This window comes from Crocodylus siamensis, chromosome 15, assembly GCF_052110815.1.
Source record: "Crocodylus siamensis isolate JL-2025a chromosome 15, ASM5211081v1, whole genome shotgun sequence".
Taxonomy (NCBI): domain Eukaryota; kingdom Metazoa; phylum Chordata; order Crocodylia; family Crocodylidae; genus Crocodylus; species Crocodylus siamensis.
Genome location: NC_143409.1, coordinates 46437858 through 46549309, shown reverse-complemented (window position 1 = coordinate 46549309; position 111452 = coordinate 46437858). Strand labels below are relative to the sequence as shown.

The 111452-nt window shown below is 47.7% G+C and overlaps 8 protein-coding genes across 19 annotated transcripts; 5 read left to right on the top strand and 3 right to left on the bottom strand.

The window, feature by feature from the left end:
* The first annotated feature begins 499 nt into the window (after nt 1–499).
* Nucleotides 500–7258, top strand: LOC149852559 (E3 ubiquitin-protein ligase TRIM15-like). The gene is made up of 4 exons (XM_090028389.1): nt 500–545; nt 1943–2038; nt 4793–4812; nt 6658–7258. Exons 1-4 carry the CDS (start codon nt 500–502, stop codon nt 7207–7209), a joined length of 714 nt encoding a protein of 237 aa, XP_089884515.1. The 3' UTR covers nt 7210–7258.
* A 1780-nt stretch (nt 7259–9038) lies between these two features.
* Nucleotides 9039–15393, bottom strand: LOC149852558 (uncharacterized). Of its 4 annotated transcripts, none has more exons than XM_090030075.1 (4): nt 15191–15393; nt 12875–12992; nt 11458–11555; nt 9039–11085 (listed from the first exon to the last, which is right to left on the bottom strand). In XM_090030075.1, exons 2-4 carry the CDS (start codon nt 12898–12900, stop codon nt 9998–10000), a joined length of 1212 nt encoding a protein of 403 aa, XP_089886201.1. In that variant the 5' UTR covers nt 12901–12992; nt 15191–15393; the 3' UTR covers nt 9039–9997. The 4 variants fall into 4 exon arrangements, with proteins under 4 accessions (XP_089886201.1, XP_089886202.1, XP_089886203.1 ...); XM_090030076.1 differs by having other exon boundaries at nt 9039–11082; XM_090030077.1 differs by lacking the exon at nt 12875–12992.
* Nucleotides 15394–22794: 7401 nt separating this feature from the next.
* On the top strand, nt 22795–37751 carry LOC149852557 (uncharacterized). 2 transcript variants are annotated; one of them, XM_090030114.1, is made up of 3 exons: nt 22795–22937; nt 24428–24558; nt 27471–37751. In XM_090030114.1, exon 3 carries the CDS (start codon nt 27500–27502, stop codon nt 28496–28498), a length of 999 nt encoding a protein of 332 aa, XP_089886240.1. In that variant the 5' UTR covers nt 22795–22937; nt 24428–24558; nt 27471–27499; the 3' UTR covers nt 28499–37751. The 2 variants fall into 2 exon arrangements, with proteins under 2 accessions (XP_089886240.1, XP_089886239.1); XM_090030113.1 differs by having other exon boundaries at nt 27468–37751.
* Nucleotides 37752–37915: 164 nt separating this feature from the next.
* Nucleotides 37916–64825, top strand: LOC149852556 (uncharacterized). Of its 2 annotated transcripts, none has more exons than XM_090030103.1 (3): nt 37916–38850; nt 39402–43944; nt 59336–64825. In XM_090030103.1, exon 2 carries the CDS (start codon nt 39501–39503, stop codon nt 40515–40517), a length of 1017 nt encoding a protein of 338 aa, XP_089886229.1. In that variant the 5' UTR covers nt 37916–38850; nt 39402–39500; the 3' UTR covers nt 40518–43944; nt 59336–64825. The 2 variants fall into 2 exon arrangements, with proteins under 2 accessions (XP_089886229.1, XP_089886227.1); XM_090030101.1 differs by having other exon boundaries at nt 37918–38850; nt 39488–43944.
* Nucleotides 52871–64825, top strand: LOC149852555 (uncharacterized). 3 transcript variants are annotated; one of them, XM_090030095.1, is made up of 3 exons: nt 52871–53161; nt 56576–57458; nt 59336–64825. In XM_090030095.1, the coding sequence occupies exons 2-3, from the start codon at nt 56642–56644 to the stop codon at nt 59350–59352; spliced, it is 834 nt and encodes a 277-aa protein (XP_089886221.1). In that variant the 5' UTR covers nt 52871–53161; nt 56576–56641; the 3' UTR covers nt 59353–64825. The 3 variants fall into 3 exon arrangements, with proteins under 3 accessions (XP_089886221.1, XP_089886220.1, XP_089886218.1); XM_090030094.1 differs by having other exon boundaries at nt 52875–53161; nt 56579–64825; XM_090030092.1 differs by having other exon boundaries at nt 52875–53161; nt 56576–64825.
* A 5206-nt stretch (nt 64826–70031) lies between these two features.
* LOC149852554 (uncharacterized) lies at nt 70032–76145 on the top strand. The gene is made up of 2 exons (XM_090030106.1): nt 70032–70190; nt 72972–76145. The coding sequence occupies exon 2, from the start codon at nt 73018–73020 to the stop codon at nt 74023–74025; it is 1008 nt and encodes a 335-aa protein (XP_089886232.1). The 5' UTR covers nt 70032–70190; nt 72972–73017; the 3' UTR covers nt 74026–76145.
* A 7509-nt stretch (nt 76146–83654) lies between these two features.
* ZBED6 (zinc finger BED-type containing 6) lies at nt 83655–94894 on the bottom strand. Of its 2 annotated transcripts, none has more exons than XM_090029979.1 (2): nt 94709–94894; nt 83655–91457 (listed from the first exon to the last, which is right to left on the bottom strand). In XM_090029979.1, the coding sequence occupies exon 2, from the start codon at nt 89890–89892 to the stop codon at nt 87136–87138; it is 2757 nt and encodes a 918-aa protein (XP_089886105.1). In that variant the 5' UTR covers nt 89893–91457; nt 94709–94894; the 3' UTR covers nt 83655–87135. The 2 variants fall into 2 exon arrangements, with proteins under 2 accessions (XP_089886105.1, XP_089886106.1); XM_090029980.1 differs by lacking the exon at nt 94709–94894 and adding an exon at nt 94492–94698.
* A 6190-nt stretch (nt 94895–101084) lies between these two features.
* Nucleotides 101085–108837, bottom strand: LOC149852552 (uncharacterized). 4 transcript variants are annotated; one of them, XM_090030112.1, is made up of 3 exons: nt 108636–108837; nt 107887–108047; nt 101085–106554 (listed from the first exon to the last, which is right to left on the bottom strand). In XM_090030112.1, exon 3 carries the CDS (start codon nt 106495–106497, stop codon nt 105493–105495), a length of 1005 nt encoding a protein of 334 aa, XP_089886238.1. In that variant the 5' UTR covers nt 106498–106554; nt 107887–108047; nt 108636–108837; the 3' UTR covers nt 101085–105492. The 4 variants fall into 4 exon arrangements, with proteins under 4 accessions (XP_089886238.1, XP_089886236.1, XP_089886237.1 ...); XM_090030110.1 differs by having other exon boundaries at nt 101085–106557; nt 108636–108836; XM_090030111.1 differs by lacking the exon at nt 107887–108047.
* Between the last annotated feature and the right edge of the window lie 2615 nt (nt 108838–111452).

The following is a 111452-nucleotide window of genomic DNA, read 5'->3' as shown; positions in this document are numbered from 1 at the left end:
GCATGCCCTGTGATTGTTCCTGCCCCCTTGACACCTTTGCCTTGCCTGCCCCCCACAGCCTCAGGCCCCACCTTCCCCCTCTGCTTCCCTTTTCCCAGTCTCTGCTTCCCCCCTCTCCCTACTTTCCCCCAGACTTTACTTCCCCCATCTCCCCTAGCCTCTGCTTCCCCCTCTCCTCCCTACTATCTTTGCTGTCCCTTACCCGCAGCCTCTACTCCCTACTCCCACTCCCCCCACCCATAACCTTTGCTCTTTACCAACAGTCTCCATCCCCCTTCCAGTCTGGGGCACTGAGGCCAGCCTCAGACTGGCCCCATAGCTGCTATACAAGCTGCACATCCTTGCTACAGGGCTTGGCTCAATGCCCCAGGCTGCAGCATGGATGTACCCTGCTGGCATGGAGCAAAAGTAAGGGGGCAGGCAGGGGAGCAGCGGCTGCATGGTGGCGGTGGGGAGGGAATCAGGGGAAGAGGGGGTGGGGCGGGTGGGTGCCGAGGCAATGGGAGTTGGGGCAGGCAGCAGCTGCAGCTACAACCAGACCCCAGGTAGGGGCTGAAGCCTGAGCTACAAGAGCTGCCTGCCCCCCTCCTCACTACCCTGGTACTCAATTCTAGATGAGGGGCTTTCCCCACATGTTAAATGTGGAAAAACTTTGTTTTAGAATTGAGTAAATACAGTAGTTGCATGGGGTGTGATGGCACAGTGGTGAAGGTGCCTCCCCACACATCCAGAGTCCTGGAGTGGCGCCTCCCCATAAGCACTACCCCTAGTCAACCCAGGTGAAATGCATTCCTTGTCAAGTGGGCTGTGCAGTCAGAGGCAGCTGGATGGGATATTAGCCCCCTTAATAAGCAGGGTTTATTAGCCCAGGCTGAGTGCCACACTAGTGTGGCTATATGGTCTCTGGTACACAAATTAGTTCATGTAGAACTGGTCTTAGTAGCTCTTCAGAGCTCTCCTTTGTGCTATATAGAAACACTCTTAATGCCTCCATTTCTTACGTGCAAAAAGTAGACACTACCTCTCAGGAGTATGAGAGTAATTGGAACATGTTTAGACATTACAGAGTGCCATGGTAAGTTCACAGGTGGAGAAATGTGGGGTCTTCACCCTCCATCCCAAATTATACTTGTCCTAAACCCAAGCCAGGCATTATCGCACTTTAAGATACAATGACTCATGACCCACTGAGGCCAAAACCAGGTACCTTTTGCCACTGGATGTGTGAAAAACTTAACAGAACAGCCATCTGGCTGTAGCCTGAGAATGTCCAATAATATTAGACTTAAGAAGCGTAGGATTTTAAGACAAAGACTCTTTGAGTGTCTTTTGAGAGATTTTGTGATGCCCCTTGTGCATCTGGACTCATGGTATAAAACCCATCTTGGATCAATTGTTTAAAGACTTCCTAAAATCTTCCTATAAGAGATTGTGAACTTCTGTCATGTTCATAGCCCATGGTCCTTGGGAATGGATTATCAACCAGACAAAGAGAGCAAGTGTAAGCATGTCTGCATGACCTACTGATAATCTAGCCCCTGATTCAGGGCTTCACTTTGGGATGGGTTGGGGGACTCGTGATTACCAGTCGCTGCTACATAAATTCATTCATGAATGAATTTATAAATTCATCTTACTTGAAACAGTCATTTCCAGCATATTTCCAGGTTCGGAGTTTGCTCAGGGGTGTCCTAGCTAGGGTGCACTACATCATGCCGGGTGTCAGGGCACCAAGGGGTGAGGCCAGTGCCACTTGTAGATCAAGCTGTCAGCGTTTCATGTGTCTGTCTATAAAACAGTGGCACTAGCACCGCCAGACTGCCCAAGGGAGTGTGAAGGGAAATGCAGCAAGGATTGTGAAGTTCTCAGACAGAGACAAGGGTGATGGGGTCACAACCTAAACTTCCTAAAGTAACATAAGTCCTGGGGTTTTGTCTTGCAGATTCCTTTCTCCTGCGAGCCTCTCCCTGGGTGGGGCCTAAATATGCAGCCCTGGTTCTTTTCTTTGCCCTGGCTGTTTGTTTTTTCAAGTTACAAGGTAAAAACACTAATGGGGAATTCAAAAAAGTGAACATATTGTAGGAACTGCCAGACAGGATCAGACCTGTGCACCAGCAAAGCCAAAAGTCTAACACTAGCCTAAAGCTACAGAAAAAGAAGCCTGTAGCAAGCAGATGTGAGAAAATCTGCTGCTGCATCCAAGTTGAGATTAGAGTTCTGTCCTGAAAGATAAAATAAGAGGATACGCTTCAAAGAGCCAGAATTTCATTGCAGTTCAAAGTGCACCGATGCACATGATTTGCATGCACCCAGCTGCGTGCAGGACCTAGGTGATTATAAATGCAAATGAATCATTAGATATATTAGTTGGTCTAATAAAAGATATCAGTTTACTAAGAGTTCTGAATACAATGAATCATTAGCTGCTTTTGCACACAGAGTTGTCTGATTTGCAAGAGGAGTCATTGTAACTGTGTGCAAAGTGCTGATCTCCCTGGGTCTGATCCCACAGTACTTCAAATAAAATTATTAAATACTTAACATTAATCCTATGTGGAAATCCTTTGCAGGATCAGAGTGAAGGAGCTCAGTGGGACTGACCACGTTCTCCTTCTACAAAATCTGGCAATAACAATGAGCAGAGGCAGCTTTGTCTCAAACCTGAATGAACTCCAAATCCCAACTTGATCTGGAAATAGTACCAGGTGCGCATAGCCCTCTGGTTCCTGTGGCAAGCTCCTGCAGCTCAACCATCCTAGATTTTTAGGGTGAATAGATACATTATTTTCATAGATTTCATAGACATTAGGGCTGGAAGGGACCTCGGGAGATCATTGAGTCCAGCCCCCTGCCCAAAGGGCAGGAAGTCAGCTGGGGTCATAGGATCCCAGCAAGATAAGCATCCAATTTACTCTTGAAGGTGTTCAATGTAGGTGCTTGAACCACCTCCACTGGCAGACTGTTCCAGACCTTGGGGGCTCGGACAGTAAAGAAATTCTTCCTTATGTCCAGCCTGAAACGGTCTTGCAGGAGTTTGTGACCGTTCAACCTCGTCATCCCTTGGGGCGCTCTGGTGAACAGATGTTCCCCCGGTCCTGGTGGTCACCCCTGATAAACTTATAGGTGGCCATCAGATCACCCCTGAGCCTGTGCTTTTCCAGGCTAAAGAGTCCCATGGCTCTCAGCCTCTCATCGTAAGATCTGTTTTCCTGACCTCTGATCATGCGCGCGGCTCTCCTCTGGACTCTCTCAAGCTTCTCCACATCCTTTTTGAATTGTGCTCCCATATGGCTTACTTTAAAAAAAAACCTATTTAAAATGCACTTATTGTTGCCTTGTTAACATAAAAACCTGGACCCACAGCAGGGAGCATAGGCTGGGTACTGCAGCCCTAACTCCTTAGGCACCTTGGCAGATAACAGAACCCCCGAGTTCATGCCTGGCCCGTCTGTACAATGCACAGAATTAAAAACCAAGACGGGTTCATAGAAGTTGACCCAACGGGTCTGAACTCTGGTCTACAGGGAGGAGGCACAGTCATAGGATCACAGAAAGTTAGTGTTGGAAGGGACCTCAGGAGGTCACATCTAGTCCACCGCCCTGCTCAAAGCAGGACCATCCCCAGCTAGATCATCCCAGCCAAAGCTTTGTCTAGCTGGGTTTTGAAAACCCCCAAGGATGGAGCTTCCACCACCTCTCTGGGTAACCTGTTCCAGTGTTAGACTACCCTCCTAGGGAGAAAATTCTTCCTAACATCTAACCTTATTTCCCTTGCTGCAACTTGAGACCCTTGTTCCTTGTTCTGTCATCTGCCACCACTGAGAACAGTCCAGCGCCGTCCTCTTCTGAACCCCCTTCAGGTAGCTGAAACCTGCTATTAAGTCTCCTCTTTTCTAGACTAAATAAGCCCAGTTCCCCCAGTCTTTCCTCATAAGTCATGTTCCCCACCATTTTTGTCACCCTCTGCTGGACTCTCCTATTTGTCCACATCCTTTCTGTAGTGGGGGGCCCAAAACTGAACACAGTACTCCAGATGTGGCCTCACCGGTGCTGAATAGAGGGGAAGAATCACTTCCCTTCACCTACTGGCAACACTCCTAGCAATGCAGCCCAGTATGCTGTTAGCCTTCTGGGCAACAAGGGCGCACTGCTGGCTCGTATTAAGCTTATTGTCCACTGTAACTCCCAGGGTCTTTTCTGCAGAGCTGCTGCCCAGCCAGTCAGTCCCCAGCCTGCACTGGTGCATGGGATTGTTTCTTCATAGGTGCAGGAGTTCCTCCACTTAGGCTTTATAGCCAGAACCCCTCTTCTGGAATTAGTAGGTATGAGATCTGGGTGGTCCTGGGCATGCCCAGTGACAGAAACGTAGATGTCAAGAGCATTTAGGCAATTCCAGGATTAGGCTAAGTACCTCATTTGTAGGCTTAGATGCTTCAATTCCTAGTTAGGCTACCACCACTGTTCTTCCAGAATAGCTAATAACTCCATGTGTGGCTATTCTTATTCCAAAACACATGTCAAAGATGGGGTTGATTAGAAATTGTTTTTGTTTTTTATATCCACACCCTTCTTTATCCTGAATTAATTTTCTACTGTAGGAACCTCTATCACAGTAAGGAGGTATCCACATTTGAACTTGTCCCAGTATTGTTATAGGAATAAAAGTCAAACACTTGACCAGTATTTGGGCACAAACCCTGTTTGCGGCACACACCTTATTGTTTAAATGTACAATCCTGGAAGAAAGAAGCTCTTGTTAATGGTAATTCATTTATTTCTGTTTCTTTCCTAGGGACACATCCTGCAATATTTGATAAGTCTGAGTCTCCTCACCCCTGCATCCCAATGTCCTGGCACTCAAAGCTGTAGCCTAATAAATTGTATTAAATTTATCTGTTCATGTGGACCATAATTTATTGATAATTACACTGCTCAATCTGCCAAGGCTTAGAGAAACTTGGGGCTGTCTATGCCTCGCTCAGATAGTTATAAATGCCATTTTGAGTTTGTCTGCACACAAAAATGTTCCTGCTCTCACTACACAAATATTCTTCTAGGGTGGCTGCAGCCATACCTGGACAAAAGTGCTTATACTACGACAGCAACAAAGGTTTTTTGGTGTAATCTTTCATTGTATAGTGGGGAGAGGTAATAGATATGCTTTCAGCATAACGTGCCTTCCTCGGGTCTGGAAGAGAAGCAGGTATACTTTGCACCTGAGAACATGATTAATAATCTCTCTCCTAGCTATGCAGTTGATCCAATAACAGATAACACGAAAACCCCTTCTTGCATATTTCCTGGACCATCATGGCTACACCACTCCAATCCTATTATACCAGGACAGGGTGCGCACACACTGTGCAGCACTCTGACCACCTCTAGAGAGGTAAGTGGGACACATAGCAGTTAGTAAGCCTGCTGCAGATGTCACCACTGCCAGTGATATACGCAGGGACATTAGTGTTACGCTAGTTTAGCTTATTTGGGTTTGGGAGGCCAAATAAGCTCTAAGATACCCTTATAGCACTGTAGCTATGGCCACACCAGCTCTTGCACTGGTAGGACAGTCCCAGTAAAATATTCTGAATGAGACAATTACAGCAGTAGAGCTTTTCCCACCTAGGCCAGAAGCCTTATTCTCATGCAGGTAGGCGGATAAACTGTAAGAGTTATGCAAAGCTCCTTTGTACTAAGAGAAGAGTCTCACACTTAGGGTTGAACCAATTTAACTGTTTCAGAAAACCACACCATCCCCCAAAATTGATACAAAGTGCCTGCTGGCCAGGCCAATGTGGTGATTAAATGCATCTTAACTAGGAGGTTGCTGTCTAGAAATAGAAGATTATTTTCTATAGCACCTAGCTGTCTGGAGGCCTCATTTTTCTTGGGATTCCTGTGTGTTTCCATAGCACAAATAATAATATTAATAACAAAGCTGGCTGGGCGTCTTGGTAGAACATGTGTATTCTGTCCTGGAGTAACACCAGGCCAGCGTGGAAGCCTAAATACCAAAACCAACATCAGATTCCTTGGGAATAATCCATCGATCCTTGGGATGTCAAAATTAGAGCTGGTAAAAGGACGGGTTCTCTTTTTAACTTGGCTTTTTCAATCATAAGACCATTTGTGATTTTTTTTTCACCATTTACACTTTTATGAAACCTGAAAATGATTTTTTTTTCGTAGTTTGGTTAATTCTTTCCCCGTCCCTTCTTTCCCAGCACTTTTTCTGGAAAGGAGGAAAAAGAAGACTAAAGAAATAAACACAGCTAATGACTAAATGAAAACCATTCCTTTTCAAAATAAAAGGTCATTTTAAAATGTCCACCAAAACTCTGCTGTTTTTCAAACAACTCATCTCCGGATGGTTTTGAACACAGAACAGTAATCACACAGGTAGCAGGACTGAATGGGAGGCAGTTCCCAACGCTGAACAACACTGAGTATGGGACGAGCTGCTGGGCTGACTAGCTCCTGCATCTAGTGGGAAGAGAGTCTCAGGGTGAGGCCTGGACCAAGTCTGTCTTTCTATCTCTGGCACCCTGTGGAGTCTCTGACTTTGCAGCGCACCATTCAGAGCTGGTTAATTTGGAAATCCTGTGTCCCCCTTAGCCAAGTGCTGACTCTAATGCTGTGATTCTCTCTCTCTCTATAGCTAATGTGTCTCTGGATGTGGACACAGCAAACCCCAACCTCATCCTGTCTGCAGATGGGAAACGCATGAGAGTGGGAGATGATGACCAAGACATGCCCAGCAACTCCAGGAGATTTGATTTTGAGCCCTGTGTCTTGCGTTCAGAGGGGTTCAACTCGGGGAGACGCTACTGGATCGTGCAGTCAATAGGGGGAGCAGGCTGGGCTGCAGGAGTGCCCAGAGAGTCTGTGAAGAGGAAAAGCCAATTGAACCTTCACACCAGGGAAGGGATCTGGGTTGTGTATCAGCCTGTTGGTGACTTCTGGACTTGCGTTTCCCTGGAGAACTCACTGCCCCTGAATGGGAGTCCCGAGAAGATCCAGGTTTATCTGGACTATGAAGGGGGACAGGTGGCTTTCTACAATGCAGAGAACAAGGCTCCCATCTTCAATTTTACAGCCTCCTTTTCTGCAAGAAAATTTTCCCTTTCTTTGTGCTGTGGGGCACAAGAGCGGAGATCATGCTGCATCCCCCTGACGTGGAATAATAACATGTGGTCGCATGGGGCCTGAACTCTACACAGGATCATGCACTTAGTCCCATCCAGCCCTTCTCCTAGCTTGTGCTCTTCTGAAAAAAGTCCAAGGGGCTTTGCTGTGAGCCCAGCAAATGATCAAAGTTAGGCTCCGGCAGGCCAAAAGAAGGACATTGCAGAGAGGAAGGGCACTGACAGAGCCAGCCCTGTGAGCAGCTCCAGCTCGAGTGCCTCTGATAAACCCGAACCTCTTTATACCCAGGCCTGAAGCTGAACATCTTGCTAGTCCCCAGCACAATCATGTATGAGCTTAGCTGCCTAGGTCTCTAAGGTGACCATGTTCTTGGAGACCTAGATCTGAGCCTAGCTGCTATGAAACTCCTGACTCCCACTGCCTACTGTTGGGTGACACTTTCATGGCCTGGTGACAAGTGTGACGGGGGAGAGCTCATGGATGTGGAGTGGAAAAGACGGGTGGCTAAGGAAACCTGGCCAGCTGGGGCTGAGAACATCAACAGAGAGACCAGGACCCTGTATTTGGGAGGCAGCCTGCCCAGGTGCTCCCTACTCTGAGCTGGCTGATCTGACCAGTATCCAACCAAGCAGTTAAGTATTCAGACCAGCAACAATGATGTTGTTATGCCTTGTTTTACTTAGCTGGGAGAGTTTTAGTCTCCAGTCCACAAAGGTTTTTCAGTGCTCAACTGCCAAAGGAGTTAGGTACCTAAATATAAGAGAGGGATGGCTCTACTTTGCCAGAGAAATACAAAAAATGTGGGTAGATATTGCAGTAGAAGTGCCATATGCAGAGATAGGAGGTGGCTTCTGATCTGGTCCCCAGGGACTTATTTTACCTGCAGGAGTTACACCAGTTTAACTGGAAGTGTTAAGTTAAACCAGCTGAGCTAAACCTTCACAGCTTTGTTCACCCCCTTACATTGGCTTACCAAGTTTACATCGCTTCAGCTGGTTTCTTTAAGATGTCCCCATTGTCCTCCTGCTTTACCTGTGGCAGGTGCGTGTGTTTTTGATCAATATGCCTTGTAACTGTGCAACAATGTTGATTGTGTAATTTTAAGAATAGGCTAGACAAGGACTTGTATGGGATGCTTTGGATAGGACTGATTCTGCCTCAAGCAGGTGGCTGAACTACATGACCTCTGGGGGTCCTTTCCAGCCCTACTTTTGTGTGATGCTTTGTTTCTAGGAGTATCCACACAGGGTTGCAGGGAGAGAACAACACTCTGTGACTACAGACAGAGGTCTCATTTGAGGCAGTCCTGAGTCGAAATCTGGAGCAAAAGAGGAGCAAGATAGCTCTTCCAAGCTGCATCACTGCCTCTCTGACAGGTTTGACCCTTGAATGAATGGCAAGTAACTTGAATGAGTCAGGATTAGTTTAGAGGTACACTGCATTGGGGTGGGGGGAGTGTTACCACATTGTAGTTCTGGTATTTCGTAGGTACTTCAAGTGGGACAATAGGTTATGCACATCTGTAGGATACTGGAACAAAAGGCTTCTGGGAGAACGGGATGTCTGCTTACATCCCAAAGGAACAAGCACTTGTAATAACCATTTGTACTGCTGTTGGGCTTTTCCTGCCTTGCGTTTCACTGTAACTAAAGCGTAGGACATTTCCTAAGTTTCCAAGCCTCTCCTGAGATCTTTTGTTCTGATATGATTCTGTTTCCCTCTCTGTTCCTAATAAATCATGGGCTAAAATCCTTAAAAGATGTAAATCAGCACAGTAAACCAAAGCCAGGGGAGCTGCACTCATACAACTGTTGGGAGTTTGTCCCCTTGTTTTTAAGGGCTGTTGCCAAGAAAAAAAGATTAAGTTTGTAAAAAAAAAAACCCAAAAAACCTTTATTATCATGTGAGAAAAAATGAACTGGACAGAACAGCATGATGGAACAGGAGAGAAGCCACTCCATCCCCAAGTGAGGATCAGACTTGAGCCATTTGGAGGGCTTCTCTGTAGAGAGGTGACTGTTAAGTGTGTTTCTCCCATCACGGTCACCCAACCTATCTCCAAGTTGTCCAGAGACATCAGGATCCTGCAGAGGTCAGAGGCTGATTAGAGGTATCTCCCGTTCTCCCTGGGGTTTGCTATGCCAAGCAGTCTCCAACCAGCTCTAGGTCACCTACTCGTACAAGTAGAGATGCGTGGCCAGACCCTTGTGAGGCAAACATCACTGGTGGTTGTGGCAATCAGCAAATTCCCTCCAATTAACCCTGGTCACAACATAGTTTATTTCCTGCCACCAGCAAGTGTGGTTAACCTGCTAGCACGAGTGACAGAGTGTTACTCAGGTTTGTGGCCAAAAATTGGAGGACCAAAATAAATGGATTGATATTTTTGTCTCCCCATTGTGGAAAAATGAATCTGCAGCTAGTCTTTTTTAAATAATCCTGTTTTCTCTTAAGAGTGTAAATGGCAAATTTAAAGCAAATCTGAGCCAGCCTCACTTGCATCCCCGGCCTGGCTCTCAGTCAGCTGTATCCTCAGTCTGGCCTCATGCCTCTTAATCAGCTGCCTATTTCCATATAGCTGATTCCCCAGTCTGGCCCCACACACCTAGGTTCCCTACATAATCTCACACAAGTGGTGACCAGTTGGGACCCATGTGGGATCCTGGCCTAGTCCCACATGGCTGGATCTCTGGTCTTGACCCACATGGCTGAATCCCAGCCTGGTTATATACAACAGGATCCCTTGCCTGGCCTCAAGTGGCTGAATCCCTGATCTGTCCCAGCAAGGCCAGTTTCCTAGCCTGCCTTGTGCAGCAGTATAGGCAGGGTGCCCTTTCTCTGCCCAGTGCGGTCATGGGGTGTCCCGGATGTGCAGCCGGTGGTGCCTGATGCGGGAGGAGCTGTCACTGAAGGCCTTCCCGCAGTCAGGGCAAGTGTAGGGCCGTTCACCTGTATGTGAGCGCTGGTGGGTGGCCAGGTCTGTGACCTGGCTGAAGCTTTTCCCGCAGTCAGGGCAGGTGTAGGGTTTCTCTCCTGTGTGGACGCGCCGGTGCCGGACAAGCTGGGAGCTGACACTGAAGCCCTTCCCACAGTCAGGGCAGGCACAGGGACGCTCCCCAGTGTGGGTGCGCTGGTGTTTGATGAGGTAGGAGCCATCGTTGAAGCGCCGGCCGCAGTCCCCACAGGCATAGGGTCGCTCTCCAGTGTGGGTGCGCTGGTGCTGCCTCAGGTGCGAGCTGCGGCTGAAGACCTTGCTGCAGTCGGAGCAGGCATATGGCCGCTCCCCTGTGTGGATGCGCTGGTGCTGTACCAGGTCTGAGCTCTGCCCAAACATCTTCCCACAGTCGGGACAGGTGTATGATCTCTCACCTGTGGTGATGCCTTGGGGCGCAGCAAGCTGGGAGCTGGAGCCATGGCAGAGCCCCACCTCCATGTGACAGCGCCGGTGCCTCATGAGGTGGGAGCTGCGGCTGAAGCACCGCTTGCACTCAGGGCACTGGTAGGGACGCTCACCTGTGTGAGTCTGCTGGTGCCGGACAAGTGCCGAGCTCACGGCAAAGCTCTTCCCGCATGCAGGGCAGGCATAGGGCTTCTCCCCTATGTGCACACGCTGGTGCTGGGCGAGGTATGAGCTCCGGCTGAACTGCTTCCCACACTCGCTGCATGCTCTCTGGCTCTCTGATGCGGGGGTCAACTTACGGCCTATGCTGTCCTGTAGACCTTTTTCTCCCTGGTTGGCAGATCTACCCCATCTCTCCTCAGAGTGGTCTCTCTGCAGTCCCTCTGGCTTTTGCCAGTTCTTAGGGACTTCCACCAGCTCAGGGCTCTGGGGAAAGTCTCTTTTGGCTCTCCCCGGTACCATCCCGTGGGGCTCCACATGGTCAGGACTTTCCTTTGGGAGATCCGTGTCCTCATTGTCACTCGTTACCGCACCGCCTGCTGGGACAGAGAGAGGGGAGTCATTCCCCATGACAGGGGAAGGGAAGCCTTGGATAGGAGAATAGGGAAATGGGGAATGTACCCAGACAACTGCTGGAGAAACAAAAAAATGAGAAGGCAAAATCTCCTGTCAACTCACAGAGGAGACAGAGGAGGGGGCAATCCTGCCTCCAAATCCCATCAATCAGGAAAGGGAGCTACTGTCAAGTGTCTGTCTGGCCCAGAGGAAGCTGAGAGAGATGCCTGCCGTGAAGATCCCAAACCATCTAGTGACAGGCCTAACCAGAGAGAAATGAGGAAGAGCCTGGGTGGATCCCCCAGGGCTTTAGTGGGAATCTCAGTTGAGAGGTTTGAGTTTATCTAATTTCTCACCTATGTAGGTCCCTTTCACAATCTCCCTTTCTTTGCATCCCTGAAGATCCAGGACCCAAGGCCTTTCCTCTTGTTCCATCAGTGAGGTCACATTGGATCTGGAAATCAGAAATCCCACTTAGAGAAAGGCAAGCAGATAAAGATTAGAGTTGGTTATATGTTTGTCTAATAACTATTACAAAGCAGACTCCTGTTTTGTTAAAGTTTCTTTGCCAGCATAGGTTTAGTGTATCAGAGATGCAAGGAGTCAAGTAATTTCCAACCCCGGTGAGTCCAGAAAACTGAAGAAACAGAGCAAAGGGCTCCATATTATAAAACTATGGAACCAGCAGGCAGAAAAGTTAGTGTAAGAAACTAAGACAAGAGCTCATTATTGCAGAAAGGAAAGGGGATGGGAGTGATAACATTTCTGAGTTACAATAATTTGCTTCAACCCAGGACCTGTGAGCACTTCTTAAGCATCACCCAAGGCATGGAGTGGAACTGAGAAGGTGGATGGGGTACTGGTATGGCCCCTGCCCCATGCTGCAAGAGCAAGCAGCCAGCCACTGCAACATCACCAATACAAAGTCAGAGCAAACTGAAGGAAGACCTTTCCCCACACAATGCAGATGCAGCCTGTGGATCTCATTAAGGCCGGGATCCCAAATGGCTGGCTGAGAAACGTAGCTGCAGGAGAGGGTGTGCAGGGACAGATCAGCACATGGAGGCAGCCTCTCTAGGTAGATAAAATGCTCACTGATTAATAATTATTGCCCAGTGGCTACAGGATGATGCCATTCTCATTCATACTGACCACATTGTGCAAAGCAGCACCCAACTTTGTGCAGTGTGTCTGTGTGTGATAGGAGACCACACAACCAATGTCAGAACCAGGAACACAACTCAGGGGTGCCTGGGTGAAAATGCTTTGCCTGTTCGATACAAAAGGTCAGACTGGATGATCTAACAGCACTGGCCTTAACATCTGTGAAATGAAGGAATCTTAACACCCAGCCACTTCTGCTCTAACCACTTGTCCCCACTTCCTCACAGAAGCAGGACTGCCCTCCCCGCTTAGACCCAGCAGTAAGAACAAGGAGCCCTCCCTCCCTGCATGCTGCTCTAACCACTATTCCCCTCCTCTCTTATCCCTATGAACAGGATCCAGGAGTCTTGACCTTCACTCCCGGATTGGGGTTGTCTGATTCTTCCCATCTGGAAGCCCCGGTCCAGCTGTACAGGAGCCATGAATGCAAACTTGGGAAAACAAATGTTCTATGTGTATTGGCTGCATAAAAGGAGCTAATTAGGATCCCCCCCGTGTACAGAAAGGGGTAGAAACCACTAAATCAAAACACTAAGAATGAGGCAATGACTGAAACAGCTAAAGCTTCCCAGCCCTCTAGAAAACCCTCACCCCCCTTTCCACAGTTACCTGCTCAGAAAAACACCCGTACACATGGACAAGCTTTCACAAAGGCACCCAGCTCAAGTTATTCTGCTCAGTTTTGATGCCCATGTCTGACCTGTCTGTCTTCATGGGTTAAGGGCTGCTGGAAAGTAAACATGAAAATTATCCTAGGAGCTAAAAATAGAATACTAAAGTGGCAGGCACTGAAATTACCCCCAAATTATTAATAACTACATAAACAACACCAATACTTTGCATTTGTTTGGGACCTTGCAATCAAGGAGCTAAATGCTCTGGCTAATGCTGAAAAGTACTTTTTAATTTCTGTTCTATAATGGTAGAATACCATCTGCTGGCAAATATTAACTACAAGCTCTATGTATCATCATTTAAACCTCACATTCATGCATTAAAACAGTAGAACAGGGGAGGCGCACCCAGGCCAAGAGTCAGTGAGGATCTAGTCAGGGAACTTCTGGAGGGACGGGATATATTCAAATCAGCTGGTCTGGACGATCTCCACCCCTGAGTGCTGAGGGAATTGGCTGAGGTTATCGCGGGACCCCTGGCACGGCTGTACGAGCACTCGTGGTGCTCTGGAGTGGTGCCAGAGGACTGGAAGAGGGCCAATGTTGTTCCCATCTTCAAAAAAGGGAGGAAGGAGGACCCGGGGAACTATAGGCCAGTTAGTCTTACCTCGATCCTGGGTAAGCTTTTTGAGAGAATTATTCTGGCACACATCCAGGAGGGGCCAGCAGGGGAGATCATGCTTAGGGGCAACCAACACGGGTTCATTAGCGGCAGGTCCCGTCAGACCAACCTGGTGGCCTTCTACGACCAGGTCACCAAATCCTTAGATGCAGGGGTAGCAGTGGATATAGTCTTCCTGGACTTTTGGAAGGCCTTTGACACTGTCTCTCACTCCGTTCTCATTAAGAAACTGGGGGACAGTGATGTCGACACCCACAGTCAGTTGGGTCACCAACTGGTTGGAGAGCCGCACCCAGAGAGTGGTGGTGGATGGGTCATTTTCGACCTGGAGGGATGTGGGCAGTGGGGTCCCCCAGGGCTCGGTCCTCGGGCCCGCACTGTTCAACATCTTCATCAGTGACTTGGATGAGGGAGTGAAAAGCACCCTGGTCAAATTTGCTGATGACACTAAGATGTGGGGGGACGTGGGCACACTGGAAGGGAGCAATAGGCTGTAATCGGACCTAGACAGGTTACAAGGGTGGGCAGATGAGAACAGGATGGGATTCAACACCGACAAGTGCAAGGTGCTGCACCTGGGGAGGAACAACCGGCACCATACCTACAGGCTGGGGAACTCCCTTCTCGTCAGTGCCAAGGCACATAAGGATCTTGGAGTCATCACTGACTCCAAGATGAACATGGGGCGGCAGTGTGGGGATGCGGTCAGAAAGGCCAACAGTACCTTGTCATGCATCCACAGATGCATCTCGAGCAGGTCCAAGGAGGTGATCCTCCCCCTCTATGCGGCACTGGTCAGGCCACAGCTGGAGTACTGCGTCCAGTTCTGGGCGCCGCACTTCAGGAGGGATGTGGACAACATGGAGAGGGTCCAGAGGAGGCCACTCGTATGATCAGGGGGCAGCAGGGCAGGCCCTATGAGAGGAGGCGACAGGACCTGAACCTGTTCAGCCTCCACAAGAGATGGCTGAGGGGGATACAGTGGCCTGTTACAAACTAGTCAGGGGGGATCAGCAGACATTGGGGGAGTCCCTGTTCCCCCAAGCACTGCCAGGAGTGGCCAGGAATAACGGTCACAAGCTGGCAGAGGGTAGATTCAGGCTAGACATCAGGAGGCGCGACTTCACGGTCAGGGCGGCTAGGATCTGGAACCAGCTTCTAAGAGAAGTGGTGCTGGCTCCTACCCTGGGGGTTTTAAAGCAAGGCTAGACAAACACCTCGCTGGGGTCATTTGACCCCAGCACTCTTTCCTGCCATGGCAGGGGGTTGGACTTGATGATCTGCTCAGGTGCCTCCCGGCCCTACTAACTATGAAACTGGTTCCAAATGATATTCATATTATTCTCATTTCTGTCTTGTCTCTGATTAAGTACAAGCCAATGCTGATTTCAGCAAATCAAATGACAGAAATACATGCACAATGGAGAGAATATTATCATAGGGTTATAAATTCCTGCAGCTACCTCATCGCCTGCCAGTGCTATGAGGAGCCAAGGCCCCTGGGTGTCACTGATGGCAGCAGCTCTGTGACTTGCAAACCCCCGGGGAGCAGAGACGAGGGTTAGGAAGGGCCATGTGTGCAGTCACTGTACTCCCTGTCCCCAGCATGCTCCCCAGGTCTCTTATTACCTGGAGTCTCCGGCTCAGGAGTCAGTGTCAGCAGAGCCCAGAACTGCCCTCTGGAGCTAGTTGATGCCACCAGGGAAAGTCACCCCTGGACTGGGGATAGGTAGAGGCACAGAGGGAGGTTTAATGGAGCACAGACCCCTCTGGGAGAGCAGCAGAAGCTCCTCTGAGACTCCCAAGTCACAATGGAGGAAGAAGCAGCAGCATCTGACCTGGGAAACTGAGCAGTTAGAAAGAGACAAAGGACTCGGGCAGAGCCCTCTAGTGGGCACTGCCCATGGACAGTGCATGTCCTGATGCTTCACAGCAAGGAGCTGGGATGTCACAGCCTTTCACTACAAAAGTGGTTCTCAATCTTTGTTTGTACCAGGACCCATTTTTAAACATGGATGGCCAGTCCAGACCCAGTGCCCCTCATTCCTGATCTGCTGCCCCCCACCCCCAGCCCCCCTAGTGTGCAGGGTATGGGGGGCCCCAAGCAGCCCCTTGCAGGATGCAACTGTCAATGTGTGCAAGGGGAAAGCTATGGTTTCCCACACCTTTCTCTTTTAAAGGAGAATCTGTTTTTAAAGTTTGTTTGCAACCCTTTCACATATTCTTGCCGCCCACTTTTGGGTCCCCACCCACAGGTTGAAAAACACTGCTCTACATCATAGGGAGAACTGGCATGCCTATGGTCAGGTTACTTGGGGAGACCCAAAAATAATTTAGTTACACACAAGCAATCAAAAACCAATTGATCAAATGCCAAATCCACAAAGGACAGAAATGGGGTAGAGAACGAAGTCAGCATCCTACACTTGAATAAACCTTTGGGTTGGGAATGATGGCACCAACAACTTCAAAACTGCCCTTTGGGGTGACCCAGAAAATACCCCAGCTCTTAAAGCCAGTCAAATCCCAGTTCATTATTCAAGGGCTGTGTTCAATATGTAAGTGGAGTAGTGTGTCATGTGGCAGCCGGCAACGCAGGAAAGAAGTTTTGGGTGGCAGAACGCCTGCCACCAGCTCCTTCAGAGCCCTCTGGCAGTCACGCAGCCATGTCACCTCAAATGGCCTGACACATTTTATCAGCTAAAGCTAGTTAAACCCAGTTCCTTATTAAAATGGCATTTACAAATTGGAACAGGAGGCCATTAGGCTCCAGATTTGGCATTATCCAGTCTTCTCCCCCGCACTCCTTTAGAAGCTGCCCTTCTTTACCCACAACAGTCGAGAGAGGGATTTATGGGGCCAGGAGGAAAAAAAAAAGTTAGAAAGTGTTTGGCTCAGTGATTGGGTTAGGGAAGGGCAGCAGGTAGGCGCGCAGGGGAGCGGGTGCATTTGTTTTAACAGGAGTGCAGGCTTCTTAATGCAGTTTAAGGGTGCACTGGAAAGCTTATGATACAGGATATATATATATAACTATATAAATAACTAACTATATATTTTTCAAAAACAAAAGTTTGGCTCAGTGAGATGGCTGTCCTGCTAGATCAAAGAAACCCGTAGGTTTTAGCCCTAGTAGGCAGGGCTGTGCATGTGTCTAGGGCAGAGATTTTCCTGGTGTTAACTGTACTATGCATTTTCCCTTGGTCCACTGAATAACGCTCTGTTATAGTACTGTGGACCTCTAGAAGGTCCTCCCCACTTGCTGTCCCTACCCTTTCTCTTAGCACCGCATATATTTTAAGGAACATTTTTTGTATTCCAAGCCAAATCAATTCCAAATCCATGAGTCACTCAAGAACCAGATGTGGACCTACTTCTGGCAAATATCCTCCACCCCACCCTGGGGCTTCACATGCTTCCAAATCCTTTGACGGGCATCCTACATGCCTCTGTCTGCAGTGATGGAAATGGTTATGAACAGTGCTCTATTTTTATTTTCTTGTGCTCCCCCCCGCTTACTTAAGAAACCAAGCCTAAGAAACCAGGTCCGCAGCCCAGTGTTTGAGATTCCAACATAACCAAAACTAAAATTATGGAATAACTTGGTTGCCTCAACTTCCTCAAAACTCTCTACAGACCTGCCAATCTTACGTAACCCTCGTGGGCATAAACTGGCCCTAGTTAGGAGTGAATGATTATCTTTCAGTCCTGTATAGGGTGCTGGCTCCAAACCAGCCCCTAGTCAAGGGGACCGGCTGACCAAGGTGACAGAGAAGGGGATATAGGCCCCTAAATGAGGCTGTAGCTGCTTTATTTCTAGGAAGCCGTAGGGTTGAGAACAAACCAATGGCTTTTGTTCATACAGAGTGGCAGACCTCAGTAACTTTTACAGACTAGTTTTAGTTTACTCCATGTCACAGAATGAGTTTCTGTAGCTGGTACAAGCGAGCAGGGAGGCAACTAAGAGACCACAGGGCTGAAAGAGGAGCTCTGAGGAAGGCCAGCCTGGTTCCTCAGGTATATTAAGTGACTTGACTCAGAGCTGGACAGGATTATGGGAACCTTTTCATCCCCCTACTTGCTAATTGGTGGAAACCAGGGGCAATAGTCTGCCATCAGAGGTGGTTCAAGCACTTACATTGAACACCTTCAACAGAAATCTGGATGCTTATCTTGCTGGGATCCTATGACCCCAACTGACTTCCTGCCCCTGGGGCAGGGGGCTGGACTCAATGATCTTCAGAGGTCCCTTCCAGCCCAAATGTCTATGAAATCTATGAAATAACAAAGAAACAGGACCTAGGACTAGGTTATACATAAAGCGGGCTGGGATCTCACAGTAAGGCAGAGGTCTTACCATCATGGCGTGTGCTTTGTGGCTTTGCCAACTTTTCCCTTCCCTCCCCACTTTACAACAATGTGGCCCCCTCTACACATTACATGTATTATACTATTCACCAGTTAATTGCACACTTAATTTGGACTGGCTTCATGTGCAAATTAACTATCATGTCATAATTAACTATCACACCATGAAAACTTGCAAATGCTGGAGAGCCTAACTAGAGGCCATGCTCTTCTTGACCTGCTGTAAACAGGGCAGAATTGGTGGACAGTGTAGAAGTGGATTTAGCAATTTGGGCAGCAGTGACCATGAGGTGATTGAGTTCAGGATCCTGAGGAAAGGAAGGAAGGAGAGCAGCAGAGTAAGGACCCTGGATGTCAAAAAAACAGGCTTCCACTCACTCAGGGAACTGATGGGCAGGATTTCCTGGAAGACCAGTCTGAGGGGAAGAGGCGTCCAGGGGAGCTTATTGTACTTAAAAAAAACCTTACTGAAGGCACAGGAATGAACCATCCCGATGTGGAGGAAGACTAGCAAGTATGGCAGAAGACCAGTTAGGCTTAGCAGGGAACACTTCAGTGAGCTAAAACACAACAAGTAAGCTTATAAGACATGGAAATTTGGACAAACTAGTAGGAAGGAGTATAAGAGTACAGCTCGGGCATGCAAGGATGAAATTGGGAAGGCCAAAGTGCAACTGGAGTTGCAACTAGCAGGGGATGTGAAGGGTAACAAGAAAGGTTTCTAAAAGCATGTTGGCAACAAGAGGAAGGTCAGGGAAAGTGTGGGCCCTTTATTGACTGGGGGAGGCAATCTAGTGACAGATGATCTGAAGTATTCAATGCCTTTTTTATCTGTCTTCACAGGCAACGTCAGCTACCTGACTACGGCACCTGGCAGACAGTTTAGGGAGGAGATGAGCAGCTGACAGTAGTGAAAGAACAAGTTAGGGACCATTTAGAAAAGCCAGACGTATACAAGTCCATGGGGCCAGAGACCCAATTGCACCCGATGTGCAATTCTATGATTCTGTCTCGTACACTGAGCATCGGACCACTGAGTCTGTCAAGTAGCAAATCAGTCAAGAAATTGGAACCTATGAACCGCTGTTGGAGGTTGTATGATGAAGGAAGCTGCAATGGTTTGGACAAATCATGAGAAGGCTGGATACCCTTGCCAACACCATAGTGCAGGGCACTGTGGAGGGAAAGAGAAAAAGAGGTAGACCCAAGAAGAGCTGGGGAACCAACATCAAAGACTGGACAAGACTTCAGATGACAGAGTGCACAAAGCTAGTCAAACACTGGGTAAAGTGGAGGAGGGTTGTTATAGCATCTAAGGTGCCCCAATGGTCACAGTGGCCTTGGGGCTGACTTGACTGGACCCGATGATTCTAGAAAGGTCCATGCAACTGTAAAGTTAGAGCTAGAAAATGCATAATACATTTATAGCTGGTTTCTATCTAGCTTTAATTTGCATGTGTAGCAGGGTCCCCCCCCTGCAGCTGGGAGCCTTGTCAGCAGTGCACCATGGACATCCCTCTCCATCCCAGCAGTGCTCCAAAGTTGCCAGAAAGAAGACTCCCACAGCTGTGAGACTCAGCCCCAGCTTTGCCCCACAGCTGTCAGCTGCAGGACTCCTAGCCCTGGCAGCTGTAGGGCACTGCCAGGGCTTAGAGTCCCATCAGCTGTAGGACTCACAGCTGTGGGAGTTTAGTATTTGCTGGTGCAGGGGGAGCCTGGGATGCTGATCCCTGACTCCCCCTGTTCTAGCAATAAGGCACAATAGGATCTGATGCTGGGTCCCACAGACACGCTTCTTGCCATGCACATGAGGCAAGGCAGGAAACATAATTGTGTGGATTGCGCATTAGATCTGATTGCACTTTTACCTGCATGAGTAGAGGCCCTTTGGCTGCAACCCATTCTGGCTGCATACCTCCCAGCACTTTCCCCTCCTCCCCTCCCATCATAATAAGCAAAAAGACTAGCTTGACTGTCCTAAAGGAGATTATACCGGGTCCAAAGTACGTGGACTAATAAACTAATATTTCACGACTGTGAAGAAAGGCCCAAAATGATTCGGCTGACATTTTTGTTAGGCAGTATAACAAAAGGGCTAACTGCAACAGCTGTTTTTGTGTATACCTAAATAGGTAATGCCAGTAGATGGTGCTCAAGAATAAGCATTCAAGTCCTTGGGTTGTATGTGACCAGTAAGACTTCTCAGTGTGCCTACAAACAGTTGCTTCTTGTGCCTAGGTATATTTTCTTCATGCAGCTCAGAACAGGGAAAACCCGATGAATAATGAACACCTCTCCAGAGTCAGCCTATCTGGACTATGCATTCAAAGATTGCATTAAAAGCCAAGTGACTGGCATAAAATTGAGGAGATTGTAAAAGTGAAGAATGGAAGGGGTTATTTCTGGATTTTTAGCCTACCAAGGATCACCTTTCCAGGTTTTTCTCCACAACTACAAATGACAGAAATGTGTTTTTTTACCTGATAATTCCATATTCAAATCCACTCCATTTTTTTGTTTTTGCCTCTCTAGTCATTCTGTGTCTCTGGTTACAAATCAGTAATAGAAAGCGTAACACTCACCCATTTCTAATTGGTGAGCAAAACAAATCCCCTCTTCCCTCCAGCTTGTTCTGAAAGGAAGCTGTTGCTCTGATTCAATATTCCAGATATGGGGAGTAGGGGGAAGAAGGGGTTTTAAACTCTCCTAGGTTCAGCTTTTTCCCCTCTGCTTCCTGATAGTCACAGGAGGAGAAGGACTGAGATATATCCCTGACCAGGGCAACCCAATTCCAAGTTGTCCCACCCCAGCTCCCCTCCCAGCCACCAACAGCTAATCACTGCCTCCAACTTCCAGCCCCATCTCCACCCTCCTCCCTTGTCAGAGCAGTGTCACACAGGGCTCTGTGCATGAGTGGCAGCAGAATTAAACATGCTTTCTAGTTATTTATCTTGCTTTAATTGAAGTTCTCTCTGCTTTTGCTGATTATTGACCTGAATTAGTAATAGCATTAATAGCATTGAATGCCATTTTCTCTTCATTTTCAAGTATGAATATGTTGTGTTAATAGTGACAGCCACTCAGTTTTGGAGGTTTCTACCCCCTTCAATTCCAAAAAATATTTTTTATTTGTGAAGGAAACTGTTGCCTTGCAGCATTAACATGCCTTCCCCCTTGTCCCTCTGGGCTTTGTCATATGGGACACTTAGCATGTATTTTACCTGAGATCGTAGTAAGCATTACCATGCCACATTAAAAGCTAGAACATGTTCTGAGCAGTCACACAGTAATGTTAACCATGATCTCAGCCTGGTCTGGACAGACTGGAGCTGGCTGTTCCTCCTAAGCCCTTAACAGTGACCCTGGCTCCCACATCAGCCTATAAAGACATGCAGCCCCCACACCCAGAGCCCATGTCCCCCCTGCCATGTGCTCAGCAAGGCTCAGACTGCAATGCTTGGCCCTCACACACTGAAGCGGGCTGGGTTTCTGCTGCTGGCAGTAGGTGGAGGGAGGCACAGGGAGCTGAGCCCAGGAGATGCCGTTCCTGCTGCTGCATCCCACCAGTGCCAGGAGGACCAGTGATTGCTCATAGAGTCTCTGTGGAGCAGTCCAACAATAACTGAATATATGTTGTTTAATGCAATCTGGAGTTACTCCTCCTATGAAATGTTATAACTTTGCTACAGTTGCAGTGCAGTTGGCATGTGTTTTTCTGCTTGAACATGCAGATGCTTGCATTTTAAGTGCAGTTAACATATCCTCAGTCACCAGCAGCCGATCACCTGCCCCTCTGTCATTGCCACCCCACTCCAGCTGCCACTGACAATGTACCTCCTTGTGCCCCTGCAGCCCAGGGGTGTCAAATTGGCTTGGCCTCCCAGGCCAGATCGAGGTCCAGGCGCATCACGGGATGGATCCAGATCCATCTTTGGCAGGGGAGTGGGAGGTGCATACCTTGATAGTGGGGGAGGTAGGGTCATGGAGTTACAGGCGTTAACACAGCTGTCACTCACCCACCTTTGCCAAAAAGCATCCACAACAGGGCTTCATACCCTGCTTTCGCCACCCTAAATTCCCAGCCCCTCCAGGAGCCCCACGAGCTGGACACCCCTGCTCTGGCCAAAACTGAGTCACATAGGATAGAAAGGTCATAGCAGGAGCACTAAAATAGCACTGGTCCCAGCCTTTCCCCAAGTGAAGCAGCTCCCCTGCCCACAGCCTCTCCGGCCAGGATATTTCCTTGGAGCTTGTACTCTTTTTCCCCTTTGTTGCTTTCTCCTCGCCCTCCTGCTGCTTTGCTGGTACAATCTTTACTATTATGAGAAGAGAAACCCTCAGATCAAGGCCACATGAAACCCTGGCACTGATCCAGCTTCCTCTACAAATCTCCCTCCCTTCACAAGGGCTTCCCCTAAGACAGGTGAGTCCTGGGCCACTCGGCAGCCACAGCGGGCAAACCCCCAGGTGCACCCTCCTTGCCCCCCGAGCCTCTGCCTGCCTAGCTGGGCAGTCTAGACCTTTTTGCCTGGCAGGTCGGATGGGCAGTGCCAGCCTGTCTGTGGGCTGGGGGCCTGCAGCTTGGGAATTTGGGCAGGGTGGCGCGTGGCCATGCCCGTTTGCCCCGCTGCCCAATGTCCAGACCCGTGGGGAGCCCCGCGGCCTTGACGGTGCGGGAAGGCCTGGGGAGGCGTCCTGCGACCGGACCAGACTCCAGGGGCCACAAGGGTCCCCGGGCCCGGCCACAGTGAATGGAGGGCCGGGGGCTGTCGGGGGCACCCTGCCCCCGGCCTTGTCACCGTTTCTAGGCCGCAAGGAGAGAGGGGCCTGGTGCCCGGGGCGGGGGTCCCGGGGCGGTGTCCACCAGAGGGCTCTGGCTGCTGTGTGCTCAGGATCCGGGGGTTGAACTTCCTGGGTCACATCGCACCGCTGCCGCCTCCATTGTGAACCGGGAGCCCGCGCGGAGCCTCCGCCGCCGCCCCCGGCTCCGCGCCCCCGGGCCGGGCGCCAGGTAGCGGGCGGGGCGGGGCGGGCTCTCGCTGAGGGGGCCGCGCCGGGCGGGCGGGGGGGGGCGCATCCCTCTCAGGCGCGCGCCGCTCCCGCACCAGAGGGAGCCGCCGCGCGCCCAGCCTTGCAGACCGGCCGCCGCCGCCGCCCTCGTGAGGAGCGGCGAGGTGGCATCCCCGCTGCCCGCGGGGCTTGTTTTCGCGCTGTCCAGCCTGATGCCGTTTCGCCGGGCTGCCAGCGGGCGCCAGGCTGTTTCCGCTGTGACACCGACACCCGGGTCAGGGCAGCAGGGCTGCTGTGTGGTCGGGCGCGTCTGCAGGATACGCTTACTGCGCAGTAACGCCGGCGCGCGGTGTTTGCTCACATGCCGAGCAAAACCCGCGCTGAAACGCGACTGCGCGGCGTTAGGCTGCTGCGCAGTTAGCGTCGCTAGCAAAACCGTGCGCAGTCGGGGCCAGCTCCCCTGTAAGGCGAAGTAGGCACGTGCTTGAGGTGCCAGCGTCCTGGTGTTGCGATTTTTTTTAGTGAAGTAAAGAGAATCATGAACGCGGGTGCCCTGGCGGTGGGGCTCCTGCAGACACTGCTGACAGTGGCAAGCACCGACCGGGGGGTTGGTGACCGCCAGCAGCATCGGCAGTGGTCAGTGGCAATCGCTGAGCGCCCGCAGACACCACTGGCAGTGTCGGCAGTGACGCGGTGGGGTGGCAAGCGACAACCACCCACAGTCGCCACCGACACTTCACGGGGGGGCATTGCCACGTTCAGGGGGTGCATGTGCATCCGCGTGCACCCCCTACTCATCACCAATGAAAGTAATAATCAATATATATCCTATATAGTATTATAGATAGGGACAGCAAACAGCGCGTCAGTAAATTCCTATAAACCACAATACACGCTTGAAACCTTTCTGTTGGACTACCCACAGTACAGGTGACCGCTAGATGTTGATATCTAACTGACTCGGAAAAAACAGAAGTCAGAGTAGATAGGCAGCACTGAAGATCGTGTGCCTAGGGGTGTGTGCGGTATCCACCCAGCCCTGTGCATTAATGAACTACAGTGCATTAATGAACATGTAGACACGTTCACTGTTCCGTTTAATTACCCCATCACCTGGTGGAAACTGCTTTCACTTCACCTTGTGCCCACAGATAGGCATTTTACAACAAAGCAAACGCTTGGTATTTTTTTATCGCTGTGAAAAAACAGCTGCTTTTCATCATAAAGACATGGCTTAAAACCAGCAGCTAGAAAAGTACATAGGGAAAGGGGATACAAGCTCGCACGTTTGCTCAGACTCAACGACTGCAGTAGATTGTCCCCAGGCAGAGTCAGCTGCCTGTAAATAAGCAGCTAAGAGGAAAATCCAGTCTCTGGCCCTCCTCACTCTGCACCACTGGTGGACTGTGCAGCCCTTGAGGACAACGTTAAGGGGAGCCCCCAAAGAGCTTCTTGGATTCTGCTTTTTGTGACTATTATTATTCTTTTCAGGCATGCAGAAGTATGCTGGACACTGCAGAAGGAAGGGAACGTATAATCACCAATTTAAAGCTTGTAACTGAAGGGATCCTTATGAGCATCTAGTCTGACTTTCTGCATAGCATGTTAGAGAACTTGAACCAGTGAGTATTCATGTATCTAGACCAATAATTTGTACCTGAGATACAGTAAAGAATCCAGCAACCCATTTGCTAAAAGGACTGCTGCTAATTGTCCTCGCTGGCTGCATCTACACAAGACACTTGACTGCGCAGTAGCGTTGCATGGCACAAAGTGTGATGCCGTAGTAATGAGCTAACTATGCAGACAGCGTCACCTAAAAGCCGTTTGGCGCTGCTACGGCACAGTAACTCTGGTTACTGCACAGTCATTTAGTAGTTGTGTATGCAAGTACTAAATGACTGTGCAATAACAACTGAGCAGTCAGCATCTCGTAGACACAGCCACTAGGTGTCTTAAGTTATCAGCAATTTGAGTATATCTAGTTGTAAATTCTAACCATTCTAGTCTTTGTTTGCCGCATGAATAAATCTCTTGTATCAGAAATCTTCACCCTGTCTAGATAATCTATAATCTACGTTATAGATTACATAGCTTTCATAGCCATTAGGGCTGGAAGGAACTTTGTGACATCATCAGGTCAGGTCCAGCCCCCTGCCCAGAGGGCAGGAAGTCAGCTGGGGTCTGATCACCCCAGCAAGATAAGTAAGATAATTAAATTGGCTTAACTTTCTTTTTGTAAACAGATTGAGCTTCAAGTCTCTCGAAGATTTTCCAGGCATTGGATCATTCTTGTAACTATTCTTTGAATGCCTTTCAGTTTTTCAGCATCCTTTTCAAACCTATGCCACCAAAATTAAACACTGATTTCCAGTAAAAGTCTTATGATCGTCATAAACAGAGATAATAGGAACTCTCTACTCATCTTTTATGTTCCCTTGCTCATAAGCCAAACCTCACATTAGTTTTGTGAGCCATAGCATCACATTAGGAACTCAAAATTAGTTGGTTTCCATCTTTATCCCTAAAAGTTTTTCAGAGTCACTGCTTCACATGATACAGTCAACCATGCTGCTAATGCAACCTCTATATTATTTTTTCCTAGAAACAGTGACCCTCAGCCAGGGTACCACGGAGATAACCCAGAGATTTCAAATAGGAATTCATAGCGTTAAAACCATTTTGACCTGTTGTGGTCTTTCTGAGTTCTTTGCAACAGAAAAATTGTTCTAGTATTTTTCTGTAGTAAAAAAAAGCCCAAGTGAAAACTGGAAGCTGAAATTTTATGAGAGGTACCTTGAGTCTAGAAAGTCTGAGAACCACTGATTTAGGAGCATATTAAAATGTGGAGGCAGGTCCCATTTCACCTATTAGACACATGTATGTGGTCCTATTCCATTCTGTTCAAGTTCTTGAAAATCCATTAATGCATCTATTTCTGTAACAGCAGCAAGGAGGAGTCTCTTCCCTTTCATATTAATAGCTTATCAGGGATTTGAACAGGGGGGAACAGAATTACACTTAAGTACCTAATGGGTGGAGTAGGCTCTGGCCCATGATTTTCAGATGAGCCCATTTTAGTAAGCAGTCCACTCAATCTATGCCATTGACCTGTCTTTCTCATTTTTAGCACACTGCCAATTTTTGGGTGCTACTTTACCAGCAATAATGTTATGTTTTCTTTTTTTATTAACCCAACTTGCAATTGCCTGTAAAACAGAATCCACGTTCCATAAAACTATATTTATTGGCCTGAATTACGTTACCGTCTTTTAAATGTTTTGTTGAGTAAGCCATGTATCATTTATTCAGCTAACTAATGTTGGACTAATAGTGCTGTAATTATCGAGGTCATCCCATCTACCCTCTTTGAATATTGGCTATCTAAAGATTTGACTTTGCAAACACCTTTCTATATGAATCAGTTTGCTTTCTTATGAGACTCAGACTGATCTATAAATGAATTTGCAGCCTGCTAGAACTATGCAGAATTAGACCCTAAATTCAGATATGACATAGTAAGTAAGGGTTGTGACAGAAACAGTGCTGACAGGACAGTCAAGAGTAACTGTAAAGAAATCAAGAAATTACTCAGAACTAGTTTCATGGGAAAACTATAGCAGAATAAACTTAAAGTGAATTCAAAGTGCAGTAACTATTCCAGAGTCACCGCAGTGTGGACACTCTTCTTCTCCACCAAGAATGTATTTTTGCAGTTTATATTAACCTAAACTGCACAGAGGCATTTTAATCTTAAAATATAGCTACATAGTGGACTTCCTACAAAATAGCTATTACAGTTTGAATTTACGCCCTAGCGTTCCTCGCCGACTTTCTTGTGTCAATCATCTTGTATAAGATATAGTATCTTTGCCTAGGTGTAACTATACATGCTTGTTTTTAAAATCCAGAGTGTGGATAAAATTTTCAAGTGCGCTTAAGACACGCGGGAGCCTAAGCCCCATTGATTTAAACGGGAGTGAGGCATGAACCTGTATAGCAGTTTTTGAAAATCTCATTAGGCGTGCTTAGTTGTCCAAGTACTAATGACAATCTAGCCCTTAGGTACTTTTTACAGTGGGACTTAGGCATTTTTCAAATGTTACTGTTTGTAAATACAAGGGATGCTTTTCTGTGGGGTGAAGCACCCTTCTCTCATAACATTATTATTTGTGTTGCCATGCTACTTGTACAAATATCTAACAAAGAGATGGTTGTGAATTTACACAATCTACAATACAATGGGTAAATACAGGACAACTGGATGTGCACACGGGAACAGTAAAGCTATATTCTGCTAAGCACTGGTCATGGCTTACCATTACTGAAACATTTGTAGAAGACAGGAAACGATTGGAAGAGGGGTGATATGATGGTTTTGTTAGGTCCAAGATGATTCAGTGTTGTTAGGGATCATGAACATAAAATGGTTTTATTAAACTTGAAGATACTTCACCAACAGTTGTTTGATTTCACTCTCCCCTCTCTGAGCACAGGGAATGACTCATGTTTGGATTCTCTTTCTATCTAGAAGAACTGCCTGGGAGCGAGGAGCAGCACAAGATGTCACTGATAAGATCCATAGTCACCATTTCTGAGAGCCCTGAGCAGGAAATATCCCCTACAAGTCCTGGCACAGTGGAAGTTCAGCAGCAACACCCTCCAGAGGAGAACAGATCTGCTCACAGTGGGGGAGGTGTGAGAAAACGCAAAGGCACCATTGTACGCCGCCGAATGTTCATGGGGGAGAGGCCAAACATCTGCATTGAGTGCGGTAAAAGTTTTCTTCAGAGCTCAGACCTTATTAATCACCGGAGAATCCACACAGGGGAGAAGCCCTATCAGTGCCTCGACTGTGGAAAGAGTTTCAGTGTGAGCTCAAATCTTATCAGACATCAGAGAACCCACACAGGCGAGAAAGTTTATAACTGTTCTGACTGTGGGAAAAACTTCCTGGACAAGTCAACCCTGACCCAGCACCAGCATGTCCACACAGGAGAGAAACCCTATACATGCATCGACTGTGGGAAAATCTTCAGCCGGAGCGCCCATCACAGGAGACACCTCAACAGCCCTCCTGGGATTAGGCAGTCTAAATGCACCTATCAGGAAAGCCCCACTGTTGGGAAGGTCAAAGAAACCAAAGGGTCCAGGAGGAGAAGCACAGCCTTTGAGATCCCCAACACGTGCGCAGAGTGCTGGCAGAGCTTCAGCCAGAACTCAGACCTGGTCAAGCACATGCGCATCCACACGGGTGAGAAACCCTATGAGTGTCCTGACTGTGGAAAAAGGTTTAATGTGAGCTCGAACCTGATCAGGCACCAGCGGATTCACACAGGAGAGAAGCCGTACACATGCTCTGACTGTGGGAAAAGCTTCACTGACAAATCCACCCTGACACAGCATCACCGCATCCACACAGGGGAGAAACCCTATATATGCACTTACTGTGGGAAGAGCTTCAGTCACAGCTCTCACCACAAGAGACATGAGAAAATCCACAAAGGCGTGAACCCGGTGTCCTTCCTGCCTTTGTGGCCCTACTCTACTCAAGCATTCTAACGAATGGGACTCATTAAAAAAACAGTAAGGGGATTGTTGTAAAACGGTGAAAAGCAAAACAGAGACTGAGATCTGAGTTACCTGAAAATTAGGAACTACCATACGTGTTCAGACTCAGTGGTGAAGCTACTCCAATCCCCTGTCTCCAAAAGTGGCTTGTAACCACATACCTCAAAGGAAAGCATGAAACTCTCATAAGGGACAGTTTTGCAATAACCTGCCCATGGGGGAAGTGGCTGCCTGCTGTCAGGCAGTTAGTTACCTGGCTGTTGTTCTCAACATGAAGATCCCTTATAGACTATTACCTTAGCCACTGTGCTCGTGGATGACATTTTTTGTCATTCACATAGATGTGTCTAATTCCCTCGTTTGGAATCCCACTCATGGTCTTTGTAACAGTTTGTGCCAATGAGTTTCACATGGTAGTTATACATTGGGTAGGATAGAATTTTTTGCCAGTAAATTAGCCCCCTCTGATTTCAGTGAGCATCCTCTTTTCCTTGTACTGTGAGGGAGGCCAGGCAGGAAGCCTGCTTTGTCGGTACTTTTTCTGTCCCATTCATTATTTTGTTCTCTTTTGTCTGGTCCTGCATCTTTCATCTGCTGGATAAACAGTTCCCATCTCTTTAGCCTCTTCTCATACAGAAGCATCTCAATTTTTCTAATAATTGTTGTCACTTGTCCCTAATCTCCTTCTAATTCTACTATATATTTTTGAGATGAGGCCACCGGATTTGAATGCCATATTCCACGTTGGGTGTCCCATCAGTTTACATAGTGGCATTAGAATAGTCTCAGTATTATTTTCTATTCACTTATTTATCCATACTAACTTTTTTAACAACCTCTGCACACAGTGCAGGGGTTTTCATTGATCTATCTACAAAGACTCCTGGGATACTTTCCTTAGTTGTTACACTTAATTTAGATCTTAGCTATGTGTATGTGTAGATGATATTGTCCCTTTTAATGAGCCACTTGGTGCCAAAAATTTTCAGGTAAAACTCCCAACTGAAGTGAACAGCGATTTTAAGATCTACCTGGCAGAGACTTAAAATTCACCTACAGGTTTCAGATGCCAAGGGTGGTGTTACCAAAAGTGCCTAAGAGAGATCTGTACAATTTTCCCAATACAACTAAGTGCATCGTGGAGAGGATGGCCCCACCCACTCTCATTTGAGCCCTCAGCAGGCATGTTTACACATGCATTTAAGAGCGCCAAAATTTAATGTGCATTATCTTAATGTGCATTAAGCGGGTTTAGGCAGGTATCTACACATGCAAGCGTTGAAGCACATTGACATATCTACACATGCGTTAATGTGCTCTTAATTATTTGCGCATTTCCAGTTATCAAATTTAAGCGTGAATAGCCTAAAGTCACCATTTTTAACATGCAGTTAGGGTGTGCACGTGTAGACACGCCGGTAATGCGCATTAAAGCGTCACATGTAGACACGCCCAGCATGTACAGAACCCAAAACTGAAGTCTCCCCATTTCACTCTCAAGAGCCGTGTCTCCAGTGGCTTGAGTACAACAATGCAGGGTACTCTCAGCATGGGTTTCCAGAATTTGAAGTTTGGTATAGAAACACATAGAACCATAAGGCTGTGTTTCTCAATCTCAAGAATACTGGGAAAGTGGTATAGACACAGCCCAGATGACTTAGGTGCTGTAAAGTACGATTGAAAGTCACTTTAAATTCTTGTTCCAAACCACTTAGGCAGAGATCCTTAAAGGTGTTGAAATGCTCCTAGAACTCCCTAGCTTTGAGGTATCTAGGCTCCCCATACAAAGGGAGCTGCCTAGGAAGTAACCCCAGAAACTAGCAGAGCTGTGAACAGCCTCCTAGAGTTAGGCAGCTAAGTTACGTGTGCAAGAAAAATCCAACAACAGAGAGAGAAACAACTATCCCAGAATAGTGAACAGCTTAGTGCTTTCACTGGCTCAGTTCCACACTGTGACTGTTCTAGAGCAGAAATGTGAACCAGATCCCTAAGACCATCAGATACTATATGGTCAAAGTGTCTCCCATCAGAGTTATTCCACTTTGTGTAAGTAGTTAAATATTCATTGGTCCAGAGGAAAATCACATGCAAGACTGACTCTGGTCCAGTGGCTTGGGCATTCTTCTGGGATATGGGAGCATGAGAATCATGTCCCTATTTCAATCATATCTACTTAAAACAAGTGGAAAAGCTGCAAAAGAAGAGATGGAAAGAGAGACACTCCAGAATAGCTTGGGAGAACACTCATGTGAGCTGTGGGAGACTGAGGGTTACGTAGATGTTCAGAAGGACTGGGGAACCTGGGTCTCCCATGTCTGAGGGGCCTGCTCTAATCTGCGCACACATGCTAGCCAGTCATCATGCATCCTTAGCAGATTATCTGTTGTGTGGATTGCATTGGACTGTGCCTGTGAGAGACATGGAAGCACTGAATTTGACAATGCTGCTTAAAGGATGTGTTTCAGAGGAGCTCATTCACTGTGTGGCAGCATCAGCACTTAGGCAGCTTTGCTCAAGCCAGCATCAACAACTTAGGCACCAAGGCATTTAGATGCCTGCAGGTTTAGTTAGCTGAACAGTGGTTTGGGCTGTCAGTAATATGGAAATAATGAAGTTAGATGCTTGAGACTTGGTGAGCTACTTCTTATGGCTGGAATGTGCAGGTATTTAGGTATCGAGAGGGTCCAGAGGAGGGCCACTCGCATGATCAGGGGGCAGCAGGGTAGGCCCTACAAGGAGAGGCTATGGGACCTGAACCTGTTCAACCTCCACAAGAGCAGGTTGAGAGGGGATCTAGTGTCCGTCTATAAAGTGACTAAGGGGGACCAGCAGGCAGTGGGAGAGTCTCTGTTCCCCTAAGCACTACTGGGAGCAAAAGGGGATAACAGCCATAAGTTGATGGAGAGTAGATTCAGGCTAGACATCAGGAGGCACTACTTCATAGTCAGGGCAGCTAGGATCTAGAACCAACTCCCAAGGGAAGTGGTGCTGGCTCCTACCCTGGGGGTCTTCAAAGGGAAGCTAGATAGACACCTAGCTGGGGTCATCTGACCCCAGTACTCTTTCCTTCCATGGCAGGGGGTCAGACTTGATGATCTGCTCAGGTTCCTTCCAAACCTACTAACTATGAAACTACCTAAGCTGGAGATAGACTCGTAGGGCCCAGATCCAAAAAACCCATCTATTTGTGGCACCGTTCTGCATTGTCTCATCTAAATTTTAGGCATGTCTTTCTCAGTGGCATTAAGAAAAACAAGTTATGTGTCTTAGGGCTCCAAACCCCATTGAATGGTGACACCATAGCAGCTAGCATGCCATGCAGAGGATTGCAAAGGAAACAAAAGATGATGTACGTATCTGGAATCCCATCTCTCTCCTTAAGTTAGGCAATACTTACACTATTTCCTATAGCAGGGGTGGGGAAAATGCGGCCCATGGGCCGAATGCAGCCCACCAGGCCATTCTGTCCAGCCTGCAGGGCCCCTAAAAAATTTATAAAATTAATATTTATCTGCCCCTGGCTGCCTGTCATGCAGCCCTTGATGGCTTTCCAAAACTCAGTAAGTGGCCTTCTGCCCGAAATAATTGCCCACCCCTGTCCTATAGCTACATATTAGGCACTTTTGTAAAGGTGGAATTCACAGTCTGAAAGTCCTAGGCTTAATTACCTAACCTTTTAAATTGGGCAGGGAGAGCAGGAGGACAACCCACTATTGGCCTGAGATCCTGGGGCATCTATACACATGATGGACCTCTGGTCCAGCACATGCTAATTAGCACGTGTCAGAGCACACTCGATTAATTGAGTCTGCCAGAGCGTGCTAATTAGTGTGCTCCAGCAGCCTCCACATCACATGTTCAGTGTCCCCATGTTTCTAAATGGCAGGGGCATTTTACCGAAACTTAATCGAACTAGCTTTAGTTAAAGCACCCCACCACCATTTTAAAGCTTGGGATACTGAATACATGTGACACTGCTGGCACTTTAATTAAAGCGGCTCTCAAAGCCGCGCTAATTAAAGCAACCCCCTTTCGGAGCATATGCGTAGACACCCCTTGTGGTTAGGGCATTTTTCTGTGAAAGGAGGGATACAGAATCTAGGCCCTTGTCAACCTAAGGGAGTTTGAATCCACGTTTTCCACCTAACAGGAAAGTGCCCTAACAACCAGGCCATGGGCTGGGAGCACTCTCTACCCTTCCTGCTGAAGCTGGCCCACCAGTCTGCCAAGAGTGTAAGAGCTGGGGCTAGAAAAAGAGCAAGCTAAAGGGAGCTTGACTCTGGAAGAGAGGAATCCCTAGATTCTGGCTTCTCACCCTAGTACTATTTATGGATTTTATCCAGTAATTATTTAATGCAGAATGCATAGGTGGTCACCAGGGGCTGCTCAACTCCCATTGAAATAGCCTATGAAATTAGTGAATATTAGATGCCTAGATACATCTTAAAAATCATTCAGCACCTCTTTGTACTCTTACGGTACCTAAATACCTTTAAACATTTGACCCTCACACACTTCAGAAAATTTTACATTGCAATCTCCAAAACTGAGTAAATCCTTAAAATGGTTTTGAAAAATCTCAGCTTCTATCAGAAGTTGATATATTTTTCCATAGCAACAGTCACCATGGTACTAAACACTCCCCAAGTAAACAAAATATGAATTTAAAAATGACATGGTAGAGGTCCAAGTGCATTGCCTTGCACTTTTTACCAAATGCTGTTTGCTGTTATGGCCAGCTAAGCTAGCATGCCTTCTAAAGGTATTCAGCCTTCTATAAAGACAACTAACTCATGTAACGTTTTCTCCGTAAATTTTGCAGTCGCACTGCTCACCCCCCTCACCCCCCTTTTATAGGTCATCAATAAATGTTGAACAACACTAGTCCTAGTACTGGACCTCAAAAGCACTCTGTTGTTAACCTGTTGCCATGTTAAAAAACTGACCATTTCTCCCTTGTGTTTTCTGGGCCAGTTTCTAATTTATAACAGGCTTTTTTTTTTCCATCAAGTGACTGCTTGGCTGCCTTAAGAGCCTCTTGTGAGGGACTTTGTCAAAAGTTTGGTTTTTTTTGGAAGTCTAAATAAATTAGATAGATGACAAGCAGTTGGTATAATACTTTTTGCTGATGAATGATCAAAGCATGCCAGTAGATTAGCAAGGCACCATTTTTCTTTGAGGAAACTTTGCAGGTTAGTCCCAATATGTCACAATTCTGTGGGTATTTCTTGACTCTGGGCTGAATCCTGTTTCACCGTTACACATCTAAATGATACTGATACAGCTGCCTACCTGCATAGGCACCTGCGCTTGTACACCCCTTATATTTTATTTTCACCTGTGGCAGAATAGGTTCACCCAGTGCACACATACTCCTGGAAGGAAAAGGGAAGAGAAGGGCCCTCCTTCCTTTTATCCCAGTAGCCTAGTAGCTAATGACACTTGCCCAGGACATGGAAATCTCCCTCTGCCTAAAGGAGGTTTAAACCTGCATCTCTTACTTCCCAGCAGAGTGCTATAATCACCAGGCTATGAGCTGGGCATTGCTTAGGTTGCTTTCCAGCATTCCTGTTGAACTAAGCTTTTGGACAGCCAAGAGAGGAAGGTATGAGGTGCCAGGAAGAGAGCAAGTAAGTGCAAGTATAGCTCAGTGGCCTGGATGCTGCCCTGGAAGAGAGGGTCCCTGACCTCTGACCAATGGTTTTTTGTATCTTACATTTTACTATATATTGAATAAATTAATAGGCAGGAGAGGGTAGACAGACAATGGGGAGAGTTTCTGGCACATTTGGGGTAAGTCAGGCCCTTGCCTTCTACAGCAGTTACCGTCTTAGTGAGCAATATTCCCTTTATCTTATCCTCTTCCTTCTAGTCCCACATAACTCCCATCCTGCTACATTTCATAGAATCATGGAAAATTAATGTTGGAAGGGACCTCAGAAGGTCACATCTAGTCCAACCTCTGCTCAAAGCAGGACCATCCCCAACTATATCATCCCAGCCAAGGTTTTATCTATCCAGGTCTTAAAAACCTCCAAGGATGGAGATTCCACTGCCTTTGGGTAATTTATTCCAGTGCTTTACTACCCTCGTGACAAAGTTTTCCTTAATATCTAACCTAAAACTCCCTTGCTGCAACTTGAGCCCATTGCTCCTTGTTCTACCATGTGCCCCCACTGAGAGTAGGCTGGCTCCATCCTCTTTCAGACCTCCCTTCATGTACTTGAAAGCTGCTGTTAAATTCCCTCTCAATCTTCTTGTCTCTAGACTAAATAAGCCAGATATGTCATGAATAAGCCCAAATGTATCACATAAAACTAAATATGTCAAATCTAGTTGACATGCCCAGCTGTAGGCCTTACTTCTTTCCCAGACTGAGAAGTCCCAATTCCCAACACAGCATCCTGGTTTCACAACTATAACCCACAGGCAGAGCATACGTAGCACCCCTCCAAGGGACTGGGCCATATGAAAGATGAAAGCCTACTTCTGATATTAAATAGCTTACAGAGGAGTGGTGTGGTTCTGGCTGCCCTGGGTTCAAATCCTGGAAAGATAGCAGAGTGATTGTATTATAAAATGAGTTACGATGCAGGCACGCTGACAGCAGCAAGAGGGATGCTTGGGCATTTGTTTGCAGTTGCATGTTTTATTTAAAGTTCATGGTGCACACACACTGTATTGTACAGTATTGGGGAGCACCACCATGAAAACTTACCCCATCCACTTGCTCCTGCTTTGTAAATGATACCTGCTAAAACAATGGCCTGAAGCCAGTGAGGGAGCAGTGCTGGCCACACCTACCCTGCTCTCATTAGCACATTGAGTGTGAGAGCCTGAGTGTGGTGCTGGGCACACCCTGGGTATGTGGCAATAAGCCCGTACTGACATTTTTTTTTGGCATGCAGCAGGTGTGGAACAAAAGGGAACAGGTGGGGAGTGTTTTCACAGTGATAAACGTTAGGTGGTGTAGACATGCTTTTGGACTGCCTTAGAACATGGAAGCTTCATTCAAATCAGGACATCATTGTGCTAGGAGCTGTACAAAGACAGAGCAAGTGACAGTCCCTGTTCCAAAAAGCTTACAATCTAAAAGCCAGAATGTAATCGGTGGCTGGAAAAACAAGCTGACTGGATTCTCCACAGTAGCAAAAATAATAGAATGTGCACAAAATTTAGTTAATCTGGAGCAAGAAACATGCATGTGCAAATCAGTCCATTACATGGTTTGCAAGACATGTCAACTCCGTACCATCTACCACACCAGAAATGGATGGTTAATTCTTGTAGTTCTTTCTCTAGCTTTTCCTTTTTCTGTGCAGTTGTTTGTCTATGTTTAAACAAAGATGTGACCAAACAGTATTGTCCAAGTACATACTCTGACTGCAACTTCTGAAAACACTTTCAGCAGCCAGATGAAAAGAGCTGCATATTTAACTCTCCCATAGGAAGCAATGTTGCTTTATGTATGAGATACACGCTTGTTCTGAGATGCAGCACAAAAGGCCTGTTGAAGGCCTCTTGAAATCTTTGAGTCAAGTAAAAGGGGAGAACAGCAAGAGTGGTGGCACCATGGGTGCCTGCTATAGACCACCAAATCAGGATTAGAAAGTGGACAAAGCTTTTTAAACAATTAAGTGAAGTACCAGATGGTGTCCCCTATGAACTGCCTTTCTTTACCTCCCCTGTTCTCTTTACTACTCTGTCCCTTTCTTATCTGCCTCTCAACACTACACAGTCTCCTTCTGCACTTGTATTCTCCCTTCACTGTCCCCAATGCACCCCTCTGCCCTCCATAGTTTCCTCTCCTTCTCCCTTACAATACCACACACTGATGATTTTCCTTCACCAGTTCTGATTCCCCTACACACCTCCATTTGTCTGTCACCTAAACATACCATCCTTCCTAATCCCATGTGCCTCTGCCTCCATGTTTCTTGGAAGCCCCTCAGCTCCCATACTGTACCCCATGTTCCCATGTCTTGCATTGTCCTGCCCAGCCATGTTGTGGCAATCATCTTCTCTGAAGGCAACCCACCTCACTGAAAACAAAGAACAGATAGTTTGCTAGGGCTAGCCTCACTGTAACCTACTGCAATTTATAACTTCTTTACTGCTATAAATAACAAGCTATACTTTAAGGTGCCACCCTGCCCTGCTTTCTGCCTACTATTTTTGAAACCCATAGGGATATGGCAACTACTTTGAATAAGGATAATTTTGCTTCATCCTCAGTGGGAGAACAATAAAGGAAGCATGGTCCAATGGTTAGTACTATCCTAGGTGTCTGGGAATCTAGATTTTGCTTCCTACTCTGCCACAGGTTTTCCTTGTGGACTTAGGCAAGTCATACAGAACTACGTCAACAAAGATCCTCTGCTTTCAGGACAATACTAGTGCATGCCACACAAATGCAGCTGCACTACTTCTGGTTTGGGAACTAGCACCCACACAGCAGAGACAGTCAGTCTTGCACTATATAGATGTAACCTTAGATCGGTGTTTCCCAAAGCTCATGGGTTTGCAAAAGCACAGCAGAGAGGCCCACTCTTGTGTCCGCTTCCCACTGCTGATTCCCCAGAGGCTATCAGCAGCAGGGGGAATTGGCAGCCATGGTTCACATGCCCCCAAGAACCTTTTGTGTCGCCCCCCCCACAACCTTCCAGAGGACACAGTTTAGGTAATGCTGCCTGCGATCAGTGAAGGCCACATAGTTTCTGGATCCTGGTCAGGCTTAGGCACCAAGCTGCTTTTAGTGCTGTCAAGGTGGTTCCAACTGAGGGCTTGCACAGGAGGTTGTTTGGTCCTGAGAAGAAACTTTCCCAGTGAAAATGCAGGCACCTAAGGGGATCGTGTGGGATTCTGACAGTAGTGCTCCTGCACTGAGGTATGCACATTTTGCCTAAGTCCAGCTTTAGGTGCCTAAGTTCCAGTTTTCTGGACCTGGACTTTTGTCTCTCTAAGTCTCAGTTCTCCACCTGTAAAATGGGACAAGATCCTTGCCCTACCTCACTGTGGGGCTATGGAGATACGTTCATTAAAGACTGGGTAGTGTATGAAGGAAGGGGGATGCATGAATACCATAGACAGGGGAACGGGGACATTTTGAACAGGGAAAAATACACAAGTTTGACACTAGGCATTTGTCTGTGATCGTTCCAAACTTTTTATGCACTTTTATGTACATTTTTAAGACCTCGAATTGTTTTCTTGGTGCTTTTTAATAAAACCTCATGCTCCATTACTTCTTTCTCACAACGCAGTCCAGTGTCAACAGCAAATAACTCTCCTCTTTCCCCCAGCACCTTGCAATAATAAAGCAACGCACTTCCAAACCCTGCTATTCCAAATGAGCCCAGCAACCCTCTCACTGAGCTACATTTCCTCCATCTTATGCTCTTCCTTCTAGTCCCACATAACTCCCATCCATGCTACATTTAAGACTAAATATGTCCAATCTAGATTTGTTGAATCTAGTTGCCAAATCTCAAATGAATTCCCCCAACCCAGTCCTCCTCACAGATCCTGCTGAATGAATTCCTCGTTTGCTCTTCTCTCTCACCTGCAACCCCTTCAGAAAATCATAGTTATACTAGCTTCCCCCACCCTAAGGGAGCTGGAACAGATGGTGCTACCCGGAAAGCAAACAAAACCAGACTGTCTGGTTCAAAGTGGACTTGGAGCTGCACTGATCTGTGCTTCGCAGGCCTCGGGGCGATCCCCACGCCACCCCCTGGGAGGATGGGCAGCGAGATGGAGACGAGCGAGGGGCAGAGCACTTCCACGGTTCATGCTGGTTTCTCAGTTTCTTATTCAGGGATGGAGGAAAGAGGCGCCGTCTGTGATGCTTTATTTACAAGTAACAGCAAGACGCCTCGTGCGCTGAAACGGCCTTTCTCCTCCGATGCAGCAAGATGATGCTCAGGAAGCCGGAGGCAGGAGTTGTCCAGAGGATCCAGGAGGCTGGGGGCGCCCAGGCTGCTGGCAGCAGGAAGCACAGGTTTGGGAACTGCTCTGCTTCATTCACGCAGAAGAAAAGTGTCCTTGAGGCCAGCCCCTGGCCGGGCTGCGGGACTCAGGGAGAGGGGCTCCTTAGCAGCTGTCGCTAGAGGGCTCTTGCCCTTGGCTGCTGCAGAGGGAGGGGAGGCTGCTTCATTCCTAAGGATATGGGGGTTGAGCTTCCTGGGTCAGATGCTGCTGCTGCCTCCATTGTGAGCCGGAGCCCGCGCTGAGCAGCTGCTGCTCTTCCTCATGAAAGCCCTCTCTGTGCCCTAGTGACTGGCACCAGCCCCCAGGGCAGCCCCGGCCTCTGTCCACACCAGCTCCTCAGCCGGAGACTCCAGGTAATGGAGAGAGACCTGGGGACGGGCAGGACGCAGGCTCTTTCTGCACACACAGCCCCTGGGGATCTGCGAGTCCCAGAGCTGCGGCTGGCGCGCAGGGGCTCTCCCTCCTGGTCGCATGGTCAGGAGCTCCAGGAGAGTTAATGCCCCGCAAAAACAAACTCTAGGCAGAGAGGAGGGGAGAGGGCGAAGGAGAGAGAATGGGAAAGAGAAACTAGAAGAGGCAGCAGGAGCGATGAATGGGGAGAGAGTTTCCTGGTTCCCATCCCTGCTCCACACGGAGTCATTTCCCTGTGAACAAGGGAAGGAAAAGTCAGCCCTTGCTCCTGAAGTGGTGCCCCCACTACTAAGGTTACCTTCAGGGTCAGTGTTAGAGGACTATCCTGCAGCAGCTCCTTGGATTCATTCCCTTCTAGTCAGAGCCCCAAGGAGTCTGTTACTGGGTGGTTTGGGGATAGAAATGCCTCCTGAGCTTAGCCCCAGTGGGAGGGTCTGGGCCTGGGTCTGGGTCTGGCCTGCAATAAAGTGACTGAGCCTTTGGCAACATGTAGGTGGGTCTCACATTCCTATCTGATGCTCCATCAACACTAATCGTTTCTAAAAAGAAATTAGCTGAAGAGCTGTTTTGGTTTTCCAGCCAACAATGGGGCATGAATGATGCTAAAGAGGTGGGTCACTGGCCTGGCAAAGTGGAACCACTGAAGATGTCATTCAGGATATCCAGGAGGGACCTCAGCCAGAGCCCAGAGAGGAACCTGTCTTGCGAGAGCCAGTTTGGGCTTGAGGAACGGGAAACAGAGCCTATGGAGAAGAAACCTCCTAGACTTCTGCAGGGCATCAAGAAGCGCAAGGACTTTGTGGTGCACCAGGGAACCCAGACAGAGGAGAGCCCTAACATCTGCATCGAATGTGGAAAAAGCTTCACGCAGAACTCCAGTCTCATCAACCACCGCAGGACCCACACCGACGAGAAACCCTACAAGTGTCCAGAGTGTGGCAAGTGCTTTGGCGTGAGCTCCAGCCTCAGCCGGCACCAGCGCATTCACACGGGCGAGAAGCCCTACTCCTGTCCTGACTGCGGGAAGAGCTTCAGTGACAAATCCAACCTAACGCAGCACCAGCGCATCCATACGGGGGAGAAGCCCTACAAGTGTATTGACTGCGGGAAGAGCTTTAGCCGTAGTTCCCACAAGAAGAAGCACCTGCGCCATCCTGTGGGGAAGAGGTTGGGCAAGTGTCCCTCACCACAACATGAAGGCACGGTGGCCAAGCCCAAGCCCAGGAAGAAGGTGGAGGTGCTGAACACGTGTACAGAGTGCTGGCAGAGCTTCAGCCAGAACGCAGACCTCATCAAACACATGCGCATCCACACAGGCGAGAAACCCTTCAAGTGCACTGACTGCGGGAAGAGCTTCAGTGTCAGCTCCAACCTTTTCAGGCACCAGCGCATCCACACAGGCGAGAAGCCCTATACCTGCTCTGACTGTGGGAAGAGCTTCACTGACAAGTCCACCCTGACTCAGCACCAGCGCATCCACACAGGCGAGAAGCCCTACATCTGCACCTTCTGCGGGAAAGGCTTCAGCCATAGCTCCCACCACAAGAGACATGAGAAAATCCACAAAGGAGAGCACCCACTACTGACCTACGCCACTCAGGCATATTGAAGGCTTCCAAGCCTGAGGATTATGCAGGGATTGGGGTGGGCTAGGCTGGGGAAAAGCCATCTGCTTTGGGAGGGATCTGCTGTCTGGACGATTAGGAACTGCCTCAGAAGATTTCCTAGGTGCTACAAACAGAAGGAACTGCAACTCATCCTGTCTGACCTCCTCCATCACACAGACTCAATAGCTTGTGTTTGAGCTAGATCATATTTCTTAATAAGAGATGGCCAGCCTCAATTTAAAGACTCCCAATGATGGAGAGTCCACTATGTCTGCTCCACTGGTTAGCTACCCTTGCTCTAAAATTTGCCTATTTGCTGAACTTTGCTGTTTTCAGCTCTCAGACACTGGATCTTTGCCTGCTGAGTGAAAGAGCCAGCTTGTACCCGCTCTTCACGTAGGTACTTGCAGACTAATTAGCTTATCCTTAACTTTCCCTTCAATGGGCTATGCAGGCAGACCTCTGTAAGTGTCTCAGTGAAAGGCATATTTTAGACCATTCTTTGTAGCCCTTCTGTTAACTTTCTCCAATTTTGCAACATCATTTTTAACTCGTGGACACAGGATCTGGACACAGCATTCCAGGAATGGCCTCTCCCCTACAGGATCAGACCACTTGTCCTTTTGGTCCTCCCACCATCTCCAAATGTTGCTAGTGCCACATACCTCAAAGGAGAATCCAAAACTCCCATAACAGACAATTTCCCAATAACGTATAGTGGGGGAAGACTGCTGGCTATTCCCAGGCAATGGGTGGCTGGCTTCTGCTCACTACTAAGCGCCCCTCATAAATGTTGTCCTTGCTGTTGCTGGGGATGACAGCTCTATCATTTGTATAAATGTCTAATGTGTTTCTGACTGTTGGTTTCTGTAACACCTGGGGTCAGTGTGTTCCACGGGGTATTTATGTATTGCGTAGAATAATGTTTATTTTTATCAGTTTTGTTTTCTGTCTTTCAAGTTTCCTCGATGTCCCTTTGTTCTTGTTATTTTAACACTTCTGTCATATTCCTACTCATTAACCTTCTCTCTAAACTAAACGGCCCTCATCTCTTTAGACTCTTTGGGAATGTCTGCATGTGCATTTACTGGGCAATAAGTTACTGTGCAGTAAATTATTGCATAGTAAGAGGTTTTAAGCCGGTGTCTACACACACAGGCATTACAGCGCAGTAACACTGTGTGTGGACAGACTTGGAAGTAAAGTTAACTCCAAGTCAGCCCACATACACAGTAACGTGACTACACAGTAACTACTCGGGCATAAATTTGCTACCTGCATGATGCAGGTAGCAAACTTACACCCAAGCTGGTGTAAGTCACCATAGTTACAGTGCAGTATGTGTGAGCACATGTAGATGCGTGCCTGGTCTGCACAGTAATTTTCAGTTACTCCACAGTAACCTAAATTGCTGTGCAGTAAGTGTTCATGTGTAGATGTGCCCTCCTTGTACAAAAGTCTCTCTCGGACCTGAGTTAAGGTGTTTTTGTGATATCTTTTATTGAACTAACTGTATAATTGGGAGATACTGAACAAGCTTTTGGGCAAAAAGCATCCTTCCTCAGGTCTAGGGGAAAAGGCAGAACAGGGTGAGTTAAATAACCTAACTGCATTTCCTGGACCATCACAGCCACAAAACATCTTTCCTGGTCATGTACTTAGTTTCCTAACCCATCTCTAGACACCTGCAGTTTCTCCTATATCTTTCTTGAGATGGAGTCACCAACATTGAACACACCCTTAATTCAGAGATTGGCATCAGTATTCTCCGTAGTACTGTTATAAACAACAAGATGCTCTTTAAAGATCTTGTGTTTGTTTGCTTGTTAATCACCTCTGCACACTGAGCAGAGCTGTTCACTCAGCTGTCTACCAACACAACCTGGTATATTTTGCTGAGATATTACAGCTAATTTCTACCCCATTAATGTGTATGAATATTTCATATTGTTCTTTTCAATTGGCCATGTAGTGTCATTAATATTTAACAGCAGTCCCTGCTGAAGTAGATGAAGAGTTATAAAACTTATCTATCTATCTATCTATCTATCTATCTATCTATCTATCTATCTATCATAAGGTTTTTATAGCACTCATCATCATAGTATTAAGCACTTCCTAGATAAATTAAGTATTCATTAAAAATATGAAGGTATCTTGTTGTCTAGTGTGCATTACCTTGCACTTACCTGCACTGAATTCCATCTGCCACCATGTGGCCCACACCCTAAGCTTTGTTTGAGTTCCTCTAAACTCATTCAGTTTCATTTATACAAAAAAAAGCTAAAATAATTCTGTCATCTACAAATGTTACCACCACCCTTCATACCCTCTCTTCCAATTGGTGGTATATCTATTAATATAAGTGCCAAGCCAGAACCACGGGGAACTCTGTTTGTCACTGTAAGCCTCTCTAAATTCCATCTCCTTTGACTTCTTCAGCATTTCCCTGTATTTTGTTCTGACACAAGCACCGCTTTGGAGTCAGTCAGACTTTTGTCTATATTCTTTGGACCAAGATATCTAAGGGGTGAGGTTCCAGATGCCCTTCACTATTCTTAGCTTTTCCCAAGGGAGTGCTATCACTGTTAATGTTATTGAATCTGCATCTGAAGGCTGCAATTAAGATCAGGGCCCCAGACTTACACATACCAAGACAGCTCCTTTCACCAAAGAGTTTACTGTTTAAAGGGACAGCATAGACAAAGGGACTTGTTCAACTGGCAGGTTAGTGGCAGAGCCAGAAACAAAACACTCTTGCATTATTTGGGATCATAAGCAAAATCATCCAAAAAGTCTAGCCCTTATTGGGTTTTGCTCTTACTGTTTCTTTAAAACCATGTCAGGTGCATTAAAAACAGAAAAAAAAAACCCCAGTAAACCCTAAACCCAATAGAAAAATCTATCTAGATTTAAATTCTTCTTAAATGATACCAGGTGAGACGCATAGAAGAAAAGAAAACCCAGTGTGTTTCTAAAAATCTTTGTCCCCTTTCAGAGGCTGTAGCTACATGGGTAAGTAGTATTAGTTATGCCAGTATAGTTCACCTCTTCCCTTTATGGACATTATTATTATTTTGGTAGAAGCGAGCCATTGTTTTTCAATGTAGGTTAAGGCCCATACCAAGAGATGAACCAAAACCAGAAAAAAAGCCACTCATAAGTGTTCATATGATGGAGGGAAGCAGGGGAGGTGGTTATACCGATATAGTCTGCTGGTTTTAATTCAGACTGTAGCTAATACTGAAAACTCTTTCCCACTTAGACTAGGGTGGTCACTGTTTTTCAGATGCCAGCTCTTAGACATCCCCTCCCCTTTTTTATCTTCTAGGTTCTGTCCCTTCTGTGTACCTTATACCTGCTTCACAAGGCTCTGGCCACTGGCTCAGTTGTTCTGAACTGCTTGAATTAACAATTGGCAGATGTAAGGTACGTCTACATGTTCATTAATGCGCTTTAGGCAATGCACATTAAATCTAGTGCCCCCATTGTGAGGTACTAGAAAAATGAGCATTAGCTTATTTTAATGTGCATTATCTAAAGAGCACATTTTTGTGACAATTTGACCGTGTCTACACAAGATGCTGACTGCGCGGTAGCTTGTTACTGCTGCACAGCAGCATCGCATGGCATGAAGCGTGACATGGCAGTACTGCACAGTAGTTATAAGCTACTGCACAGTCAATGTCACCTAAGAGCTGCTCAGCAACGCTACTGCACAGTAACTCACTGCGGTTGCTGCACAGTCATTTAGTACTTGTGTGTTCTTCAGTAAGAACTGCGCAATCTGTGTCTTATGTAGATGCTGCCTTTAGTGCACATTAAATAGTCTAATGTGCATTAAAGTGCACATGTAGATGCATTCATTTATACCCCTGCAAAAGGCACTTTCTCTTTTTTTGCAATTTGTTTTCACAGAAGTGATTCCCTTCTCCTTCCTCATTGTCCTTTGTGAGCAGATCCACAAGAAATGTCTGTGGCACACTCCCATCTTTGAGAATACTTGTAGAGATAGAGGTCTCCTTAGGAAAGCTAATTAACTTCCTCCCAAATGGTTAATGTATGCGAGATCCATTTAGCATCTCTCTCCCTGCATTCAAGAATGTAGCAGATATACTTTCCAAGTACACCATATTAAATATTGGCATTATAGCAGCACTTTGGACCTTCCCTCCCTCCATACTGAATGAGGGCCCTATTGAGCTGTGTGCCATACAAACATCCGCTGAGAGATAGTGTCTGCTCCAAAGAATTTCTAATCCCAATAATTTGACAAAAACCAGTACCAGGTGCTTCAGACGAAGGTGTAAGAAACTCTGCAGCTGGCTCTTACAGGATAAGCTGTCTCTAGGGAAAGTTGCCTTTTAATCCCAATAGTATGGTCTAAGCCAGAGGTGGGCAATTATTTTGGGCAGAGGGCTGCTTACTGAGTTTCGGCAAGCCATCACGTGACAGGCAGCCGGGGCAGATTAATATTAATTTTCTAAATTTTTTAGGGGCCCCATGAGCTGGATAGAATGGCCTGGTGGGCCGCATCCAGCCCTTGGGCTGCATTTTGCCCACCCCTGGTCTAAGCCCTGAGGCACAATCTTATATCCTTTCCAAAACTAGTACTGGATTTTTTTTTCATATTTACTATGGAGACTCTTGTTATTGTCATATAACTATATAGATCTGCTAAATCTAAATAGAGAAGGGAGGGGGAATGGAGGCACAGGGAGTGGAGTGACGTGCTCAAGGTCAGTGATAGAGCCAGACACGGTACCCAGGTGCTCAGGGTCTGTGGCTAATTCACCAAACAGTATGATTTTGCTTGAGCAGCAATCAACAAGGGCTTCTCATCTGTGAGCATCAGCTAACAATGACTACCCATCTCTGTCAGTTCACTGAACCTCCTCTGCCTTTTAGCCGTGTTTTTTGTTTCTTTTCTCTTAGGCAGAATCTAGGGCATAACAGTACTTCTCCATTCACCCTGTGACTGCTTAAGTTTCTTTGATAGCCTCTTGCAAAGCTATTTGATAAAAGGTTTGTTGTAATTTAGCTCTGTTTGTCTGAAGTCAGGTAGAGGGTAGGGCAAGGCAGCATCTTAGTTCAGAGAGCCTTGAGCTCGCATAGGCAATGACCTATTTCATCAAATTACATCACCTGGTTCTCCTTCATTCACTCAGAGAATCCAAATAGCTTTTCCTTTGGTCAGGTCCTGTCATACCCTTGTCATCTAGACCTTTCACAATTTTGAGGATCTTTTCAATTCATTCAGTTGGTATGGGAGCAAACCTTGGTGTCTGCAATTCTCTGCTACTTCCCTAGTAGAAAGAGAGCACTCACATTGCCATCAGCCCCTCCACTATAGTAGGAGATTCAAACGGTTTTACATTGTATTTAAATATTGTTTCAGCAGCTCAGGTGCTTCCTTAGGGCTCTGAAATGCAGCACTAATACAACGTAAGCAATGTGCTTGCCCCAGCACCAACTCTTTACACCCCACAGTCTCTGATAGTGCCTTATCTTTGCTACCTGCACAGAGAACTCTGGTGTGGGTGGTTCTGCAATATCCTCTGGAGTGGGGGGCTTATGCAAAATAAACTTCTCCATAATATCCTTGGCCTCCTTGGATGTCTCCTTTTTTGCCATGGGGACAGAGCAACTGTTCTCTGAGAGCGGCACTCAGAGTTCTGGGATTTGATCTGGGCCACGCTTGCTTCAATCCGTTTGCTGCCAGTTGCGATTGCTGGTGCCCTGGTTCCCGACAGAGCAGGAGTGCCTAATTGTTCAAAATGTAATTTGGAACGAGAAGGAAGAACCAGACATAAGTGTCCTGTGCATAACACAGAGGTGGAAATAGAAGTGGGGTTGAGGAATGAGAAAGGTGGTATTGGTTGAGCAATGAAGTTTGGAAGGGGAGATGAGGTCAAATATCAGGGAACAGGAGAGGTAGGACAGGGGGTGGGAAATGGCGGGGTAGAGCTGGAGAAGGTGGGATTTAGGGGCTGGCAATGGGGATCAAGGAGGTGAGATACCACAACTAGAATTGCAAAGGAAGGGACTGGGTGAGAATACAGAGAGTAGAGCTAAGTCTGGGAAGCAGAAAGGATAATGGAGGAGGCCGGGGCTGAGTCACAGGAAATAGGGGGAGATGAGGCCAAGTGATGACAAGCAGCATGGGAAGTAGGATACAAGATAATCTATTGAATCAGTGGAAAGATTTCAGGAACCCATGTCTAATGGACATACTGGTGCCCACTAGGTTCCTACTGATGGTCCAAGGAGAGAATTTCCATTTTTGTCTTTGACTCTGTAAAGCAGTAGTTCTCAACCGTTTTTTAGATGCATGGCACTCCTCATTAGACTCAAGGCGCCCCTTGGAAAATGCCAGCTCTTAGTTTTCACCTATTTTTGACTACAGAAAAATAATAAAACAATTATTCTGTTGCAAAGAACTCAGACCACAACTGGTTCAAATCACCGGGACCGGACGGACTCCTCCCATGGATAATGAAGGAATTAGCAAGTGTCATAACTGAAACACTGGCAAGGATATATGAGCACTCATGGTGCTGGGGTCAGGTCCTGGAGGATTGGAAGAGGGCCAATGCCATCCCAATCTTTAAGAAAGGGAGGAAGGAGGATCCAGGGAACTATAGACCTTATCTCTATCCCTGGGAAAATCCCTAGTCAGCCTTATTTCTATCCCTGGGAAAATCCTAGAAAAAATTATCAAGGTACACATCTGTAGAAGCCTGCTGGCTAATGTGATGCGGAGAGGCAACCAACATGGGTTTATAGCAGGCAGGTCCTCCCTGACTAACCTAGTTTCTTCTTACAACAAGGCCACCAAATGTTTAGATGCAGGAGTTGAGGTGGATGTTATCTATCTGGACTTCAAGAAGGCCTTTGACACAGTCTCCCATATCATCCTTATAAATAAACTGAGGGGATTTGCCATGGATGATTATACGGTGGACTGGGTAGCAAACTGGCTCAGGGGTCGCACTCAGAGGGTGGTGGTGGATGGGTCGTGTCAACCTGGAAAGATGCGTGCAGCTGAGTCCCTCAGGGCTCAGTTCTGGAGCCAGTGCTGTTCAACATCTTCATCAGTGATCTGGATGAGGAGGTGAGAAGCACCCTGTCCAAATTTGCGGATGACACAAAAACCTGGAGAGGAGGAACCAGATCCAGGCTGACCTAGACAGGTTGGGGAAATGGGCAGAGAGCAATAGGATGCAATTCAATAAGCACAAGTGCAAGGTGCTTCATCTAGGGAGAAAGAACTGCCATCATACCCATAGGCTGGGGGGTGACCTTCTCAGCACACTGAGGCAGAAAGAGATCTTTGAAGGACGAACATGAGTTGTCAATGTGATGAAGCAGTTGGCAGAGCCAATCACACCTTGTCATGTGTCTATAGGTGCTGCACAAACAGGTCCAGGGAAGTAATTCTCCCCCTCTATGTGGCTCTGGTCAGGCTGCAGCTGGAGTACTGTGTCCAGCTCTGGATGCTGCAGTTCAAGCAGGATGCGGACAACCTGGAGAGGATCCAAAGAAGAGCCACTTGCCTGATTAGAGGCCTGCAGGGAAGGCCCTATGAGGAAAGGCTAAGGGACCTTAACCTCTTCAGCCTCTCCAGGAGAAGGCTGAGAGGGGGCCTTGTGGCAGTGTACAAATTTATAAGGGGAGAGCAACATGAACTAGGCGACGATCTGTTTACCAGGGCACCCCCTGGAAAGACAAGGACCAATGGCCATAAGCTACTGGAGGGTAGGTTTAGACTGGACATTAGAAGAAAGTTCTTCACGGTCAGGGTTGCCAGGATCTGAAATGGGGAGGTGAGGGACTCCACTGCCCATATCTCTCCAGGTTGACACGACCCATCCACCACCACCCTCTGAGTGCGACCCCTGAGCCAGTTTGCTCCCCAGTCTACCGTATAATCATCCATGGCAAATCCCCTCAGTTTATTTATAAGGATGATATGGGATACCGTGTCAAAGGCCTTCTTGAAGTCCAGATAGATAACATCCACCTCAACTCCTGCATCTAAACATTTGATGGCCTTGTTGTAAGAAGAAACTAGGTTAGTCAGGGAGGACCTGCCTGCTATAAACCCATGTTGGTTGCCTCTCCGCATCACATTAGCCAGCAGACTTCTACAGATGTGTTCCTTAATAATTTTTTCTATGATTTCCAGGGGAGGTGGTGCTCACCCCATCCTTGGGGGTCTTCAAGAGGAGACTGGACAGGCACCTGGCTGGGATCACATGACCCCAGGGTTGGTGACCCTTTTCTTTCCTGCCAGGGGCAGGGGGTCGGACCAGATGGCCCACTGAGATCCCTTCCGACCCTGGAATCTATGAATCTACAGTCAGAATATTTTTTAACGCCATGGATTCCTATTTGACATCTCTGAGTTTATCTTGTGAATCGTGTTTGCACACCTAACAGTGCTAACATTGTGAGCATCCAGCAGTACCCTTGAAAAATCTCATGGGACCCCAATGTGCCTGGCTGAGAAGCACTTCTTTAGAGCCCTCTCCTCCTCATGACCACTTTCACCTTTTCCATTTCTTTTATGCTTGTCTTGACTTGGGCTAGTTCTACACTGTATGAATGCTCACTGCTGAGTGGAAATAAACACTTATACCATAACATATGACCATACTGGGTTGTTTTTTGTTGAATTATCCATTTCCTTATTTCTTCAGAAGAGGGATGTCTCAGGCGAAGCAGGAATGGGACATAAAGCTTTTCCTTTCTAGGAGTCATCCAGGCACAAGTCAAGGGAACCAGCTGGCTGTGGTCATGCAGAATGGGATACAGGGTCTTTCTTTTTTTAAAGTGCGTTGATTCTCTTCCCAGCCCAGACCAGAAAGGAGTGAGACTGACTGGCTCTGGGCATGGGGCATGGGGAATAGGATAGGGGCTCTCTTGCTTCTAGAGGACATTGGCTCTGATTTAGACCCATGGCAGCAGGGATCAGTTGACTGAAGGGAGTTAGAAATGGTTTACAAGTGCCAGTATGGCCTCAGGTCCAGGGTTTGGCTTGCTTACGAGTGTGTATGAAACGGGACACAGATCCTTTTCACTCTAGGGCAGGCTTGTCCAACATACGGCCTGTGGGCTGCCATGCGGCCCTCCAAGCCATTTTCTGAGGCCCGAGGTGCTGCGACAGGAAACAAAAGTAAACATTGTACTTTCGTTCCGGGGTGGGGGTGATGTGATACTGCTTCCTGTGAGGTCTTTGAATATGGCTCGCCAGCCCACTGGGTGATAAAAAGTTCATGATCCAGCCGCATGTTCAAAAGGGTTGGACACGCCTGCTCTAGGGAGTGCTAGGTCCAATCCAACCGCAAGTCAGGGGAACTGGATGGCTTAGATGAGTAGGGCATGAGGCAGGCAAGGATTGTTGGGAGCAGCAGATGGTATGGAGAGCTGGAGGCTTTCTGTGGATGCAGTGCATGTGGGGGCAAACCTAGGGATCTGGAGAAGGCTTCGTCCTGGAGTCCCAGTACTTGCTGGGAGGAAAACCTTCCTGACCCCTATTACAATACTCATTAGTGCAGAGTAGGAGTGCTAAAATTGACTTTTTGACTTGGGATTAGGGAGCTGGAAGGAGAAAGGTCATTATCAAGAGTCCAATTTTTGCTGTCTCACTTGAAGTTGAAATGTTCCTTTTTGGCCCCTGAACTTAAATAACCATCTAGACAATTGCAGAGTGTCTTAAAAAGTAAATGCATGTGCTGGCCCTTCCTTGCACTCTTCATTATCTTGTCCTTTCCATTTTTCCCCTTGCTGGAGGAATTCTCTGATCAGCCTCACACCCCGGTCTTCTTCTCTTCTCACCCCTCCTCTCTGGGGAGCTCAAGGTGGCCTTTGGGTGCCTGAAGCAGGCAAAGAAAGGCCCTAGAGTTTAGAGCTGTTTATTGCAAAGATTGGTGATAGTCCCAGGGTGAGGTTTTGGCAAGCTGGAGCTGGCTTTCGGGCTGCATCTCTGACATCTCTGGCTCAGAAAACAGGGTGCTTGGGTGCAGGGGCCAGGACATCATGAGCATAAAGCTCCCCTCTCTGGCATAATAACGCAGCCTGTAAGTACATCAGGGGTGTGCATCAGGATCTGGGGGAATACCCCGTCACCTGAGTGCCCCAAGGGATGACAAGGTCCAACAGTCACAAACTCCTCCATGACCGTTTTAGGCTGCACATAAGGAAAAACGTCTTTACTGTTTGAGCCCCCAAGGCCTGGAATAGACTCCCTTCAGAGGTGGTGCAAACACCTACTCCAGACACTGTTAAGAAACATTTGAATGCTTATCTTGCAGGGATCCTTTGGCCCCAGCTGACTTCCTGCCGCTGAGGCAGGGGGCTGGACGCAATGATCTTCCAGGGTCCCTTCCAGCCCTAATGTATGTGAACTCTATGAAATGCTGTATGCTTCACAGCCCCTGTTGCAGAGCAAGGCTTCATATCTCACCTCCAAAAGGAAACAAATACAGGTATCACTCCCCCTTCTCCTCCCATGACTTTGGGTCCCTAAGGCAAGTGAGGAGAGATTGAACCACACTACCCTGCAGGACACAAGTGCTAACTTTGCAGGTAGCTTCTCCCAGAACCTCTAAATCAGACTCCTCTGCCAAGGTCAGACATAGGCCTAGGGCCAGATTAACACATAGGTATAATGGGCACATGCCTAGGGCCCTGAGCTGCTGGAGGTCCTGGTCCTTCCCTCCACGGCGGTGGCACAAATGGCCCTGTCCACCTCCTTTCCCTTCCCTTCCCCTCCCCTTCACTGCCTTGCCACCGCCGCGGCTGCTTCCTAAGACGGCCCACGAGTTTGTTTGCCTAGGGCCCACTAAAGGGTTAATCCAGCCCTCCATAGACCCCAGGAGTCCTGGTTCTGTCTTTCCTGCTGTAACTTGTATATACGAGAGTCCAAGGATCCCAACATGAGCCTGATGGGCATCTGGCTCATGGGGCTGTCAGGAGCCCTGGATGGCAGCAGGAGACGCATACTTCTGGTACTTTTGCTCCGGACATTTCTGGGGACCTAACCAAGGGAGGGGAATGAGCACCACAGCAACAAATGAAATTCAGTGTCAGCAAAGCAATGCACACTGGAGTGAAAAATGTTAAATTATTTAAAATTCGAAGGCCAAATTCACTGTATCGTCACCAGAAGGGACTAATAGAGGCAGTTCAGGGGAAACATTTACACAATGTGCAGCTGTCGTCCAAAAAAAAATAGCAAAAGGTTAGAATGCCTGAGAGATGGGTTGATTGACATGAAATACTGGAGAGAGTCTTAAAATGTCTTTATTTAAACAGTGGTGCTGCCTTATCTGGAGCCCACATGCAACACTGGTCACCCTCCCCTCCAAAAGACTGTAGAATATTTCTGGGAAAGGTTGAATGGCTGAAGGCCTGGGGAAATTTATGTGACAAAACTGAAAAGACTGGAATTGTTACTTTTAGAGAGGCAGGGTATGATACAAGTAAAATAAAATAATGGTCCAAAGATTGGGAGCTCTTGTTCTCCCTGGCACAGAACCAAAGCACAATCAGTGAAATTAAAAGGTGGCAAATTCAAAATCAGTAAAAGGAAATACCTTGCCACACAGCAATGGATCGTAGAGAATTGTGCTGGCAGGGACCTTGAGACACCACCGAGTCTGTAACTGCTGTAAAAGAGGATTAACTTTACTTAAATGTGTCAGGAGACTGTTGAGCTCATTGTCACAGGAAGCCGCTGAAAGCAAGAACTCTACAAGATGCCGCAAACATGCAGTACCTCTGCTCACGCCACAGATTTCAGTTAGTGCAGTTCTGAGTGTTACTCCTGACCCAGCACTCTGCAAGGGGTGTTCAAGTTGGTGTGTCTACACGTTCATGAATGTGCCTTTGCTACTGTGCATGAAGTTTAGTACCTCTAATGTGAGATACTGGATAAAGGCACAGTAGCTACACTAAAGCACAGTAGCAAAGGTGAACTTTTTTTGTGACACTTAACGAGCAGTTGACTAATTCAACTGTGCATTAGTGCATTAGCACGGTTTTTGCTGTGATGCTCTAATGCGCAATAGATCAGTCCACTGTGTATTAAGGTGTAAGACACACTCACCCTGCATTTTAGGATTCAATCAACCTCTACTCAAGACAGAAATGAAACGTGGGGGCACGTGGCACATGTGCCACAGCACTTCCCTCAGAAATATCTGGTCCTGGCACCTGTCCTGCAGCGCATCCATGCTCTGATCCTCTGGTGCCACCTTCTGCCTGTGCCGGAAGGATTGTGGTCAGATCCCTCCTGTGCGGGAGTCTTTCCCAAAGGGGGAGGATAGGGAGGGGGTTTCAGGAGCTGTTGTCGCTAGAGGGCTCTGGCTGTTGCTAAGGGAGGGGAGGCTGCTCTCTCTCTATTTTTGCTGCTCAGGATATCAGGGTTGAGCTTCCTGGGTCAGATGCTGCTGCTGCTGCTGCCTCCTCCATTGTGATCTGAGAGCCTGCACTGGGCAGCTGCTGCTCTCCCAGCTGGGGAGAGACCCCACCGCAGCCCCTCGGTGCCCAGCCTGGGGGGAGCCTTTCTCTGGTGGCTGGCACCAGCCCCCAGGGCAGCCCCGGGCTCCGCCGACACCAGCTCCTGAGCCGGAGACTCCAGGTAATAGAGAGAGACCTCGGGGAAGTGCTGGGGACAGGCAGGACAGGGGCTCTCTGCACACACAGCCCCTTCCTACCTCCCTGTCCCTTGGCTGCGAGTCCCAGAGCAGCTGGCCTGCAGCGGGGGCAGGACTGCAGCTCTGCCCAGGCCTGGTGCCAGTCCCCTGCAGCGGAGTGACCTGTATGCCCAAGCATGAGAGCTGGGCTAACAGGTGAATTGTTCAGCTCTGTCAGCCCTGACTCACCACGGTTCGGCTGTGTTCGCCATGCCAGCACTCCCTCTCTGTGCATTTCTAAGCACTCTGCAATATTAGTCCAAGAGGTTTTTGAATAAAGCATTTGATGGATTGTGAATGCCTGTCTTCTTAAACAAGACATGGCAGTAAATCCGGAGCAGTGTGTGTGTGTTGCGGGGGGGGGGAGATTACTTCTTAGCCCTGCCTCAAATCAGCATTGTGACATATAGCAAATCCCTTATACCTAAGATCTTCTAAAATGGGTAGGAATTTGGGTACCTAGCTTGAGGTCCCCTCCACCCACCAGCTCTGCTCAGATGTCTCAATTTTGACCTGGAATCACAGCATTCAAAATCACTCATCATCTTTGAGAGTGTTAGTCTTAATCTCTCTGTGGGAGCGTCTACACGTGAGCCCCACTGCACAGTTGTTACTGCACAGTCATTTAATACGTGCTTCAGCGCCATACGTGCTGGTACTGTACAGTCCCGGCTGCACACGGGTTGTTTCTGACCCTACTGTGCAGTAGCAGCGAGGTACCGCGCAGCAGTGCATTGCTACTGCGCAGTACCGATGGCATCACAGTTAGTGCCCACTGGCGCTACCTTGCCATAGCGATAAGCTTGTGTAGATTCGCCCAGTGCCTCTGTTTTCCCCCTCTGTAAAAGAGAAGAAATAATGGCCTTATTTATTGGGAGCTGTGAGGATAAATCCATTTGTAATTGTGAGCTGCTCAGGCGTTGCATTGCTGGATACCCTGTACATATTGAGATATACAGACCCTTGCCCAGGGCTAAGTGTGTGTAGTATGATACAAAACCCGGGGGCACCCCTGAATCACATGGGGTGGCTCCCAAAGGCTTTGTTAGGAATCAAGTCCCAGTGGGTTCGGTGGCTCCTGGAGCTGTAACCACTCATGAGCAGACAAGCATTTCTTTGCAAGGCCTTGTGATGAAAGAGTAGAAACAAAACTATGTGTCCTATGGGCTGTAACCATTATTATTATTATTGACATCAGTTGCCAACATTGACAGTTCACAAGTATTATAAGGGATATCGGCTCCCCTGCCTCAGGGCACAAATCAGCCTCTGAGTGTCTAGGCTTAGAAAGGAGGTGCCTGGATGAGCAGGTTATTTCATAAATATCCTTTCTAGGACTCCTCCCTCCCTCTCCTGAAGTAGCTGATATTGGATGCTAAAAAGTCAATAAACCGGATTCCAGTACAGCTATGAAATAGCAATGCTGACCTAGATACACTGCAGCAGCAGGGCACCGGGGGGCGGGGGGCGATATCCCCAGTCCTGAGAAGCCAGATGTGGGGTGGTAGGTCCTGTCACCATGTATTTTGAATAATGAACAGCACTGAGAGTTTTGCTCGCTGTTCAGAGATGGTTTTTGAACATAAAACACAGCAAAGCATGCTCTCCCTCGCTGCACAGGTCCTTACATGGCACTGGTCAGCATGGCCTCTGACCATTGTTCAGTAAATGGAAAACTGAGATTTCCTTGCACAGCTCAAAAAGTTGGAGTGGGCAGTCCCTGCCTCTGCCTAGTCCCCACACTGGTGAGGGAACGTGCTGCTGCCCCATGAGCTCTGCTGTTTTTACATGCTTGAAGGGGTTCAAACTGTCTTGGTGATTGCCATGCTTGTGCCATGGAAAAAACCCTAGGAAATTCTAAAATAAATTATCAACAAGTATTAAAAATTCCCATTCCTCTCTCTGAGGTCTCCTTTCTTCCAGTGTAGCGCAGAGCAGTTGGACCAGAAGGGATCAGTGGGATTATTTAGTCTGACCTGCTGCATTGTATAAACCAGAGACCCTCACCTAGCAAAGCAAATGTATTAAGTGGCAGCTGAGCTAGAGCAGAATTGTTTGGATGAGAGGCCCAGTCTGAACCTAAGTCCCCAGCATGGACACACTTTCTGTGTGACCGTGGGAAGGCTTCTTGACCTAGCCTCAGTCTCCAGTCTGTGCAAATGGGATGATAACATTTCTACCATAAAAAGATACGTTCTTTGGAGATTGTCAGGCAATGTGGCACTTTGGTGACAAGGGGCTGTGGGGCTCTAAGCTAAGCGGAGGGGTGGTGTAACCCAATAATCTGGGGATGTCCCTGGAAGGGATGACACCTGGGTACCTGTCCCAGCTCTGCCACTGACCTCTTGTCTGATTTCAAGTCACTTCCCTTTTGATACTCCTCACACCTGTCTTATTTATTGAGTTCTTAGGCTTTGCGAGGGGAGGCAGTAGCTTTTATTGGACAAACCTGTATAGCTGGAGATGTCAGACACCCTCCCGATATCAAACGCCCTTCCTCCTCAGCTTTGGTAAAGAAGCAGTTACAGTCCGAGCTCAGTACAAGTTAGAACTACATCTTTAGTCTAACCTAATTCTGTTAATTAATTTGATCACTTCAAAGGGAAGGGGACAGAAAGGAGTAGAAATTACCACAAATGAGCAAGTCCATTCTGGAGCCTAGCCATTGCTTAGTTCCACCAACAGAGTTTCTGTGAGTGCATCTGTTGCATTAGATGAGGTATATCACGTTTTGTAGGAACCATGAATTCTAATGATTTCATTATGTTTTTGAGGTCTGAGGAGCAGGGTCTGTCATAACAGTAATGCTTTGAAACCTGTTATGCTCAGTGCTGCACTAACAGGGCAGTGGACAGTAAATCTGGAAAACTGAGGGGCAACCACAGACACTCGTGTTTAAGAAAGACGAAGCAGGGCAGATCAGGGCTGCCAGGATGATCAGAGGCATGAAGAACCTGTTCTAGGAGGAGACTGATAAAGCTTGGCACTCTTAGTCTGGCCAAAGAAAGGCTAAGAGGAGGTATGAGACATAGCACAGGGAGAAAAAGGACTATTAAGACCAATGTGAGTCCAAGAAGAGATGGGTGCACCTGGGCCATGATTACATTTAGGATGACAACCAGGAGCAGGTTTCTAACTATCAGAGCAGTGAGGTGCTGAAGAAGTTTGTCAGAGGAAAGGTGGTCCCAAAAAACCTCACCAGCTGGGAGTTGGGCCTGATTAGTGTAGGGACAAGGCTGTGTGATGTGGCTGCCTGCGATAGCCAGGGACCGGACTTGAGGACCAAGGAGATCCCTTCCAGCCCTCGACCCCCTGTCCTCGCCATAACAGCTGATCTCTGGGCTCCTTCTCTGTTCCAGCAGAAGACAACACTGCGAGGGAGCGCAAGAAGGTGAAACATTCTCCAGACTGCACATTTGCCCAAGATGTCTCCCAAAAAGTCCAAGGCCAACTTGGCCAAGAACCTAGAGAAGAAGAAGCCCACCAAGAACAAGCGCAAGTCGGAGAAGCCAAAGCGGAGTCCTCCGGAGGAGGAGCCGATCGTCTACCAGCCACCCCCCAAGGGCGACCGGCCCAATCTTTGCTCAGAGTGTGGCAAGAGCTTCCTGCACAGCTCGGACCTGGTGAACCACCAGCGCATCCACACAGGGGACAAGCCCTTCATCTGCACGGACTGCGGGAAGAGTTTTCGGCAGAGCTCCACCCTCATCACCCACCAGCGCATCCACACGGGTGAGACGCCCTACGAGTGCAGCTACTGCGGGAAGAGCTTCCGCGTCAGCTCCAACTTTGTGCGGCACCAGCGCATCCACACGGGCGAGAAACCCTACAAGTGCCCCATCTGTGGGAAGAGCTTCACCGACAAGTCCACCCTCACCCAGCACCAGCGGACCCACACAGGTGAGAAGCCCTACAAGTGTGCTGACTGTGGCAAGAGCTTCAGCCGCAGCTCCCACCGCAAGCGGCACCTGCGCAACCCACCCGCCAAGGGCCGGGGCAAGTGCATGCACCGTGGCACAGAGGGCACCCCGCCCAAGCCTAAGGAGATCAAGGTGAAGAAGAAAACCCCCACCCTGGAGGTCCCCAACACCTGCGCAGAGTGCTGGCAGACCTTCACCCAGAACTCGGACCTGGTCAAGCACATGCGCATCCACACGGGAGAGAAGCCATTCACGTGCACCCACTGTGGCAAGCGCTTCAGCGTCAGCTCCAACCTGACCCGGCACCAGCGCATCCACACAGGTGAGAAGCCCTACAAATGCCCCGACTGCGGGAAGTGCTTCACCGACAAGTCTACCCTTACGCAACATCAGCGCATCCACACTGGGGAGAAGCCCTACATCTGCATTTATTGCGGGAAGAGCTTCAGTCGCAGTTCCCACCACAAAAGACACGAGAGGACCCACTCAGGAGAGAACACTGACACCTTCCTGCCCCTGTGGCACTACCCCACTCCAACCTTTTGAATCACCCATTCCCTGCAGCAAGGGACCCCCAGGAGCTGGGGGGAGGGAACTGTGTGATTGCTAGGGCATGGGGCAGAGCGGAGCAAGCAGGAGGTAGCAGGGTGACCTAGGGGGAGTGCAGCTGGCTTTTGGGAGAAACACTTGCTAAGAAGACTGGGTAGAAGGATATGTGGTGGCTCAAGGAACGTGGGTGTGCATTTTAACCAGTGTGCATGCACATGTGTCATATGAGTGCATGCGCCTGTATCATTGAGTGCGTGTGCAGTTGTCTGCTTGTTACTTTGGGGTTTCTTACAGCTTGGCTCTCTTTCTCATGCACACCTTGCTCCTCACCTTAAGCCAGCACTGATGGCAGCTGTAGATTACAATCACACCCTCTTCAAGGGCCCTGTTTGTCAGAGGTCACTGTAAATGAGAATCAGGGGCCTTTTGTCATGCCACATCTGCAGCACAGCAGAGGGCTACATCACAAAAACAGCCCCAGCTGTGGCACCTTCACTGGGCCTTTCATAGAGAGGGCTAGCTGGAGGGCTGAGTTGAGCCTGGGCCATGGGCTGAGCTCCTTTCTCCTTAGAACTGATTTCTCCATGGCAGAAGGAGGGAAAGAAGGCAGCACTGCTCAGCAGTGCACGTGTGAGAGCGTGTGTGTGTGCGTGTGCACATCTTGTCTACATTACTCCTGCTTCTGTAGGGCCATGGAGCTGACTCCTTTCCCAGCACTGAGCTCTGCCTCTTTCATACATCATTATTCAGACTCGAATCTAGCAGCTGATGGGTTTCGAAGAGCAGGGGTTGTTGCTCTTGCTTTGCTCTGTAAATAGCCTCTATGCCTACAGACACATATAGTTGTGATCCCAGATCTGGCCATGAGAGTAAAGGGGGGAACCCTCACTCCTCCCCTGCGCATGCATGGCACGGGGACAGAACTGTGCCTGATGGGAACGAATCACCATGAACAAAACATTGAAACCAAAAATAAAAGTAACCCATGAGCTCCAGTTTGTCTTGGAGCTGGATCTCCCGCTAGTGAGGGGCTGGAATTGGAGGTTGGGAGGAGATAGGTGCTGTGGGTTGAGTTAGTTTACCTCCAGTCCCTCCCACCCACCCATCACCATTGCCCCTTCAGCTGTCACCACACCCAACTCATTCCCAATGGTCCCTGCCCATTTGGGTCTAGAAGGAGTAGCTGTGAGCCACCTTGTCTTTGCTTCCGTGGCTCCAGCTGGCCATGGCTTCATCTGGAGCTTGTTCTTCTCCCTGCCCCATGGGACTGAATCAAGTTTGGGGGATTCCCAGACTCACCAGCAGAATGCAAGAGCCTTGGCTGCGGGTGAGCCCTGGAGGTCACTCAGAGCCAGAGGGGCTGAATGCATGGACATCCCAGCTGGACAGCAGCCTGTCTCCTTCCTGGCAGCCTCTCCAGTCTGGAAGGCAGAAGCCCAGTGACAGCTGTGGCAAAGACAAACCATGCAAAGAGCAGACTTAGAGGCCTTGAACTAGCCTTCCTAGACTTCAGCCCTGGTCTTTGACAGGGCACTTTTTAGCTTCTTCATGTAAGAAACCCATGGTGATCCCAGAAGAGTGGGGCCAGCTGTGGGCTCCTTTTGCTGCTCTCTCTAGGCCTTTCCTGAATGTCTCCCTTCACTCACCCAGGCAAAGAGCAGCTATAGATGAACACCCCTGGGCTGTGTTCCAGTGAGATCCACCGAGCCGAAGAACCTGGGACACTGCCAGCGTGAGAAGGCGGTGCTGCAGGGAGTGTCGATGGTGCTGACCCCAGTGCGCCCATGGGCACTGTGAATCTGGAGGTCCTCAATGGGATGGAGCAGTAACCTCAAGTGAGCAGCCCATTGTGGAAGGACTGAAGCAACTGCCTTCTGCCTCTGAAGAGCACCTGCAGCAGGGCCAGCCACCCAGAATGGGATTCTCCTTCGTGTCCCGTCCCAAGCTCCTGTGCACCACTGCTGCATGCAGTGGGACTGTTCCACTCCAGCCATAACTGCTGGCCAGCGCCGCTGGGTGGAAGATGATGTTAAACAAGCCTGGCTGTGGATACCATTTATTTCACAGAGTTCACTGGATTTCTTTTTTCTGTTAGCAAATTTCCTGCAAGCCAGTGTTCGTTGATAAGAAAATGTCTGTTATTTGAAATAATTTGAGTAGTTTTTCTGAACAGACTTGAAATAGGAATTGTTCACAAAATGTAGCAAGTATTTTGTCAGCTATTCAGTATTTGTGATTTGCTGTTTGACCTGTGCTATCTGTCCATCTATCTGCCACCCTACCCACCTATCTGTCCATTCATCCCAAAACATACCTCTTCTTGTTAGTGTGTAAGTCTATCCCCATATGGCCCCCTTCTCTTCTATGCGTCTATTCCTGTATGTATCTTTCTGTCCATCCTTCATATCTATCTATCTATCTATTATGGGCTTCATCACCTTCGTATGTCAGCGGCTACATAGTATTATGACAAGGACTATTACATGGTTTAGATTCTGTTGCCTGATTGGAGGATCTAACCTTTAAAAACTCTTTCCCTCCCCAGTTATTTTTTTTGTCACAATACACATTTTGTTCCTTGCTAATCAAACGGGTCACTGAACACCCACATGAACAAAATGTTGTACAAATCGTCACAAAGAACAACAGGACATGAACAAACTAGTCTCTGAAACCCTGGTTTTCATCTTGCAACTTGTTTACCTATGGGCTTTCATGTTATTCAGTCTCTTTTTCTGTCCACTTTCAAAAGCTTGTTACTATTATAAGGCAAAGTAAAATGTAAAAAAAAATGGTTGAAACCACTGGGGAGGCAGCTAATGAAACTCAGACTGTTTTGAAATAAAATACCAGCTCTTATCACCTTCCTGGGGGCTTTAAGAGTTATGGAACTGAAGACATCAGAACTGGAACTGGCAGGCTGGACCAGATACATGGCCCTCATACCCCAGGGCCCCATCTCTGACAGTGGCAAGTGCTAGGCGCTTAACAGCAAAGGGCCAAAACCCTTTCATAAGTGTGATGAGGTAACCTGCCCATAGGAGAAGTTCCTTCTGGGACACCACAGAATTTACAGCACTTTTTCTGCAGGAGCATCTCATCTCCATGGGCTTCTCTGGCTCTTCTTCCTGGTAAGCTGGATAATGAAACTGCTTTACTGTGAAAGAAAAGGGTGAAGGTTTCACTAAAATTGGATTCTTCTGGCAAAGAAAGAGAGTGTAACACATGCTATTGCATTGTGATATAAAAGCTGGGAATTGCCAAGGGGCATCTAACTCCCCCTTCTAAATCTAAAAACCAGCTCATAAATAGTAGCATGATGCCATAGAGCTTAAAGAGCTCAGAATCATGATCCACAGTTTAGAGGGAAAGCGTGACTTGCTCCATGTCACCCAGCAGACCAGTATGTCCTTTTACCAAAAAAAAAAAAAAAAAAGAAGCAAATACTGCCATAGGTTTTTTTGGTTCTCTTCACCTCTGCTTTGCTCATTATAGAATCATAGAAAAGTAGGACTGGAAGGGCTTTCAGGAGGTCATCAAGTCTAACCCTGTACTCAAAGCAGAATCATCTCTAAAGCATCCTAAATAAGTGGTTTAATAGATTTCATAGACTTTAGGGCTGGAAGGGACCTTGGAAGATCATCGAGTCCAGACCCCCACCTGAAGGGCAGGAAGTCAGCTGGGGTCATAGGATCCCAGCAAGATAAGCATCCAATTTGCTCTTGAAGGTGTTCAATGTAGGTGCTTGAACCACCTCCAACTGCGGGCTGTTCCAGACCTCGGGGGCTCGGACAGAAAAGAAATTCTTCCTTATGTCCAGCCTGAAACAATCTTGGAGTTTATAACCATTCGACCTCGTCATCCCCTGGGGCGCTCTGGTGAACAAATGTTCCCCCAGATCCTGGTGGTCACCCCTGATAAACTTATAGGTGGCCATCAGATCACCCCTGAGCCTGCGCCTTTTTAGGCTAAAGAGTCCCATAACTCTCAGCCTGTTGTCGTAAGGTCTGTTTTCCTGACCTCTGATCATGCGCGTAGCTCTTCTCTGGACTCTCTCAAGCTTCTCTGCGTCCTTTTTGAATTGTAGAGCCCAAAACTGGACGCAGTACTTCAGCTGCGGCCTCACCAAGGCCAAGCACAAGGGGAGAATGACGTCCCGGGATTTGCTTGAGAAGCATCTATGGATGCAAACCAGCGTTTAGGTCGCTCTACAAGCCGTGGCATCGCATTGCAAACTCATGTTCATCTTGTGGTCAATGATGACCCGCATTGGTTCTTAAAAACCCTGTGAACAACCCTCATAAACAAGGGTTAGAGTGTTGTTGTGGCCATGATGGTCCAGGAAATACATGAAAAGCATGTTTTTTTAGTGATACCTTTCATTGGACTAACTATTAGACAGATGGTCCAACAAATGATATCATCAAAACCCTCTTGCTATTCATCAGGAGCAGGTTTGCAGCTGGTCTGGACAGGAACTGCAATTAAGTATATGTTTATATAGTGTGTGCCTCTACACTTGATCTGGTTAATGTCTCTGTGCATGTCCACATGGCAAATATTAGCAAGAATCCCAGAGAAATGTCCTTTCTATTACCAAGTAGCCTCACGTACTCTGAATATGCCATGTTTTTCTGTGCGCGCGGGGAGGGAGGGGGGAGGGGAGTTTTAAGATTATTCTAATTAGTACTTTTTTAAAAGAGAAAATTGTCACCAGCAGAAATTACTTTCTAACACAACTAAGCAACAAATTAAAAACAGTGAAGGAATAAAGTAGCACAGAGACTGTTGGTTAGGACTCACAATCAGCAAGAAATTGTGATAAAAGAGATATCCTTGTCTTAATCATTTAACAGTTTTCCTCTTCCTGTTAATAATTCAGGGCAACTCTTTATTTTCATCAATTCTATTTGCTCTTGCTGAGGGACATTGATTGGCAGAAGCCACAGGAATCCTAAATACATTTCCATTGTAATAAAGAAAGTCATTTCCTTAAAACTACAGTATTAGGAACTGGAGGAAGGTTTGCAGCAATTTTCTAATTTCAGGCCAGGAGTGTTTCACTCCAAGGCAATTCAAGAAGAATTAGAGATACTGCACCCAAATCCCTTGTCATCCCTTCATGTTATGACTGTGAATTTTCTCTCTGTTTCATTTTGGAATGACAAGGTGTGAAAATCTCAATCTGAGCTTTCCTACTGGTATTCTCTCCAAGAGGAGAATGTGATTCTCTCAGTAGCCGACATTATTTCTTTCCATTTATGTAAAGAGATTCACTGGCTCTGTTTGTTTTTTCAATCTGACCTCATGTTTTTAGATCCCTGTAGTTCTAAAGGATCAAGTTTGAACAAGTTCAAGCAATTTGGCTTCATTTTCTTTTAACTGGAGACATGGATATCTTGTGATTTCCTTATGCAGCTTTTCCCACTGGGTATTCCACTGGCGAATTTGCCCTCTCCCCAGGTTTTTTGATTTTGTAAATAATAAATTATATATAAAATATGTGGTTTGGGACTTTTAGAGCTCTCTTTTAAAAACAAAAAAGATTTTTTAAAGCAAGCGTATCGTTATTTTTAATATTTGTCATATGCCTTAGTACCATGTGCAGGGCTCACCAGGAAAAGAAAGTCATGACCAATGCATCTTGCTTCCTAGAATGACCAAAAACACTTGGCTGCACATAACGATGTCACGATTTTAAGGTCCGATGACCTGGGGTATTGTAGCTCAATATTTCAGAGCTGAAGGAGTCTGGGGCAGGTGTCATCCTTTTATCCTGTATTTGAGTACTGCCTAGTACTATCGGCTCCCGGTTCCTGACCAGAGCTTGACTGTTCATAAATGAAACATTCCAGGGCTAAAACCATTTGAAAAGGCTATTTCCAATATAACGCTTGAATTCTAGCCACAAATGATCATCGTTAATATTAACTAAATCCACAGGAAATAGATCCCTTCCCCAGACTGAGGGTAGCCTGTTCAGAGTCATCTTGGGAGCAATTTTAAACACCTGGAGGAAAGATGGGCAGGGGGTCGGACTCAGTGATCTAATAGGTCTCTTCTGACCCTAGAAAGAAAAAATCTATGAGGAAGGGGAGGTTTCCTCTGGCAGATGGAGGAGGCTGCTCAGGGGAGTTAGAAGAAAGCGTGGGCAATCTGGATTGTTAGTGAAAGGGTGAGCAGCCATGGGACATCATCAGTCCAATGCAGCATGTGGGCATCTACCACATTTACTAAAACTATCACCACTCGCCTCCCAAAATGTTCTCTCCTACCCTATCGTCAGCTTAGAAAGATCAGAGCTTACATGACTGGATCTGTTATTTTATGGCTTATGTTGCATATAATTTCTCGTAATGCCCATCTTCCCTTTCCTTGTCTCCTTCCTTCATCTAGCTTCATGTCCTAGGTTTGGTTCAAATAGGCCTTGATCCTGTATCATGAATACCACGGGACATTGTGATCAAGCATAGAATCAAGCCCCTAGATTGTAAGCTCTTTGGGGCAGGAAATTTACCTTGTTTTTAACCTCTGTAAAACAGCATATAATGTTATGGCAGCATCTAAATGTTTATTATTAATAATAATGATGGTTAATAATTGTGAAGTCTGGTTACAACTGCTGTAATTAAGGTTGTAATGCATTTTCCATAATACCCTCTGCAACTTGAATAAGTTCCGGTATTTTCCAAGCTTTACATCTGCCTGAAGTTAATTTGCCCTTTTAAGGTTTCAGCTTGATTCATTCACCTGCTACGGAGTTATGCAAGGGTGAAAAAATGTATTTTTCCCCATAGTAAAAAAACCCCAACCCACCAGTGACTTCTTTTTTTAGAGTGAGATAACTAAAAAATAAAACAAAACAACAGAGAGGAAGACACCAGCTAAACTGTGAATCTGAGCAGCTCCAAAAAATGTTTAAGTTGCTGTCATTTTGCAGTTTTCTACATGAAGTCTTTTTCATTTTACTAGAATTTTTCACAAAATGTTTGAAACAAGCTTTTCGATAAGAATTTCATGAAAAAGGTTCTAGCACTTGTGTAATTTACCAAAAACGGGGTTTTCAGTAAAAATATAACTCTTTTGATAGTAATTTCCATAGTGTTTCCTGTGAAATGTCAATAAAATGGTTACAACATGCTTTTCAGGAAAAGGGTTTTTTTTTCCCCTCCCAACAACTTTTGTGAAAAAATTCTGCTGGGGGTGGGGAGCAAATCTTTAATGGGAAACTAAACCTCTTCGTTTAACAAAGATGTGGGCCAGCTCTGCTATGAAACAAGGTTAATTGCTGACGTTTCTTTGATTTGGGCAAATATGGCTTTTGAACTCAACAATAAATATTTGGAAATATGTAATGAGTCTTGGCCCCACGCAGTTGCCAGGAACAGCTGCAGAGTCATATGCACCAGGTTTAGTTGTACACTGCAGGCCCCAGCCAGTGTCCTATATTGGTCAGAGGGCTGAAGAGCTGCATGCACAGAAACCCCTTGTATGGTGATATACTCAGACTAGCAAAGCCACATGGTCACTGGTGCAGCTGGTATCACTTGTGGGAGGTATTTTTACTATCCTGATAGAAAACAGCTTGTCTGCAGGCACACTACGAATGCTTTATAGGGTACACTAGCAGTGCACTGGTATTTCTGTACTGCACTCCTTAGTACCATTGGGAGTACACGGCTGGATACCTTCATAGTGGCATTCCCGTGTGGGTACCCTCTTGGCTGTGACCTGTGAACCTCCAGAGCTGAAAGCATGAGTTTGTATTTCCCTGGCAAATGGCAGATCTTTAGCCCCAGGTCTCTGGTGTGAGGAGGTGCTGAGGCTGATGTGTGAGAAAAGGGGCAGGCGGTTATGAGCTCATGGCAGCAGGCAAGGACTTCTATTAAAATCGCTCCCTCAAGTGGCCAAATGCTGTATGGGACCTACCCTGGGGTGCCACAGGAGCCTTTTAATGATGATGTGGGGCATCACTGTTAGGTACGGAAACACCCACACCTGATTCCTAAGATAATCCTAGAAATTTTAAATAGGAATCCATGGCGTCAAAAAATTCTGAGCTGTTGTCAGTTTTCTGGGTTTGTTCCAGAAGAATTGCTCTATTATTTTCCCACAGTCAAAAAAAAAACAAGTGAAAGCTAAGAACTGGCATTTTCCAAGAGCTGCCTTGAATCTGACAAAGGGCACCTTGCATCTAAAAAGCGGTGCCTTGCATCTAAAAGATTGAAAACACTGGTCTAACGGATTAGGCAGAGGCCTAAAGACTGTGAGCTGTATTGCAATCAGTGTTTGGCATGCCTAATGCCTCACAAATTGTACTTAGCTAAGGCTTGCAACTCACACCAGAAGGCACATGAATAATGTCACCCCTGTTTTTCAGGCTGGGAAAGTGAAATATTTGGCAATTAATCACAGGTTGTGGCTCTGTTATCTGGACAGTATGGACATGTAAGTGGGTGAGCCCAGCAGGCGTAAGCCCAGTGGGCTACATGCTGGCTGGGTAGGCATGCAGGTATTTACACATATACACCGGTCGCAAAACTATGCCTGGCAACAACCCACACATGGGGTTTGGTTGCCAAATAGTCACTTAGTTTGTCCAAGTTCATTTTCCAGCCATGGGATCTTATTCTGTCTTTGGCAACCTGAAGTTCATTTTCCTACTCTAGGTCTTGGTCCTGGAAACACAAGGAAATAATCTAATTTACCTCCATGAGACAACTCACAAGCCTCAGGTCATACAATGTGCCTGACAAAATTGAAGGACAAAAACCTTAGGCCTCATCTCTGTATAGAGGTTGCTCCACCTACTATTCTAGCAGGTATAAAGTGCTACAACCTCCTCCCCTTCCACTATGGTAGACACAGTATGCAGCACAGGGCTTTCCTCCTGGCAGCCTGTGGCCTGCATGTGCTGCCCGCATGCAGGTGGGTGGTGCATGCAGGAGAGCTGCTATGAACATGACTGGGGGGAGATGGACTTCTTGTGCTGCATGGGGCGGGTTGTCATGCAGCACGCACAGCTAGACAAGAGGGTGCACTGCATGTACAGCACATTGGGCTGGGAGAGGGAGAAGCCAGGCTGCCCTTACCGTGCACATGGCAGGGGGGAGGCACTGAGAAGTCTGTGTGGCTGGGAGAAGGGAGGAGCTGAGTTGCTCATGTTGTGCCTGGCAGTGGAGGCCCCAAATACTTCCAAACTTTATTGGTTCGTGTACCAGTGGTGAAGTGAAATGATGGCATTTTCACCACAGTTTGGAAGCCCTGGGCCATGGAAGAGGTAACATACTGTCTCACTGTGCCTACATCCAAAAGTTTAGCTTTCACTGTGTTGAGTGCTACTGAGCATGGCCACAAAGCTAGAAGATGAGCAAACCACCTGACACTGAAACCAAAGGCAAGCACAGAAAAATGCAAAGGGGAAGCTTCAGGCAGAATTTGACTTAACTGCTAAGGCACGGACATGCACTTGCACACATTTTAGAGTCAAAGTTACTCTGCCGGAGTCTGAATTGTGGGTACTCACCTAAAGTCCTTACACAGCTATATTTCACAGCGACATACTCAATACTACCCCAAGGCAGTCAACCACACTTCAGTTTCACTATGAACATGGGGAAGTACAGCGTAAACCCTTGAAATTGTAGTCAACCAAAATCCACAAGTAGCAGCTGTTTGATGACAGTGGCAGTGCCCACAGCAGGGGAAAACACAGATGACCTACATTTGAAGCTCATCTTCTCCTGAAGGTGTCTGAACCATGACCTTCTACGTGACGGGAAAGTAACATAATCACCCGCAATAGGCCAGCCAGGACGGAGCGAACCTTTCTTTTGAAGCTAGACAGCTGAGCAGAAAAGCCTCCTGGGGACAGAACAAGGAAGAGACAGCTCGAGACGTGAATGTTGTAGAAGTGAGCCCTTGCTCCCAATGTCATTTGTGAATTTTGCATGATAGAGTCATTGGTAAAATGGCATCAACAACCTTAGGAGCAGAGAGCAGCTTTTTCTTGGGGTGCCCTGCCTCTCTGAAACCTTTTTATGTGGGGCTGGAATAAATGTCCAGGCTGCACTGTTTGGAAAGTGGTAACCCTCATGACAGCACTGCTTAATGCAGGAATGGCCTTTTGGGAGCTATGATCCTCATTCCCCAAAAGGAAGCAGTGTGGGCCTCTGTTTGGAGAGAGGAAAAGAAAGCCTGGTGGAAGAAAGTTATGGTCAGAAAAAGAAAGCCAACTCATACACAACACTCAGCCTTTTGTTATTAGATCACAAATCCCTGTGGGATGCTAGCGGATTTTCGCTATTTCTAAAACTATCCTGAAATCACACTTGTAATACCATTCACCACGAGTCCAGCTTACACAGGAGGTTGGAGTGGGCTAATGATCCATTTGTTTCAAGTCAGCCTGTGCCCTGCAGGGGATACCCCCCTCCACCTGGGTTGATGCAAGTCCATTAGGCCAGTCCAACTGTGCAAACAACTTTGATTTTTTCAATTGGGCAATGGGTTGAAGTCCCACCTACATGACCTTCAAGTCCTACCTTTGAGAAACACTGCTCTGGTGCTTTAATCTCCAGACTTTTTATGGAGGGGGAGCTTTATGCTACCGCCCATGTAAATGTCTAGCTGTTCAGATGAGAGGGCCTGCTAAACTTGTGCACATTATTCTGAACAGGTAGTGGCCACATAACACAGGTTAAAATTCCCCACTGAAATGAATGGAGAGCTAGACACCTCCTGCATAACCGGGGATCCACCCTTGGAGGTATTTAAGTGCTGCCCACTGAAATGAACAGGATAGGTGAGTACCTGTGCAAGGAAAAATAAAATTCATCTTCAGGCGTGCATGAGCTGTGTACTTGCCTGATCCCTGTTGAAAGTACAGGAGAACTACGTGTCTAAACAGGTTTCCTGATCCAGGCCAGGTAAGGCAGGACTTTCGCCAGCCGCTCCATATTAGGTATAGAGAGAAACAGAGTTTCTCCCTCTGTGTTTAATGCTGAATGTGGGGGAAAGGAAGATCAGGCACCAAGACCTGACCCTCCTCCCCTCTTCCAGCTGCAGTTGTGGTAGGGCTAGGTGCCACAGGGAACAGGATCAGATGAGGAGGCCACATTAAGCCTGTCAGCACCAATCTGAGATCCCAGGGAGGTGATGGTGATCACAGAGCCACCAGGAAAAAAAGCCTGTATCCATCTCTTGAGAAATTTAGTAATAATGGGATGTAGAAATAAAGTCTGCCTCTAATGAGGAGGATGGCGTGGAGAAACTGAGGCGAGGGACGTTCTTATGGAAGGCACAGAGGGGCCTGATTGTTTCAACAAAAGTCGGTAACTAAAAATCACAAAAACTGGGATTTCCATGGGGGGCAAAAGATGCTGATATATTTGGATACACAGCCCCTTCCAGGTGGCTTTATAAGTCAATCTAGATCACAGATCCAGAGAGTATAAGGCAGCAGGGATCCTTGTAGTCTCTTAGCTGGACCTCTGCCTACTCTCCTGAACTGATTTCTGTCCGAACAAGAGACCTGCTTTTAGAGAAGCGTTATAGAAGTGATCTAAAGCTGCCTAGTGATGGAAAAGGGAAATGTGGTTCTTTGGGTAAGTCAGATATCTTTTATTAGACCAACTCAAATTGTTGGGAAAAGTTTTCTTTGCAAGCTTTCGGGTACAACTCTCCTTTGTCAGGCCGCGGAAGCGTCTGCAGGTGGGCTGTGCTCTTCCTGGACGGAGTGGGAAAGCAGGCAGAGGCCAGCGTGCAAGGAAGCCAGCCAGTTAAAATGTAAAACGAGGTGGTCGGTTGGTGAGAGACAGTGGTTGAAAACCCATGGCAAGCCTTGGGAAAATGCTCCCATGGGTTATTACCTGCAGGCTGAAAACAAAAGAGTGGTTCAAGGCTGACTGTCCCGAGCTTCGCCAGGCACCAAGACAGGCCTGAAACAGTCCTTTCCCCATGCAGCTGGAATACAATTAATGCAAATTAGCCCCAGTTGGGGGGAGGGGAGGTGGGTGGAGAGGGTCATCTTTGTGCCATGCAGGTGGAGGGGAGAATCAATTGTCTGCTTTTAGGCGCAGGCACTAAAATGTGCACGGTCCAGTCGAAACGTGCCTGGCTTTCAAGGGCCACGCTTTGGGTTGGGTTGTACTCTTGTCTGATGGCCTGAAAGTCCTTTCTCATCACGTTTCTGTATTTCGGCTCGTGGCGGGCGTTTCTGACCTGGATGGTGGCAGGGGGAGGGAGAGTTGTGTTGCCACTAGAGGGCTCTGGCTATTGCTAAGAGAGAGGAGGCTGCTCTTTTTTCCTCTTGCTCTCTCTGTTAATCGTTTTGGGGCAGAGCTTCCTAGGTCACATATTGCTGTTGCTTCTATTGTGAAGAGGAGCCCGAAGCTTCGCTTCTGCTCCCCCAGCAGGAGCCTGCCCAAGCCCAGGGGGACTTTCTCCGGTGGCTGCAACCAGCCCCAAGCTCTGCTGAAACCAGCTCCAGAGTCAGAGACGCCAGGTAATGGGGCGAGATCCCGGGGGGAAATGGTGGGGTGGACAGGACAGTGCCTCTGCACCGATCCCTGTCTCCAGGGGTCTGTGGGCCCCAGAGCTGCTGCCATAACTGAAATGAAATTGGTGGAAGAAGAGGATATCTTTTCTTTTTTTTTTTTAGACCAGCTAATGCTGTTGAGAGAGATACCAGGCAAGGCGCTGGGAATTGAGTGCTGTTCATTGCGCCCGGGGAAAGGATCGGTGAGGGTGCAAGCTAGATTGGAAGGATGAAAGAACTTGATACTTGAGGGCGGTTCGTGGAGCAAAGGGAAGTTAACAGGGAGGAAGGGGAGAAGTAACTCAAAATCAGCCATAAAACCGATGTCTCTATCGAGTCCCTTGGGTTTGGCATCCAGTAGAGATAAATGCCTGTTCCCAAGCCCGTCTTTGTGTAGGTTTGGTGAAGGTCAAGGACTGTGAACTCAGGTGGTGTGGCCGTTGTGCAAAAAGGGCTCACCCGCTGGGGATGGTTTCTGTCTTTTCTCCTTCGCCTCTGGGAGTCGACCGTGAAGCGGGATGGTTGTTCGGTGTGGAGGGTCTGCACGTATAGCAGCCAGTCTCCCGCCACTTGTGGCACTTGGGCAGATGCCCAAGCACATGTAAACCTACTGGGCTTGCTTAGTAAGAGCCTGCTATGGCTGGGCAGCTGTCCCGTGAAATAGGTTTGCCCAAATGTGTGTGTGTGTATGTGTGTGTGGCTATGGCTGGGCAACTATCTCGTGAAATAGGTTTGACTGTGCACGCACGCGTGCACGTGTGTGTACAAACCTCTACGTGCTTCAGCTAAATCAGGGGTTTCCAACCTTTTTTAACAAGTGTATCCCTTCTGTCTCAAAGTTTCAGCTCATGTACCCCTTTATATTAAAATTATTTGTGGGAGGGCTAAGTGTGCATTCATGTGCATACCCCCCCTTGCAGGTAAGTCTGTGGGGGAGGGGGGCAGATCACGGCCCCTGAAGTGAGGGAGGGAGTGGGGCACAGACAGGGACTGGGGTGAATGGGGCCTCGGCCGGATCGGGTCATGGGACATTCGGAGCCCGGGAGACTCGTCCAAGGTCGGAGTAAGTACAGGGGGACTCCTGCCACTGTGTACACCCTGGCGGAGACCCAGGGGGCATGTGCCCCCCCCAGATCTGTGCGCGGGGTGGAGGCGGCTGCCACTGCGCTCTGGGCTTTGCTCCCTGCTGCAGCTGCCCCGGGAGCAGTGCGATGCCATGTGCATCCCACCGCCGGGCAGGGAGGGGACACAGGGCAGCCTGGTGGCCTCGCACTGCTCCTGGGCCAGCTGCAGTGGTGTGCAAAGCCCAGGTCACGGTGGCCTGCATGCCGACTGGGGGCGCGGCATTTGCTTCCCAGGCCTCTGCCAGGATGCACACAGTGGCGGAAGCCCCCCTGTACCTCCTCCGACCTTGTTAAGTACCCCCAGGGGTACGCATACCCCCAGTTAACAACCACTGGGCTAAGTGGTTGAAATCCCCTTCTCTTCCTCCACTTTACCTCCAGCAGGTACATATACAGAGCAAGTCTGCTTTAATGCAGGGCAAAGTAGAATCCCAAACCATGTAAGTGCCCAAAAATGCAGTTTCCCAGCTGCACAAATGTCCTTTAGGCACATAAAGTAAAATAGGATATAGCCATAAGCCATACAGACAGAGAGGTGGCAGGTTTTCTTAACTACACAAAATATACCAACATAGTTTGAGAAATGACCTGTTCACTTCTCCCTCACAGCCCTGCTATATCAGAGAGCATAACTTTAATTTTCACCCTATCTGATTGAGTTATTTTCTCTTTTAGGACCGTGTCTAGGTGTCTTAAAATGTGCTAGCTAATGTCTCTTCACTAAGGGTGGTGTGATGTGTTCAATTTAACACGTAATGCAGTTAAAACCCAGGCAGACTCTGCTCAAGCAGTTTAACACATATTAAGTGCCCTCCTGGCATTGCAAAGTCGGTCCTTTTCTGAGGTGGGTTATCTCCTATAATGCGTGCTAATTTAATGTGTGACAAGGCCCTAATACTTCATACAGCACGGCTTGGCACCTGAGAGAAATAGACTTTAACATGTCTTCGCTGGCTAGCTCCCCACAAGAACTGACTCAGTGAGTTAACAGATTATCAGTATTAGTTACCTGTATTAAAATAACAACATCACTAACCCTGAGCATTCAAAGATCATGGGCCTGGCATCTAGCTCATAAGATTTTCTGCTTTTATTTTTATTTTTTAATGGGGTTCATTTAATTGCATTTGCAGCTCAATTTTGGAGCCTTTATTTACATTTTCCACTTTTCTCCCCAAATGATAGGCTAGAAATGTTCCATTTTAAAACTAAAAGCTTCTTAGGAGCTGCGACTTTAACACTAGTGCCAAATATTTCAAGACTTCCAGTAACACTGCGAGTATTGGTAACTTTATGGTAGTATATATAAAAGCCAGCTGAGGTCGGGGCCCTATCGTGCCAGGCACTGTGCCATAAAGGACTTGTCTGCATAGGTACGTAACCCCAAAAGGCCATTTCACACTGTCTCCTTGTGTGCATACATATCCCCTACCCAGAGTATCTTTGAGTGGTTCATTTTTCTGAATGCCCTTGTTACTGAGATGGACTGAACATACCTCTCTGGGTATTGTCCTGGTGGGAGTTGGGTCGGCACTGTAATAAAACTGAATTATTGAGCAGATACTTGCATTGTGAGGCACCATAGGGAGTGACTCCTGTCTGGATTCTGTCTCTCTCCCACCAGGTGATGGGACAGTGAGGGGGAACGTGGAGAAAAAATCCTAGACAAGATGCCTCCAAAACGATCCGGTGGGAAAGTTTCACAGGGACATAACCAGAGAAAACCTCCGAAGAGCCAGAGGAAGTCAGAAACCAAACAGAACAGCTCTCCTGGGCATGGAGAGAGTAAACGCACCCTCCAGGAGAGGAGCATGCGGAAGCGCAAAGGCACCCTTGTCAGCGACAGAGCACATTCGGACGAGCAGCTGAACATCTGCATCGAGTGTGGGAAAATCTTCACCCAGAGCGCCGAGCTGATGAGCCACCAGAAGGTCCACACAGAAGAAAAACCCTACAAATGCATCGACTGTGGGAAGAGCTTCAGTGTCAACATAAACCTCATCAAACACCAGAGAATCCACACAGGGGATAAACCTCTCAAGTGCCCTGACTGCGGGGAGAGCTTCACTGACAAGGCCACCCTGATCCAGCATCAGCGTATCCATGTGGGGGAGAAGCTTTGCAAATGCATTGACTGCGGGAAGACCTTCAGCCGGAGCTCCCAGCAGAAGAGACCACTGAAGACCCCTCCTGGAAAGAAGCAGGGTAAATGCTCCTCCCGGCAGGAAATCCCTGCCAGCAAGAAGGTCAAAAAAACCAAAGCATCCAAGAAGAAAACCCCGACCACTGAGATGTCCAACACATGCACAGAGTGCTGGCAGACCTTCAGCCAGAGCTCAGACCTGGTCAAGCACATGCGCATCCACACGGGCGAGAAGCCCTATGAGTGCACTCACTGCGGGAAGTGCTTCAATGTGAGCTCAAACCTGATCAGACACCGGCGGATTCACACGGGAGAGAAACCGTACACGTGCTCTGACTGCGGGAAGAGCTTCACCGACAAATCCACCCTGACACAGCATCACCGCATCCACACGGGTGAGAAACCCTACGAGTGTATTTACTGCGGGAAGAGCTTCAGCCGCAGCTCCCACCACAAGAGACACCAGAGGACCCACATGGGAGAGAACTCCGTGTCCTTCCCACCTGCCTGGCCGTACCCCACCCAGATGTACTGAGATCCTTCCAGCAGACCTGGGCAGCGCGATTCAACATGGCAGGAAACAAGGATGGCATTTTAGCAGGATGCTGAAGCAGTTTAGTGGCACAGTTCCCTATTCTCTCCAGTATAGCTATGCTCCAGGAGAGTTACTCAGGGGATTTTACTTATCCCACCCAAGCTGGGATGGGGGTTGTGTGTGATTTTACTGGGAATACTGACTGGATTTTATCGAAAAGTCTGAATTTAGTAATCCAAACTGCTTTTTTATATATTTGTTTATATCATCATAGTGCCTAAAAGCCCCCTTGAGTACCAAGATCCCTTTTGGCTGGGCACTGCACAAACACAGAATAAAAAAGACTGTTCTTGCCACAAACAATCCTAAGTGTTTGGGTGGCTGCCTCCCTTAGACACCTTTGGCCATCCCAATCAGCGTTGAGTGAGAAGAGGACAGACACTTTGGGTATTGGGATTTATTTCCCATGAGGGGCTGAGATCTTCAAGGAATTTTCCCTTTCGGAGATTAGGGCTCTGTGTTTGAGAGCTGCAGGAACATAAGATGCAGTACATGTCTGGAAGAGACTTCCTGGGTCATCAAGTTCAGTCCTCTTTTGTTAAAGGCAAGCCTGTCATATAATCCCTGTCAAGAGACTATCATGCTTCATCTTAAAGCTAGTTAGGTTTCTTGCTTGCACTACTCCTGTTGGAAGACTGTTGTAGAAACTCGTGCTTATTATGGTTAGAAATCTTTTTGAAATTTCCTGCCTGAATATATTCACAGCCTGTTCACATTTAAATTTTGTTTTTCCAGGTTAAACAAGCCAAGCTTTCATAAAGCAGGCTGTTTGTTCCCCTGATCAGCCCATTGAAAACTTCCTGCATCTGTTCCAGTTTGGATTCCTCCTTTTTGGACTTGTTTGACCAGAACTGCACCCGCTATTCCAGATGGGGTTTCACCAGTGCCTTGTACATTGGCATTGATACTTCCCCATGGGGGAATAAGGTGGAATGTGAGCATATGTTCATTTTATTTTACACTGTTGCTGGTATAAGCTGAGGCTGTGCTCTTTTTTCGCAGGTGGGCAGGTGCATACATAACACTTGGATCCCATCAAGTATTACACTTGGATCCACCAGCTACCTGGTGAAATAGGTTTGCCCAAGTACCTAGTACAAAATACAGGGTGTGAGATAGAGGAGGACCTGGATCTGCAGACAATGAAGGGCTAGAAGATAAGCTTGTTCTCTAGCTGAGGGATCCAGTTGCTGTGGGTCAGATTAGATACCCTTCATTGCATCCTACCTACCCATCACTATTCCCCCTTCCCCTTATGCCATGCTAAGCCCATTTGCTAATGTCTCTGCCCATCTGAATGCAGAAATGCAACCAAGAAGCCACCCTGTGTTTGCTCCCATAGCTGTTCTTGGCCATGAGCCTCATTTTAACCAGAATATATCCCTTCCCCTCTTCCAGAGACTGGGAGTTGAGGAGCTTCCCACTCTCCCACAAGGTTCAAGAGAGCTGGACATGCATGGAGGTCCTGCACAGCTGGAACAGCTGTACACAGAGAAGTTGGGTACATGGACAATCCCAGCTGGGGCAGAACTTTTCCCTTTCTTTGCATGTGGCACCTGTGTAGTTGTGAAGTGGTTTAAATATGTGGTACTTTAAAGAGAACACACCTCCAGTTAAAAAGTCTAATGGTTGACAGCCACCCATCAGCTCCTTCATAAGCCCACCCAGGCTAAGTCAGGAATAAGGTTCTGGAGCATTGTAAGAGCAATGAACAGGAATGGCAGAAGGACACAAGAAAATGTCTTCTTGCTGAAGATTTCAGCAAGTTTATTATTGTGTAAGGAACTGGAGGGTACTGAGACCTGCCAGGCGGCTGCATGAAGGTTACAAGCTTAGAAGACTGAATTGGTCAGCTCGAACTTTCCCCTAAAGCAGTTGGTCTGCAGAGGTGATGCTGATGCCATTGTGGTGATTTCTGCAGCTCTGAATTTTCCTGCTCTGCTACTGCTTGGTGTGTGTCTCTGTGGCAGGTGCTCTTTCTTCTCTTGACTTCCCCACACAGTGGTTAATAAATCCACACTCTGGACCTTAGTATGTCTATTTTTTTCTCTCTCTTTTTTTTTCCAAAGGAGCAAGGAGAAAGTAGAGTTTCCTTGCTCTGTAGTCCAATAAGCCTTTCCTGCCAAATGAGGGTTCTTAGTCTAGCTTTGCTTTCCAACATAGCTGTGGGTTCGGGGCTCAGCTGAGGTCCCTGGATTAGCTTCTGCAAGAGCAGGTCTGATCAGCTCACAGACTTGAATTGCCTACTAGGGAAGAAGATTTCTGCCTGCAGAGGGCTCTTAAGCCCAGCAAATAAAGCAGAACAAGATCCAGGGGCTGGAAATAAGATGCTAATATTTAACAATAAGAAAAGCAGATATTGGCACCATATTACTTGGGGAATGAGGGGGATAGTCCATCACTGGGGGTCTTTAAATCAAGACTCTCTCTTTCTAAGACATGTTGGTCTGGGCTGGAGGCAGGAGACACTGGGTGAGGTTTTCTTGGCTGTGTGGTGCAATTAAACCAAATGATCTAAGCTTGAAAGTTTGGAAATCACAGAGAATCATGGCGCAGGCTGTAGGGGGCCAGGTTCCAGTGTTCACTGGAAAGGAATGAAGGGCACCAGTTCCCACCTGGACCCAGGTTGTGGACACAGTCAGAGCAGGGTATATAAGCCTGCCCTGGTAGAAAGTGCCTATTCCTATCTGGATCCAGGCTGGGGAAACTGGGCGGGCTCTGTTCGACTGGGAAATGAGGTACAGGCCCTTTCTCTTCTAAGGAGCACTGTCTCAAATGCAGTCCATGGCAGGGGGGATTGGTCGAATTAAGAGAGTGGAGAATGGGATATGGGCCTTTCCCCCATAAAGCAGGGGTCAGCAACCTTATAACAATGGCAGGCTGTTGCTTGCAACCCAGCCACTACTGGAAAGTCCCCTCTCTCCCCCCACCATAGTAGTCCTCCCCCACCCACCATCCCTGCCCCAGCGTGCTCTTGACTAGATGCCTGGGGGTCCTGTCACAGTAGCCCTAGTCCCCTTGTCAGCCTTATACCTCCCCTTGGAAACACATCACTTCTGCAGAGGAGGTTAATGCAGTAGCCACCAGGTGTAGGGATCTTCTGCAGTCCTCCTCTTGCAGCTGCTACCACCAGTGCTCTCTTCCTTCCCACTCCTGTCACTAGCAGCAATCAGCAAGGATAACTTTGGCAGTGAGAAAGGCAGCAGCTGCAGTATGGGGGGCTGCTGGTAGCACCAACACCTCCCCTTGTATCAGTAGCAGCTTAAGGGATGGGGGGCGAGGGGAGACAGGCCTAGCTTAACCCAAGAGCTGACCCACCAGCTTTGTGGACCAACTCCATTCTCTTCACAGCTAGATCTAGCCTGAAGGCTGCAGGTTGCCAAGCCCTGCCATAGGGGCACTGAGTTTGATTAAGCTTCTGGGCAAGGGAACTGGCTGGTTCAGGGAATGGGATACAGACTGTTCCCTATCAAGGGCAAGGCTTCTAAACCAGTTGTCCTGGCTGGCTCAGCAGGCCTGGGGAAGGGAGTGAGAAATCTTCCCTCTTCTACTGGGTGCAAAACTCAGTATGGAAGCTGCCAGCACACACATGCTAGTGGGAGATAGAAACGTGCAGAGGGATCACCCTGAAGGACTTGCCAGGAAGGGTGAGAGTAGCTCAGAGTGAGAACAGGACTTCAAATATTGGGAGATAAGATTAAGCTTTGGGAGATGAGGACAAAGTCCCCATCTGGAGACAGCCAGGTGGGCTGCAAGGAGAGCAGCAGCTGTGCCATGCTTCTCACACGTTAAAGACTCCTCTGCCCCTTAGATGCCCCACTGAGATCCCCAGGAGCTGGAGCCTTTGCCGCTGTCACATAGCCAGCTCTTGCAGAGAGCCTTGTGCTGGGAGGTGGCACAGGACAGTTGCATCCTCCCAGCTCACAACTCCCATAATGTTCTGCATGGGCCACAGGCAAGTGCTGGGTATCAAAGTATCCTCTAGGCCAGGGTTAGGTAACCCCTGGTATGGGTGCCAGAGCATGGCACATGAAGGCATTTTGCTTGACGCTTGCGCTTTGAGGCAGACAGCAGGGAAGGGGCCGAGGCTGCACTGCCAGAACAAGGACCAGGCCCCTTGTGGCTTCCCTGCCATCTGCCCTGGCACACCAACATCTTACAAGTCAAGGTGGAGGTGATTTTGGCACTCTGCCTAAAAACATCGCTAACCCTGCTCTAGGCCAGTGGTTCTCAACCTTTTTGTATGAAGACCCATTTGTAAACCTCAATGGCCAGTCCAGACCCAGTGCCCCTCACTCTCAACCCACTGTCCCCTGACCCCAGGCCTCTACCCCCTCTGTGTGTGTGTGTGGGGGGGGGGGCATGTGGTGCCCCAAGCAGTCCCTTGAAGGCAGAAACTTGGTTCCCAAGTTTTTCTCCTTTAAACATTTTTTAAGTTTCTTGATCCATTTCTAAAATTTGTTTGCAACACTTTCATATATTCTTGCAACCCAAGGGTTGCAAAACACTGCTCTAGGTCATGGGTGCTCAATCCCTGGCCCATGAAGCCATGTCATCTGGCCTGCAGGGATCCCCAGAGATCTGGAAATTCGGCAGCAGAGGAGTGGTGGCAGTGTTAATTGTAGCTCCCCTGATGCCAAATGTTCAGGCCTGGGGGGTTCACTGTGCGCTGGATAATGTGGCCCTCTGTGCCAGACTGCCCCAGCACTTGGCTGGATCCAAGCATACAGGATTGGGCCAGCAAACAGCTAGATTGGGCTACCACAGGCCCAGCTGACACACAGCTGGATCAGGCCGGCATGGGATGGGGCAAACAGCATACGGGATCAGGCTGGTGCATGATCAGGCTGGTGCATGATCAGGCTGGTAGCACACAGCTGGATTGAGCCAGCCTGAGATTAGATTGGTACATGGACCACAGACCAACTCCATATGCCAGCCCCACATGGGATCTAGCCCATGGGCTGATCCTGTGCCTGTCATGTGGCCTGTGGGACCAGGTTGGGTACCATTGCTCTGGAGTCTGCTGGGGACCGGAGTTGATGCCATTTTGAGAAGCCACAACAAGCTTCCTGATAGTCCTGACACCTTCTTCTGCCTTGTGCAGAGAGAACCAGGCCTTACAAGCACAGTAGTGACTTTATGGGTCTGCAGTGCAGTATGGGAACAGTGGGGTTTTGGAGGGGGGCATTCAGCTGGCCAAAGGAGACCTACATTCAATCCCCACTGAATTCATGTGTCAATGGGGGAAAGTCAGTTCATTTTCCATGTGCTCAGACCATCCTTGCTATAAAACAGGGAGGAACAACCCTTGCCTACTTTGTTGCTGTGCTAATAACTGCCAGGTACTCAGGCACAATGGTGCTGGGTCCTTGCAAGAGCGCAGCAATTTACCTCCCCTCCATCTCAAAACTGCCTGTGGGCAGATACAGAGCACGACACGATAACACAGCATACAGCACCACTTGGGGATACTAAACTTATTACCTATCCACAGGGGGATTTGCCTGGCATTGATCCCTCTGTGTAGTTTATTCTAAGGGGCAGGAAAATGTGCTGGTGACGATGTGGTGAGGGCGCCCATAGGAATTGCTGGAGCACATTAGACTGGGGCACGTCCATCTCTCTTGCTGCAGTTGAAGGGACAAAAGCCACTGAAGTGAGCAGCCATGAGCTACCCTGTCCTGGGGGAGCTTCCAGCGGTTAGTCAGTAGAGGCAGAAAGCTGCCTTTTGCTTAGCGCCTGCTACTATACCTCTCAGTGCCCTGTTTTCCATGGAAACGTTGACTCTTCCCTGAACCCTGGTAAGCAGTTCTGATATAACACAGGTACCTGAGTGCAGGAAAGGAGATAGAGATGGAAGGGCGAGTTTGTTTTTAAAAATCCCCTCATTTCTTCCCACACCCCAGTTCAAATACCTCTCTCATTTTTGTTTTCCTTTCTCACCCTCATAAAGCCAATTCCAGGAAACAGCATCCCTTCCCTCCTGAAATCAGTAATCATTAATAATATCAACTGGGCCGCTGCTAGACAAAACTCTATCACTGTTTCAAATTCATAAACCAGGTTGATGGATCACAAACAACTTGGGCTAAGCCCTCAGCCAGCACAAACTGCCTTTGTGCTTTTCACATATTTGCACAATGTATAATTTAGACACCTTCGTTAAGGTCAAAGTCCAGAGTCTCATTCTCTTAGGAAGAAATACAGTTCTGCACGGCCCTGACGACAAGCACAAACTCAAAAATGTTAACACCAAAGACACAGTTGCAAGACTGGCCTGCTGTATAATGCAGATGAGAGACTTCCACCGAGAGCTTGAAGAAATGTTTTAGATAAATACCTTATTTGCCAAAATACAGTTTCACAGTGATGAAACAGTTTGCATGTTTGGGTGAATAGCTCAAGATTTAAAAATGGACCTAAAATATTTCATTTGTACTTTTTCTGAATAAAACCATTTCGATTGGGTTTTTAGTTTTTCAAACTATGATTCCATTAGGAATGTAAGTTGAGTGAAATGGTTTTTAAAATGGTAAAGCAAGCCGAAAATGAAACAAAATATTTTGTTCCACCCAAACAGAATTGTATTCAGTTTTCCATTTGGGCGACAGTAACTGAAAGATTTTTGTTTTGGATCAAAAATGTTGTTCCCCCCCGCTAATTTTTCAGGTCAGCCAGCAAACAAAAGAATCAATTGTGCATAGTGTTGCATTCACCTAGTGATTCCTACACCTTAAATGTCTGTAATGGTCCCTGAGATTCATAATATTAATTTATTTCATAAAACCAAAGATCCTGGAGTCATGTTTGACTATAAAAGAATTTCAGCTTTCACTTGAAAGAGTCAAATACAATTCCAGCCTTCAGGGATGCAGAAAGAAGCCTGAAAACATGATTTAAACAAACCACAAAGCCAATTAAAACAGCCCATTTTTTAATAGCATCTTTTTTAGGAGTTTGCCTTGTGCCTTTTTTGGATTTGTCACTACTGGGGTTGTAATGTCTACCTCAACCAGTCTACAATCTGGAGAAGAAGGGACTTGCCCAGGGTCACCTGATAGAGCAGTGGCAGAACTGGGAACAGAATGCAGATGTTCTGCTATTTCCCACTCCTCCCACTGGCTTTCTTGGCCAGTTTATGCCAGCTTCAGACCAGGTTCAATGCACTTGAGTATTGCCCTGTAGATGTGTCCATAGTGCACAGGAGGGGAAATTGCAGCAGTCTACAGTGTTTCTCACTCGCACGTGGTGCACACCACGAATAATACTGCAGAGCCGTGAGTCGCTCCATCCATCCGGCTGGAGCGCAAAGGACCGGAGAAGTCCATCCCCCACCCTCTGGCATTTGGCTTGGCAAGAGCTCTCCCCACCCCCACTCCACAAGCATCTGACAGGGGCTCCTTGCAGCGTTTGGCCTATGCTGCCTGTGCCTTGCAGACATGCGCAAAATAAAAACCACCCCAGCTTGCTTCCCAGCTCAGCCACCCTCCCCCTCTGCTCAGTACAACACCAGCCCCGGCTGCCTGCCGGCTCCTCCCCGCTCCTCAGCATCCCTGCCAGGCTCAGCCCCCTCCAGTGTCCACCCAGCCGTAGTCTGCAGGGGTGGGATAAAGCTCAGCCCTGGAGCACAGGGATGGGTGGAGGGCCCTGTCATTTCTACATAGCCACTCTTTTGTCAGCGGGATGAAGGGCTCATTGCTGCCCCCAGGCCTGTTGCCATGGGAATGCCATGGAGCCAGAAGTGCTGCTATGTGATACCAGTGACCGGAAGAGGACCGAGCAGCAGGGTGGGAAAGCTGCCAAGCTCTGCTGGGGCTTGCAAACATTAACTTCACCCCAACTGTGACACTTGCTAAAGCCTGAACTAGTCACTGGGTCCAAAGCTAAGGATGAAACAAGAAGTTGGGGGACACTAAAGCATCCCAAGGGGCGTTCCAGCGAGCCTGCTAGATGAGAAGGGAAATATGAGAGGGGGACTTGGCCAATGCCAAATCACTGGATCTTATTTGGCACCTAATGACCGGGAGGATTGCTCACATTTCAATAGCTGCTGGTGATGCAGTAGCAGGCTGACCCTTCTGCTGAAGCACTGTGCTGGTAGCCAGGTGACCTGGATTCGATTCCTGCATCTACCCTTGGCTCCGTGTGTGATCTTGGTCAGACCTGAAAAGAGGGCATTAGGGCCTAAGTTGGAATTTGGGGGCTAAGGCCCAAGCTGAACTTGGGGAAACAGGTGGAAGGGAAGGGGGCATGTGCACAAGAGGGAGCATGACTGTGTCCCAGGGGTTAAGCCAATCCTCTGGTATGCCAATCTTTACGGCAAGGAGTGTTTCTGAAAATGCAGACTGGAAGTTGAGGGGTGTGCCCCAATCACTGAGCTACACAGCCCTGTTTAAATTCGCACTTTCTGACTCCGTGAGTCTTGCGCTCCGAGTTGTACAGTGGCACCCTTTCGACAGGAGAGTGCTGATAACCTGAGTGGTCATTAGAGCATTGTCCTAAATGGGAGATGTGGGTGTGACCATGGTTTGAAGGTTGTAGATCATGATACCTATCTTCCGGAGAGGTTTCAGGGTTAAGGATCCTGAATAGGTGTCCTTGAGTAAGATACTTGGTAGTAGGATTTTAGACATGCCCTAGTCCAGGAGTTCCCAACCTTTTTATGATGAGGACCAGCAAACTGCAGACCGGAAGTGACTGCGGGCCAGCAGTGACTGGCATACTGCAGGCAGTATGGGTTGGTTGCTGGTCCACAGTATGCTGCTCACTTCTGGACTTCTGGTCTGGCAGCCAACCCTCCTGCAGACCCGCAGCCATGCCTTTGTGGCCCGCTGCCAGGCCACGGCTTGGGGGTTGGGAACCCCTACCCTAGTCCCTGGCATTTCCTGTGGACTAGCTCTGGGCAGCTGCATGTTCAGTGCACTGGCCACTGTGGTTCCCATTCTGAGGTGCCTAATTCTGTCCATGCCCTGTACAAGGAGCCTGGACACCCAGCTTCAGGCTCTGGACTTCATGCAGGGGACTAGGAGTAGGAGCCTACAAATTAAGCAAATGCAGATACAAAAAGGAAAAGGACCCATATGAGCAACACAAGAGGAAAGATGGTTCCCTGGTTGCGCAGCAAACTGGGATGTGAGAAGTGTGGGTTCAGTTGCTCCTCTGTCTGCTAACTCTGCATGAGAGCCTGGCCACCCCAGCCAGTCACTTGACCTCTCCTGTCTCAGGTGACCACCTGTAGAAGGGAGTTAGCACAGCTGACCTTGCTGAAGAGATGGGAGGGTGTATGAGACTAAACTCTTACACAGCAGACACTCAGACATGACAACAGTGAGGACAGAAAAGACCCATGACATGATTATGTCACATAGCTCCTAGACCAGTGGTTCTCAACCTTACCAGGGTCAAGGCACCACAACACTTCTTTGGCTGAGAACGAGTTGGTGCGGCCTCAGTTTACCTAAGTGCTTCTCAGCCTGGTTCTGCCACTGGGAAGGATTGTGCAGCTGCAATGAAATCGCTTTTGCTGTGCAGCATCCCAGGAAGGACTGTGTCCCACGTGTATGTTTCTTCTGCATTAGGGCTCCGATCAGTAGCATTGCCTTGTGCTCTACAGCTTTCTGGTCTGGCACCCCCAATCATGGGTGGATCAAGGATTTTGAAAAAGGGGTGCATATGATGTGGCATATCATCACATAGAACACAACACTATTCTTCTCCAATTAAAGAGAAACTAGAAGCTTTACTAATATGCTAGGGGGCTAGCACTACATTAGTCAGTTTAAGATCAAAACAAAAGCAAATATAATTATTGGAATGCACATTCATTTCCTTGGTTATATATAAACTTAAAAATAGTACCACAAAGTAAGCAAAAATAGTTAAAATTGTCAAAAGATAGTGTGTCATTACAGTTAAATGTGCATCTCTTATTCCGGTCGATAAAGCAAAATCTAGCCTTCTTAAGCATTTTAACAGTGCCTCCAATACTTTACTGTCAGTCATATCTACACCCGAGTTCTATTACCACACCTGAGTTAAGGTTTTTAGCTAGAGCTAAAAACAATCTGCAGGGCTGTGAAAAAGAAGAGAGACCACCAGGAATGGCTAACAGACAGCAAAATTGCAAAAGAAAAGATAGGTTTAATAGTGGAATATTAAGACCATTAAAAAGGATAAAGCATCATCTGCGAAGTGAAGAAAAAGTAGCAGGAATCATGGAAATGATAACGAGCCATGAAGTCAATTGATTTTCTCAGCAGTGCCTGAATAGAAATGCTGCTGCCCTCCCAGGCAGTTGTTTTTAAAGTTGGGGTGGAGCAGGAGTCAAAGTAGGGTGCAACTGCACCACTACACCCACCCTCCCCCATCTACCCTGTGCCCCAAACTGCTCCTGTCAGGCAGGACAGCTCCACCCAAGTCTGTTTCCTGAAGGAGCAATGCGGGGAATGAACCAGAAAGAGCTGTCAGGTCTGAGTCAGCTTTGCTGCCTGCTTTAGGCTGATTACAGAGCCCTAATGCAGGGGAGTGCATGAGGCAGTTTAACCTGGCCATTACCACAGCACCCATGAGTACCCAAGCTGAGAACCACTTTCCTAGACAGCACTTTTTAATGTCAAGCTCTCAAAGCACTTTGAAATGGGGAAACCGAGGCATGGGGAGGTAAAGAGACTTGCCCAGGGTCACCCATGGAGTCGGTGGCAGAGTTCAGAGTAGACTCCCAGCTCCCCAGGGTCCTAGCCGAACACTGCTTAACTCCCAGACCTGCCCTAGGAATGTAATGAGAATCTGCTGAACAACCTGGGAGGACTGGGAGGTGTTGAAGTCTTACAGTGGTAAAGAACTAATTGTAAATAGCCTTTATTCAGTTTTATTCAGTGTCTCTTTAATTAAAGTATGGCTTCCTGAGTGCCTTGGAAGTTGGCAAGACTGCCAAGGAAAGCAGAAAATAGATGAAAATGGTAAAGCACTGATACACACGAGAAAGGAATAATATCTAGCTGTTTGTATACACGGATTAGCCTGTGATTCAATGGTTCAGAAACAAGCATATGTATAAAGAGGTACGTTCTCAGGACAGCTGTGGATTTGTGCATCCTGGCATTCATCCCCTTTGTCAGCTGGACTGACGGACCAAGTGACAGTGAATAATGGCTGGCTGTTTGGATTCCCTATGGTTTCTTTTACTCACTGGCAAAACTGCAGCAGTGGGACTGAGAGAAATGTCCTTGGAAACTGAAAAGAAAGGAAATGAAAAATAGGAATTTCTCTTTGTAATAATTAAAAAAGAATGCCTCAGGTGTATAGAGTTGCAACAGCTCATTAAAAATACCATAAAAATATTAATAACTAATGTAAATAACTTTCTTTAATGTTAATTTTCAAGGCAGGGCTGCATGAAGAATATCTCTGCTTTCCCTGCTTTTTAAACATGTAACTTTTATTCGGCTTAGAGACAAAACCCATTCAGGGGTGAGGATGCATCAATGTAAGAACAATGCTGATGGCTGCATCAGATCAAAAGCTCCCCAGGCCAGTGGCCAGAGTTAGGCACCTAAATCCTAGGCCCCTAAACCAGTTTCTGGATTTTGAGTGGGATTTTTAAAACTACTGAAAGGGTTAGGATAGAAAATCTATCAGCTCATCTTTAGGCACTTCTGAAAATGTCATCCTTTTTCCTGCAATTTTAGCCACGCAGTTTCTGAAAACATTGGCATTACTGTTCAGACTCTTTTCTTAAAACACTTGTAATGACCAGCATTACAAAGTATTGCTAGCAAAAAGTTCCTTGAATCTCACCACTACTGAAATGTTTGTTTTTCTGGTCAATTTAATGACAGGTTTTGCAATATTAAACTTGGAGGCCCCATAAAGCAGACCTCTCAAAGGGATAACTGGCTTTGTACCCTGAACATCTTTTCTGTTATCCCAACCAATATTCTTCTATTAAGATCCTTCTGCAGGGACCAGTTGCAATTGACCCCAAGTCAGTGGTAGGGTTGAATGTGCTCAAATCTTTGTACAGACATGCCCATAAGTGGAAAGACAACGCTGGCATATCATCACTGACACAGGTCCTGTCACGGGCTTTACCGCCATCTCTCTACTCATTAAAAGGTGGCATTGTTAAGTCAGGGAACGATGCTGCCTTTATTTAAGCACAATGATTTTGCATTGTGGATCATAAAATGCTGCAAAAAAAAATTATATCTATAATATCTATTATCTCTATAAATATATATATATATTTATTTATTTATAGATATAATTTTTTTTTGCAGCATTTTATGATATATATATATAGTAGTAGATTTGGTTGGGCTTCTAGCCTGCTTGACTAGGAGAACAGATAGAGACCAGAAGTGCTGATACTGTTTATTTCAGTTATATGTTCTGAGATAAGGAATCCCGCATGCCTTGTTTTGTCTTAATATATTACCCTGTGCATGGATGTTTTCTTTAAGTAAACTGTCTGTATGTCTGTGTGTGATTTACCATTGTTTTGTTTCTCCAAGGTCATACTTTTTTTCTCTGTCTTAAGTATAAATATGCTTGCAAACTTATAGAGTTCGAGAAATCCTTTGAAGCAGACAAGTGGGCGATTCCCCTTGCTGTCTGGAATCCTCCCTGTGATCACGGTATAGCCCTAAATAAAGAAAAGCCGGCTCTGTCAGTTCTGATTCAACCACAACATGAAGTTTGATTTCTTCCACGTATATATAGCTATAGCTATATTATATACAAACATACAAATAGATAACGATAATCACAGGCCCATTGAAAACCTCAAGGTTGCTCTTTGTACAGCTGCCTGTTTGCAGATGAGTAGGAACAGGCGGAAAAATCCAAGTCCTTGAACTGCAGCCAAACAAAGAGAGAGTGAGAGCAAGGAGTGCTGACACTGGGAGGTATCAGCGCCCCTTGCCAACCAAGCTGTCCCCTTCCTGTGTGTGCACACACTGAAGCAGGAAGGGCAGCGTGAGTTCCCAGTGTTAGTAAGACAAGCAGAAGCTGGTTCCCTGCTAAGAAGGTGGTGCCCCTTGGTTAGAGTTACTCTGTGATATCATCCATCTCCTCCTCCTCTTCCTCCTCTTCTTCCTCCTCTATATCTTGCAGAGCCACATCCTGGCCACCAGCCACATGCTCTGGCACCCTGTACTCCCGTGGGAGCAAGTGCTTGTTCATCTTGATGAAGGCCAAGCTCTCCATGCTGCCCGTGGAGAGGCAAGTCCGCCTGTTCTTCACAATGGCGGCTGCCGTGGTGAAGAGCTGCTCAGAGTATAGGCTGGAGGGGGGGCAGCTCAGATGCTGTACAGCCACCTGGAAGAGCGGCAGCCAGACATCCCTCTTGAGCTGCCAATACAGCAGTGGCTCAGCACTGGCAGACATGAGGACAGTGTCCTGCAGGTATCCCTCTACTATTTGTGCTGCTTGGGCCTTGGCCGAATCCTGGGAGGCAGGGGCCACACTTATGAGTCCGAAGTCCTCCAGGCTGTCCCAAAGTGACCTGGCCTGGTCTGAGGCGCTGCCCTCACACTGCTGCTGCCTCTGGCCCGTGCTTGTCTCACCGGCGTCCCGGATAGTCTCAGCCACCTCATCAATCAGTCTCTGTGTCCAGCAGTGTAGGCTGCTGTCCCCATTGAGCAGGAAGGCAGCCATGTTATTTTTAAACCTGGGGTCCACATAGGTGGCAAGGATGTAGTGCTCTTGGCTGCGGATCTCCATGATCTGCCGATTGCCCTGCAAAGTTTGCAGCAGGCTATGGGCCAAGGCCAGGCCAGTCTCGTTACCCTCTCCCTCATACTGCTGCACTAGCGACAGCAGCTTCTTCTCCAGAAGACAGATCAGTGGGATGGCCTGGCTGATGCCCACATTAGCTCCGCTCACCAGCTTTGTGGCATCATCAAAGGGCCGCAGGATCTGGCAAAGTGTGTGGATGAGGGGCCAGTCACCCGGTGCCAGGTGCAGCCCACTGTCCCGCTGGGCCTGGGCAGAGCGGCGCAGGCAGGCCTGGATAGCAGCTCGCTGCTCGTAGAGCCACTCCAGCATGCGCAGGGTGGAGCTCCACCGGGCAGCCACCTCTTTCTTTAGCTGATGCCAAGGCAGGTGATTTTCAACCTGCAGCTCCCAGAGGAGGTGGTGGGCAGCATAGGAGCGGCTGAAATAGGTGCAGATCTTCCTGGTGGATGCCAGCACCCTGTCCACCTCCTCGTTACTGTGCAGGAACTCCCGCACCACGAGGGCTAGGCAGTGCGCCAGACACACGACGTGGGGAAAGCCACCCTCCTGCAGCGCCCGCCTCACACGCTGCCCATTGTCTGAGGCTACGAAGCCTGGCGAAAGGGAGAGGGGTGTCAGCCACTCCCCAATAACGGCCTGCAGCCTCTCCAGCACATGCCTAGCACTGTGCTGTTTTTCCAGACCGCACATGAAGAGAGTGGCATGCTGGCGCAGGATGCTGCTGTTGCTCAGGCTCACCCAATGGGCACTGATGGACATGTAGTCCATGGTTTGTCCACTGGTCCACGTGTCCACTGCCAGGTGCACCTGGCCGCCTTCGCAGCCCCTGAGAGCCTGCAGCACGGAGGCCTTCACTGCCCGGCACAGCTCTGGCACTGCCCTTTTGGAAAAGAAGGAGCGGCTGGGCACTTGCCAGTGTGGAGCAGCTGCTGCCATCATTTCTCGGAAGCCCTCACCCTCCACATGGGAGAAGGGCAGGAGGTCAAGAGCTAGCATCTTGGCGCAAGCAGCATTCAGTGCGAGTGCCCGGGGGTGTGCCCGGTGGTATTTCGTGCTCCTCTGCACACTCTCCCTGACTGACAGGTGGGAAGTGTAGGTGCCGAGTCTCTTGGCGATGGTGGGGGCCTGGCTGGTGCTACACTGTGGCCTCTGCTTTAGTGTGGCACCACGTAAGGTCGAGTGAGGCTCCGTTGCCCCACCTGTGCCAGGCTGCTGCCCACTCATGTTCTTCTGATGCATGTAGACTACACTGTGGTTGTGTTTGATGTGGTTGCCAAGTGAGGACGTACCCAGACGTTTGGGGTCAGTTCCCCGCTTGACCATCTGCTGGCAGATCATGCAAGTGACACGGGTGGGATCCCCAGGGTCAATGGCGAAGTATTCCCACACCCATGACTTCTGTCGATGGTACCTTCCTGGCCCCATGCCCTGCACCCTTACCCCTGGCACATACGAAGTAGTAGGGACAAGAGTGTGGGAATTTTCCTCTGCTTTGTTATCTGTTATGGCCTCCCTTGGCTCAGGGCTGATCTCCCCCCCAGTCTGGAGATCTTGTTTGCTTTGTTTTTGGATGCTGGCGAAGTATGAGTTTATTAGCACCGGATGCTTGACTTCTCCTTCTAATGCAACAGAGTCTAGCAAGTCATCACTGACCTCCTCTTCTCCCTCCATGCCCTCAGGGGTGAGCGGATCCATGGGAGCCTCCCCATCTATTCCAGAGGAGTAGCCTGAAAATGTATCGCCCCCCGATGAGCCTGCCTCTCCAGCCACGCTGGCTCCATCCTCATCAGCCTCAGCCTTGATAACCTGCAACGCCTCATCTGGAATAAAAAGGGGGCCCCCAGTGCCAGACTCCCCAGTGATCCCAGACACAGCAGGCACAGGTAAGTGGTGTTTCTCTGTGGCAGATTCTGGTGCTTGGTGGCTGACAGACGTACTCGGCTGTGAGGACAACTCCAAGGCAGAGCCAGCATTTGGATTTATCCCAGTCACATGGTTAGGGCTTACACGTGGCTGCTTGGCAGACAAGTTCCTCCATCCTGTGTTGCTACGATTGCTTCTTTTCATGCTGTTCCAGTGACTGGGAGAGGCTGGGGTCTACTCTGGGTAGGACCCTGCTCACTACTGACGGTGAATGGGACCGGGCTCCAAACCCCACTGCAGGACTCTGGCACTTAAACACTTAAAATGAACCAGACAAGATGCTGACCGAACCCTGATCACACACATTATAGGCTGCACCTGCATCATTACACTGAAATCTTGCACCCTGCTGGCAGCCAAATTGAGCTAGAAACGGCATTTCAGGTAAGGCCAGTGGTGATTACAGAAAAGATTTTAAAATTATCTGCCTTTCCCTAGCCTTCTTTTCTTGTCCCCTGCTAAGCTGCTCCCTCTCCCTGGGATACTCATAGCCATAGCAGTTCCCTTAAGTCCTTCTTACAGAGTTATTCCTTTCACACTAGGGGAACCAGTAAACATCACGTGTAAAATCACTGCTAACCACAGCAGTTCAGAACGGCTATCAAATACTGCCACAAACAAATCAACACCACGCTAATGAGTTATCAAGTACTATCATACAGGAAGTGGACAAGAGGAATCTGTGGTTTGCTGCCACCAGCAAGGAGAGAGACTGGATTTGCTGAGTAAATAGTTTGCAGGCAATTTCTCTCTGTGCTCTAGGCAGGATATCAGAGCGTGGCATTTCAGTCCTACCACAGGCGAACCACCTTCAGGGAGGGGTAACAATTGCAGACGCTGTGGTGGGTTCAGTTCTCAGACTTTTTGCTGAGCTAGAGGATCCTGCAAACATTAAATGCACAGAGCATTTCTGCTGTGAGGGCACCTATCCTATCCCATTTCTAAATGGGACAGAAACATGCTAATTCACATCATACAGGCCACTAATAAAAGCGTAGGACAAACCCCATGCCCATTTTATTTCCTATCATCTGCACTCACACTAAGGAACCATCAGCTCATCAGTCCTCTTGCCCCCTCCTCCTAAGGATCTAACTGATAAGCAAGTCCTGCGTGTCCTTTGCTGGCTGATTATGGAATAAACAACTCCGTCCTCCCCAGCCTTTTAGGTCCTCCAGCGATCACCATTTCAGCCTCCCTGCGTGGGGAGCGGCACTGGATTCTCCTACAGAAGCACTGACTCTGATGGCAGTGTTTCCTGCAGCAAGGACACACACAGCTACAGGGCTCCTTAGCCGCACAGATTCCCCAGCGCGGTGTCAGTGCTGATTCCTCAAAGATGCTAACTTTCTCGCACTCGGGGCACTCAAAGATTTTCTTTCCTAGGCAAATTCTTCTGAGCCTGAGCTCTGCATAAAGTCTTGCCCCACAGTCAGTACATGTATTTTGCCTCTTTCCCAATTGGGGTTTTCTGGTGGAAAATGACCTTCCTGAGACCTCCTGGGCAGGGAACGTATTTATCCCCTCTCTTCCTTGGAGGGTTTTTCTGCTGCCTTCCCAGCCTGGGCTTATTCTTGCCAGATTCCCACTGATGAGGATTCTGGGACGCATCCCTTTTGGATCTGCTGGGTGACATCTCCTGAAGTCCCTCTTCGTCGGGACATTTATGTCAAGACTGTCCTCCTCCTTTCCACTCACGATTCTGTCATCTGTCAGAAAAAAAAAATTAATAAAGTCCAATTTTTTGCCGTTCCTTTCTGATGTGAGACAGAAAACCCTGGTGAAAGGAAGACCTGTCTCACACTGAAAACACTGACGGTCTATTTTGGAACATGTGACAGGGCTTACCTGGCATGAAGCTCCATGGAGATGACTTTGAAACGGCATGTTAATAAAGGGCAAGAAGCTGAGCGTAGATTTACAACCTTTCTCTTCTTCAACATTAACGGTATTTTAGGGGCATGATGAATAATTAACCAAGCACCCCATTTTCTTACATATAACACTCCCCAAAATAAGATACACACCTTGTTTTTTGAAAGGTAGAATGCCAAAAAAAAGCCCATTTTTTCTTGTAGTAAGTAACTAAGTTGCAGCTACTATGGAGCTGAGCCTCAGAGGAGTTAACAAGCAGGGTTTGCCCCTTGGAAGGGGTGTGTGTGTGTGTGGGGGGGGTGTGATTCTGAAGGGACAGGGGCAGGGGCACAAGAATGCTACCCAAAAAAGTCCCCAGCACTGCCACATACCATGCCTATTTCTGTCCTGGTTCTTGAAGCAGCAGGAGGATGGTGTTTGTGCTCGGTGTTGGCGGTCTTGCTGCTCTTGCAAAAGCAATGTGGTGGCACTGCTCTTGCTGCTGGGGGTTGGGGACAATTTTGGCACCCATCCTAAATTGCTGCCTGAGGCTGGTGCCCCTCATTAGTTAAGCTACTGCTCATCCTGCTCCCTGCGGAGCCTGTACAGAGTAACTTTCACTTTTGCCTGACACAGAAACTGCTCTTACCATATTTCTTCACTTTTAATGTGCACCCAATTTCTAGCAGCTGTTTTGTTTTGTTTTTTGCAAAGGTCAGTAGCATTATCCTGTTTTACAGATGTGAAAAATGACCCATAAAGCAGGAAACTGAGTCATTTAGACTAACTCACCAGCCAGTGGCAGACCCAAGGTCTCTTGTGCTCTATGCCAGTACTCAAACCAGTAGAAACACTGCCTCCAAACAATACCTACTGAATATGAGCTCCAAATGTAGTGTGATGTCTGAAAAGACCTAAGCTAATCACTCAATAAGAAAACATGGACTATCAGATTAAAAGTGGTGATATTATTTCAATATATGACACTGGAGAGACAAAGAGCCTTGGTACACGCCACAAAATTGGCCTTTAAAGTGGCTTAAATGCCCTTTTGCATCGCTTTAATGGTGTTGCTGTTTGTACGTTCCGTGGCATATTCTACTTTAAATGATTTTGGTACCTAGTAAAATAAAACACCTCCAAGGTGTTTTAGTTTGCTGCATAACAAAGTGCAACAGTGCATGGAGCACTGGAAGCCGATGTGCTTGGGGCTGGGCGGGTCCTGCACAGCTCAAACCCTGGGACCTGGCGGCAGCCCATGCAGGCAGGCTCCACTGAAGGGAAAAAAAAAGTTTTGAGCTTGATCTTTTTTCTTTTCTCTCCCTGGAGCCTGCCTGAGCTGTGCAGGGGCCTGGTGCTTCTCTCTGTGACTGCGGTGGGGATAGTACTTCCCTCCGTGGCTGTAGCGCTCCCTGGAACTGCCCGAGCTGGGTGCCAGCACGTGGGTGCTGCCTGGGGAGCCCTATGCAGCTCAGAGACCACTCGTCCTGCTGGCAGCTTGCCTCCTGCTGCAGAAGAGGCAGGTGAGGATTGCACCCCCCCGTGTACATGCCATGGGGGTTTAGTTTGTTTTAATTCTCCCTAAATTGAAGCAGTGTTTTTAAAAACCCACCGTTTCAATTTAGGGAGAACTAAACTGAATTAAACCCCTGTGATGTGTACAAGCAGCCCAAGACTGAAGAACTGTTTCTAGGTCTAAGATGCTAGCTTTTTAAAAGGATGTTGAAAACCTGGAAAGCTTCAGAAAATAGTTACAAAGTTTATCTGAAATCTAGAAATCGTGGTTTACAATGAGAGACTGAAGGAGCGCCACCTAGAAAAGAAGGGTAAGAGTGATTTGAACACAGCCTAGAAAGGCTTGTAGCTTGTCTGCATGGGGAAGTTATTTCAGAATAAGCCAAGGTCAGAAATTGAAACACATTGGCTATACCATACCATGCTAGTTCCTGTATGGACACTCTTGTCTGGTACTATGGGGGCCTCTTTACAGTTTAAATTAAAACATTTCCAAAGTGTACTAATGTAAATCACTCAAAGCACTCAAGAGGGCAAAATAAAAGTTTCCACTTCAGGGAGAATGGGGATCAGTTATTTCACAATACTATTTAACCACTTCTATTCTAGGTTATTTACCCATGAAAACAATCACTACATTGATATTTGTAGGGAACATTAATGATAATGATGGCTCTTTAATGCAGCAGACAAAATCAGAATAAGCTCGAATGACTAGACAAATAGGGTCCAAATATTTAAGACTGCAGATAATTCACCCTTAACAGCAGAGGCACTGAAAACTCAGCTATTCAGTTTTTAAGTCACAAGAAGTCTTTGGTCTGGATGCAGGAATAGTGCGTACAGGAAGAGCCATGCAGGAAGCCAGACTAGACAGTTAGAAGGTTACTGCTTTCTTTGAATTTACAGCTACCTGGTGTCAAATGAGAAAAGGGCTAGGCCTTTGGCTGGTACTTCTTAAAACAGTAGCCATGCACTATATTGTATACACTGGCTATACATGCTTCTTCACACAAACTGGTTTAACACTTCAAAATACTAAAAATAAGGAGGGGTACTTTGAAATGTTCTGCATTTTGGAAAATCAAGCTAGTTATCTGGGTGCCTAAATATGGTGCACAGTATCTATCTATGGCATAATGTGGGTTGGTGTAGCTAACTGTTACAGAGAGGGAAACAGGGATTTTTTATAGAAGTAAAATATAAGAAAATGAGACACTTTGCCTACTTCGCATTCTGTGGACAAAATATTATTTTGGGGTGGTTTGGTGGTTGGTTTTTTTTTTTTTTTTTTACAAATTCCACGCTGGAGAGAAATAATTGCAGAAAATGAGAATGAAGAATACTGTATATGAAAGAGCTTCTCTCTCTCACCTTTACACTTCTCCCCTTCCCAGTGGGAGGTCTGGATCCTGTTTCTCTTCTTAGGGGGGCTGCACTCTGTAGCTGGACCAGCCCCAGCCAGTGTCGCCAGGAACAAGAGCCAGCATGTGTCAGTGATGCCCCCCCAGGAAAGAGATGGGTGGGCTGCATGTGCAGGGTCACTGTCCTGCCTGTCCCCAGCACTTTCCCAGAGGTGTGTTTCCATTACCTGGAGCTGGCTCAGGAGCTGGTGTCAGCGGAGCCTGGGACTGCTGTCCAGCCCCTGGAGAAAGCCCCTGCTCCCAGGCTGGGCACGAGGGGTTTGGGCTGGGACAGACCCTGCTGGAGAGCAGCAGCTGCTCAGCCCAGGCTCGCAGTCGCTATGGATGTAGGAGCAGCATCTGACCCGGGAAGCTCAGCCCTCCATGGCTACACAGATAAAACAGAGAGAAGCAGCCTCCCCTCCCTTAGCCATTGCCAGAGCCCTCTAGCGGCCGCAGCTAATGAAACTCTGTCTCTGGGCTCTCCCAGGGACAGAAATGCAGAAGGGATCTGGCTAAATCTTGCTCTGCTTCCTGATCACAGAGGTACAAACGAACCAGGGACAGTCCCAGGGAAATGTACTACTTCCTGCCATCCTAGGGCCAGGGGCCACGCAGGCCCACACACGTTGAGTTAAGTGATCCTCCCAAATCCCTGCAAAATAATAACCTGCCTTTGGGCTCATGTAATCTCCCTACTCCGCCTCCCCCTGCTCCCCCGTCTGCCGGCTGTGTGAGGAAGCCAGGCCAACGCTTAGTGCTGCCAAGTCCCAAACAGGACATTCAGGGAATGCACCACAGGTTCTCATGGACATCAGTGGCCGCCTTCTAGGCAGCTAGGCCTGCATTCAATTTTCCATCACAATATTATTTCTTCCCATGAAACACGGCTTCTCAGTGAGCATTGTCATATTTCAGATGAAAAGAAGAAAAGCAAATTCATAAGATTCAAAGGGAATCAAACTGGGAAAATGTATTTTTGGTTTGGGGATGGATTTCCCTCTTCATTTTCTCCCTTCCCTCCCTCTCTCTTGTTTTTCCTCCCAGTGTCTACTAAAGGAGGCAAGGAAGAGAAAGGAGGAGTAAATTGAACAAGGGAAAAACAATCATTTTCTGTTTTTGTTTGAATTCAACCAAAACAACAATTGTCACGGTGGATTGCATGGCATTTAAAAACTGCAGGAATATTTTAGAAAGAGAAAATCTTCACTTTGCTTTTTAAATGCTGCTTTTTAAAATCAATACTAATATCAAATTCATGTGGCACATTAAAATACGTCTTTGTCCGAAGACTGAGTTCTCAGCTGAGCTTATTTTTTTATGTTTCATTTGCTCGTTTCTCCTGGTCTGCATGGTTCTTGCTGCTGTATTGCAGGGGCACAGCTGAGCCAGGCAAGCGTGGGCTGAAGAGATAATTGCTTCTCGCCAAAGTAAAAGTTGTTCGTGTTGTTTAAGAAGCCAAGAAAAATCAGGACTAAAATCTGAGGTGACTTGAAATATTTGATAAATAACCAGAAAGTGCTGGTTCCTTCTGGGCCAGCAAGGAGCCCTGAAGGATGCCACTGTGCCAGGGCCCTGGAGGGGGATGGAGCCAGAAGGTTATGTGCCACCTGAAGTGCTGCAGCGGTGGGGAAATGGCAGCTGATTATTGCCTACCAGGCGCATTTACATGAGACGCTAACTGTGCAGTAGCCTAATAGTAGTGAGCAACAGCACGTCACAGCACGGACAGTGCTAATACGTTACTGTGCAGTATTATTAAGCTCAGAGCCATTCCTAGCGGTGCGCAGGACTTGGGGTATGTCAGCCTGTGTGGGGCCGAGGGTGGCAAACAGCCAGAGCCGGCGGAGCAGGGGCGGGCAGGTGGTGAGTGGCCGGAGCTGGCAGCACGCAGTGGTGGTGGCAGCAGCAGAGCCGGTGGCACTTGGCAGTAGCGGCACATAGCGGCTGCGGCGGGGCCTATATGGCACTGTCCACGGGGCCCCCCAAAAGGCAGGGCGTGGGGTGGCCCTGATTCACACACCCCTAGGGACAGCCCTGATTAAGCTACTGTGCCCTAGTGTCACCAAAGAGGCATTTGTTGGCACTACTGCGCAGTCATTCTGGTTACTGCATTTATTTAGTACTTGATTATACAAAGGCTAAATTAAATGCGCCATAACTGCTGCACATAAATGAACATGTAGACGCACCCAGTGACGGGGGAACCCAGTGGTAGTTTCCCTTCAGAGAAGAGCAACTTCCTGCAATGAAAGGTACCGCTGTTCCATAATTAAACAGTAGATAACCGAATGTGATGAGATTCCATTTGCTGACAAAAAAAAAAGAGCTAAGAGGCAAAATCCGATGGAGTTATATATCAATATTCAACACTAGGACTAAAAAAGAGAGATAGACATCTGAAGGACTTGATAAAAGGGAGAGAAAAGGAAAATAGCTGCGGGGAGTTTCTTTCAGCCATTAGAAACAAAGCATAAGGGCTGGGGAATTTTATTAGTGTAAAAGGAGCAAAATAATTTGATTCCCAAATATGGAGGAGATAGCTGACTGAAGGGAGATTTAAGTCGCTATACCTTCCCTGCAGTTCCCTCAGTCATGGACTCAGGACAACTGGTCACCTTCAAACCAGAAATTACCTACACTTAATAGACAAAAAAAAAGGGGGGCAAAAGCTGGAGGAATTTTATATGCACATTCAGTAAATAACTAGAAAACTATTTTCTGCCCTGGCTTTCTGTGCTCACAAGCAGTGAGACGCTCTGGATGATTGGCTGTTAATGGGAAAGAGGATAGGGATAGAGCTAGAAAAAACAGGGAATTTCTGCAACAACCCACGCAGCAAATTGGCTTCCTTTTGTGAATGCCAAACATTTGAAACAACACACACACACACACACACACACATACACACACAGTTCAGTTGAAAGCAAATACCCACCCATGCCTTTGGCCTCTGCTCTTTGAGTCATGGAAAGATGGGACTGCAAGGGACCTCCTAGGCCATGGAGCCCAGTTCTTTGCATTCATAAACACTGGTGTAATAAACCTCTGTCCAAAAAGCATCTATCTACATGCACTCTGGCACATACATCCACAACATGCAGCAATGCCACAGAGAGACAGCAGCAGAGATAAATGTGCTGTCAAGGCCTCTTACACTTTGGACATTGCAGTGGAAGGGAATGTGTTTGGTAAAGACCATCATCTAATCCCAAGAAATGCATCATGCCCCCGTTACACCAGAAGTCAAAAAAAAGAAAAAAGAGTCGATGTCAGTATAACCTGGGGTGAAATTCTTCCCTCTGGCAGTCGGTTTAAGTACATGATCAAGAGGCATCAGTCACAAACCTGAAAGGTTATTCAGTGGGCACTAACACACTGGAATTAGCCTCCCAGCACAGGCTGAAAGACAAAAGTGGGAAAAACCCTTGAATTCAAATAATCATTTTGGCAAAGGCAGGGAAGTTCTTTCTTACTGGCCCCTGGATACAACTAGCTGAAGCTCTGAAGCACTGGGCTAAAAAACGGGTTGGATTTAATCTGGGGTGGTTTAAATTACAAACGGGAATCCACGAATCCACAAATGGGAATGCACAGGAAGTTGGACAGTAGGGTCAACTTTCAGGGTGGGGGAATGGAGGAGAGTTGTTTATACAGGCAGTTTGAATGGCAATTAACTCAAATTTGCTGCTTTTGTCCTTGCCAAAGTGCTAATTTAGATACTTCACAGGTACCTAACATAGGACAACAGGGTTGCCTATAGGATCCCAAGATAAAAGGCTTCAGAGCTTCCTTGGAGAAATCCAACCTCTGTTTTTAGATTTGGATTTCTAAGCACTTTCCACATGTATCAACAGCCCATGCAGTAGATTGGCTTCCTTTTGTCAGAGCAAAATTTTGTACGTATGCTGATAACACAGAGAGTTAGATCTGAACATGCGCAGACGAGCCCAGCAAGCGGAAAATTCCACTGCACGCCCAGCATGGGCCCCTGCTCGACCCGAGGCTTGTCAAGCAAGACTGCCATAAGGCACACGCTCAGTTTACTCAGAGCATGAGGTAATCTGATGTAACGCACATGCTGCGTGATGTAATTGGACTAGAAATTTCTATGAAGCGAGCAGCCTCATTGGCCACTAAATTCTTATAAGAGAGTGTGTGTGTGTGCATGCGTGCGTGTGTGTGCACGCGCACGTGTGTGCGTGTTCAACCTGTCATTTCCTATCTTGATCTTTTGGCTACCGGACTGGTTCTGGCACTGACCCTGCCCACGATTTCGATCAACCCGACTTACTGAGATCACGGCTTTACCTCATTGTACCCGGCACTGACCTCAGCGTCGTTATCTATCAACTTCGGCACTGATTCCACTTCGGACTGGCGTCACAACGTGTTACGGTTTTGTTGTTCGGAGCCCTTAATGAGCTGTTGACCAGCCCTGGGACTTAAGGAGTGGGCAGCCGCCCCTATCCCTCGCGGGGTAGATAGCAAGGGCTCACTCTGGAACCCCGTGGGCCAACAGGCCCCTCTGTTGTTCATTTTGTTAGCACTGTAACTAAAGCAAACTTCCTACCTACGCTACAGAAGTGTAAGTAAATAAAATTCAACTATTTTTGAAACCGCACGAGTCCCGTACCGCTCAGACTCCTCGCCGCTAATCCCGCCTGTTCTGTATATGAACCCTCAGCCCACCGTGACCTTGGGGTCTTTATTCCCTGACACCTTTCATGAATGGCAAATATTTGAAACAGCATATGCATATATATATATATATATATTTTTTTTTTTTCTGATTTCTACTCCAAGTACACTCCTATCCTCATACTCTTCTCCATAAATTGATCAAGCTCTATCAGGATTTCAGTTTTCATCAAAGTCATCAGTATTTAGTTTGCATAGTTAAAGGAAAACACAGCCCCAGAATAATACATCAATGTCTGCCCGAGTTGTAGAGAGCCTCATGGAGTTATAGAGAAGTAGGGCTGCAGCAGGATCGCCCCCATCCCAACAATCCCATACAGCCACAATCTAAACTCTACAAATGATCAGGCTACAGATGGGGGAGCAGACAGCTTTTATATCCTTTTTACAGCCCTCTTCTGTATATGCAATATATGGTCATGCTATAGATTCTCCCAAATTACCTTTTCCTTTTGGTTATTTCGATCCGTCTCCCTTATCCTGTTTCCTTTTAACTTACTTCTCACCTACTGAGCCATCCTCGGGCTTGTTTTGCTTCTCTAGTTTATCTTGTTTTTCTACATTTTACAGCTATCTACATTTTGTTTTGCCTTCAACAGCTGTTTAGGTTGCCTCTGTGCTCATTTCACTTGCAGCTCATGGTGTCCGTTCAAAAAAATGGCATCACTCAAGGCCTACGTGGCCAACATCCTATTTCACTTTATGTGCTTAAGTGGCATATGTAGGCTACTGACTGACCACACTGACTAGTGCAGACTATGGACCTAGCAAAAGTCCAGTTATGAATGACATGTGCTTAAGATGATATATATAATCAGTAATTAATAAGCTTCCATTTAAATTACAAGCAGTAGCATGAGAAAGTAGAATAAGAATCTGTTTATCAAGCCATTAATACTAGACTAGGCCAAGAATGAATAATTGCTTTTTTGGAAAGGTAGGAACAGCAGCTAGAAGTAGCAACTGATGTTTTGTTTTGTTAACCAGTGAGGCTTACCCACTAGACAGCCATGGGAGGAAGATTTGTAGGGCAAGAAAAAAGAATACAAATCAAAGAGTGTGTCATTTAGTGAGATGAATGCTAATCTGTAGGGAAGGTGACCCAAGGTCCTAGCCTGGTGTCTTGGCTTTCAGTCAGGTAGAAGCTCTCTCAATGCTGCTTAACCATTTTCCCAAATTACTATTAAATGAAAGACACATCTTCAAGAGCTGAGCTGGAGAGGTCCCTGGTCTGATGGTCAGCGGGCTTCACTGGGGAGCACGAGATGCAGATTTGAGCATGTCCCGCTCTTTGCATAAGTGCTATAAACGCTAGGCCAGGGGTGTCCAACATATGACCTGTGAGCCAGATCTAGCCTGCAGTCACTTCAACTCGCCCACCATGCTACCAGCAGTCTGTGGAAGTTGGGGATAGGGCCAGCAGTGGGTGCAGCCTGCCATGGAATCCAAGACCCTGGGCCCTAGTGGATGGAGCCCTCCGCGGCAGGAGAAAGTGATGGCTATGTTAATGCATCCCTGCTTACCTAACAGCTGTTAGGCCCAACACCACTCCTGTGGCAAGCAGCTTGCAGCTACTTGTCCTACCATCACCAGTCGCACCGCAGCCACTAGTAGTTCCACCAGTCCCACCACCACCACAGCTGGCCCTGCCACAGCCACCAATGGTCCTGCTGCTGCTCCATGCCATGAGCCCAATCTGGCCCAGGGCACAGGATGAGTTTGATACCCCTGCACTAGGCAATTGACCTATTGTGAAAAGTGTGAAAAGTCCCCCTTGTACTCTGGTATCTCATACCTGCTAGTCTAGTTTTTTGCTTGACTAAAATTTTAGGACCTCTACAGATTCCTGTGTAATTCTGTTCCTCTCTCCAGTTGTCTGGTCAGAGGGTAGTCCTACTAAGCCAACTCAATAAGCTAGCACAGGCAATGGTAATCACCAACTCTGAGTAACAGAACCTGCATTTATATGCTACGTACATGTTGTTCAGGTACATGACGTGAAATAGGATTTAGCCCATACTTTCCCAGAATCCCACCCCAGCTCCTTTACAGTTCAGCTCTTTGGGAGATATGTGATAGATGTTAGTAAATACTTACAGAAAGAGTTTACACTGAGTTTCAGATCACACCATTCCTTTTTTTATTTCAGATGCCCTCTGAAGACACGGAGAACGGTACATTGCTGCCATTCATTTCTGTGCAGGGCTTGTATCTTCATTAAGCCCAGCTCCCTGTGTATGATGTCCAATTCTTGGACCTTGGTTGTATTCTTGGTTGACAAAAATGCCAAAAGTGGTAGGGGAGAGATGGGCAGAAAGTCCAGTGTGTGTAGAGGGGAAGAGAAATGGCACAGAAGGAAAGGGGACTATTCACTGGAAATACACAAAAGGGCAAGTTAAAGTGTAACCAAAGGGTATCATGTGTGACAGGTGACTGACTCCCTGTGCTTGCTCCACACAGGAAATAAGTTGCTCCTATCCAAAGCTAGCATTTTAGCTCAAGCTGCAAATTCAGCTTTTAGCTTCAGAGGTGGCTCTGGTGTTGATCAATGAATACTTACTTATCACATGAGAGAGAAAAGAAGACTACACAAAGTAATTGACTTTTAAAGTCTTTAAATTTGGCCTTTAAATGCAGTGTTTAAGTGTTAAGAAAATGCATGTTCTTTACCCAGGGATGATTGAAGGCTTGGCTGCACAAACAAGATATCACAAACCAGAAGCTAGAAAGTGAGCGTGCAGCTTGTCAGCTACTCCACAGTAAAGATTAGATCCTTCTGTTACAGGGACGGCCAGCCAGCGCCATGAGTGCTACAAGTGGCAGGGACAGCCACTGTGCATGGCACCCAGCAGATCAGAGAGGGGCAGGCAGCACAGCAGCTATGTGGGCAGGAAGCAGATAACAGAACAGATTGGGCAGGGAGCACAGTGCTAGCAGCAGAAAGCAGCAGTGATAATCAGGCAAGGAGTACAAGAGTAGGGTGCAGCAAGCAGAGCAGCAGATTAGTCAGGACGGGGATCAGAGTGGCAGGGAGCTTGGCCCCCTGCTGCTCTATCAGATGCTCTAAATGGATTTAGGCCCCTAAGTATGGTCCTATTCCACCCAAGATCCTAGAAAAGAGCTAATGTTAAAATTGGGTGTGTCCTCCTGCTGCTCACTGTTTTTTGTGACTTAGTCTTAAGGCTAAGATGATATGCTATACAAGTATGCACGCTAACATTTTTTCAGGGACTTGAGCAAGGCAGAGTAGGCTCACACTTAGATGCCTAATAAGTCGAATAGGATCTGGCATGTTTATCAACGTGCACATTCTTACCACAGCGAATGTGAGCAAACTCACACATACCATTGGAAAAGAGCACATATGCTGGCAGTTATCACACAGTACCTGATATGCTCCAAAATCGCACACCAGCTGGTGCCCCAATAACTTGTTTGTGTACCTTGCCGTGAATTTTCACCTCTTCAGGTTGTACAGGCTGGATTTTCAAGACCATTCAGCTACTCCCACTCCACATCACTCCTCTACTAAATAAAATGGGAGCTGCTGGGTACAGAGCATTTTGTAAACCTAGCCCAAAATGGAAAGGATAATTCATCCTTTGCCAGAGAATAAGTCTGAATTTCTTAAATTCTGGATCATGAGATACCATTCTTAATGCTGGACAGTCACTATTGTTGCACGTTGACATTATTGTAGCATCCAACTATTCAGTCAGACATCACTTGGGAGACTTAAAACACTTCACTATTACGTACCTCTGGGGTAGAATAATTCCAGTATTCAGAAAGCCACAACAGCTTAGGGCAGGCACCCAAGAAGAATCTCACATCCACTTGATCCTATAATGGGGCTCTTAGAGGGGCAGATTTGGATAGTCCCAAACTGAGATTTGCATAGGAAAGAGAGAGGACCAGATCCCCAAAAAAAGGACTTTGGCATCTCAAGTGGGAATTGGGTGGAATTTAGGCACCTAAGTTCCAAACTGCAATTTTGAAAACCTCAACTTTGTGGTCACCTGAAGGCCCCTAAACTCTGCAGGAATGTTTTTGGTCTTTATTGCATGCCTGAATCATGTAAAATACCAGAACAGCCCCGGAAGAAGGGAGTGGTCCCCAGGGCTCCCATCTCCCAGGTACATGCCCTAACCACCAAGCCTCAGATGATTCTTCTTTTGTGCTTTCTCTCTGGCCCAGTGAATCTTCCCTTCTTTGCAGTACTATAGCACAGATTCAACAGGAGGACTGGAGAATGCCTTTCTGCAAACTGGTTATACAGCAGGGGTTGAAAGTGAACCCAGGTCTTCCATTTACCAGGCACGTACTCTAACCACTATTATATAAAGACTAGTATATAAAAGGGGGACACTACACCCTCCAGCTATGTTTTAACGAGTGAGGCCTTCTCGGCCTTGTCAGTTCTTTAAAAGAACAAGTACAGGTGCCTGCCTTCAGGAGAGGGCCTAAGGCTTTGTATCCTGAATGAACAGGGGTTCCCCTCCCTGCAACACTTGTGGGGAGAATTTCAAGCACACCCTTGTCCTAGCCTTTGCCAGATCCCTGCTTAGCATGCTGGTTATTTTGGGTCCTCATGTAGTGAATCTAGATGCCTAACTTAATCTTCTGAATTTTATTCGTGAGCTAGGCAAAGTACCTGCATCCTTTGCAAAACCTGGCTCTGATCACCTTATCTTTACCAAAGAGTGCTTTAATAAGAGGAAGAATTAAAACAGTTTGCTTACTGCCAATCGACAACAAGTCCTGATAATAATGTTGGAGTACTGGAGTCAGCTTTTCCAGGAAGACCTCTGCCAATTGCGTCTCAAATCCAACTTAACCCTTTCTTTTTCCCTAATCCAAATGCCACTGCCCAGTCCTGCACACATGTTTATTTTAGGGAAAGTCAAAGCCTAAAGTTACTGGGCTATAGATGACCTTAGAATAAGCCAACCTCAGTGGGCATCTAGGCAACACATAAATATACTGAGAAAGGGAACAGGATGAGCAAATGGTTGTGCTGATTCAGTGGTGATCTCTTTAAAAAAAATCATTAAAAATTAGCAATAATTAAGCAGAGTGATTTTCCTGAATAGCTACTGATTACAGGCACACCAGCAACAGACCAGTATGCGCAAGGGTAGCATCCGATTTAGGTGTTTGAAGGATTCTAAAATTGCTCCCTTTAAAAGAGAAAGTGGTATAGATTTGGTCTCCATTATCCCAGACTCCCTCCTTTGTAGGTAAAAAAAATCCAGAAAAAGGGGATAGCTGCTGCTGTTGGTACAAGAGAAATGGGTTTCTCTACTTGTCTTGGGATGGGAGCAGGAGTTATACCAGCTCCGAGTGAACTCTTGGGCTCATCTGAATTCTGCTGGCGGTGCAACAAGTTCCCTGAACCAGTGAAATCTGGGAAGAGAAAGAGGAAAGAGACTGGAGCCCAGAGACAATAAGAACCACAAGAGTAAAAAACCAAAAGTGCTTATTTAGTTTAAACATGTTGTTAATTGCTACTTATTCTACAGTGTGCATAGTCAAGTTCCCATGCACCCCAGAGGGGCTAGCATGGTCTTTCCTATTACAGCACAGAAAGAGGAAGAGAAGGTTAGTAATTGAAGGGGTTAATTATACATTAGAATATTAAAAGGATAATCCCCTGTTCCAACAGCACAGGGGGAGCAGCCCTTGTTTCCCTTTGGAGAGCAAAACAGACGTGAATATGCTGCTGGTGAAGAGAGCCCCTTAGTATCCACAGCACCAAAACTGTGCGTCGGTCCTTTCATGAAGGGCCTCCTCAAGAGGGCAGCTCAGTCTCCAGGGCTCGTTCATCCCTTGGATGCTCTGCTGAGACTTTCCATAGCAAAGCCAGTAAGCTTTAGTTTTACTGTGTTTCTGAGGGCATAAACACATGTCCTACTGGAAATGGAAAGAAACCTACAATTCATTCCACATAGGCCAGTATTAAAAAATGTAACAAGACATACACACGCACACATACTTGCCTTATCCTACCACCTACTGACCCTCCCACCGATACCATTCCTAATCTCTAGTCAGTTCTGCTTACCCACCCCACTAATACAGCCATCTCTCCTACGAGCCTACCCCTGACCCTAATAATCACTGCTAAAAGCCATACAGCTCCCTCCCAGTACTCATGACCCTGTTAATCCCCACAAGCAGATGCCATAAGCTCACAACTCCCATCTCCTCTGCTGCCCACCTCTTGCCCCCTCACACTGCTGAAGTGAAGGTTTTCATCTTAAATCCACACCTAACATGCCTGAGTAGGGTACGGCCATAAAGGCAGGAAGGGCAAGGGGTTTTCTCCCGTGTGGGTCCTCTGGTGTCTCTTGTGGTGGGAGCTGCGGCTGAAGCTCTTCCCACAGTAAATGCACTCATAGGGTTTCTCGCCCGTGTGGATGCGGTGATGCTGTGTCAGGGTGGATTTGTCGGTGAAGCTCTTCCCGCAGTCAGAGCACGTGTACGGTTTCTCTCCCGTGTGAATTCGCTGGTGCCTGATCAGGTTTGAGCTCACATTGAAGCACTTCCCGCAGTGAGTGCACTCATAGGGCTTCTCGCCCGTGTGGATGCGCATGTGCTTGACCAGGTCTGAGTTCTGGCTGAAGGTCTGCCAGCACTCTGCGCATGTGTTGGGGAACTCGATGGTAGGGGTCTTCTTCTTGGATGCTTTGGTTTCTTTGACCTTCTTGACGGTAGGGCTTTCCTGATGAGAGTATTTACTCTGCTTCTTCCCAGGAGGGCTCTTCAGCGGTCTCTTCTGCTGGGAGCTCCGGCTGAAGGTCTTCCCGCAGTCAATGCATTTACAGGGCTTGTCTCTTGTGTGGATACACTGGTGCTGGGTCAGGGTGGCCTTGCTGGTGAAGCTTTCCCCGCAGTCGGAGCAGATGAGAAGTTTCTCCCCCGTGTGGGTTCTCTGGTGTCGGATGAGGTTTGAGCTCACGCGGAAGCTCTTCCCACAGTCAATGCATTTGTAGGGCTTCTCCCCAGTGTGGATCCTCCGATGGTTCAGGAGGTCAGAGCTCTGGGTGAAGCTTTTCCCACACTCGATGCAGATGTTTGGCTTTTCTCCTGAATGTGTCCTCTGGCGGACGATGGTGTCTTTGCGTTTCCTTACGCCTCTCCCGCGGTGAGCTGCTTTACTCTCTCTCTCCTCCGGGTGGTTTTGCTGCTGTGCGTCTAATCTGCCCTGACTCTTCAGGTTTTTCCCTTGCTCTGTGTTCTGAGACACGTTCCCTTTGGATCGTTTTGGAGACATTTCTGGCAGTTTCTCAAAGACAAGGGTTTGCTTGGTTATCACTCGCAGTCCTAGCACCTGCTGAGGTAAGGGGAGAAGCCAAACATAAGTCATCCTCTGTGTCTGGTGAAGTGAACTAGGAAGCATCTAATGAGACAGTATTATAGAGTAGAGGATTTTTTTTACCCGATATTTGATTATTCTTGTTGCTGAAAAATGTGCCACAACTCCAGTTTGAGCTTGGATGATCACATTCTGGCACTGGTTTCTTTATGCTTTTTTTCTCTGTTGGGTAAAAAGCCCTCTATATAGAATTTGAGGACTTTTTGCTCATCAGACAAAAAGCATAAAGGAGTCTATATTGTTAGATGGCTTTTTACCCAAAAGCATAGAGAAGCCAATGCCTGAAATATGTGACCAGAAAAGCTTGAGTTGGAATTGTGGCATAATTTTTGGCAACAAGAATAATCAAATGGAGGAGCAGCTTAACAATGTGGTGGATTCTCCATTATTTAAATGGCTTTAAATTAAATACAGATTTCATTTCTTTAAAAAAGAAAATTCTGTATTTCCATCACAAGTGAATGGACTGCATGTATTAATTTTACTAAGCGATATTCTATGGCCTGTGTTGTGCAGGGGAGTCAGACTACATTAACTGTTCCTTCACCTTTCATGAATCGTAAATGACTCACAATTTTTTAATATGCCCTGCACCTAGTATATAAAGGTGCTGAACAACTACATCTCCCAGGAATTTCACTAGGACCTTGGCACCTATGGAAAATGGTTTCCTTCCCTATTTAAAATGCCTAGTGTGAAAACAGACTAATCTGACAGAGTCATTAAAATGCTCCCACACCTCGCTTAGCAGCCAACTAACCTCATAGTTACCTCGAGAGCTCTGCAGCCAGTCAAGATTTCTGTTGTAATTCTCCCCTGAGGTCAGGTCTTAATTTATGCATCAGTCCTACAAACATCCGTAGGTAACTTCACCTACAGCCGCAGTCCCAATCCTTCAGTCCCCACTGCCTTGTACTTCACAAAGTCATGAACTCTTGTGCAGCATGTGAGCAGACAGGGGAAGCAGTCGCTGTATACAGCTAAGCGTGACTTTCTTTGTAAAGTAGGTGCAATTATACAGAGGATCCAGCCCTGAGACTAGAAGCTCTTTAAGGCAGGAAACGTATCTTACTTTTTCTACAGAACATCCTGCCCACTTTCGGGTATGTAAAATATCAGCCATGAAGAACAAGACTAAAGAAGCCTCCTCAAGGGATTTACCCCAGACGCTGTCCCTGAAGGCAGAGGTGTAACTAAGAAGTTTTCTGCTCTGGGCAAAACACCTGCTGGAGGGTGGGGGTGCCAAACACGGGAGAGCAGGGGGGTGGCCAGGGTGGCCAGTCTTACCTGTCCCAGGGTCTCAAAGACCCCAGCAGTTGCTGCCCCATCGCTGTCTGTCTGCCCCCGGCTGCTGCAGATCAGCTGCTTCAGTGGCGTGCTTGCTGTCCCTGACCCGGCTGCTACGGCTGTGGTGCAGGGCTCCTGCTACCCCCGGCAGCTGGGGGGGGCTGCAATTCCAGTGACCCCTCCAAGTCAGTGCCCAAGGCTGGTGCCCCACTTGGCCCCCCTACTCCCCCCCCGTTTAGCTACTGCCCAAAGGCACCCCCAGTTACACTACTGCCTGAAAGCAGGCCATTTCTCTCAGCGGCAAGGGCAGGAGCTGGCCATTCCTCTCCCTGCTCCTCAGACTACAATAAGATCCGTGATTAGTCAAAAAGAAATATTGATGACATTATTTTTAAAGAGATAGCTTTAATCATGATGTATGGAGAGACGCAAGAAGTTAGTCTGGGCAAAGCTTGGAGTTGGTAACCTCTTTCCACACTTACTGCCCCCGCTTCCCCTTCCAGCCTCTCCCTTTTCCTCTTTTTCACCCTCTCCCCTCTGTCCTGGCTGGGGCGCTTGAGCAGGGTCCTGCTCCCCTATGTGGACTGCCTCGTGCTAGTGCTGCTGGGAGCAGCAGCGTGCATCAGTGCTGGCAGCAGCACCGGGACTCGCAGCGCCCTGGAGAACAGAGATGACTGAGACGGGGCTGTGTGCGCAGAGCCACTGCCTTGCCCATCCCCAGTGTTTTCCCCAAGGTCTCTCTCCATTACCTGGAGCCTCCACCTTAGGAGCTGGTGTTGGTAGAGCCTGGGGCTGCCCTACAGAGCTACTTCCAGTCACCGGCGCCCCTGGGCTGGGCACAGAGGGAGCTTTAATTAAGGTCTGTCCTGGGCACAGACCCCGCTGGGGGATCAGCAGCTGCTCAGTCCGAACTCCTGGCTCACAATGGAGGCAGCAGCAGCTGCTTCTGACCCAGGAAGTTCAACCCCTAATATCCTGGTCAGAGGAAAGAAAGACACAGGGAAGCCCCCTTCTCTTTCCCCTAGCAATAACCAGAGCCCTCTGGTGACAACAGCTAACGAGAAGGTTGCACAGTGCATTACTCACGCCAGTCCAGCCGGGGAACATTTTTAGTGCAATGACTTTTTAGGGTTAAGCACTGTCTGAGAAGTTACCATGTGCGAGGGGGAGCGGGCAGGCTGCCCCCAGAAAGTCGGCATGTAGCAGTGGAAGCTGGAACTGGAAAGCCTGTGGCAGCAGCCTTGTGCAGGAGGAGGGCAACTCCTCAGAGATCTGGCCATTAATAAAGGCCCTTGTGACAGGGATGTGGAAATACCTGACTGACAAGCACACAGCGTGCACACGTCCTCTGCGCTTGCAGCCGTGGCTGCAGCTCTTTGTTCTGCGCTGATCCCAGCTGGGTGGGCCAAGCAACAGGCGCCCGCAGCGCCCTGGCCAGGCTGTCTGGGAAGCTCAGCGCAGTCTCTAGTACAGTGCTACACAGGAGTCTTCGCCTTCGCCCGTGACTGCCTGCCAGCTCTCAGAGAGTACCACCGTTCAATCCTCTTCTTTTTCAGGGACACCCTGCAACTCTCCACAGGGCTGTGCGTCCTTCGCTCCCCCCTCCCCGCTATGCTTGGGGGTCACCGATTCTCCCCCGGGCAAGAGGTTCTGTTGCCCCATTTCCTTTCTCCCTTATACCATTGTCTCTCCTTCCCAGTCCCATAGCTGCAATGCTCACTGCCCCCCAAATCACCTTCTTGCCATGCCTTGGTTCCCCAGTCTCTTCCCACAGTGGAGGATTCTTCTTTCCTTAATGAAAACCCAGACTGTACCTGAGACAGAGAGTCCCAGTGAGATGTGCTGTCTAGGTCTTTGGGCAATCCCTGGACCAAGGTGCCTATTAGCTCCTGTGTCTGTGCTACTCAAAGAACCTGCCCCAAAAACCCCCACGTTCCCGCAGAGCCTCCGTCAAACCAGGGAGACTTTTATATGCTCATTCCCATCCTCAGCTCCTGCCTCCAAAGACTCAGGAGGCCAATGAAAATGCAACCTTAATAGCACACCTCTGTCCGTCGGACACCTGCTTGGTAACCTCAAGGTGGTAGGCATCCTTACTGTGCTTATGGGGGCTCACTGTCTCTGTGACTCCCATCACCAGGGTATCTGAGCACTTCACAAATACTAATGGATTTATTTCCCCAGCCTCCTGTGAATGATATCACTGTTATTTTCCTTATTTGGAGAAATTGAGGCATAGAGGATAAAGTATCAGTGAAACTCTCAACATGCAGCAACTACTACTGAGAACTGCCATCCAGCTTCAGAGATGTTTTTCCCCAAGTCTTTCGCACTGGGTTGTCCAACACAGTGCGTCTCCATCCAGGGTGCAGGATTCAGTGCCAAGGGTGAGATGCCACTGGTTGCCAGTGGGGACTTCTCCACATAAAAGTCTGAAGATCACCTTGGTGGTATTGTACCACATTCAGGACAATAAAAGGAATGCATAAATGATGACAGACTCCAAGAAATAGATAAGCACGAATCAGTACAACTGAACCTCCTCTATTCACTGTCTATGCAAGCTGCAGGCTGGGAACAAACAGCACGATCATCTGAGATGAATGCAAGCAGAAATCACATTTAAGGACAGCTAAGGACACGCTATGCCCACCCAAACCCTTCCAAGCATGGGAATGAGGAAGAAATTTGCACTTCTTGCCAGCTCCACCTCCTTTACTCTCTTGTCAGTAACTTGTGTTGTAGTGCAGTCTCACGAATTTGCAACGTCGGTACATCTGGCCATCATACGATCATCTCTTGTGTACTGTTATTTTGGTTTTCACATGAGAGCGTAACTGGGATGAAGCTGGGATGTTGTACCTTTTTAACCTCCTGTGGAGATGGAAGTAGATACCTTATAGGACATCTCTTCTCACCCAGCACTTCAATACAAGCCATATCCTTACCTAGAGGCTTCTCTAAGTGCTGTCTTTCATCCCTTAATGTATGTCTCAGTGAGGTCCAGGTGAGCAATGGGCACTTTCAGGATATGACTGAATGGTTCCCTGTTTGGGCATCTCAGCAACCCACCAAGTGCCTGAGGAGAGCAGAGAGAAGGCAGCAGGACTGGAGCGTGACCTCTCAAACAGCAGCACAAGCTGCAACCTCCTCTGAGCACTAGTAACACCCGTGTCTTGTACCGTGCATTTCTTTAGTAGATCTCAACGTGCTTTACAAAAGGTCAGGTTCTTTATCCTCATTTTTAATATCGGGCAAGTGAGACACAGCAAATGGAAGTGTCTTGCCCACAGTCACCCAGCAAGCCAGCAAGAGAGCCAGAAGGAGGACCCAATTCTCCTGAGTCACAGCTCAGTGCTTTATCCAATAGGTAAAACTGCTCTGAAGAGAAACCAGGATTTACTGGGAATTGCTCGTATTTAGCTGCTGGGTAATCATAATAATACTGAGTAGTTATATAAACATGTTTTACCCAGAGATCTGAATTGCCCTTCACACAGCTGGCTAAAGTGCCACTGTCCTTGTTTTGGGGAAGAGACTTATAAACCAGCTGGTGGCAGGACAGG

Bases quoted from the DNA above. Each gene is read 5' to 3' on its own strand.
- LOC149852558 (XM_090030075.1), bottom strand. From the start codon at position 12,900: ATGTGTACGGGTGTTTTTCTGAGCAG. The intron at 11,556-12,874 runs GTAACTGTGGAA...TCTGATTTCCAG, and splicing joins ACGGGTGTTTTTCTGAGCAG to ATCCAATGTGACCTCACTGA. The intron at 11,086-11,457 runs GTGAGAAATTAG...TCTCTGTCCCAG, and splicing joins TGTGAAAGGGACCTACATAG to CAGGCGGTGCGGTAACGAGT.
- LOC149852557 (XM_090030114.1), top strand. From the start codon at position 27,500: ATGTCACTGATAAGATCCATAGTCACCATTTCTGAGAGCCCTGAGCAG.
- ZBED6 (XM_090029979.1), bottom strand. From the start codon at position 89,892: ATGAAAAGAAGCAATCGTAGCAACACAGGATGGAGGAACTTGTCTGCC.
- LOC149852559 (XM_090028389.1), top strand. From the start codon at position 500: ATGGGAGTTGGGGCAGGCAGCAGCTGCAGCTACAACCAGACCCCAG. The intron at 546-1,942 runs GTAGGGGCTGAA...TTTGTCTTGCAG, and splicing joins CAGCTACAACCAGACCCCAG to ATTCCTTTCTCCTGCGAGCC. The intron at 2,039-4,792 runs GTAAAAACACTA...TTTCTTTCCTAG, and splicing joins TTGTTTTTTCAAGTTACAAG to GGACACATCCTGCAATATTT.
- LOC149852556 (XM_090030103.1), top strand. From the start codon at position 39,501: ATGAATGATGCTAAAGAGGTGGGTCACTGGCCTGGCAAAGTGGAACCA.
- LOC149852552 (XM_090030112.1), bottom strand. From the start codon at position 106,497: ATGTCTCCAAAACGATCCAAAGGGAACGTGTCTCAGAACACAGAGCAA.
- LOC149852554 (XM_090030106.1), top strand. From the start codon at position 73,018: ATGCCTCCAAAACGATCCGGTGGGAAAGTTTCACAGGGACATAACCAG.
- LOC149852555 (XM_090030094.1), top strand. From the start codon at position 56,642: ATGTCTCCCAAAAAGTCCAAGGCCAACTTGGCCAAGAACCTAGAGAAG.